The 144,179-nt window shown below is 39.9% G+C and overlaps 7 protein-coding genes and 1 pseudogene across 12 annotated transcripts in view; 5 read left to right on the top strand and 3 right to left on the bottom strand.

Annotated features, from left to right (window-relative positions):
* The window catches only part of LOC131235100 (UDP-glycosyltransferase 91C1-like), a 1,654-nt gene extending 240 nt beyond the window's left edge, over positions 1-1,414 (top strand). The window contains exon 1 of the mRNA XM_058232213.1: positions 1-1,414. This exon is cut by the window's left edge and continues 240 nt beyond it. Coding sequence (XP_058088196.1) covers positions 1-1,267 — 1,267 coding nt within the window. The 3' untranslated portion in view covers positions 1,268-1,414.
* A 6,417-nt stretch (positions 1,415-7,831) lies between these two features.
* Positions 7,832-9,165, top strand: LOC131235658 (putative UDP-rhamnose:rhamnosyltransferase 1; annotated as a pseudogene).
* A 27,120-nt stretch (positions 9,166-36,285) lies between these two features.
* On the top strand, positions 36,286-43,119 carry LOC131235128 (uncharacterized). Of its 3 annotated transcripts, XM_058232267.1 has the most exons (9): positions 36,297-36,449; positions 37,459-37,532; positions 38,267-38,621; positions 40,803-40,874; positions 41,346-41,413; positions 41,706-41,856; positions 41,978-42,058; positions 42,397-42,486; positions 42,805-43,119. In XM_058232267.1, exons 3-9 carry the CDS (start codon positions 38,364-38,366, stop codon positions 42,895-42,897), a joined length of 813 nt encoding a protein of 270 aa, XP_058088250.1. In that variant the 5' UTR covers positions 36,297-36,449; positions 37,459-37,532; positions 38,267-38,363; the 3' UTR covers positions 42,898-43,119. The 3 variants fall into 3 exon arrangements, with proteins under 3 accessions (XP_058088249.1, XP_058088248.1, XP_058088250.1); XM_058232266.1 differs by lacking the exon at positions 37,459-37,532 and having other exon boundaries at positions 36,286-36,449; XM_058232265.1 differs by lacking the exon at positions 37,459-37,532 and having other exon boundaries at positions 36,293-36,453; positions 38,290-38,621.
* A 3,401-nt stretch (positions 43,120-46,520) lies between these two features.
* On the bottom strand, positions 46,521-51,105 carry LOC131235415 (eukaryotic translation initiation factor 5-like). 2 transcript variants are annotated; one of them, XM_058232595.1, is made up of 2 exons: positions 50,949-51,105; positions 46,521-48,592 (listed from the first exon to the last, which is right to left on the bottom strand). In XM_058232595.1, exon 2 carries the CDS (start codon positions 48,190-48,192, stop codon positions 46,822-46,824), a length of 1,371 nt encoding a protein of 456 aa, XP_058088578.1. In that variant the 5' UTR covers positions 48,193-48,592; positions 50,949-51,105; the 3' UTR covers positions 46,521-46,821. The 2 variants fall into 2 exon arrangements, with proteins under 2 accessions (XP_058088578.1, XP_058088579.1); XM_058232596.1 differs by lacking the exon at positions 50,949-51,105 and adding an exon at positions 50,680-50,792.
* A 41,932-nt stretch (positions 51,106-93,037) lies between these two features.
* Positions 93,038-96,405, top strand: LOC131234851 (uncharacterized). 2 transcript variants are annotated; one of them, XM_058231830.1, is made up of 7 exons: positions 93,038-93,100; positions 95,100-95,244; positions 95,369-95,425; positions 95,519-95,566; positions 95,675-95,719; positions 95,992-96,070; positions 96,157-96,405. In XM_058231830.1, the coding sequence occupies exons 2-7, from the start codon at positions 95,101-95,103 to the stop codon at positions 96,207-96,209; spliced, it is 426 nt and encodes a 141-aa protein (XP_058087813.1). In that variant the 5' UTR covers positions 93,038-93,100; position 95,100; the 3' UTR covers positions 96,210-96,405. The 2 variants fall into 2 exon arrangements, with proteins under 2 accessions (XP_058087813.1, XP_058087814.1); XM_058231831.1 differs by lacking the exon at positions 93,038-93,100 and having other exon boundaries at positions 94,545-95,244; positions 96,163-96,405.
* Positions 96,406-106,062: 9,657 nt separating this feature from the next.
* LOC131235037 (uncharacterized) lies at positions 106,063-107,890 on the top strand. The gene is made up of 2 exons (XM_058232126.1): positions 106,063-106,248; positions 107,514-107,890. The coding sequence occupies exons 1-2, from the start codon at positions 106,146-106,148 to the stop codon at positions 107,780-107,782; spliced, it is 372 nt and encodes a 123-aa protein (XP_058088109.1). The 5' UTR covers positions 106,063-106,145; the 3' UTR covers positions 107,783-107,890.
* A 7,319-nt stretch (positions 107,891-115,209) lies between these two features.
* Positions 115,210-131,720, bottom strand: LOC131234463 (uncharacterized). The gene is made up of 7 exons (XM_058231363.1): positions 131,436-131,720; positions 129,504-129,629; positions 122,640-122,846; positions 118,854-118,950; positions 117,164-117,267; positions 115,949-116,000; positions 115,210-115,832 (listed from the first exon to the last, which is right to left on the bottom strand). Exons 1-7 carry the CDS (start codon positions 131,648-131,650, stop codon positions 115,608-115,610), a joined length of 1,026 nt encoding a protein of 341 aa, XP_058087346.1. The 5' UTR covers positions 131,651-131,720; the 3' UTR covers positions 115,210-115,607.
* A 9,004-nt stretch (positions 131,721-140,724) lies between these two features.
* Positions 140,725-141,661, bottom strand: LOC131235309 (uncharacterized). 2 transcript variants are annotated; one of them, XM_058232452.1, is made up of 2 exons: positions 141,603-141,661; positions 140,725-141,502 (listed from the first exon to the last, which is right to left on the bottom strand). In XM_058232452.1, the coding sequence occupies exon 2, from the start codon at positions 141,437-141,439 to the stop codon at positions 140,894-140,896; it is 546 nt and encodes a 181-aa protein (XP_058088435.1). In that variant the 5' UTR covers positions 141,440-141,502; positions 141,603-141,661; the 3' UTR covers positions 140,725-140,893. The 2 variants fall into 2 exon arrangements, with proteins under 2 accessions (XP_058088435.1, XP_058088434.1); XM_058232451.1 differs by having other exon boundaries at positions 140,725-141,500; positions 141,595-141,614.
* Between the last annotated feature and the right edge of the window lie 2,518 nt (positions 141,662-144,179).

Genomic DNA, 144,179 nt, shown 5'->3' with positions numbered 1-144,179 from the left:
CGGCTTGCCGGAGAATGCCGAGGCAACGATGGACATCCCGCCGGAGAAGATCCAGTACCTGAAGAAGGCAATGGACGGCCTAGAACAGCCCATGTCTGTCCTTGTGGAAGACATTGTCCCAGATTGGATTATTCATGACTTTTGCCATCACTGGATTCCAGTGGTGGCCTCTAAGTTTGGTATACCATGTGCCTACTTCAGTGTCTTCAGTGCCACTTCACATGTTATTATGGGTGGGCCACCATCGGCATTGTTGGCCAAAGATGCGTGGACGGTCCCAGATCAACTAACGTCGCCGCGACCGTGGGTCCCATTCCCTACTGAAGTGGTCTATCGCCACCATGAGGCTGTGATGCTCTCTTATGCTGGCCAACCCAATGTTACGGGCTTGTCGGATCCGAACCGGATCGGGTTAACAGTCCAACGGTGTGATATGTTTTCACTTAGGAGTTGCAATGAGTTTGAGGCAGATTGGTTAAGTCTCCTTGGGGAGCTTTACCAAAAGCCAGTTATTGCAATGGGCACCATGCCTCCATTGGTGCCAGAAATCAGTACTGATGTTGAAGAACATGTAGTAAAAATGTGGTTAGACAAACAAGCGAATGGATCGACGGTCTATATCGCTTTCGGGAGTGAAGTGAGATTAAGTAAAGAACAATGGCATGAATTAGCCCTTGGTTTGGAGATATCTCAATTGCCTTTTGTTTGGGCACTTAGGTGTGCAGCTGATGAGCCTGAATTGTTGCCCGAGGGGTTCGAGGAGCGAACCAAGGATCGTGGTGTGGTCCACAAAGGTTGGGTCCCACAACTTACGATCTTGGCGCACTCATCAGTTGGGGGGTTCTTGACACATGGGGGATGGGGGTCAGTTAATGAAGGCCTTGCGTTCGGGAAGCCGTTGATCGTCTTTCCTGTGATGGTCGATCAAGGGCTGAATGCCCGCGTGGTCGGAGAGAGGGAGATTGGGGCGGAGGTGCCGAGGAATGAATGGGACGGATCGTTCGATAGAGATGCGGTCGCAAAGATAATGAGGTTGGTGATGGTGGATGTTGAGGGTGAAAAATTCAGAGGCAATGCGATGGCAATGAAGGAGATTTTTGGTGACCATACCCTCCAAGATCACTACATGGATGATTTTGTGGGGTACCTTAAAGATCACAAACGTCAAAGTGGGCCATTGGTACCAAGGGTCATTGAGAGTAGCCCATCACTGGTTTCAAATCCTGTCACAAATCATCCTCTTATGTCCCAATTGAGTGACTCCTAGTAATGTGATGTGAGGTAGCATATCATGGATCGGACGCTGTTAGGTTCATATCTGTAATAAGGAAGATTGCTTGCCACTCAGATCATGGATCGGACGGTGTTAGATTAATGTATGTTTAATATATAAGAGATTAGAACTGCTCATGAATGTTTTTATTTTATTTTATTTTATTTTTAGTGTTTAATGTATTTTGGACTTTATAACTCTAGTACATGATTTTTATCTTATGTAATTATATGGCCCATTTTTCTTGCCTTCTTATTTTTTCCTCTTCTGCCCTTGAAAAGGTGGCCCACTAATAGACGGCTAAGAAAGAATTGCACTTTGGTTCCTACTAAGCCAAATAAGTAGTAAAATCTTCTATATGTAGGATCTTCTAATTTGGTTTTTTTTTTTTTTTTTTGGGCACATGGGCCATCGACGGTGAGCCCTTATATCAAGGTTTCATTTTGGAAGACCAGAGGTTGATTGGACCATGCATGATGAGGATGCATAAAATAGACTTGACTGGATAGGGAGCATGTTCTCCCTATATATGGCAAGGGATTTATGAGGATGCTGTTCGCAGCAGTGCCGGCATCACAATTGAAATTTTCTTTTAATCAATGAAGTTTTGGACCGCATGCTTCAAAGCTTAGCATATATATATATATATATATACACACACACACACACACACCACTGGATTGATGGAATACAGTTATTTTCATTAGAGTTTGGCAGCAGAGGATTTAGTAGGGGTCTAGGTTGTAACGAAGTAAGAAATTGTCCTTAAACTAGCATGGTTAATACATCACTATGGGATTGGGCTAGCAGTGTGAACCGTCCACGTAACACTCCTAAATCACAAAGAAAAACTTTGAGCCAAACAAGTTCACAAGTGGCATTGGACATGGCGCAGTATTCAGCCTTAGCAGACAATTGGAAAACAATAGTTTGTTTTTTGGTTTTCCATGATAAAGGACCATGTCTAAGAATAGTAAAATAGTCCATAGCGAATTGTCGTGTTCTAGGGCAATTAGCCCAATTAGAGTCAGAGTATGCTAAGAGCTGAAGAGAACTTGTAGAACAGAGAAGGACATTCTTATCGGGAGAGGACTTAAGGTAGCGCAATACTCGAAATAACAGCATCATAATAAGGTTGATGAGCCCGGTGCATGAACTAGCTGAGAATGTGAACCAAATAAACTATGTTGAGTTTGGTGATATTTAAATATATCAGACGCCCAACGTGCCATCAATAAACAATAGGGCCTTCTAAAAGTTTCTCATAGACATCTATCAAATGCAAATTTTGTTCCATAGGAAAAATCACAGGTTTGGCACCAAGATGTCTGCTGTCTTTGAAAATGTCAAGAGCATAGTTGCATCGACTTAAGAAAATTCAAGACAATGGACTACTTCAATGACTAGAAAATATTTTATGAGGCTAAGGTCCGTGATATAAAGAAAAATTTTCAAGACAATAATGACAGAGAGATTGTTCCCTGTTAAAATGATATCATCAACATAGACAAGAACCACAATGAATATTGCGCTAGTGAAGTGAGTGAAGAGAGAATAATCCACCAACAATTGGTGATATCTAACTTCTCTTAGTGCAAATGAGAATTTGTCGAACCAATTTCTTAAGGCTTGTTTGATGCCATAGAAAGACTTGTTTAGGTGACCAACACAGTGCTCCCCCTGTCTAGAAAAGCCGAGAGGAATGGTCAAGTATACATCTTCGTATAGATCTCCATGGAGAAACGCATTGTGAACATCTAATTAATGGATGGGCCATTGACGAAAACCTGCCACAGCTAAGAGACAATGAACAGTGACAATCTTTTTTACATGAGCGAATGTTTCATGGTTATCTAATCCCTCAATCTGATTGTAGCTCTGGTACCGTGTCAAACAACCACTAGCTCTAAAAGCTTGAGTAGTTGAAAGATGGCATATCAATGTGTGTGTGTGATATATATATATATATATATATATATATATATATATATATATATATATATATATCTTAGCACATATATTGCACACACACTTACACGCAAATTATGATTTATGTCTTTTATCCATGCTGGCCATCCATTTTATCAAATAATTTTAGGGTATAAGCCCAAAATAGAAGCATATCCAAAGCTCAGGTGGACCATATCACATGAAACAGTGTGAATTGAATGACCATCGTTGAAAACTTTCCAATGGCCACAGAAGTTTTGGATCAAGCTGATATTTGTGTTTTTTCTTCATGTGTATGTGATCTCATAAACAAGTTGGATGACAAATAAAAGTCACAGTAGGTTCTAAGAAAGTATCAATGGTGGACATCATTATTTCCACCGCTTCCTTATGGTATATTTCAAGCTTTGGATATGCTTCAAGTTTGGGCTCCTGCCTTAAAATGATCTTTAAAAAAATGAATGGATGGCACGGATAAGACAGTACTTTACGCCCCCAGGCGATAAAAAAAATGGAAGCGGAAAGCATGGCGTGGTGTGTTGATGTTTTCTGTAACAACCCTAAATTTTGCTACATTATAAAAAAAAAAAAATTAAATATTTAAAGATTTTATTTATAAATAAAAAATAAGTTTTAGATTAAGCCGATATTTGTATTTCCCCATTGAAACTTGTAAAGGTTATAGAAGTCTTGGATCAAACTAACATTTGTATTTTCCCATTAAAAACTTATAAAGGTTATAGAAGTTTTGGATTAAGTTGATATTTGTATTTTCCCTTCATCGAAGTCTTCGTAAAGTTGGATGGTAAAGAAATGTAACGGTGGGCCTTATGGAGGTATTAATGGTGAGTATCATTGTAACCGCTGCTTTATGTAGTGTGGTACAAGTATGGCAAAATGTGTAGAAGTGTCATTATGGTGGAGCCCACTGGTGACCTCAACACACCAAGGGAAGTGGATTGGCTGGTGTACCACACCACTAACCTAGCTAGTGTGGGCACGTGTCATGCGAAGACAAGCGCTGACGCTCCTTGTGGTTGCAGTTATACAAATGGTTCAAAGGAGATCAAAGTTACATGGGCCTTACAATGATGTATTTATTATATTCACACCGTTTATCCATTTGGTGAGATCATTTTTTATCTTGATCCCAAAAATGAGTCATATCCATAGCTCAAATGGACCATAGCACAAATAGCAGTGGGACAATGATTCTCACCATTAAAAGATTAGCAGGCTCCGACCATAACGTTTATTTTCAATGTCACATAGGCTTGAATAAAGAGAGAGAACAAATATCAGATTAATCCAAAACTTCTGTAACCCCTCAAAGGGTTTCAATGATAGACATTCAATCTCCCATTGCTTTTTACAGGGTGATCCACTTGATATTTGGATCTATTATTATTGGTCTCATGACTTACAACAAGGCCGTAAATTTTAGATATGTTTCATTTTTGCTCTCAAGCCTTACAACAAGGTTGCAAAATGGATGGCCTGTTAGGATATAACACATATCTCATGATGGTACCCACATAACTTGGTGAGATCTACATATAACCCAGCTGAGTGGTGTGTGGTACACTAGCCAACCTGCTTTAATATAAAGCGGGTTGGCTGGTGTCCCACACCACAGATGTGGTTGGTGTATTGACTTCACCAAGTTTTGTGGGTCCTATCATGAAATATAAGTTATATCCAAATTGTCCATCCACTTAGTGAGTTCATCCTAAAGCTTGAGCTGAAAATAAAACAGATCCAAAAATCAAGTGGACAACATTGTAAAAAGTAGTGGGGGATTGAATGTCTATCATTGAAACCCTTTTGGGATCATAGAAATTTCGGATCAATATGATATTTGTTTTTTTCCTTAATCCAAGTCTGTGTAACCTTATAAATAGATTGGATGGAAAATAAGCTATTGGTGGGCTCTACAAATGTTTTGACGGTGAGAATCATTGTCCCACTACTATTTGCGGTGTGGCCCATTTTAACTTGGAAATTACTCGATTTTAAGAGTAAGATCTAAAATGATTTCGCCAAATAGATGAACGGAATAAATACGATAAATACATCGTTGTGGGCACATGTAACGTTGATATACTTCCAACCCTTTGTACATAGAGGTGGGCACGGGACGACCTGATTCGGCTAACTCGACTCATCCGACTCGACCCGAATCGAATGGGCTAGTCAATCCGAACCGAGTAAGCTTCGCCCAATCCGAACTCAAATCTAGTCTAGTTCAAGTTACCCAGTAACTCGACCTAGCTCGACCCAAAACTCGATCCGGTTAGACTCGACTCGATCCAAAATCCGACTTGATCTGACTCTCTAACCCTATCCCAACCCGATCTAAACCTCTCTATCTCCCTCCCTCATCCTCCTCCTCTTCCAAGCACGGCTACCACCTACCACCATTACCCTCCTCTTCCTCTCCACTCCCTCCCTCATCCTCCTCTTCCTCTTCCAAGCCTAGCAACCACCCACCACCATCACCCTCCTCCCCTCTCTCCTCTCCACTTCCTCCTCTCTCTCTTCCAAGCCCGACAACCACCCACCACCATCACCCTCCTCCTCCTCTCTCCCTCCACTCCCTCCTTTCCTCATCTCTCAATCCAACTCGATGCTAACTTGACCCGACTCGGTACTTGTGATCGGATCAGACTCAGTCCGGATCAATCCAAGCCAAACCGAACTCGGATCGAGTCAGGCATGCTGGACTCGGTATCGAGTCGGATCGAGTTCGGGTCAGGCCTATTTCAAAACCGGATTGAGTCGAGTCAGCCCACCTTGTGGTCCCCTTAATCCCTGGACCTGCCAACTTACATCACGGTGGGCCCCACAGAGCCTTACCCGGGCGGGGGTAGGACGCAATCCGCGTCCGTATATCACGCAATCCGCTTCCGGCAAAGATATCCCATTCCAGCCAGCAATATCTCCCTAACAGCATAACGTGGATCAAATCCCACCACGGACATACGTGGTGGCAGGCAGCATCACGTGGATCTAATCCCATCAAAGACATACGTGGTGTCAGGCTCACTGTACAATTAGCATCCCGTTTCATAAATGCCGTGGATAAAACAGGTTGAAAGGGACGGAAACGGATTGGCTACTCCCCCTGCTACCATCCCGGTGGCTGATGGTCAGTGCTCTGTGGGCCCCACCATGATGTATGTGTTTCATCCATTTTAAAATATTATTTTAGGGCTTGATCCCAGAAATGAGAGGGATATAAATCTCAGGTGGACCACACCACAGGAAAACAATAGTTATTAGATATCCACCATTAAAATCCTCCTAAGGCCCACTGTATTGTTTATTTGACATCCAATCTATTGATTAGGTCATACAGGCCCAGATGAAGGGAAAAAACAAAGATCAGCTTAATCCAAAACTTTTATGGCCCCTAAAAAGTTTTTAATAGTCGATGCTCATTCAATACTGTTTCCTGTAATGTGGTCCATTTAAGATTGGGATATACATCATTTTTTTATTTCATACCAAAAAACAACTGTAAAAATAGATGGACGGCATGGATGAAAGACATACATCATGGTGGCCCCACAGAGCACCGACCACCAGCCATTGGCTGGTGGCAGGGAGAATAGCCAATCCGTTTCCAAAAGGGATACCCTAGGCCCTGGTAGTTCCCGCGTGGTGGAAGGTACGGGTGAAATCACTGAGATGCACGTGACAAACCTATCCTGTCCATCGGTTTCTCAAGATCACGATAGGACAAAAATAGGCGAACGCTTATAACTGGAATCTGTTTGATTTTTTGGACCGGTGTCTCGATTGTGATCTTAAGGAACGGATGGACAGAGTGGATTTGTCATCGACATCTCTACGTGCTCCACGTAGCTTCTTACCACAGAAACTTCTAATACAGGCACATGCAATTCACATTCCATTGTAGCTTTTGAAAACGTCTAACAATTGAAAGGCCAAGAGGGACTAGAGAAAGCTGGATCGGAGTTGCAAGTAGTCAGGACCATTAGAATTTTAAAGCAGACGTATCTCGTAAGTCAAAATGAATTACCCGACATACATACAACATATATAATTTTGGAAGATTCCATTAGATCGATCTTCATAAGGCTATTTTAATTTTGTTTTTACTATTTACAATGAGTTTTAGTTCAATCATAACTCTTGATCCTGTCAGCTTTAGAAGTTATGCCCAACATGAAAAGGACTTAGAAAAATTAGGATAATAACATGGTTAGGCCAAATTGGACCCTTATTATTTTTGGCCAAAAATCATAAATTCGAGTAGAAATCATGATTAAATATAAATAGTAAGTTTATTATTTATAGTAAGTAACATTTTTAAGGAATTTGAGTTAGAGTTTGATTTTGAAACTTTTTTCTTAGGTTTAATATCACTATTGAAAGAATTTTAAATTCAATTTTATCATTAATCAATTTATTTTTTTATTTTATTAGAATTTATTTATCAAAATTTCCTTTAGAATCCGAGGAATCCCAATGAAGAGCCTATGATTATCCCCCACTGTTTTCTGTGGTGTCGAGTTCACCACGGAACTGCGTGGTGTTAAGATACACATTGTTCATATGCCACTATATAATAACGTGCTCCCATTAGCCAAAAACAGGTACATCTTTCTTGTGGATTTCATTTCCAAACATGAAGGGAGATAAAACCCACGTTCTTGTATTCCCATGGCTAGCGTTTGGTCACATAATTCCATTCGTTGAAGTGTCCAAGTACTTAGCCAAACGTGGACACCATGTGACCTTTGTTTCCACCCCAAGAAACATAGAAAGACTACCGAAATTCTCTCACAACTTATCCTCCAACATCAATCTAGTAAAACTTACATTGCCCCGCGTCGGCTTGCCAGAGAATGCCGAGGCGACGATGGACATCCCGCCAGAGAAGATCCAGTACTTGAAGAAGGCAATGGACGGGTTAGAACAGCCCATGTCAGCCCTTGTGGAAGACATCGTCCCAGATTGGATTATTCATGACTTTTGCCATCACTGGCTTCCACCGGTGGCCACTAAGTTTGGGATACCATGTGCTTATTTCAGTGTCAGATACGAACCGGATAGGGTTGACGGTCGAAGGTTGTGATATGTTTTCAGTTAGGAGTTGTAAGGAATTCGAGGCAGATTGGTTAAATCTCCTTGGAGAGCTTTACCAAAAGCCAGTTCTTGCAATGGGCACCATGCCTCTATTGGTGCCTGCAGAAATCAGTACTGATGTTGAAGAGCATGTAATAAAAAAGTGGCTAGACAAACAAGCGTATGGATTGACGGTCTACATTGCTTTTGGGAGTGAAGTGAGATTAAGTAAAGAACAATGGCATGAATTAGCATATGGTTTGGAGATATCTAAATTGCCTTTTGTTTGGGCACTTAGGTGTACAGCTGATGAGCCTGTTTAATTTGTTGCCGGAAGGATTTGAGGATCGAACCAAGGACTATGGTGTGGTCCACAAGGGTTGGGTCTCAAAGCTTATGATCTTGGCACACTCGTCTGTTGGGGGCTTTTTGACACATGGGGGATGGGGTTCGGTTAATGAGGGTCTTGCATTTGGGAAGCCGCTCATCGTCTTTCCTGTGATGGGTGATCAAGGGCTGAATGCGCGTGTTTTTGGAGAGAGAGAGGGGCAGAGGTGTTGAGGAATGAACGGGACGGATCTTTCGATAGAGATGCGGTCGCCAAGATACTGAGATTGGTGATGGTGGATGACGAGGGTGAAAAATTCAGAAGCAATGCAAGGTCAATGAAGGAGATTTTTGGTGATCATAGCCTCCAAGATCGCTACATGGATGATTTTGTGGAGTACCGTAAAATCACAAACGTTAAAATGGGCCATTGTTGCCACGTGTCATCCTTAGTACATGATTTCTATCCTGAGGTGTGTGGCTCATTTTTCTTGCCCTTTTATTTTAAAACATTCTCTTAAGAAAGAAGTACACTTTGGTTCGTAGTCTGCCAGTAACAAACAGAAAAATCTTCTTTATTTACGATCTTTCAAGTTGGGTCTTTGTGGTGCATGGCCATCTACTCTGAGCCCTCGGATCAATGTTTCAATGAACCATGGGCGCACTTCTAGATGTTGGGCCTGCACACAATAGTTTGGGCCTAGGTAAATTAGATGTCGGGCGTCTACTCATATCAAAAGCCTAGGCCCATATAAATTAGTTAGAGGGCCTCAAAACTCATGTGTGGGCTAGATTCCCCTACTAGCCGGTGTCTAGGGCCATTGTAGATTCAAATTTGGATGATCCTCGCCATCCATTTAGGGAGTCGGCATTGAATGCGGACTTTGTTGTTCAAGAGCTTTTAATCTAATGCAACTTTTTTTTTTTTCTTGGTTTAACCTAGGTATGTTTCGGTTGACTGTTGCATGCTGTGATGTGTTCGGTCAAATAAAAGTTCATTTATAGTCTCGAAGAGTACCATACTCCTATGAAATAGAGTAAAAATACATTGATTCTTCTTCAATAAGAGGTGGAGAAAGAGGAAACTTCCAAGTTTCCACAATAAAAAAAGGAACAAGAATTCATCCCTACAAATGAGAGTTCTCATATTTCTTCTCATATGTATCACATTCAAATGATTCTTGAGGATTTGGCTTACATTTCTTCTCATATTCTATTTTCCTTTCTGGCTTTTTCTTTCTCTCTCCACATGCGCTTAGTATATATGCATGTGTGTTTGTATGTATGTATGGTTGCATTGGGTGGACGGTATTGGTGAGACTTAGCCCAACCTATTTAAAATTAAATGGGTCAGCTCAGGTTTGGTTGGGCTTGGGCTTGATGAATTTTAAGTGGATCGGCGGGCCAAATAATAATGCACCCGGCTATGGTTTAGTTGGATTTATCGGCCCATTTATTACTTGGATTGGCCTTGGGAGTGAGACCTGCCATTCAAAGCCCAAGTCTTTCAATGGGTTGAAGTTAGGGTTGTTGATGGGTCGGGCCGTCTCCTATCCTTAATCTAAGCCGGTTTTCATCTACCATTGTGCGGTTTTGGTCTTTACTTCCAGGCCCCGACCAGGGTGGGCCCAGCTTTCAGGCCGCGAATTTAAATGGGCTAGTTTCGGAATGATCTCGGCCGTTGGTAGCCTTAATGGAAAGATAGGAAATAATTCAGTACAATAGCTTGTAGTGGACCTCCCATCCTCTTTTATTTCAACTGTACAAGTGGCGGGGGCCACAATGGATCAGAACCATCCATCAAATAGGTGCTATGGTGGATGGTCCACATTTCAGAAACCTCACCAATCAGAACGTTGTGGCCATCATTTTCTCCACTTCCCTGAGAGAAATATTGTGTTAACCATCTGTTTATTCCGGTCCATTTAAAGGCCATTGCTCAGAAGGCTCGCATTGTCTGATCGGTGTGGCTTTTAATCTTTGAGCCATCCACACTCTGGCCCACTAGATGGACGTCTAAAAACACCATTCCCCCTGCCATATACACTGTGGCCCACTAGAAATGAAATTACAGACCCGATCGACACATCTGGACCCGACTGTATACAATCGGATCACTATGATGCTAGTAATTTTGAAAGTCCGCCAGAATACCAAAACTGACGGTTCACGATGCATTATACATCACGGACGCAAATTTCCTACCACCACTGTTGTAGGTAAAGAGCTCTACGTGGCCCACCGTGATGTGTGTGTGTGTGACATCTACTCTGTTCATCATTTCCACACGCTCATGTTAGGAAGTGAGGAAAAAAAATCAGTCCAATCCAAAACCCAAGGGGGCCACACCTTTGAGGACAGTGGGGATAGGGAAGCCACCATTGAATCCTTACTCGGGTCCACCGTGATATACATGTGAACCGTTTGTCAAACGCTTCATAAGATGGGTCCCACTAAGTTGAAGGGAAATAACAAATATTAATCCGATCAAAAACTTTAGTGGGCCCCAAGAAAGTTGTAATGGTATGCGTCCGATCTCAAGCTTTACATGTGGAATGACCCACTCGACTTTTGGGTCGGCCTTATTTTTTCGCTCATTACCTTAACATGAGTTGGCTTAAATTATGGACGGACTGGATATCACTTATACATCAAGGTGGGCCCCACAGAGCTTTTTGTTGCTCAGGAGATCTGTGATTGCGAGGCCTAACATGACGCCTGTTTTTTATATCCACACGGTCCATCCATCTTTCTAGCTCATTATAGGCTATTAGACCAAAAATGAAGCAGATCCAAATCTATGACCGACCACATCATAGAAAACAGTGTTGATTGAATACACACTATTAAAATTTTCCTCAGGTGATTTGCTATCCAACCTGTTGGTAAGGTCACACAGATCTCAACAAAGGGAAAACACAAATATCAGCTTGATCCAAATCTTTCGTGACCTAAGAAGTTTTTAACTGTGGGTGTTCAATCATCACTGTTTCCTGTGATGTAGCCAACTTAAGAATTAAATATACTTCAGTTTTGAACTCATGTCCTAAAATGAACTGAAAAACATATAAATGGCATGGATATAATAAACACATACATTACGGTGGGCCCGACAGTCGCAAATCCTCCGACCCAGGCGGCGGATTCAAACTGCGTGATGGACGACCGGCTATTAAAAATGAATTTGATTAGCCACGTGGCACACTTATCCTAATATATCCTAAATATATCACATGGACACGGCCCAATCAAATCCGGCCAACGCAATCAACCAGTCCCTCACAGTACCTGTCGTAGGAAATTCGCCTCCACACGCACTTCCATGATGGAAGATCTCAACCATTGATTTGGTCGACTCAGGGGCCACTTGCTTACAAGCTATAACGAATTACTAAAGAGTCACGATGACGTGTCATGACGATACCTCATGGTATCATCATCCATGTCGACTCGATGATTTTGTAGCTCAGGCTACGCCACGTGCTGTGCTGCTTGGATTGGCCATAATCATGTGGCTGTGAAGACTTCCGTGGTCATTATCATCGTCGTCCAACATGGCCACGTTTGCATGCTCCACCACGTACATGCCAGGCCACCAAGAACCGGAATACTCGACCACAGCTGCTGTCGGAATAGAACGCACCACCCCAGCTCTGGGCCAGCATGATGTTTGTTAAATCCACTCCGTCCATTGGTTGAGGCACTTCATGTTAGGACCTGAGAACAATAATCAGGTTGATTCAAATACTAGGTGGGTCACACCAGAGGAACAGTGGGGATGGGGATTGCCACCAGATAAACCTTCCTGGAACCCATCTTCTTGTTTATATGCGATCCATCCCGTTCATCAGGTGAGCCCCACCAGGATGTCAAGGAATCATAAAAATCAGCACGATCAAAAAGCACAGGTGGGCCACACCACACGGATTTAGAGGATTCATTCATGATTTTACATTGTTACTGTGGTGTGTCCTGCTTGAGTTTTGAATCGAGCTGATTATTTATATGCGGTGAATATGAGGTGCTCAAGTGATGGATGGAGTGGATGCCACACAAACATTACAGTCGGCCCCCACAGACCTCGGGTGTTGCACGCGCTTCCCACGTTGCTTTCACTAACTTGGGAGAAATAAATTGAAGTATATGAAATCCACCCGTCCATCACGTACAGCACCCATTTTTGTGCCTTGATTCAAAAATTCAGGATGATTCAACACTCAGGTGGCCCACTCCAAAGAACTTATAACTAAAGACACTGAATTCACGTCGTATGGCCCACCTAAATTTTTGAATACCTCAATTTTAGGGTAGTTATTTCATCCTGAAAAGGAACATTAGATGAATGAATTAGATGGCGTATAAACACCACGGTCGGTCGTCCACAAAACTAATGGTCAGCGTTCAATACCAAACTTTTCCGGTGGTGTGAACTACCTAAATATTGGATGACCTTGATTTTTATATTCAATGGTTAAAATGAGGCACTATACCTGATGGACCGACTGGATATCATGAAAGTTCAACCCACGTGTCTCTAGGTTTGTGAAAGTAACCTCAGTAGGTATCCAGCGCGAGTTACCCAGCTCCGTAGAGTATCGCGGGTCCCGCCACCACTGCCACGTCATCAAGCACTGCAATAGAATTTTGAAAACCCGATCACGTATCTTCACGTGAGCATTTTCAAAGCAATAACTGAATGGAGAAACGGCGATTCGCACGAAGACAGATCAAAAGGTGATTCAGTGCACACGATTCATTAAAATGGAACACCATAAGCTTCCCTGGCCCAGAATCAGGACTGTCAACTTATTAGGCAGACGAGTAAAAATAGCCGTTAAAATTAAAAAGCCAACAATCAATACTCAACGTTCAGGTGTGGCCCACCCGACCAGCAGACCAACCTAATTTTGGGCCAGGTCATGATCAGGTCTGACCCACCTGATCAATGATCTCGATCTCAAACACATAACCTACGTTAGCAAGTGCTACCCGAATCCCCTTTGGATTACTCGAACTAACATAAGGTTGATAAGGAAAGATGATAGGAATGCTTTCTATGGATTGCAATGGTTGGAAGTTGCATTATATAATTGAAGACGTGCAATTATAGCAAAGATAGTATTTGATTCATGAGAGATCTCTTAATGAGTGTAAGGGAGATTGATTCAAAGAAGTGGTTTATGTGACAAGAAATGAGTTACTCCTTTATTAGATGCCTTTTAAGCTAAGAAAATGAAGGCCCACTCAATCAGATAACTCCATAGACTGGTAGGCACCATCTGATGGAGCTGTCTATGTCCGTAAATGGATGTTGGTGTGAAATAAAAGGATGAGGTGAGAGACCATTAAAACCTGTAAGTCTAATCCCAGCCGAAGAAAATGCATGTTCATGATTCAGCCGGGCTGGCTTAGACCTGATTCGAAAGACCCAATTACTGGTTGTGTTTGTCCCGAGCTTAAATTTTTAGGGTCAATTAAAAATTGGGCTATTCAAAGTCTAATTGTTGTTTTTTATGAAAATGTTAAAAGGTAAATGTTAGACAGTAAGATGACCTTACACCCTGATCCATAACTCAAGCGGTAGACTGAGTGAAAGATACCTTGTTTCAACACTGAGGTTTTGATATCAATCCCTAGTAGGGGTGGCTAACAGTGAAGTATCAACTGACAGCGTGGTATACTAATAAGCTAACCAAAAAAAAAGGCAGTAAGATGACCCTAACATCAGAAGTCCACAGTTAATAAGTATTTTTAGGAAATGGTTTTTGCCTTTTGGATAAGAAAAGGAAATCTAATTTTCATTCTTTTAGTTTTTCAAACAAAGAAATCATAACGATCGGGAAATTGGTATGGATGATTAGTGCACTCTACAATCTCCTAATGCAGGCTGCTTCAGTCATCAGAGTGCAACTTGGGCAGAATGGGACTATCTGACCTTAGGTGGAGTCAACTCAAGGGAAAACTTAACCTAAGGTATTAATGAAACCTAATTGAACTTTAGTTTGGTTGGTTTTAGTCTAGTCAGATAGAGGCCAGGGAGCCATTCCCTTAACTCATACTACTGAGAATTTTACTCCACGATAAATTGAACAAAAAAATTTGTTGAATCAGCCTATTTCTTGCGTGTACCAATTGAACCTGATTTTTTTGTCATATGATAACACTTGATCTGAAGTATCTACTTATTGTATTTTTGGCCCTGCTTGGTAGTTCCGTAGCAGGTTTTTCGGACGTTTTTTAGGATAAGAAGGAACTATTATAATGAGATGTGATCCATTGCATATATTGTTGCCTTTGGGTAGAGTTGGTTACCCAAAGGTTCAACTCAAGCCCGACACCTAAGGTCAAGTTGAGGATTAGAGGTGTACATGAACCAAGCTAGATCGGTTAGCTCGCTTGACTTGACTCGAAAAAGCTTGATTCAACTCGGTTCGAAGCTGAGTTTAAGCTCAGTCGAGCTGATTTTTTTATCTCGAAAATAAGTTCGAGCTGGCCCCAGCTCGACTCGACTCGGATCAAACTCGGAATGAACCGGTTTGGTGACTCGGTTACTTTGATATTGATGTTGCTCACCAAGTGTTTGATGAAATTACTCAAACAAGTGTGACTGGTGGCAAGGAAGTTATGTATATGAAACCAATGCTGCAATGGCGAACTCGACTCGAACTAGCCCAAGCTGCTGACCGAACCGAGCCGAGCCGAGCTGGCCAGTCAGGCTCGAGGACTGAGCCGAGCCAAGTTTGAGCTGAGGTTAGCTAGTGGCCGAGCCGAGTCGAGCTAAGGCCAGCTCGACTCGATGTACACCCATATTGAGGATTTCTAGCTAGAAGCTACCAGACCTAGCCAAAAGCCTGGGTTGGCTAATTGCGGTCTAGGTTGAACCCAACCCAAGTTGCACCCCAACCATTTGTACATCTTTGTTTAAATTAGAGATTACAAATACCAGGGGTATAGCATGTGTGATGCACGTGGAGAGAGGAAAGGAGAGAAAGGGAGAGAGAACAAAAACCCATGGGCTACATCCAAGGGTGTGTGTGTGTGGAGAGAGAGATAGAAGGGTTCAACGGTAAACGGGCCATTCTATTTTTTTTTTCAATTTTATGGCTCACTTGAGCTTTAAAATTTTATCTTTTTAAGGTTTATATCTTAAGATGATCTAGTGTAATAGACTTATAGAGTGAATGTCATGTGGAGAGAGAAAAGGAGGGAAAACGAGAAGATTACAAAAACCGAGAGTATTGCATGTGTGATGCACGTGGAGAGAGGAAAGAAGGGAGAGAGTTTCCAAAGGGAATGAGAGAAAAGTGATAGAGAAGAGAAACCTAAGAACATGTAATTTAAATTAAACCGACAATGCATTTAAACTTAAGAACATGTAATTTAAACTAAATTATACATAAAAAAGCGATTAGTCATCAAAAATCCCTTTTGAAAGTGCATCCGAACAGTGCTAGGTAAAAATAGTCAATGATCTTCTCCACTTTAAAAGTTTATTATTAGGTAATGTGCATCCAAACAGTTAAATATAAATAGCCATCTTGCCCAGTAAAACACGTATTTAGCCAAACCCACTTCTCCAGTGACTTGACATCCAAACAGACCTTAAAGATTAGCTCGAGTGGACCCCATAGTAAGGGCCACACCATCTTGGGTTGAGCCGGGCCGCACCTAATCGTCTCCCAACCACAAATAATTTCCACTCATATTTTTTACACGTGTCCAAAGTTGCACATAGACGTACGGTAGATGGGACCCACGATGACGTGTACATACGTTAGTGCATCATCAAGCAAATGCATGCATATGGTAATCTCTTAACAGGAATTCTCTTTTTAATATTCGGAAAATGGTAATAGCGTCAGTAATGACGTCCCACCCATGCACGTGCATAAATAGTACCACAAGACAATCCTAGAAAAGAGGGCGGGTTACGTAAGGCAGGGATAACAGCAGAGTGGTTGGGAAGCGGATTGCCGACTGAGTAACTCACAAGGCTTAAGTGTACCTAGTAAACTCCGTGGCCCACCATGATTTATGTCTTTTATATATCCAAGTAGTGGATCCATTTTCCCAATTCATTTTAGTGCAATATTATTAAAAAATTAAAATATATCCAAAGCTCAAGTGGACCACACCACAAAAATGAGTGTGATTTGAATGTTTATCATTGAAAACTTCATATTTGGGTGAGACTGATATTTGTGTTTTTTCCCATCAATGTATGTTACCTTATGAACCGATTTGATGACAAATGAACATCATTGTGGGTCATAAAATTATTTCCTCTAGCTATTTCATTTGGTGTGGTCAAATTGAGCTCTGGATATGATTCAATTTTGGAATCATGCCCTAAAATGATCAGTAAAAAAATGGATGAATGTATGGTGTAGATAAGACACATACATCCATGGTGGGCCCCACAAAGTTTTCCCAGTTACATTAAATGTACTGAGTAACTCAGTACACAATTCTCTTCCTAGATGGCGAAGCACTGACCATGGGGCCCGCTTTGATGCATGTGTTGTATATATGCGGTCTTTCTATTTTGCCGAATCATAAAAGGGCATGGTGGCAAAAAAAGAGATAAATTTAAATCTTGGCAGCACAGGAAGGAGACTTGCGGCGTGGGGTAGCACATAGCACCCGGTAAGGACGCGGATTGCGTCCTACCCCCGGGCAGGGCTCTGTGGGCCCACTGTGATTTAAGTGTTTTATCCACGTTGATTGATGATTTTTTCAGATAATTTTAATATGTGAACCAAAAAATGAGGCAAGTCCAGGGCTTAAGCAGACCACACCAAAGGAACGTGCACTGATAATGACACCCACTGTTGAAACCTTTCTAAGGGCCAACGTGATGTTTTTTTACCATAAAACCTATTCATAAGGTCATGTAGACGTGGATGAAGTGAAAACACAAATATCAGCTTGATCCGAAACTTCTTAAGCTCCCAAGAAGTTTTTAATGGTAGATGTTCAATCCCCACTTTGTGGTCCACTTAAGCTTTGGACCTGCCTCATTTTTTTGTTCTCATATTAAAATTATCTGAAAAAAGTGTTGAACGGCGTGGATAAAACACTTACATCACAGTGGGCCCCACAGAGCCCTGCCCGGACGGTAATACAGAGCCCCGCCCGGACGGATTACCGTCCGGGCAGGGGTAGGACGCAAATTGCGTCCCACCTAGTAAGTACTGTGTGTTGCTGACAAAGCTCTATGGGCCTTACTAAGATGTATCTGTTTTATCCACACCGATTCATCTATTTTTCCATCTTATTTTTGGTATGAACCAGAAAATGAGGTAGATAAAATCTCAAGTGGACCACACCATAGGAAACAAGGGTCATTGAACGTCCACCATTAAAAACTTCCAAGGCCCAATGTAATGGTTAACCACCATCAAACCTGTTGATTTGGTCAGACAGACCTGGTGAAGGCAAAATAAAGATTTCGTTTTGAGCCAAAACTTTTATAGCCTCCAAGAAGCATCGAGGCCTTGGCGTCGATTCTCTGGTGAGGGTAGCTAATAGTGATACGTGAACTGACAGTGGGGTGTACTAACCAGCTAATTCAAAAAAAAAAAAAAACATTATAAAAAAAATTAAAAATATTGTGAGTGTTCAATCATCACTATTTCCTGTGGCGCGGTCCATCTGAGATTTAAATCTGCCTCATTTTGAGGATCATGTCCTAAAAATTTCCAAAAAAAATGAATGAATGGCATGGATAAAACGCATGCATCATGGTGGGTCTCACATAGCTTTTCACTCACCAAAAGGCAGTGCCATGTGCTGCACTAGGTAGTCCAAGTCCGACCATGCCCCCAGGAGAGCTGACCAACTGGATGGCTAAGATCTCTAAATCAAATGATTTATGGGATATGCTCCGTCTACAATAGACCCCACAATTTGGACGGCTTGGAATTATGCTCAATTATGCTACTTGCAGGATGGAGGGTTTGAAATTTGAGAAGTGGGACCGAGGTCGATCGATCCACTGAAAAGCTTTGTAGGATGAGCTCAACCTGCAAAGTGAGGCGTGAGGTCCACCATGATTTTTCAGTTTCTATGCCAAAAATCAGGTAAATCGTAACTCAGGTGGGCCATACCATCCGCCTCTTAACGTTCTCTTTCTGTACCTAAAATCAGGTTAATCATAATTCATGTGGGCAAAACCATCTACCTCCGAATGATCTCTAGAAGACGCGGATTTCCTGCTAAAAGCTTGTGCAAGAAGTTCCTGCACTAGGAATATAGGTGGGGCACACTGTGATGTTTATCAGAAATCCGCTCCGTCCATCTGTTTTGCGAGCTCATTTTAGGGTTTGTCACCAAAAATAAGATGAATCCAAATCCAAGTAAGCCACATCAGAGGGAAAACTGGGAAAAGAAATACCTACCATTGAAACTTTCCAGGGATCCACCTTGATGTTTATATGCCATCCAAACCGTTTGTAAGGTCATTCCCACTGGGATGAATTGAAAAAATATATATCTTAGCCTGATAAAAATAAAAATAAAAATAAAAACCTCCATGGCCATGTAAATAATTCAACGATCGCCCTCCTATGACCCACTTGGGTCTTGGATCAATCTCAGTTTTTGTGGCATGTTAAGCTCTCAAAACAGATGGACAGGGTGAATTTCTCATAAACATTACTGTGGGCCCCACATAAATTCCTAGAGCAGGATCTTGCTGCGAAAGGCTTTCCCACGAAATCAGCGTCCCTCTTTCTGTACCAAAAATCAGGTAAATCATAACTTAGGTGGGCCACCCACACCATGTAAAATTTGCCTGAAATCTTTAAGTTCACGTTTTTTGGGCCACCCCAAGTAATAAAATTGCCTGATTTCTATCATGTCCATTTATCCTGGTTGATCACATCTTCTAAATGGATTGGATGGTATATAAAAACAAAGCAGGCCCCACAAACAATCCTAAAACTTTTACTAAACTATCTCAACTGTTCCCTTGGTTTCGCCCACATGGATATATAGCCCTGATTAGCCAAGGAAAACACTTGGGAGAGCACATGACGGACGGATAGGATGTTATGAAACATCATTGTGGGCCCAACACATCATTTTCTAAGTTGAGCAATTCTTCAAAGCTTTGCAGAGGATCTGCCTCGCGTCCTAATATTAATCTACAAAGTCAACTAGGTAGATGATCCGTTCGCCTACACAATTTCCAAGCTTGGGTCCACACATGAGGGTTAGGTGGTTCAACCATACCTCTCTTAGCCACGAGAAGGAGATTCAATTCCAAACACCTCCAGTGAATCTGCTGATAACAGTCAAACCACAAATCTCATCTTCACCCTTCAATTAACATATAATTTTCAACCTTGCATGTGCATACCACATCCAACTCGTGCAATTGGTTGGTCACACAATGAAGATCAGGTAGCACAAAAAGCAGCCCAGTTCACTCATCAGGTGGGCCACACTATTAAAGTAATTGATAGACGTTGATATAATCAAAGAATACAAATGTGGCCACCTGATTAGTAGGTTGGGTTGATTTTTTAACGAGGTGATCCTGATGGTGGTGTCCTTTTTGGACGGGTTAGATGTTACACAAATATGAGAGGTTGGAACTCATCGGATTGTTGAACAATAAATTAACGGTCTAACAACTTGGACAAGAGAACTTCTCATATGGAATATATTAAATATTGACGTGCTATTTTCTTATTTTATTTATCCCTTTCTTTCTTGAATATATATATATATATATATATATGATTCTAACGTTTGTTAAACTACGTTACCAATAATTTGCACAGGGTGGGGTGAGTCTCTAACTGTGGGTACCACGTCAATGTATGTGTTGTATATCCGTACGGTCTCTCTATTTTGTTAGCTCATTTAAGGGAATGGCCCCAAAAATGAGGCAGATCGAAATCTCAGGCAGACGACATAGTGTGGATTGAATTCCCACCATTAAAAATTGCTGGAGAGCCACAAAAATTTTGGATCAAGCTGTTATTTGTGTTTTCCCTTCATCCAAGTCCGGTGACCTTATCAACAGGTTAGATGGTGAATGAACATTTTAGTAGGTCCCAGGAAGTTTTTAATGGTGGGCATTCAATCACCAATGTTTCCACGGTGTTGTTCACCTGAGATTTGGATCTACTCTGTTTTTTTTTTTTTTTGTTTTTTGAATCATGTCCTAAAATGAGTGAACAAAGTGGTGTGGTTAACGTGAGATTTGGATTGCCTCATTTTTTAGACCATGCCTTAAAATGAGCTGGCAAAATGGATGATATGCATGGATACACCACACATAAATTGAAGTGCCCCCAGGTTTAGGGCCTCACCCACTTAAGTTGTTACCCCTACCTCACCTAATCCGCTTCCGTTCGGGGAGATTGGCGTTGGGACCCACAAATTACATGAAAATGGTTTTCGGTAGCGTTTTTCATACACTGTAAGTTCTTGGTATGTTTTTGAAATGCCTTTGGTACACCTTTTATGCATTTTAGGACCTGTTTGGCTGGCAGACCTTCACAATTCAAAATATAAAGATTTCTCCCATGACAGGTCTCATCCATCGTCAATAAAAACCATTTTCATTTAGGACTTATCTTAACCATTGGGGATCAGCTGCACAAATCCTGTTAGACCATTCCACTCCATCAAGGATCATGCCATCACTTGAACCACATGTCACCATGTCTGTTCTTACTACTCCCAGTCATGTCGTTCTGCCTAATCAGCTCTCTTAACTAGATTTTCAGAAAAAAATAAAAAATTGTATTAGTTCTTGCATGCATGTCCGGGCATATGTGTAATTTGCCTCATGCATCTATCAGTTCTTTATGTGGAGAATGTTAATCCGTGGAATTATAACCGTAGATTTAGTTTTCAGCCAAACAAGAGGTTAAGAAATAAAATAAAAAGGTTTTGGACGTCACCTTATAAGCCTGCATGGCGTATAGGGGTGTACATGGAGTCGAACCAAGTCGAGTTGGCCTCAACTCGACTCGGCTTGGCCACTTGCTGACATCAGCTCGAACTCGGCTCGGCTCGGCCCTCGAGCTTGATTTTCTAGCTCGGCTCGGTTCGGTCAGCAGCTTGAGCCAGTTTGAGCCAAGAATAAGTTCAGTTTGCCATTGTAGCATTTTCACAAACACCCGGACTGCACCTTCAAAATCTTATTGTATTTGAAACAACAACAATGGTTTTACAGATATTTTATCAGACACCTTCTAAGCAACATAAAAATCAAGAAGAAAAAAAAAAAGAGTGTTGGTTTCATATACATACCTTCCTAGTCACCGGCCACACTTCTTTGAGTCATTTCATCAAACACTTGGTGAGCAACATCAATATCAAATTAACCGAGTCACTGAGCTGGTTCGATCCGAGTTGAGTCGAGCTGGGGGCCAGCTCGAACTGGGCTCGAACTCATTTTCGAGCTCAAAAAATCAGCTCGACTCGGTTTGAACTCAGCTTCAAACCAAGTCGAATTGAGATTTTTCGAGTCGAGTCAAGTCGAGCAAGCTTAACGAGCTTGCTTGGTTCGTGTACACCTCTAATGGCATACATTGGATGTTTAATGCATTTATATGCTTTTATTAACACATATCGGGTGTGCAAAAAACATCCAAATGAAATGTGCAGTCCACTATGTTGTTTGTATTCCATCGAACCCAATAATCAGGTCAATAATTCAAATGTACGGTGAACATAAAGAGGCCCAACAGCTGTATGTTTTAGACTACAGATACACATCATGAATGGGCCTACACAGTTCAAACATATGGTAATTACCATGCGATCCAACGCATGTGATCCTTTACCTAAATTCAATATGATTAATGAAGTAATAAGCCCTCTAATAGAAATTTGGATCAATTCCAAATTGACATATGATACTTGAAAATTAATAAATCATCTACTTTCAACCTAATATGGAGCTGCTAAGAGCATGTCTAATTCATTAATCCAAACTACTATTTCTTATATATTAGTAGAGAAGGATGCCAACCAAACCAAACCATGTTTTATTTAATGAGATTCAAGTCTCTATCTTTTTTCTTTTTTCCTTTTTCCTCTTTTTTTTTTTTTTTTTGGCCTCCTTCAGCAAATACTATTAAAATGTGGATGGGCAAGAAATTTTGACCCACCTAGCTGGACCACATTTTTTTTTTCTTCTCATGCACTTTCTATAGGTGCGGCATATGGTTACGACTATCATAGCCGTCCATCTGTTAGGAGCATCCATCAATGGGGTCAATGACTAAATTCTCAGTGATTGGACAGCCTAAATCATTTAACAATGGTGTATAAAAATCAGGCCAATGATTTTGTATGACAGTTTTTTATGGTTAGGATTGATCCTTGTGATTTTGGTCTTCTAGTCCTTTTATTGAGCCTTATGGTGAATGAACGGTTGGGATCATCATCTACATGTGCCACGTGCATAATATAGAAAGTGGTAGGACAGAAATTTGGTGCTTCCCAGTGTACAAGATCTCTCTCGGTTGTAGCTTGTCTATAAATTGAGATAGAGCTTTTTACTATTGTAGGACTCACTTATGAGCCACGGACCTTACTAAGTCCTCTCATTCGTACCTTTCAAGAATACTCCCCTTTTGTATGGATGCACATTTACAGGACTAAAATGCCCCGGTTTTATCAGAAATGTTATTTTTGAAAGCCGGATTCCTTATGGCTACAAATTATAACCGTAGCCATTAAAATTGACCGCGAAGTGAAGAAAATTCACAGCGAAGTGAATGGAATTGGCCGCGAAGTAAAGAAAATTCACTACGAAGTGAAGAAAATTGACCGCTAAGTGAATGAAATTGACTACAAAGTGAAGAAAATTTACTATGAAGTAAATAAAATTCACCGCGAAGTGAATGAAATTGACCACAAAGTGAAGAAAATTCACCACGAAGTGAATAGAATTAACCGCGAAGTTTATTAGCCATCCAACATGTTGATAGGGTCACACAGACATGGATGAAGGCAAAGCACAACTATCAGCTTAACCCAAAACTTTTGTGGCCCGTAAAAAGTTTTTAATGGCTATTGATCATTGTTTCATGTGGTGTGGTCCACCTAGAATTTCATTCACTTCACAGTGAATTTCATTTACTTTGCGATGAAGTTCACTCACTTCATGGTGAATTTCAGTCACTTCATAGGAATGTTGATAGACCTTAATGAGTTACATGATTAACTAGGAGGAATGTTGATATTTCGTAGCCGGAATCCTTCCTCTTACCTTTGTATAATCTATCCCACCCTGATAAGTTCGATGAAGGCCAATGATGGAAAGCACCACCCTATAGCGGAACTCATAGCCAATTTCAACCCCAGGCATGCTTCCGAAGATTAGCTTGTCAATGTTCACGCAGTTGTTCGCTTCCTTGAGAAGCTTACTAGCAGCTAAGTCGATTCGCCTAATGGCCTTTCCTTATCCACTCTTTGCTCCCCTTGTCACTGCGAATCGAGTGAAATACACCGCGAAGTGAATGAAATTGATTGCGAAGTGAACGGAATTCACCACGAAGTGAACGAAATTAACCATAAAGTAGGTGAAATTGACGCGAAGTGAATGAAATTGACCGCGAAGTGAATGAAATTGACCGCAAAGTTAATGAAATTCACCACAAACTGATTGAAATTGACCGTGAAGTGAATAAAATTGACCGCGAAGTGAATGAAATTCACTACAAATTAATTAAAATTGACCACGAAGTGAATGAAATTGACCGCGAAGTTAATGAAATTCACTGCGAAGTGAATGAAATTGACCGTAATGTGAATAAAATTGACCGCGAAGTGAATGAAATTGACCGCGAAGTGAACGAAATGGATTTTCAACCATCAACCTGATGGAATCTTGGAAAATAACTAGGTTGGTTGGCTAAAGTAGCTTTTCCTACCGCAATATCATATATGGTACGTTAACTCATTCTGGTTTTGGAGATATGCTTGTTAAATAAATAAAGAAAGAAATGAATAAAAAGAGATAAAAATATTTTAATATGCTTATATATACATATTTACATAAATATATATTAGAGAAAAATGTAGGAAGAAAAAAGTCTTCATTGGTATATTAAAAAAAAAAAAAACGCAGTAGCCCATGCACTGTTTTAAAAAAAAATAAAAAATTCTTTTTGCTAGTTCAATTCCCACTACTTTTGTGGGTCCCATCATGAGGTATGTGTTATATCCAAACTGTCCATCTATTTGGCAAGCTCAAATTAAGCTTGAGACGAAAAATAAGATAATCTAACTATCAAGTAGACCACACTGTAAAAGGCAATGGGAGATTGAACGTCTACCATTGAAACCCTTTTAGGGGTCACAGAAGTTTTGGATCAATATGAAATTTGTTTTTCCTCTTCATTCAGGTCTTTGTGACCTTATGAATAGATTGGATGGAAAATAAATGTTATAATGGGCCCTACAAAATTTCTAACGATAAAAATCAATTTTCCTGTTGCTACTTGTGGTGTGGTCCAGTTGATCTTTGGATATATATATATATATAATGCTTTGAAATGATCTGGAAATATGGATGAACGTTGTGGATATAATAAATACATAACTATGGGGCCCATGAAACTTTGATCTCTTTTGGAGTGTGGTGGATGATACGCAGGCAATTATAAATTACTTAGAAATTGCATGCGTTCAAATTATCAGTACCAGTTTAGATGTTTCTTGAACCAAAAACAATGCATATTTGATCTAACTATTATGTTTATACATCTATTGGACGGTTAAAAATGAAAAATATCCAGAGGTATTATTTCAACAAACAAGTGTCAACAAATCAGAGGTTAGTAATGTGAACTGTAACTTGGCTTCAGTGGGGTCCACAATTTAGCTGGCCTAATTTGAGTTATGCTTGGCATAGCATTTTGAAGTGCTTGCATATCAAGTGTCATACATAGCCGGAGCATCAAATAAAACTCCTCATAAACCATAAGGGTTGTTTGGATACAATAAGATTTTTTGTCATGGTTTTTGACAATTTTTTTTTTAAACAATTACATAAATTGATATGGAACAACTTAGCTCTACTCTAAAAAGTAATGTGCTATTGAGAAATTTAAATTTAATATGCAAAGTAGTGTCACTGTCCAATAGGCATCCACTAATCTAAAGTGGGGCCCACTATTTGAATGGTTTAATTTGAGTTATGCACTTCTTGTATGTTTGGTTTATGATCCATTTAAAGTGGAGCCCACCATTTGGATTGTTTAATCTTGATCAGTTACATATTTCTCGCAAGAGGTTGCAGGTAAGGGTGGGAATGTACGAGCTCGAGTCTGCTTTGAACTAGGTTTAGAACTATTAACTTGGCCCATGTGTCAGGATTGCGCCTCACATGCATAACCCCAGTTATTTTTTTAGCCTAGCTTGAGCTCCAATCATTTTAAACCAACCTAGCTAAGCCCAATCCAACCTTACCATATGCACATCTTTTATCTACAAATGTTTGATCTTCAAATAGGCAACCAATACACATTGAAAGTTGACTATTAATTTTATTCATTTTAAGTATTTTTCTTTTATTGTATAGACCAATACAGAAGGCTCTTTTTTTCTGTTTTGGGTTCCTCTCCTGCGATATGATCTATATATAGGAAAAGGTAAGGGTTTAAGAAAGCTACCTATTACAGTACTCTATTACCCTACAATATTTCATATGCCCTCATATATTGGAAGTGTGTTATTCTACCTTATCTCATGTATACAAAATTATCTAATTAATCCCTCTATTATTATTATAGTCATCCATCATCATCCCAATATCTGTGCAAATCAAGTGGCAGACCTCACTAGATCAGATCATCGCTTTAAATAAAAATTTAATAATTTAAAACATTATAAAAAAAATTTAAAACTTTTTTTTAGTGATGAATGTCTGGTCTAAGTTATAAGTGAATTCATAGAAATATGCATTCCTTGTTAGCCTATGTGCACATCAACATATCTTAATAGATGTGCCCAACCACACCCACTTTTGTTATCTACTTAATGACCTCATAAAGTAAGTCAAACCGCATTAATCAAGACTTTGATTTCCTAGATATCCTTAAGTTTAGGGATTAGCCAAAGGTAAGTACATCCTCTAGTCTCTCATAATCCAGGCATGATAGGTCTTTCAGTCTAGAGACTTAACCTTGATCCACAAATATAAGTACCCAACTAGCTCAATCAAGGAACTTATATCCATGTCATACCCACACTCCTATATAAGTTAGGGACTAGGGCACACGCACTGGTTATCATACCCAACTATAGAGACTTATCATCCTAATTTATTTTCAGTCCTCTCACATAAGATAATCATATACGAAGTAATAGTCATAAGTTTCATCCTATAACATACTAGGTGATCATGGTTTAATAGGGTACTAAGATTTATAGCCTACAACTCTCCCTTAGTCCCTTGGTTAGTAACCATTGTGCACATTCTCAAATTCCTAAAGATGACCAGATGATTACCCCTCTTTTAACCCATGTTTATATACTTTTAAGATTTTTCTACACATTAACTATGGTATAATCACATGTCTGTTTACGATCCGTGGTCATCATAATGTACGGTCAAGATCATCACATCGTTAGACACTATCCATCCCATCAATGAACAAGATTCACATTGATTTTTAGAGCATAACTTCAATAGAATCTAGGTCCAACTAGTATTTTTGGGCTTAGGCTTAAGCTCATTGTGCTAGATCCATGCTGGGCTTGAGCAAAGTTTAAGCATAACACCAAGCCAAGATGATTTTAACCCGAACCTAACCATAGCCACCCCTACTTGTGTATATAAAGGGGAGTGAGAGATGTAAGTTTGGGACCGTCAAGACCATAACCATTTCTTCGGTTTAGACCTTCGTCAACAATCTCTTCTACTTACTTTTCTTTATATGAAAATTGTACTACATTTATATATAGAATATTAAAATTAGTATTAAATATTAATTTTAATTTTCTTATATTTATTGGTTTTGTTGGAGAACGTGACCAACCTATAACCGTTGTAAGAAAAGACATTATTTTCAAAGTAAAAAAGAATTAATCCAAATCCATTCATTAATAATTATTTGACTATCTTGCCAATTGGTTGTTGGATAAACGGCCTATTTTCACAAATTTAATCTTAACCAGTCTATCTCAATGCATGGGGTTATAAGGTGTTCAGCTCGATTCAAGTAAAATCCGACTGTAGCATACCCAACACTTATATACCCACATATGTTTAATCGAAATTGCATCATTTGTCACACGTGTCGACACGTCCCAATTGGATAAGAACGCGCGGGGATTAAAAAAAATATTTTTTTTATGCTTTTATGGTTAAAATATTAACTAGCTAGGAAAAAAATCCACTTTTTATTGATTACCTAACATCGCTTTTAAAAATGGTTAACCGATTATTTTTTTAACTTAATCAATTGGAATAGTTGCCTGACATACCGGTTCGTGCAGGTGGGGCCGTGTCTAGGCGATCGAAACCGTTCAACTGTTGGTTCCTACCATAAATTTATGATGCTAAAAAACAATCACAAGATGGAAGATCCTAATCTACGGGTCACCATCCTAGAAAAGACAACACACCAATCAATCCAGGCCGTCCAATCAGTGGGCTTCCTTTGCTTGACACCAAACCCAAATTTTGATCTGACCATTTGATCAGTGTACATTTTTTCTTTTGTGCCAGTCATGCACCGGATACAAATTCGATGAGAAAATCAAACGGTTAAGATTGCTCAATGAGTATGAATTTCGGACTATGATCCGTCCACAGCAGGCCAGTCATTTTGGAAGGTCATGATTAGTATGAAAACATGCCATGTGTACGGTGGATGAGATGCTACAAAGCAGCCCAGCTCAGGACTTAGCCCGTCAGGCCGACGTGGCACCCAAGCCGCTTCGCCGCAACCCTACTACAAGCTACCGGGGTAAGAGGAGTTACTTCATACTCTGGCAGCATATGACACTTAATACGCAGGCACTCAGATTTTACACACGTGGCACACATTCAACAAAATTCAGCAGGCTAAATTGTGGAACCCAATGTCGCTAAGCCACTATCAGAAAATTAGATTGGATGAAGAATCCCAATCTATGATTCGTCGACATATATTGGCTGAAACACAAGCCTTGGATTTTTTTTCATTTTTAACTGTCCAATAAATGTCCACCAATCCAATAGTAAAGTAATTAAATTATCTAAATTTTTGGCTAATAATAATTAACGTAGATCGCATAGTTTGGACAGTCTAATTTGAAATATCCTTTTTTCCTATGTGGATCGTCTAAGTGCCTGTGTATCATCTATCAAGCTTTGTCAGAGTATCCAAGTTTTTACTCCAAAGGTAGGCGTCACGAGTTTGTCTCGCTATTTTGATTTAGAACTATATGCAAGCATATCGCGATAATCAGGAATAAACTAACCCTTTTGAATTTATCGTGGAAAGTTGCGTCACTTTAGGGAGCACTCATCATCTACAGCCGCTGTATGCTAACTTAGTATACAATCCCATTTTCCTGCCAACAAACTATTTTTTAAGGAAATCCGAGCCATTTAAAATGTGGACCAAATCTTCAAGATCGATTTTCACTATAAAAAAAGAAAAAAGGTCTATCAGGATCGCCACATCTTTGAAATCAAAGGATGGCGGTTGGCCTAACTCAGATAACATGTGTGGCCATCCAAACAAGTGGATCAGCCTCATTTTTAGAATGAGGCACACGTTTTGCATGGATGATTTTTCTCTAAGCTAGCATGCGGTCGGTTGTAGTTGATGAGCTCCCTATCTTAAGATCGTGTGTTAAATAACATAAACGTTTTTAATTATTTTCGGATGACGTGTCTTCTCATTTGCGTGCAGATTGCCGTCTTATCTATATCATCCACCCTCATGTACTAGTGATCATATGTACAAGGATCTAGACCGTCCATCAGATTTACCGAACAATGGGTGAGTCACAGTGATCCGATGATCCTGGCCATTCAATTCGTAGCCTTCAAATGGAGGGTAGAAAACGAAAATTGGGGGAATGGATAGATAATGGGCAACGGTTTAATGATTTGAATGGATAGGATTGCTTATCGTGTATTTTCTTCTTGCCAAATGGATGGTCCGGATTCTTGTAAAGTATCACAAATGGGAAAGGATGGATAATGGTCCACATTTAATAGGCAAAAAGATTAACTGGTTGAACGGTTACAATCAACGTACGGTTGCAATTCTTACAATCCTGTAACGGTTGATGAGGAATTCGAATGATAGCCCATCTATGGTGAGTCACGCTGTATGAACGGTCTAGATGGATCCCATATTAGGGACCGAATAACTTTCTTCAGGTGGGAACACCACCTCCACCAATGGACGATTATGCACGATAAAAGTGAAGATTTGCTAGAGATGCTCTATCAGTGGAGGCTGCCAATCTCTGGCATCCTACGGGGAAGGTATCTACCTTTCTTGACCTCAGTAACACCATGTCGTAAATTATAGATTTTACAATTTCTATAAATAAAAAATAATTAAAGAAGCTGAAAATAATGTGTGTGTGTGTGTGTGTGTTGAATAAAGTGAGATTATATTATCTTTACAACAATATTCACCCGTTCTCAAAATGATTAAGAGGGTTGATAGATTACAGGCAAACTGTTTATAAAGATACAGCGAGCTTAGAGTGTCCTCTTGCATTCTTCTGATACGAAGAACCACAAATGAAACATTGTATACACTATTTTTCTGGTAGATAAATCAAAGTAAATTTTGAATTTAAAAAGTAGATTAGAAAATTTTAGACCACTACGTTAGTTTGTTTCTTGAAGTCTTCTGGCTAAGGTTCGTACGAACCTTGCTAACTTATTAGAGTACACAATTGCTCTTCTAATTGGGTTACAAGTGAGAATGGTTTGAGTGTTGGTGATGGTTTGTTGAACCATTTAGGCACTGTTTATATAGGTTAGAGTGACCGACCGTTTTAATCCAGGGTCATAACTCAATATGACCATTATTTAGCTATTGGTGAAAAACTAGCTATTATTGTCAGTTTCTGACCATTGTGCATACGTGAGATTATTGTTGTTGCATGTTGGACATTAAGACTTACTGTCATGCCCCGAAATTCGAGTACAAAGTGTGCACCCTCATATCTGAGTTTTAGCCCATGACATGTACACTAGGTGTACTAATTTCATTCAATTATACAATTATTCATCTACCTACTAGCTTTATCGTAGATTTACATTCCATTCATATTCAACAATATCTCAAAAATAAGAAATGATTATTTATTCCAGTAATCAATCATAAACATAACTAAGGACTCTTTCATTTGGGATCTTATGAAACGAAATAAACATGTCTAATAACTTGAAAGAATTAATTTATAATTTAAGAAAATCAAATATAATTAAAGTAAAAATATCATGATTAGTCTAAGGCAGCAACTTCTTCCTCTATTAAGTAAAGTCATGTGTCCCTTAAGTCTTTTCCAGCTCAACCACGTATTCTTGTTCTTGAGCCACCGGCTCACCCTCATTCACATCTGTACGGTTTTTCCATCAATAAAAAGGATAAGCTGGGCAGGCTTAGTGAGAATTTCCGACATGATTCTTTACATCAAATTATAATAGAATGTCAATAATCATACACAATATAAATTTGATAAAAATGTAAATATAATGCATCAATGCATCAAGTAGGAATTCGTCCACTTGCTTGAGTTGGAAACCAGTCAACCCGCATATACCCCTTGGTAGACTTTTACTATCTGGTAGGCATAAGCAAGGCCCGCATCTACTCCTTAAGTAGGCTTCCACTAGTATAGTGGGCTTCTAGTAACGATTCTACCAGGATATACCATCTAGAGAGGTCCCCCAAAAATCCAGCACGTGTTGTGCATGCAATTGATAGATACACCAAGTAATCATGAATCACGTATTACATATACTATTTATCACATTTGAATCAACATAGTTTAACACATTAATCAAATCATATCATTATTAATATAGAAATCACACAGTCTTTTAGATCAACTAAGAGTATCATGGCAATTAAATAAAGATAATAATACAACACATCAAACAATTCATCTATTTTAACTTGATGGATGAGAAACACAACGAGATCACTTACCTTGATGTAGTGGAGATGATTCCGCCAACCAACGGTTTGAATTGAATTAGAACTTCCAAAAATTACATAAATAAGAATTTTCTTTAATCTTACGATTACACATAATAAATAAAACGTATGATTTATTGTTTATCATTTATTTATATCGATGTTGCCCATCCAATGGTCTGATCACTTTAAAATTTAAGGCCTTGATATATCTTAACCTTAAAAATCATATGGTCAATATGGATATAATCTAATTAACTAGGCAATCCCACACCAATCTCTATAGCAAGAGATTTCGCCTAAGATTTACTATTTTTATCATTATGTATCAATAGGCGGATGCGATAAACATGTGGTCAATCAAACTCGTTCATTGTATAGATCTCAAAGAATAATTCTAAATTATGAAAAAATAAAATTAAAATATCCATCACTAACCTGTATCAAAGGCGACTTAAGGTTTCCTCATTTCTCTCTTGTCTTTCTGCTAAGAAGCATTTTGAAAAATTGTGGATTTTTATAAAGCTTCGGATCCAATTCTGGAAGTTTCATTAACAACCAAAGATATGGCATGGATTTGATAATATCGAGTAGTTAGGATTCAACTCTTTCAAGTACGATTCCAAGTTCTCGCTCGTAACAACCCACCAATTAGAAAACATACGTAAAGATTGCCTAAGGAAGTAATTTGATTTAATTAGGGTCCAGAGATGATAGAGAACATTTCATATGGACGGTTGAGATTTGATGGATGAGTTTAACCAAATAGACAATTATAATTAACTAATGAATGACTCAGATTAAATAACAGGAGTATCTCTCAAAGATAAAGGAGAATCTATCTTGAATAGGGAGGGAAAATATGTAGTTTCCATTTCAAACTTTGTTTGTGCTAGATAAAACTAAATTTTAGAGAATTGTTTCAAAAGAATTCTTTCATGCATACATATGTCTTTCAATTGATGACATTCCTTAACATGTTATGAGAAATCCACTCCACCCATTTTTTTGCCTTGTCATGTTAATATATGGGTTCAAAAATGCAGTACAACTAGTACTCGAGTGGCCCACTTGATTATAAACCGTGAGCAAGAAGAACTATCATTGAAACTTCTCTTCTTACTATTATTATTATTCCCTTTTTTATTTTTATATTTATTTATATTTTATTTTTATCATCATACTTTACACATGTGTGTGCACACTTGTGAAGGATGGAAACATTAGGTGACATGTGTGTATGAAACAGTGAAGTCATTTCCTACTATTAATGTTCTCCCCCTTTTTTCTCCATTATTATACAAAAACCGAATTTTTATCTTCCTTTATATTTTATTTTATTTTTAGATGTGAGACCTACAACGATATAGACTAAAATCCACTCCATTCATCAATTTTGTTATATTATATTGGGCCATTGGCCCGAATATAAGATACATTTGAATTTTAAATAGGCCACATACCATATGGTGTGGATGCACGTAGAGGGTGGTTTCCAATTTTTTCAAAAAACAACTCAGTCTCCCTGTAATTGAAGAGCCATGAGAGAATGACCCTCTCACATCCTCATTTTTCACATAAAACTTTGGTCTTACATATCTTTTAATTGTACCGTCCAAATAAGGTGAAATTTTAGTATAATCTTTTATTTTGTGTGATCTAAACAGACTAAATTTGGAATCTAATCTCTTAAGGATGACCGAAATGTCTATTTAATGGCTCAGGCCTATTTGAAACTCAAAACAGTGTTTAACGACATCCTATGTAAAAATTAATTGATAGTTTTGATGTATACGCTATGATCTCCTTAATGAATGGTTTATTTAGACATTTAGATGACCCAGTTGGCAAATCGGACTGTGATGGATGATCAATTGATGGTCTAAATTTTAAATAAGTATATGATTAAAATGTTAATCATATTTATAGGTTATTGTACGGTCATTTTTATAAATAGATACGTATAAAATAGTTTTTGGATGCGATCTATGTTAGAAATGTATAATGTTAGATTTAAGCTGTTAGGTTCACAGGTGTAAAATGTGTAGATTATGATTTTGACGGTAAATTAAGCATATTTATAATTGACAAATAAGATGAATGAATCAGAATATTAATTTGATGTGTGTACGAGTAGATATGAAGATCTAGTAGTTATTTTATTTTGATCAAGTGCACCAAATTCAAAGTGGTCGGTTAGATATCCTCATTTAGTGATAAATAATTGATTTAACGGTCGACTTAATGAACGGGTGAGAACTTTAAGGTATTCAGGGGTTTGTCCTATTAATCAACCGTTGAAAAATGCTCCCTATGGTTAGATTCAGGTTAAACCACATAAATATTAATGAATTTACAAGTGTAGAGTTGAACAAGTGTAATCATACATCTTTATATATAAGTAAACTCACACTTAAATTTTTGAATTGTTACACTTACTAACTAGCTGTTTTATAACCACTATATGGCCATACAACATTGCATGAAGAGTTCCACCTCACTCCAACGGCTAGTTTGTAGCCTTTAGAAAAGCATACTGGTGTCATTTAGATCATTTGTTCATACTAGCCACCTATATTTCCCATTGTAAGTGCAAAGTATGCTAGTAGCATGTATACAGTGACTCAACTAAGCAAATAAGGTACTCCACGCCTCACGGATAAATGCTGTTTCTTCGTTGTTCTACTTTTGGATACTGGACTATTATCAAAAAGCCAAAATTGCAGGTTTTCATGCAAAACTTTTATTATTATTATTATTATTATTATTATTATTATTATTAAAATCTTTTTTAATCAAAGCTTTTTCACACAACATATGGTGGGCCATCATATGGTCTAGCCATTTGAAACTAGGTTATCTACACTCCGACTACCACCTGAGCTATGGATCATTGGGGGCAAACTCCGTATGACAACATTGATTGCCCAATCATCATAACATGGCGACCCACCGTATCTACGGTCCTGATGACAATAGAATTGAATAATATATAGCTCCTTGACTTGCCGCACATTAATAAGGTAGCAAAGTAGAAATCAGATCATAGCCGTCTAAACTAAATGGATAAAATTTACACTTATAAGATTCTCCGATCACCACAATTTCTTAGTAGTATCATTTCCATTGGTGTTACAAAATATCAACGGTCAAGATCACCCTATATGATCACCATATGCACAGAAGAGATGCGGGAGCACCAACTCCAAGCAAAGCTCGCGAGCCTCGCGTTGGTACCTACATAGGGTTACCTTTTTTCTTTTTTTAAAAAAAAAAAAATATCAAAACTTTTACACACCCCCCACACACTCACGCCGATGTGGATACTCGAAACCTTGACCGGGTGTTGAAACTCAACCCATGGATACTCGAACCCTTAACCGGGTGTTGAAACTCCCGAGGGTCTACTACCCGAGCAAGAGCAAGGATCCCACGGGGTTACTTCCTCGAACGTGGGAGACATGACTTGACGTGCATAAAATCCAATCCGTCCATCAGATACACTACCCTTTGTTTTGGCCACGATGCTATAAATAAAAATAAAATAAAATAAAATAAAAGAGGCAGATTTAACACTGAGGTGGTCCACCAAATAAAATTATACCTAAAATCTCTAAATTCATTTGTTATGGCCCGCCTTAGTTTTGGGATATTGTCATTTTTTGGGTAATTATTTAACACTAAAGATTAAAATTAAATGAATGGATTAGATGGTAATATACACAACGGTGGGCCCTTAAAAATTAATGGTGAAAGTCCCATCCCAAATTATTCCTATAGCGTGAACTGCCAGATTATTGGATCATCATGATTTGTGGATTCCATAGTGAAAATGAGTTATCTTACCAGATGGACGGTTTGGATTTTATAAAAAAATTAAAACAAATGGCTCTGGATTAGCGAAAGTAACCTACACAAGATATGCTAGCGCAGTTCTTTTTAAGCTACGCCAGTTCAAATTCTCCCCAGAAGACCGATAAATTGAATTTCTCGCGATTATTATGACTATTAACGGTAAAACCGGTGCAGTAAAAAGGATCGTGGCGAACGTGGTTTAGCGTTGCATCATCCACTCCCCTACTCTCTCTCGTGGTTCTCTAATCCCACACGCGTGCAAATCGTACTTGCCAAAACATAACACGTGAAAGATCCGATCCTTCCATCATGTGGGAAACATTTATTAGATTCCTTTTAGAAAAATATAATCTGTTTAACCCATCAATTCGACAGAAATATGAAAAATAAATGAACGGCTAAAAAATCTGTACTGACCATCCATTTTCTTTTTAAATTTTGGCCCACCTGAGGAATTGAAAAGACTTAAATTTTTTATGTTAAAAGATATAAATATTTTTTTCGACTCGACAGAAAGCTCCGATCTCTCACACATGTCCTATGTCGGCACGTTTGGTTGCGTGTAGATGGGGAGGGCCTTGACGCGCGTGGGTTTCTCACCAATCTTTCTCCTCCTCATCGTTCGCTGATTAGAGAGAGAGTATATATACGAGAATTCTGTGTATACGCTTATTGCTTGTGTCATTGCATTTGAACGCCAGAACGCCAGTGACGATTCTCCTCCTCGACACCCCATCTCTTGCTTCCATTCAAAAACAGAGATTTTAAAGAAATCCTCCTTTCCTACCTTCAAGAAATCCCATCCTCTCCTTGTAAGTCTCTCTCTCTCTCTCTCTCTCTCTCTCTCTCTCTCTCTCTCTCTCTGATGTGTTTTTGTTATATTCTCTTGTTGGATTTTGTTTACTGAATACATTAGATAGATAAAGGTATCACCTTTCACTTGCTTTTTTCTTTCTGAGTATTTTTTTTTCTACCCTGTTTTTTTTTTTCTCTCTTTGTTTTAATTGCTGGGTTTTGTTTTGGATTGGTAGAGATGCATCCTTTCTTGGGTTTTTTGTCATTTTCTTCTCCTTTTTTATTGATGAATAAAGGAAGCTCCTTTCTTTAAAATGGGTATATTCATCTTCCTTTTCTACTGTTTTCATTTTTTATGGGCACAGATGCCTCTTTTTAAAAAAAAACACTCGATTTTTGTTGGGAATTTCTGCTTTTATTAATATGGGTATTTTCTTTTTTTATTTTTCCTCTGTTTTGATTGCAGGATTTTTTGTTTTATGGGTGGGTATGTTTTCTGTCATTTTCTCACATGTTTGGGTTTTTCTTCAGTTCTGTATCTGATTTTTTGTTGATAATGGTATTTTCTTCCTTTGATTTGTTATGTTTTCATAAACTGGGTCTTTCTCTTTCCTCTTTTTTATATTCTTCTGTTTTGATTGCCTCCTTTATTGGGTTACGGTCATTTTCTTCTCTCTTTTTTTATGAAGTTTTGTACACTGGTTTTTAATTTATAAGGATAGATACTTTCTTTGAACTTGTAGGCTTTCAGAATCTGGATGTTCTTCTTTCACTGCTTCCCCTTTCTTTTGAACTTTGGTTGATTCTTTTTTATTGGATAAGGTTCATCCTTTATCGGCTTCTTATCATTCCCTTTTCTTTGGGTAATTTTATGTTCTTGTTCTTGTTTTTATTTATTATTTATTATTATTATTATTATTATTTCTATTTCTCACTGCTGCTTTGAAATGCAGAAGTGCCACCTGTCTTTTATATATATATATATATATATATATATATATTTGATGGTTGGGGTTTTGATTTTAGATGCAATTGGAACTCTGGTGTTGATTGGATAAGTAATTTCCATCCTTGGATTCTCCTTTTATTTCTTCCTTTCGGTATTTCTTCTCTCTTGCTTCTCTCTCTCTCTCTCTCTCTCTCTCTCTCTCTCTCTCTCTCTCCTTCTTCTTCTTCTTCTTCCCGCCATTTAGATGGTTGGTTGTTGGGTTCTTTCATTTCTGATGCTATTCCATCTCTTCTTTTTGTTGGTAAAGGCTCTTCTTTTTGCTGTTAAAGGTAGCTCCTTTCCTGGAGTTTTCATTACTTCCTTTTTTGGGGGATTATTTCTTCCTTGTTTCTTTTTTTTTTTTTTTTTCTTTCTTTCTTTCTGTTTTTTTGTAATAGTTGTGTTTTAAATTCAGCTAATAGAGTTTGTACCTTGTTATGTCATGAATTTATGTGTGTGGCCGAAGTGGGCCCACCTATGATTACACCGGACCATTGGATAGGAGGGGCCCAATATCTGATGATCACTTACCATTTTTTACTCCTACTGTCTAATCTGCATGGACTTGATTGTATCTTTAATTGTATAATCCTGTTTATTTTGGGCATGTGCAATCTACGGCGGATTCCTCTTACCCAATAGTATTTGTTAATAATAGGTGGGGCCCACATGGGCTCGGCGTATAAATTCACATGATAATTAGGTACAAAGATTCCACACTGGATCATGGATCTTAATTAATAAAGCTAAAGTTGACTCTTTTGCTTCTTTAATGGGGTGTTTACATTCTCATTAATTTTGTTTTAGATATCTAAATCGAAAACTTGGGCCTCTTTCAAATGTCAGGTTTTGATTTTCAAGACTTGTAGTGAAGAGAAGATTTGGAAACAGGTTGCTGGGTGTTGATTTGTTCTTCAAATCCGTTTGTTGCATTTATTTGAGGATGGGTGATCATTTCGTGTTGTTGGTGGACCGGTTGATCACTGAATCTACAATAGATGCTGCAATTGAGAGCAGAAATCAGTCTCAAATCGGGCAAACTTCAGCCTTGGTAGTTGAAGCCAAGGCCGAATTTTCTTCACCAAAGCAGCATTTTGGCAACGGGTCTTCACCGCAGAAATTGGCGGAGTGTCGAATTTGCCAAGACGAGGATGATGATTCCAACATGGAGACACCTTGTTCTTGCTGTGGCAGCTTGAAGGTGAGTCTGTTCTTGGCTGATTCGAATGGTTTTTGTTTTTTGTTTTAGCATTTGGTTTGAGTGATGCCAAACACACTTTTACAAGGTTGTATTTTGTTCTCTTTTTTTTTTTTTTCTTTTTTTTTCTGGGTCGATGTTTTTTCTCGAATTAGAAATGTACAGTTTATATGTTGGTTGCTGGAATTCAGTTCACTAAGATGGATAAGCCAATAAAGTGTAATAATTAAAAGAAAGCTACAAATACAAAGAGTTCTAGAAATGAATGAGAATCCAAGAACACCATTTGAGAATCACTTGCTGGATTTCTATTATTTTAGGGGCCAAACAGGTTCTCATGAGTTTGGATTTTGTAAAAAGGAATGTAATCGAAATTGTTGGGCTACAAGATTGCGTGATTTTATTTGAGTTTTAACTTTCGTTTTGCTTTAGTTTATAATTGGAAAACGAGTGTGTGGCTTTCATGCATGGATTAAATTGGAATCTTGGTAAGTAGATACATTGAGTAGGATCTACAAATGCTACTAGAACGAATATGGCCTTTTCTTTAGTTTCCCTTTATCATCATCACAGCCCTGTTCAGTCATTTGTGTCAGCCTTACGGATCCTGTTTTGCGGAGGATTCGAAGAAGGATTCATTCTCATGGTAGCTCGTCCAAGCTATTTGGGTTCCCTTCTAATATATAATTATAGAATATAGCGAAACAAGATATACCAAAGCATCCAACCCCAACATTTTAATCTTCTCATATGGCTTCTCATATGGCCTTTTTTTTTTTTTTTTTTTTTTTTATGAATATGAGAATTTCTTTGAGAAATGCTTACAGTACATGCTTCTAAGGTGTGTTACAAATTCCGTCATGCATCTGATGAGATTTTCTATGTTTGCTCTGTATTCGAAAACATATAGCGTGATATGAGCCCCAATTCCTTCCTGTCTATGTTGATTCCCTCGTGCATGAAAAATTTTCAGAAGGTCAATTTGAATTTCATGTTTTTCCTATTTTGGATACTTTGGACAGGCAATGCATGATGTGAATTGTGGGTTTTGTATATAGTTATCAAATTTCCTCTCATGGGAAAGTCTGCATTAAGTTCAACAGTAATCGGTTCATCATGTTTTGCATGTCGAATGTTAAATGGACACTTCAATGTAGGAGACGCATCCATTGGATTCACATAATAAATATGCAGGATTCTTAGAAGAACCATCATTTATTTTTGCTTCCTTTTGCCCCTAAATCTCCTGCTAAGAAAATCATATGCCACTCTTTTCCGATCTGGGGATACCCTTTGAGACCATGATCCTTCATATCGTCGTAGCTAGCATTGTTGGATGTGACGCGAATTGGGTGTGGACTATGGATATGGGATCTGTATTAGATTTGCCTCAGTTTTATCTTAACATTTTATATTTAAAAGTAATAAAAATTATACTTCCAAAAATCATGTAAACATGTTTAAAATTTAATGCAACACGTTTATAGTATTTTCTTAGTAAAAAATTTAAAATTTTAAAATATCAAATACACAGGACCATGAACTGAAAGATTTGAGGATCAAGCAAGTCCAGCAACTGCACCCATACACATGCCAAAGTAACATAGAGACTGAGATGTTGAAAATGGATGAGTGGCATATCTTTGTAACTTCATTACATGAACATCTGCGTTGTCTTAATATGTTTAATTTGCATGGTTTCCTTGTTATCTCCTTTCTCTCGGTTTCCATATCGAGTTCAGTTATTATCAAACAGTAACCATCTTCACATGTTTTTTCTACATTCTACATTCATAACTAGTTTACGTGGTTCTCATTTGCTGGGCTTGTTTGTATGTCATTTTTCTTTTTGTTTATCTTTTATTGCCTGGTGATATTAGCTAAGGGTGTGTTTGGGTGCAGTATCGAATTGAATTACAATTCATAGTCTAATGAAGTGGAACAGCCCAGCTGTAATTTCATTATCTAGCACTTTGCTCGGAATTGCAATCATGTTACTTTCAAGTTGGACTTGAAGAAACCCAACTGCAAATCAATGGCTACTTCCTTCTTATATGAAAACTAGAAACTACCATTAATTTCTCTCATTTTCCTCCTCTTTATAAAATGGATAAGTTACCATGTTTCTATACTTTGGGTGAGAATTTTTACTTTCTATAGCCTCATATACTTCTTTTATTGCAGTATGCCCACCGAAAATGTGTGCAGCGGTGGTGTAATGAGAAGGGCGATACCATGTGTGAGATATGCCACCAGGTGATTCAGATTTCAAATACACTTCAAAACTGCATTTAAATACATCATTGAATCAAATTCCAATAACGAGTTTGATTAGCTGAAAATGGCCAAACTGTAATTACATATTTAAGGGATAGACTCCAAATCGAGCTTATGTCACTTTCAAGTTGGAATTGAAAGGAATGTAGCTGTGATTTTGAGGGCTAGTTACTCATTTCAAATGCTAATGTAACCACATTTGGTCATTTACCCTTTACTAGTCATTGCAATTCAATTCAGTGGTGCATCCAAATGCAGCCCTTATCTGTTCTATCTTATCTTGTCAGTTATATATTTTAGTATCTACAATCTGGCACTGATATTTTCTAAGATTTGAAAAAATCTAAATTCGACTCGATGCTGAGTTTTTAAAACCGTGGTTTTCCTTGTTAAATGTTACTACATTGGTCTGTTTGCAATTGTATTTATAGGATTTGAATCCTGTTACAGCAATTCAAGCCAGGTTATACTGCACCGCCTCGATTATTTCAATATGGGAGTATTCCTTTGAATTTCAGGTACCTTTCAAAGCTTTTTCTTCTGGCCTATTTTCTCTTCTATGCCACAATAAGCAACTACCCAGGCTTTTGTTTGAACAGCAGATAACTGAAAATGGAGACTTCAGTGAAACCACTGTTTTGGTGGGGGCCCCGCATGGTAATATCAGCTTTTGATTTTTGTGAGGAAATCCAGCAAATTCGAGAAGATGGGTTTGTCCTGATTTTCAGTGATCTGCTATCCAAACGAAGCCCATAGAGATATTTCATTTTCTGGGAAAGATTCTAAAATTGTTCTTATGGTGTTTGTCAGGAGAAACTGGGAGATTTCCCGAAGAGACCTTCACAATCCTCAGTTTATAGCAGTGGTTGCGACAGACCGTGATTTCATGGATGCCAATTACGATGAGTATTCATCTCAGACTGCAAGAAGTATGATCTGCTGCCGTTCTGTTGCTGTGATTGTAAGTTCTTGTTTTGAGCTTGTGTATCGACGAAATGGAGCATTTAAGCTTGTTGATATTGATTCTTTGGGCTATGTGGTTTTCCTTTCCTTTTCTGTTTTCTGATTACTTGTTAATGCAGTTCTTGATTCTTTTGGTCCTACGACACGTGCTTCCAATCACGGTCAGCGGAGCCAAAGAGTATTCATTCACCATATTCATTGTAAGGATCTAAGAAACATCATTTCTTTTTTGATTATGATTGATTGCAATTTTATCTGAAGAAATCATTCCTTGAGAAAACTGATGTGGCACATGTGTGGAATCATGAATGAGGGCCCTGCCATCAATGGGCCCTTGCCTAGAAATAGGATTCTCTTCTCAGCATTTGGGTCTGCATGTTTAAGCTACAATCCACATTTCACTCGCATGTGTGGCCCACCTGATGAGCTGAGTGGCCTGATTTTTGGGCCAGAGCACGTTAGTGATGGGACCCACCTGATGGAAATGCATTCATCCTTGTATTATAATGTTTTGATCCATTTTTTCTCTGACAAACAGCTGCTGTTGTTGAGGACCGTTGGAATTCTTGTTCCACTTTATATAATGACAAGAGCACTGACTGCAATTCATCGCAGGCGCCAGCAACAGGTAGCTCTCCTTTTCCAAACCTACAAGCAGGATCTAGGCTGTTCACCAGGTGGGCCCCAGCAAATTACCCATGAACCAAAAATTCAGGTCAGGCCTGTCATCAGGTGGGCCACGTTATATATGAAAAAGAAAATGATGGTCTTAGAAACTCAACAATGGCTACACATGTGAACCATCTGATGATCATGCTGCAGCACATAACACAAGTGCGGCCCACTGATGAACAGCTTAGAACTTGGATGAGGCAAGAGGCACAGCTTCCTCAGCAGATGTAACACTTCATGCTCCAAAATTCACTGTTTTGTTGTTGTACATTAGGAATCCGATGAATCTTCCCTCACCACAGCTGAAGAAAATGGACGGCCACAACGGCAGCTACAGCCTCAGCCACATCTCATACACGTGCATTAAGCAGCTCCTGCTATTAAGAAACACAAACCACAACTGTGTGACCCGCCACCCGCCCACCTGGGCAGAGGTGAGAAGTTCCATCCAGGCCATTATCCTATATCCCAACTAACAGAAGTTGGATGGATTGAATTGAATAGGACTCCCAAGGCATCATTTGAATTCAAGGCGCCATCATATACAGCGAAGGGCCCTTGATGGGTGGTTATTATGTTGTACATGATTCAGCTAGACAGTCAGATTCATGAATTGTGTATAATACGTTTTCAAATACAGTGGGTATTCTCCTACACAAAGATTATGTGATTTTGTACGGACTTTCAAGAATCAATGAATGGGTCATTGTTGGGAGAAAGATCTCTTCTCGACCACACACCAATATTGACCAATATTGAAATTAAAAGAAGGTAGAAAAAGACGCAAAGCTCAACACAGATATTTACATGGATCCCACTAGGTACGTCTACGGATTCACACCAATTCACTATGCTCAAATGCATTATATTATAATAATAATAATATTATTATTATTTTTTTAAAAAAAAAAGTAGTAGCTCTCAATACAATGACGGCTATATATATATATATATATATATATATATATATATATAGGGAAAAGGTACTATGCGCTCGACCTCACCAGTCCGTCCCATGAGGTCGAGTTGTGTGGGCCCCACCGTGATGCATTTCAAACATCTACCCCATTAGTCAGATGCACCATTCCATCGTGGGCATAGGTCTCAAAAATCAAGTCAATCTGTGACTTGTGTGGGCCACACCACATACAGAAGTGGAGAGGGGCCGTGCACCATTAAAACATTCATAATCATTTTTTGGGCCCACCAAGATGTGGTTTGCAAATCCAGCCCATCCATTATGTGTGTCCCACTTGGATGAGGGTTCAGACCAAGTTTCAGACGCATGCAAATTTCAAGTGGGCCCCACCGAGTGCTTTTATATGTTTTAACGGTGTCTTCACATGATTTGAGATGGTATGGCCCACCTGAGTTCCGTATACGGCTGATTTTTGGGATATCCCATAATTTAAAGGGGACCCATCAAATGCACGATGTTGATGGTCAACACGTATCACTGTAGGGCCCACACAGCTCGACCTCACAGGAGCTTATCGTGAGGTCGAGCGCATAGTACCTTTTCCTATATATATATATATAGGGCTTATATAAAAACTCCATGTGAAATTAAAAAATTGTCTTATGGATTGAGGGCAGCACCACCTCTAATGATTAGGCTCCACCCACATTTTAATTGTCATCTAATTCCTCTTCTAAAATGACAAAAACATTCTGGCAAAATTTTAAAAAGATGGGACTTTTTCATGTGGAGGTGGTTCTCAAAAGCATTATAAGTTTGTCATTGTTGAATTTCAGTGTCATTTTCTTCATTTGGTAATGGACTGGACGCCTGGTGGAGGTTTTCTAATGGAATGTCGTTCCCTCATGAAAATGTCAGTGGTTATAGATTTAGTTAAAATTCAAAATAGCAGTGTTTTATCCAATTAACCAATGTCACCGACCATGTGATTCAAAAAGCCAAGAGTCCAACATGAGTTTGGATAAGGTTGTGTTGCCATGAATAGGAAAGTGTTTGGACAGGTTTTATAAGAGTCTTTTTGTCCGAAATAGATGCATTTGTTGTCTCGAATTTCCGGATGTTGCACATATGGCACAGAGAACCAATGAGGTACATGATATTTTTATATTTTTTTAGATAGTTACAATAAAAATATGATTAGCCCATTGGATGCCAGTAGATATGTCACGTTTTATATGGAGAGACGAGGTGGTTTGCAAGACCTGGGTGAAGAGCTGGTTTTAAAAGGTTGAGGCGCTCCGAAATTGTACATATGGCATGCACCAACTCAATGTATCAGTCCAAGTTGTCAAACACACTTTCGATAGGTTACCATCCAAAATTCAAATTCATTTAGGCGTTTCTCTTGTATTTGGACCCTCGACTTTATGTTTGTTTTGACAGTCAATTAGATAGCTGTCAATCAACCAACTTTAAGTTCATGATATTTCACATGCGATTTGTTACCGTTTGTCTATCATACATAGGTTTTTAACTCACTGTAAAGGGAATCAGAGCATCCCACGAAATTACATAAATGATCTTGCACATGTGCAAGCCTGGCACATGTGCAAAATTCAATCAAATCCAATCCATCCATCAAAGGGTTACCATGTGGATGCCCTGTCCAAGAGTCAATGTTTCCTTTTGTGTGGTCCTAACCCATTGGGGACCAGTGCTTGGACCTGAAATATAAATGGTCTGAACAACGGTTTGATTTTTACAACAATGCTGAGATGAATAAAATGGAAAATGTAGGAGGCTATGGTTCATAGAATAGTGATGCATAAGAATAAGTGGGACCCATGGTTCAATGATCAAAATTGTCCAATCCAATGCGCATACTATCTCTTATCAGTTGATCTGAACTATCCATTAAGCCTAGAACACATTTCATGAGCTACCATGAAAAAATTGCACTCATCAATCATGAGTTGGGCGGGCCTTTACTAGAGGCATCATCTTTCCAACCCATGGATGAGATGTTTACCATAGCCTAACAAAAGTCAATTATTTAGCATCTGTTCAAATTGTTGAATGGATCCATTTATTTTATAGATTATCTTGATCGTCCATTTCAAAGGCCATTAATCAAATGGTCAATTATTTTTCAGATTGGTGTGCGTGGCAGCACATGAAATGTATAATAGGCTTAATAGCTAATGAGCAGTCTAGATCAGCGGATTGGGCCAAGTGGACAAAGTGTCCCAAGGCAACTAGGAGCACCATAATTATAGCATCTCTGTGTTTTAGTTTATTGCAGGTGTACCCAAATTTGTACATTCAGTAACATGGGTTGGGAGAACCTTCACCCTCCACTCACGTTGAATCCCCTAACCTACTGGAGTGGGGCCTATATACCTCTGACCAGGCCCCTACTTTCACTGTTACCATAACAGAAGGCAAATGAGAGGGATGGGAGGATGAAATTTGTCCTCCCTCCCACTTTAATAATTCAAACAGTTGATAAATGGGGGACACAAATGATTCCCAAACCAAAACTTGGAAGTCATCAGATATTCCTGACCGTTTAAATAATGTCAGGAAAAAATTACTCATTCGCCCATGATGAAGGAATGGTGTAAAACTAAAGCATAAAGGACTGGCTTTCCTGGCCTCATTGAAGCATTAAGAGACAGTGCCACGTGCTGTGTTAGGTAGGTAGTGGTCATGGGCACCCAACCAGTCAGTCCTTGACACCAACCAATTAGTGATTATTGGGCCTACTTGGATTCATGAAATGGAAAGGAAAGGAAATAAAGTTTCCATGGAAAAACACCTTCCTTGACATGCTTTTCATGAGTCCAAAAAGGCCCTATAGTTAATAGGCATGGGACGGACGTCTTGTGTGAGAGAGAATATGAGAGAGAGAGACCTAAAAATAGATTTAGATTCTAACCGCTGATGGGAGTTGACGTTCTAACAGTTGATGATGGGGTATTGTCCATTTTCAGTGAGCAGAAACCATTGTGGATCAAAACAATCTACTAATTTCTACTGAGAAAATCAAAAAAGAAATTTGCACACCAAAGTAACAAACATTTAACTTCAATGCTAATAAAAGTGAACTGACATATGCAAAAGATATCAACTCTGACCACACATTTACTATAATCACTCACAAGCACAGAGACAGACAGACAGAGAAAAAGAGAGACAAACATAAACTTGAGTTTGAAGATACTTGAGCAAATAAGCAGAAGAGACCAATAGCATTATTCATATGGTCTATAAACGTCTCTTATATCACGCTACCCATACCTGCCAGGCCAATCTTCACCACAAACTATTCAGAGAATAACAGCGCAGAGAACATTCACCCATTATCATATATCACTCATCTTCCGTCTCGGATTCAGCACTCTGCAGCCATTCTATGAAGGGCTTCAGGTTCTTCCATATCTGTGCCTTCTTGCTCTCTCCCACCAGTCCTTCCTTGTACCACTGCATGATATACTCTTCCTCCACCATATCTGCATCATAGAGCGCCTTCAGAACCAGAGCCACCTCCTTCAACGCATCTGTGCTAGCCGCCTTCCCACAGAAGGCCTCTATGGCCCGAAGCAGGAGAATCTGTGATCCATCATCCTCCATGGCAGCAACAATGTACTTCTTCTTCTTGGCCACCTCCTTCGCAAACCCTTTCCCGACACCCTCAAAGAGGACCTCAAAAATGGCACTCATGACCTCCTGCGGGGTCCCATCAAGAGACCTAAGGAAGGATTGCAGCTGGCTTGGAGTGGACCCCTTTCGGAGGTTGCCTTTGATCTCTTTGATTAGGGTTTGGGATCTGATATCACCACCTGAGAGTTCCGCCTTCTCTTCAGGTTCAGTGGTTCCTCCATTCTTGACCCCTGCTTTCTTCACCTGCTTGGGCTTCTTCTCCTCATCCGGCTCTTTGGTGGATAGCATGACCATCTCGACTGTCGCGGCACTCAGCTGCTCTTGGATGCGCTGGCGGGCTGCCTCCAGTGAGGTGTCAGTCTGCCACTGGACATCATCGTCTTCATCAGGTGCTTCATTCTCGTCAGCCTGGCTGGCAGCAGGTGATGAGCGATCCTCATCAGACCCACTAGCCTTCCCACTAGCCTTCTTCTTCACTGCACCAACCTTGGGAGCAGCTTCCTTGGAGGAGACAGAGGAACCCTTCTTCTTCACCTCTTTCTTCAGCTTCTTCTGTTCCTCGTCGGCAACTTCCCCTTCCTTTAACCGCTCCTTCTCAGCCTTTCTCATAGCCTTCTTATCCTTGGACCCCTTCTGCTCAGGCGGATTCTTGATAATGAAGGTGGTGAGCTTGTCCCTCATATCAACGTCTGACACAAAACCGCAGGCTGCGCATTTCAGGTTGATCATCTGCGTCTTTGTGATGATGATCTCCGTCTCAGGGTTGCCACACCCATAGCACTGGACGTATTTCTTGATGAAGTTCTCAAGAAGCCCGGCCAGCTTGGCAGTGTCATGGGCCCCATTGACAAGAGAAACACCATTCTTCTCATCGAATTTGGACTGTGCTCCCAGCTCACATCCAAAGTATTTCGTGGTGTAGGAGGCAGGCCTTGCCAATGCCTTTGCAATATCTACCATGTTAACAATGTTGGTCTTGATGCCATTACCACGGCCTTCAATTTTGGTTATCATCTTGGGCATCTTATATCTGTAAAAGGCATCATCGCTGTTTGCAGCGCCTATGTTCTGCAGAGCCATGTTTACTTTTGATTACTTTTGCTACAAAATGCTAAAAAAAAAATAAGAAGGGAATATCAAATGTGGCTGCAATAGATGGATAAAGATAAGGAGGTAGCAGTGTTGTTGTTGAACAAGGGTATTCCCTCTTGGAAGGTAGACTGGTCCCTTGTAATTGGAAAATGTTGCATCCAACTGAAACCACTAAGATATTTGGAACCACGAAACAGCCCAAGATGCTTGCAGCCAACTGCTCTTTCTGAAGAGGGCCTATACTTTTTTCTCGAAGTTGGACAGTACTCTCCAAGTAACCCGATTGATCCCAAATAACAAGAAGCCCGTTCAGACATAAAAGAAGCTTCAAGCATGACACCCTCCACTTTGGCTATTAGCAGAGTTGCAAGATAGACCTGCCAAATTCCTGTTTAACAAACAGAATCAGTAGAGGTATGAAGATTTGGGTTGTTGTTGTTGTTACTATTATTATTATTATCAGTGTTAAAAGGAAATAAATTATAATAAAAACAAAAACAAAAATACAAGATATCATATCAATAGCCAGTACCCATGGAATCATTCAGGCATTTAACCAAGCTTAGCAATTGCAACCTAAAGTACTCAGATGTAGCACAGTAGCAGAGGATTACGTGGATAGTCTGGATTGAAAGGTTCGATCCAGGACAAAATCAGTTTAGCATGCACTGCAGGTTCCAACAGGTGTTACTTTTCACTCCGATTTTTGCTCATAATATAATTGGAATGCTAGGATAAGTAATCCAAGTGATGTTTTGAGGGGAATGGGCAAACAAAAGTGAGTTGCATATGATGGAAAGTCAATTTTTTAGTTATTGATTGTAAGTTAGGATCATCCGACCGAAGTGGTTTTTGAAAGGGATGGGCTATCAAGGATAAGAGCCACATCATCGATGTCAGATCAATGATCAGACTATTTGTAGCATGGTAAATATGGACTGTCAACTTTTGTAGGCATTGGTTGGAAGATTATGATCATTCAACCAATCAGGGGTGGGAGGCAAATGATATCAGCCCATTTTTAATAGAATGAATATGGGCCATTTATTTTCCTAGGCAGTGATTGGAGGTTATGATCATTCCAACCAAAGCGATCTTTCAAGAAGTTGGGCAATCAAGAGTGGAACACATTACATATGATGGATGTCATAGATCAATGACACGACCATTTGTGGCATGAACAATATGACCCATCAATTTTCCTAAGCATTCATTCAAAGATTAGGATCATCTAAGGGAGGACATTAAGGGTGGGACCAATGTGATGTCATAAGATCAACGATTGGAATATTTGTAACATGATCAATATGGGCAGTGAATTTCTATTGTCATTGATTTGACAGTTGGGATCGCTCAACCAAGTGAATTTTTACAAGGGTCAGCAAACAAGAGTGGGGCCCAAACGTTGGTTGGTCTAAATGATTGGACCAATTTTAGTATTGTCAACATAGACCATCGATTTGCTTAGGCATTGAATGGATTCTGTTAGAATCATCCAGTGACATATCCATAACCATTATATGTCCAGCCAAGACCATCTGAAAAAACATGATTTTTTTGTAGTTATTGGCAATGAAGGGTGGGACCATATCACGGATGGTTTAGATCAATGATCATTTATAGTGTGATAAATATGGCTGTTAATTTCACTAATCATTGAATGGTCGGTGAGGATTCTCCAATAGAATTTTTTATTGGATGTGCAATCAAGAGTGGGAACTAGATGATGGACAGTCTAGACCAATCATCAGAAGTGTGATCAATATGGGCCATTCATTTCTCTAGCAATTATGGATAACACGTGCAATTTTTGCACACATGAGCAACATCGAATCCTCCACACCAAGTTGATTGCATGATATGAAGTTGACATTGAGAGTTGTAGTTGATCAGGTGATGGCATGGGCCTCCAGTTTGATATGTTCCTTAAGGCCCTGCTTGGTAGACACCTGAAAACAATCTCTCTTATTTAAGTAGTAATTATGTATTGGTGATGTTGATCTCGAATACATAACCACTGACAACTAAAATGAGATTAACTCAATTTAGGCGTCTGCCAAACAGGGTCTAAGACTTTCCGATTTTTTCAGAGAATCGGAAAGATTAGGTTGCCAGTTCTGGTTGACCAGCATCCACACGATTTTATTAGGATTGTACTCAAATAATCAACCTTTTTTTTTGGAAAATATCACTCAGATAATCATCTTTAGCTTTCACTTGAGAATCGAAATTAATCAATCTTTATAAAAAAAAATAAACAAGTATAACCTAAGATCAAACAGATCATAAGCAAACAATCCACCAGCAGTGTGTGTGTGTGTGTGCGCGTGTGTGTGTGTATAAGAAAAATCATCAAACAGACGTGACATCAACCAGACTATTTTAAAAAAAAAAAAAAAAAACCAGATCTAGATCTACTACAAGGAGACAGATTCAATGGCAAAAAACACAACCCTAGCAAATCGAAATCTTTACCAACAAATACAACAGCGGATCTATTAAAATCCAATCAAAACCCTGAAAAGATGAAGATTCTATCAAGCACATCTCCGATCTGTCCCGAAACCCCAAAGAAAGAAGAAACGCGATCGAAACCCTAATATAGAAGTCGATCGATGAAAGGCGAAGATCAGATCAAAGAACCATACGAGAAAGGTAAGAGAATCGATCGATTCTTAGCTGAGAAACGGAGAAACCGATTTAAAACAAAGATAGGAGAAGACGAGAAGGGAAGAGATCCTTACCTTGATGCGATGGCCGACAAACCCTAGCCTCTCCTTTGCTTGGTGCAAGAGAAAGAGGCAGAAGATTGGTTTATATAAGGCAGCTAACAGCAGAAGGAAAGAGAGACCTGGAAGAGCTAGGGCACTTTTGGATATATTAATGCCCTTCTCTTTTCCAGAAATTGCAATTAAAACCGATGGTACACGTGGAATACTGGAAGGCAATTCACGCGAGTAGATATTGATGAGATGAATCGCGACTCGTGTGCCAACGTGACCCATATATATAGTAATCCTGTATCAGTAATTAAGCGAGGCAATGTGAAAATTTACTATTCCATAAACTCCACTGCTTCAAATATCGGTAAGCAAGAAGAACCAACGGCCTATATTTAACATTAGTATTTGTCCTATTTGATCCATAAAACAAATATAATTTATGTAAAAAGGAATTCTTAAGTTGATATTCACATACACGGTTCAGATCTATCGAATATCTTATATTTTAGCATACAAACTACGAATCGTATCCTCCATTTACTCGCGCGAATCGTATTATTTTTCACCAGGTTGGAAATTACAAAAAAATCTACCGACGAGTTTGGTTCGTTTTGCCCATACGTCGCGATGAGATCACCAACAAGGATGTATCGCTTTGTTTGGCCCACATATGAAGATGATTCAATGATCAGAACCGTCCATCATTCATATCGTTTCCTGAAACAACTGTGAAAATAAATTTTTTTCTCAAATTATTCTTATTTTAGCTGAAGGTGGACGGTTTAAAAATATATTTTCAATGGCTGACAACTACGAAGATCACAGGTTACGCTTTATGAGGCCGGAACCACCATGTTAGGTCAGGTTTAACCTACAACGTCATGTGTGCGGCAGCCTGGATTTGTACGTAGCATCTTATCTCTGCACCGTTAAATCACGCCAATCCAAAACTCAGGTGGGCCAGACCATGGGAAACAGTTGGGATTGAAATACTGGTGGAGCCCACCATGTTCTTATATTCCACCCAATCCATTGGAAGATATACCCACCAGATGATAGAACCCACAATACAATTGGCAATTCCCAGATTCAATTCGGCCAAACCACATCAGAAGATATGATTTTACATGGCGTGGCCCACATGAGTTCTGGATCGGCCTGATTTTTAGAGGGCAAGAAGAATATTAGGGGGTGCAGATGATAGACAGAGTGGATGTCATGAGAATATGACAGTCGGCCCCACACGTAGCGTGTAGATTAAGATTAACCTACAAAGCTCGCCAGTGGATCAGGCCATGTCAAATGGCACTAGAATGAACGGTTCCGATTATCAGACCGCAAAAGATGCTGGTAATCTCAGGCGCCACGTAGTCGCACCGTACTCGAGTTCTCCGCGCTACGGGACGAATTAGAGAATCCTAAATCTTCACGAGGACATGGCCAATATCATCGGGTTTTCAGTCCCTGCAAGTGGGGCACATGGTCGATGATCCACACCGTTGAAATGATGGGCCCAAACGGTCGATCCACAGTAGGAAATGGGCCCCACTCCTACAAATTGAAACCTTAGTAGATGAAGATAAAATCCTCAAGAACATTCTATTCAATTCGATAGGTGGAAGCCATGTTTCCGTGATCCAAGCCACAGATCTGTTGGGCCATGCGTCGAGTGAGTATGAAGAAAGGGCTAACTTGGAAATTAGAAGTAAAATACAACAACCGTCCAGATTCAAGTTTAAAAAAAGAAAGTCTTAATTTTTGTGGCTAAGATCTTATTATCTGAGTTGGGGGCATGGACCATGTGTACAGTGCACGTGGGGCCAGCGAAAATCATCCTTTTTTAGGTAGGGGTGTCGATGGGCCAGGCTCGGTCCTAAAAATCAAATTTAATAGTGACAGCCCGAAGGCCCGGCCCGAAACAGTTCAATATCCGGGCCCGTTGACACCCTATTTTTGAGTTTTTTTTTTTTATTCTACAATTAAAAAATAAGTTTCCTTCCACTGGGTCGGTCCTTTAGGTGCACCCGATGCACGGCCACTTCCACCATACGTGGGTTTTCAATAGGTGGGCCCCACCATAAACATTATTTTGTTGCGTCCCCCATTAGCTCAGCCGAAAAAAAATAAAAAGACTAGACTGGAATATCCTAGCCGCATGTTTTTGATACTTTTCAGTTGAACAAAGACCGTTGCTATATTTATCTCCCAGTGGGATGCAAATTTCGGAGGCCTTGCAACAAAAGTTCAGTGGGACCTACCATGAGGTTTGTAATTGTATCCCATCTGCTCCGTCTATCATCTGAAACTGTTATGATAAGATGTCAGCCGAAAATTTTGGACCCATCGTATGCTTAAATGGGCCACATCACAGAGATGGTGAAGATAGGAACGTCCACTCCTAGGGTTCACCTTGATGTTTATTTCCCATCCAACCCGTTGATAAGGTGAGTCACAAGAAAATATTTCAATAGTAGACGGTATGATCTGATTGAGCCTTGGATCCGATGATGGATGGAGCGGGTGTCTGTGGGACCCATGAAGGGTTTTTTTTTTTTTTTTTTTAATGCACAGGGTACCTATGATAGGAAATTGGTGTACGTATTTGAAGCCCACGTATTGAAAGGTCCTGATTATCCAGTCGCTATTGCAGTTGGTAGCTAGGTGGGGTCTACAGTAGTGTTTGTGAGAAATTCGCCTGGCTCATCTGTTTTCCCAAAAAATGTTAAACCATGAGTCAAATGAGGTAGATCCAAAGCTCACATGGGCCACACAAACCAGAAAAAATGGGAAGAAAAATGCATGCTTCCTTTTATCATGTGGCACAGGGTGCCTATTATAGGAAATTGGCGTACGTATTTGAAGCCCACAAATTGACAGGTCCTGATCATCCGGTCCCTATTGTAGCTGGTAGCTAGGTGGGGTCCTAAGTAAGGTTTGTCAGAAATCCACTGGGCACATCCATTTTAAAAAAAAATAATTTTAAAACATGAGAAAAAAATGAAACGGATCCAAAGCTTACACAAACTAGAAAAAATGAAGAGAAAAATGCCATTCACTTTTTATAATGTAGCCCACTTGAGTTTTGAACCTGGATGTGGATTTGGTACTGCCCGGCCTGTCCAACGCTGGAACCCAGAAGTGGAAGGGACCCACCCTAACATAGGTTTATCCACATTGTTCACCTATTTTTTATATCTTTTTGGGCTATAAGCCCAAAAATAAGTGCATCTAATGTTGCAGTGAACCATTTAGTGAGTATTAAATGGCTACGATTGAAAACTTTGCAAGGCTCATGGAAGTTTTAGATCAAGTTGATATTAATTTGTGTTTTCCCTTTATCTAGGTATGTGTGACCTTACAGATAAGTTGGGTAGCAAATGATCATCATGATGAGCCTGACAAGATTTCAATGGCGGATGCCATTATTATTATGGGAAAATATGGTTCAACTACTTTTGAGGTTAACTCAGGCCGACAAGTGTACTTATTTAGGTCTCCATCAATAAGGAGGTCGGTCTAACTCTCAGTCCACAAAACCAGCAACTCAAATGACTATAGCAGGACTCTTGAGCCCTCTCACAATTCGGGAGAGATAGCTCGGCTAGGATTAGCTCAACCCGGATCATCTTCAAGACTGACAGAGCTCAGCTCATATTATCTTCTGTTAGTCGAATAGGGACCCATACCACCTCAACTTGTGACGTCCCATCTAGAACTATCTTGACCTATTTTCTCAGCTAAGCAAACAATCTTTCTCAGTAATGCACGATTCAAAAAATAACGGCTAATCCGTACCACTTGCGTGTAACCGTCCACTGCATGATTTCAGGGTAGCTATCGACATTCACCACTCACATATATCACCTAACGACTGAGATTGTGCCTAAGATTACGGGTCATCCTGCCCTGTGAACACTATAAATAAGTGACCCACCTATATAAATAAGTATACAGAATCTCACACCCTGAGCCCTTTATCACGACCAAACTTAGATTTCTAACTTGACTTGAGCATCGAAGGGTCCTCTGTTCTTACTAGGGTTTCATTTGTCTTCTTCTTGTACAAGTGCTCGGAGGTCGGAAAAAGGCGATCTAGATTCGTGCATCAACAATTTTCACCATTATTTTCCATGGTGTGCTCCACTTGAGATTAGATTTATTTTATATTTTATCTTATAATTAAAAGTGATATGAAAAAAATTGATAGATGGTATGAATAAACATATACATTATGGTGGCCACTAAGAGGACCAGCTTGTTTGGAGCTTTAGTGTCCTAACATGAGCGGGCAGAACAGACGGACAGCAAATTTCTCACCATAATGGCCCACCTAAGTACTTCATGTGGTCGGAAGTAGCATGCAATCCGCATCTTGATTGTCACGATCCATCTACGGTCCTATACAGAATACAAGTGACTTATGGGCAACCTGGCCCACTTTAATAGAGATTGAGAATTGAAAGCGATTGGACGCTGTGCAAAGCCTCGGGATGTGTATCATGTCATCCCTCACGCCGAGTATATTTGCAAGGTGACGTTTTCTAACCGAACGTTCTCGAAAATACATGGACTTTGGAAAAATAAAAATAATAGTTTGACAACCTGGCGAATGTGATAGATGGTACAACACACTTAAAAAATATTTTAAAATTACATCATTAGCATACAGTTAGTTCAAATGAAGCTATCCAAATGACGTGGCATAGAAGTGATGGATTAGGAATCAAGAATTTTGCTTGTTTAATTACCTGACGTGGATAATTTTTTTGGACCTTAGAAAATGAATTAGTGAAAATATCGGGTGGTCCAATTTTAATAAACAAGTGTCCTAGCAAGCATCCAATGGTCCTATTTTAACAAAAAAAGTGTCCAAGATACACATGTTAGCATTTCTTAACTAATTTCATTTGAGATAACCATGATTTAGAATGTTTGATTTGAGTTAATACATGTCACGTGTCTAATTTTCAAGTGCCAGTGTATCAAGCACAGAGCTCTACCAGAGTATAATTCCCCATGTGTATCTTGGACAGTTATTGAAATACGATCACCGAATGCTTTTTTGGACACTAGTTTGTTAAGATAGGATTATTGGATATTTTCACTAATTTATTTTCTAAGGTCCAACGAATTATCCACGTCAGATAATTAAACAAGCAAAATTCTGGATTCTTAATACGTTACTTCTATGCCACGTTATTTGGATGGCTTTCGCAGGACTCTGACGTACGTCTTTCACACGTGTCGTTTGGTTCAGCACATGCAGCTCTACCCTTTACACGGACGCAGATTGCCTGTGGCACGACGTGGCCCAAGCTATGTGGCGCCCACCATTATGCGTGTGTTATATCCACGCCGTCAATCCGTTTTGAATGCTCATTTTAAGGCACAAGACCAGATATAAAGCTCAGGTGGACCACACCACAGAAAATAGCTTGGATTGAACGCCCACCGTTTAAAAATTCTCTGGGCCACCAAAGTTTTGGAGGAAGCGTTTATCTTTGTTTTCCCTTCATCCATGTCTGTGTGACCTTATGGACAGGTTGGATGGAAAATAAAACATCACGGTAAAAGTTTTCAACGGTGGGCGTTCAATCCTCACTTTTCTCTGTGGTGTGGTCCACTTGAGGTTTGGATCTGCATCATTTTTTTGTCTCATGTCCTCAAATGCGCTGGAAAAACGGATGAACGGCGTGGAATAAACAAAGAGATCACTGTGGGGCCCACAGATTGGGGTCACGTCCTGTCGCAGGCAAACCGCTTCCTTCGTACATCCTATCAGGTCAGCCCCACCGATGATCTTTCCAAAATTGGCAGAGTCATCCGATGGGCGACGCGTGTCTACCTTCGATGTAAGCGTGTGGTTCACCTCCTAAGCTGATGAGCCTCATTCAGGACGCGTTATACCCACAGCAAAGCCCGCCTTATAGACGGCTGTGATTCCACCATAGGTGTCAATACACACGTAGCTATGTAGTGGCACGTGTAGGTTCCGCACAACAATATAATGCATGCCATCATCTGTGGCCAGCATGGATGGTATGTGACCCAAAAGTCTCCATTGATCGGATGATCCACGACCGTCTGATAAATGCAACTGTTGCGCATTCTACATCACACTGATCTAACTTCCAAGATAGTTTAAATTCTACATATTCCGAATTATATAAAAATATCGTGGGCTCACAGTGTTTGGACGATTCGGATTACCTATAAATTGACAAACGTACGGTCAAGATCAGCCCGCCGGAGCGTCCAAAATACACGAGAAGCTTTCTGTGAATATACTAGAGAGTGGGAATATTTTCGTAATTTGATTTTGGCGAGTAAAATCAGACACCGCCTCAGAGCCCAGAGGATGCAAGAAAGCCACGTGTCCTAAGCGGAACGAAGTTTTCCGAATTTTCCAGGAAATACTGTTTGGATTCTACGAAAACCAATCCGGGAAAAGGCGGTTTTGAGTTTTCCTTGGAAAACAAATTCCTGATGAAGGCGGTAGAATAAGCTTATTCTACAACAGTTGCTGGTGGGGCCCAATTTCATCTGTCTGCACGGAATCCAATCAGTAAGAAGGGCTTTCCGATCAAGAAAGTAAGATTACACGCAAATTAGACTGATCAAACCATTCGTGGGCCACACATGAATTTGGAAGTTATTGGGTGGTTTTCCCTTTTTTTTAGGGTGTGTCCCAAATAATGATTGGGTAGATTTGAATTTTGGATCACTCTATCATTGTTGTAGGGGCCGTTTATTGCATGGCTTGGATGGCACAAAAAGAACAAAGCATGGTGGGTCCCGTATAGGCACTGGGCTATCAACGGGTAAGCATATGAATAAGAAGAAGAACAATTTTTACACGCAGCTCAACAACTCGCAGGAAACTCATTTCTACAAGGACTCGTGGAGGAACTGTCCTCCTTACAGATGTCATATTTTCCAGATGTGGTCTAGCCATCTCGGGTAGATGCGAGATATTCAAGAAGGAAATGGATTGGCTACTCCCCTGCCGCCAGCCAATGGCTGGTGCTCCGTGCTCTGTGGGCCCCATCGTGATGTATATGTTTCATCCATGCCGTCCATCTAGTTTTCTAGATCATTTTATGGTATTAGACAAAAAACGAGTTATATCCCAATTTAAAGGGGATCACATTACCGGAACCAGTGTTGAATGAACGTGGACCATTAAAAACTTTATGGGGATCATAAGAGTTTTAGATCAAGCTGATCTTTGTTTTTTATTTTTTTTCCCCTTCATGTGGATCTTTATGACCTAATCAACAGATTGGATGTCAAATAAACAGTACAGTGGGCCTTAGGAGGATTTTAATGGTGGATCTCCAATCACTATTGTTTTCCTGTGGTGTGGTCCACCTGAGATTTATATCCCTCTCATTTTCGGCATCAAATAATAAAATAATATGTAAAAATGGATGAACGGAATGGATGAAACATATACATCATGGTGGGGCCCACATAGCACGTTTACCATTGTGAATGGGACATGGCCTAAAAAAAGGCGATAATTGAATTGTCGTGACGGTCCAATTAGTTAGTATAATATGGATGGTTAGGAATAAAATGAATTCAACAAGCTGGCAAACATGCTGACGCGATTCTTATCCTTGATAACCTGCAATGAATAATCTGATATGCCAAAGTCAAGCAAGCTTTTTCCAAGCCTTGCTTGCATTGTTGGGTGGCTTGACTGGCTAAATTCAAGCTGGATTTGTGGGCTGTTGTATGTGGTCCAAATCCGGCCCGATTGAGAAGCGGGCCTGAAGTTGAAGTTGAAGCCCACAACTCAGGCCAGCCCTAACTCCACACATGAGAGGGACACATTTTTAGCAACAATTAATTTGATTTATAAACCATGGTCTACCATATTATAAATAAACCTGCTTATATTAGTTAGATCATTTAGGGAGTGAGATCTACTTGCTGGATGCAATCCAAACCATCTACATTGGTCATCAAGCTCTCTTGCTTTTTAAAACTAAAGAAACTTTAATACTACCACAGAGTGAGATAATTGATACTTTGGTACCAAGAAGTTGTGCGACTAGAATATCATGAACTCAAAATAAAGCATGCAACTTATGTGGTTGGATTTGTTAGTCTTTTGATATACATTGATAAATCATTCTTTAATAGCTTGAGCTTTTAAAGAAACTAGTTATTTAACATGATATCAAATCAGAAAATTAAGTGAAATATTCATAATATATTATCACCGTAAAGACAGGAAAAATCAAGTCCCAATGAAGGTAGGAAAAATCACCTTCGAGCTCAATTGTAAATTCTATATTTTGGGATGTGGTGGAATATTACAACCATTTCTATCCACATATGACTAGATCGGATTTTTTTTTTTTTCCATGCAGGCACAACAATTTGTCATTTACATCAAGTTGAAAGCACCAGCTCTAAAATTGGGCTTTGATGGTGCTAGTAGGAGCAATGGCGTCAGGGATGCACCTAAAGTTATTTGAGACCATCATTGTGGCTGTGTTGGCTTGCTGCTCCTAATCAAGTTAACTCTCAACATCAATATCACTCAATTGGAGATTGAATGAGTCTGTAGTTGTTGATTGATGTCTTAAATCTATAAATCAATATATCTGTCAATGACAGTTCGATGCCATCAGCAAAATTCAAAATTTATCAAGTTGGTTGCTAGAGACTTTAGGTGTCCTTTTTGATGCTATCGAATGTTGTTCGATGCCATCGATAAAATTCATAAAATTCATGTGTAGTTATTAGAATTTTGGTATTTATTTTGATGTCATCAAAGTCCTATCGAATGTCTCATCGAACGATCGCACAAAAAATACATCGAATTGCGTAAGTGCGAGATTTATTTTCTATTTCGATTGTGATTCACCTAGAGACTATATATATGGGTGTAATCCGGATTATGGGGTATATCAGAGCTTTCTAATTCATTCCTATGATTTTCAAGGGCTTATAAGGAGAGATTCAAGACTTGTTCGAACCGAGTATTCTCTCTATCTCTCGTAATTTCTGCTTTGATAGTTATATTTGTCGCTTTGTGCCGTGATTTTTTCTCGTAAGAGTTTTTCCATATTAAATTCAGAATCTTTACAATTGTGCTTGATTGTGTGATTGAAATATTTTGCTTGATTCCTCTCTATGTGCTTCCGACATCTTCTTAGCTTACTCCTAATCAAGTTAGCTCTTGACACATCAATATTACTCAATTGAAGATTGAAGGAATCTTATACTTTGAGACTTATCTTGTTTACGGAATCCTACCAAAAAAAAAGAAAATTACAATCTTTTAATATTTTAGAACTTTGTCACTTGCAAAAGACCTGTAGAGGTATTTATAAAGCTTTCTTTCCATAGATTTTTTTAAATATATAAAGTGTTATATTATATATAGTGTTATATTATACTTAAGCTAGTCAGGGTGCACGAGGCTGGTCCAAGTAGAAAATTGATCCAACATGAAACACAGATTGGTTAGTGACCCCTCTAATACCTACCCGTGATCGTGCTAGAAAAGCCCTATAAGCCCCACCATGATGTATGTGTTTTATATACGCTTAAACTTCTTGAGGGTCACAAAAGTTTTGATCAAGTTGATATTTGTGTTTTTCCCTTCATCTAGGTTTATGTGACTAAATGAGTATGATGGATAGCAAATGATCATTGTGGTGGGCCCTAATAAGATTTCAATGGTAGGTGTCATTATTTGTAATGAGGGGTGAGTTAACTCAATGGGCTAGATGTTTGAGTCTCAAGAGCAACAAATATGCCTCGCTAATATATTACTCCGGGGGGGGGGGGGGTGGTCAGGAAAATCAGGTCTGGCCCAAGGACTGGGAAATCAAGCCCAGCTTATTTATGGTATGAGTGTCCCTCCACCCTTGTCAGTATGTTCCCGTGTGGAGTTCTCACCCTGCACATGCGGAGGGGTATTGAAGTAATACAGTCCCTTGATATACATTGATACACCACATTCTGACAGCTTAAGCTTTTAGATTAAATGATTGTTTGACAGTCTGATCTAGTATTTGGATTTGTTCCATAAACACAGAGATTGGTTGTGTTGCTTTCAGTGCTCCTCCATCTTAAATTTTCATGGGCAAGTTCAAAAGCACATTCAGCTAGTGCAACCATACGAGCTTCAACACGCATATGTTCATCTCAAAAACATTTCTCATGATCCAAAACTTAGATTTTCAAATCTAGTGTTATAGAACAAATACAGAGACATGAACTAACGGCTCTTATAGCCTGCTCCAAATACAGAGATGGGCCAAAAATGGGTTTTGCAGGTAACGTTTTGAAAATTTTAGAGATGGATGATTCTTCTAAGTAAAGAGGGTGTATGCAGTGATACAGGGTGCTGAACCACCAAGCCAAACCTTTGTTCATACCACCGTTCTCTACAAGATTATGCCGACTTCATTGGGAAGCTGGAGAAGCAGCATTTTCATTTGATAAGCCTGGAGACTGAAAGGAATCCAAATGCCCATTCAAATTAACAATTGTGTGTAAACCATCATTTCATGTAGTAATGCAATATCCCTGCATGCCCTAAGGATAGGGGCGTCAATGGCCAGGTTAGAGTCGGCCAGCTCTGTCCGAGCCCGGCCTGCATTTTTCATTACAAGCCCAAACCCAGCCTAGACCTGTCACAGGCCAAAATAGTCCAGTTCAAACCTGACTTGGAATTTTGTACAAGGTCTCCCCAAGCCCAATATCTAAGATGGGAAAAAAAAAGGCAGGCCACCTTCACCCCTCTAAACCATTTCAACAAAGAAAAAAAATAAAAAATGATAGCAATGCAAACCTTTGGTTTTTTGTAGGCCCACTCTAATGTGTGTATGAGATTTACTTTGACCATAATATGTTTAATCTCACTTTAGGCCAAGAATGAAAGAAATCAAATTAACATGTGATTCTTATGGGCCACACCAAACGAAATTGATTGTTTCTGGATACACATCCGTCCTTGATACTTACTAGGACCACCTTGATGATCATATACAATCCACTCTAACCATTAGATGTTAGACTAATGCATATGGTACAAAATTCAAGCTCATCCTAATTCAAGTAGGCCACACCAAGGGAAGCAATTCCTAGGGTGAACATTATCTTATATACTTAATTTAAGTGGGCCACACCAAGGACAACAATTCATAGGGTGAATATTATTCTCCATACTTTTTTCAGTCGTCTGACCCACTTAAATTACGGATGGAGCTATTTTTTTTCAAAGATAGGCATAATAAGGTGTTACACACATAATTAGGGCTGTACACGAACCGGGCTAGCCCGGTTAACTCGTTCGACTCGGCCTGAAAAAGCTCGACTCGGCCGGACCCGAAACTGAGTTCGAGTCGGGACGGGCCATTTTCTTTAGCCCGAAACTGAGTTCGGGCCGAGTTCAAATAGGTCCCAATTCGGCCCGAAACCCAACTCGACCTAGTCCGACTCGGCCCGACTCGGTTAAGTGGTGTGTGTGTGTGTGTGTATTCAAAACCCTATCCTTCCCTTTCCCCTTTACTGTCACGCTCCAAATCTGGAAATCGGATTCACAGGAATCCCGATCACCGAATCCGGTGCCGACAGCCTCCGTAATACCCCATTCTCAACTCCTAGCGTCCATACGCCAGATTCCGATTCTCGAATCCTACAAGAAGGATTTATTTTTGGACATTTAACTCGTAATAAGCAAAACCACAAGATTACCCAATTCACAAAGGCAACATCATCATCACATATCTACTAATATAATCCTTAAGTACAATACTGAAAGGGAAATGCATAAATAAAAAATCGGGCTCCAGGAGACCGCTGCATGCTCCAAGCTCGACACTGCTGCCACCTAACATCACCTGCACGCATCTATCGTGCATAAGCTTATAGAAAGCTTAGAGGGTGGTGTAAGTGTGTCCACAAGGTAAGTGTCAAGTATTCAATATCAGAGTAATCAGAGTAAGCGAAAATACTGACAAGTCTATAAATGTTATCAATAATACGGGCATGTTAATAAATCATACAATATCAGAGTAATGCAAAAACATGCTAATAAGATCATAAATACCATCAGCCTTATCCAGGCTATGCGATGCAAGAATATAATAATCCAATATCATATACTGAAAAAGCAATATAGATTAGCTATGCAATGGGGAGACATAGTAAGCCAAATATCAAATATCGAGTCCACGAATATCGTTAACCTTAATTATGTTATGCAATATAGAAATACAGTAAACCAAATGCTATGTGCTGAAGATGCAATGCGATGCGAATGAAATGACCAAGCTAGAGTGTGAAGTCAGGATGATAGTACGTAGTAGTGTAGGCTACGGGGTCCATCACAAAGGACTTCTATCCAAACCAGTCTCATACCTAAATTTGGATAGCCAGACTCAATGTAGTAGACTCCTGATCTCAGGTTAGTCGCGCGCCCAACCGAAATCCTAGCCATGAGAAGGTATACAACAATTAGTTGCGCACCACCAGCCCGAGTGGATAGTGAATGAAATGAATGTATGAATATGCAACTCTTACTCAATAAGTCCACAATCAGTATGGTTACTCTCTGGGAAATCACCGGGGTCTATTACACTCCAAACCAGATTATCGCCCCATCGCGCGCAATAAGGTGAGTGGAAGAGACCTCACTATCCGCCTGCCAATATCGGGCCCAGCTCGTCGATAGCGGGCCCATTCCTTGAGCTGCTCAGACTCAGCCTAACATTGCCCCCTCCTCTCGGGCAGGTAAGGCCGCACTCCCTTCCAACCGACCACGACACAGTGGGAGACGCGGCCTAACGGTATACGGCCCTCATACGCTCATGCATCCACTCGGTTTAGACGTTGGAGCAACCTCTGGAATCAAGAGGGTTTAGGGACTTTCATCCAGGGATATCTATAACACCCCATGTAGAACAGATTTCCGATGTCCCATCTGGTTATCCACGAAATACCAGTGGAGGCTACGACCCTGATGTCGATAGGGCGTACAGTAATCACAACACAATGCAAGATGCATGAGTCATACAATCCAGTCATGCATCAATCCTGCACATACCGTGTACTCATGTGAGACAATCTCCACTTATCGGGAAGTCTCATAACAACATGCCTAATGTCATACACAATGGTCAACCACATCTCATAACAAACATGCAGATGATGCGTATGGGCATGTATCGTGATGCTATGCTGTTACATACTCATAATCGGTATCAATAACTGACACCGACAATCGATATCGACAATCGGCCTTGACAATGTGGACATTTAACCAACATTACCCCTAAGGAATGACCCACATAGAGCCTCACATATAGTGGACCCATGCCTCACAAAGGGCCTGATATACAACGCCATGGGCCTCACTCAAGAGCTTAATACACATCACAATTGGCCTTTCACATGGGCCTAACATACATCACAATGGGCTCCATCGCCTGACCCTCAAATGCATCACAATGGGCCTCATCACATAAGCCTCGACGATCGGCCTTGACAAACAAAATTGGCCTTAACAATCGGAATCGACACTCGAAATCGACCTCGACACTCGATCTCGACAATCGAAATCGGCCTATAAAATCGGCCTCAATACTCAGCCTTGACAATCGGAATCGGCCTATACAATCGGCCTCGATACTCAGCCTCGACAAATCGGAATCTGTCGATAATCAGAATTGACAAATTAGTTACGTCAATCAGAATCGGCAATCGGTCACGACAATCGGAATCGATCGATAATCAGAATCGGCAAATCGGTTATGTCAATCAGAATCGGCAATCGGTCATGACAATCGGAATCAATCGATAATCAGAATCGGCAAATCGGTCACGTCAATCGGAATCGGCAATCGGTCACGATAATAGGAATCAATCGATAATCAGAATCGGCAAATCGGTCACGATAATAGGAATCAATCGATAATCAGAATCGGTAAATCGGTTATGTAAGTTAGAATCAGCAATCGGTCATGATAATCGGAATCAATCGATAATCAGAATCGACAAATCGGTCACGTCAATCAGAATCGGCAATCGGTCAAGATAATAGGAATCAATCGATAATCAGAATCGGTAAATCGGTCACGACAATCGGATCGGTTGATAATCAGAATCGGTAAATCGGTCACGACAATCGGATCAGTCAATAATCAGAATCGGTAAAATCGGTCACGATAATAGGAATCAATCGATAATCAGAATCGATAAATCGGTTATGTCAATCAGAATCGGTAATCGGTCATGATAATCGGAATCAATCGATAATCAAAATCAGTAAATCGGTCACGTCAATCGGAATTGGCAATCGGTCACGATAATAGGAATCAATCGATAATCAGAATTGACAAATCAGTCACGACAATCGGATCGGTTGATAATCAGAATCGGTAAATCGGTCACGATAATCGGATCAGTCAATAATCAGAATCGGTAAAATCGGTCACGATAATAGGAATCAATCGATAATCAGAATTGGCAAATCGGTTATGTCAATCAGAATCGATAATCGGTCATGATAATCGGAATCAATCGACAATCAGAATCGATAAATCGGTCACGACAATCGGATCAATCAATAATCAGAATCGGTAAAATCGGTCACGACAATCAGAAACGGCCTCAACCCCATTAATCGAAATCGGTAAGCGACAATTGGAATCGGCTTCAACCCCGATATCGAAATCGACAAATCGGCAATCGGAATCGGTAAGAATGGGCCTAACAAGGCCTAATGGAAGGTCACAAAGTGGACATTCAACTATCATTACCCATCAATGTGGACATTTAACCAATATTGCTCCCAAAGAGTGGCCCGTGTAGAGCCAAACATATAGTGGGCCCATGGCCTCACACAATGGTCTAATGTACATCACGATGGGCCTCACTCAAGGGCCAAATACACATCATGATGGCTGAATTCACGGGCCTAAAATACATTACCATGGGCCACGACCCATGGTCCTCAAATACATCATAATGGGCTACGACCCATGGATTTCAATATACATCATAATGGGCCTCGAATACATCACATTGGGCCACAACCCATGGGCTTCAAATACACAATAGGTGGGCCCTACACATGGGCCTCATGCACATCAAGTGGGCTGTGTTAATGGGCCCTACTAATGGGCCATGAAACAAATACATCATGGTAGCCCTCGGAACTTACTGACGTCTGCATAACAACAATGACTATGGGCTAGCCATCAAATGGACATCGTGGCTAAAATGGATGCATCAAGGTGGGCCATACATCCATCAAAATGGACAGACGGTGTGAATACAACACATTCATCAAGGTAGACCTCGTACAATCAGGGTGCGTCCATCTGCTGTGATGGATGGTGGATATAAAATAAATACAATCAAGGTGGGATCCACTGCATAGACGGTGCAGATAAAACACTTACATCATGGTTGGCCCACACAACAGGTGGACGATCTAGATATCACATTCCCTAGATCAGACCCACATAACCAACTGATGTCAATCACACCAGCCATTGAGCGGATGTGAGATACACCATCCAATCTCCTCTCACGCATGTGGGTCCCACGAGGGCCCACTATAATATATATTAATATATTATATAATATATATTCTATCAGGCGGGTCACACCGTCCAGGGGATTGGACAGTGTGGAGAACAATACATCATGGTGGGCATCCACGTCTTTCACCAGGGACGGTGTGAATGTGAATTACATAAATTAAGGTGGGTCCCACCTGCCACACGTGTCACACGTGTGGGGTGGGTCCACCTTCTTAAACAGATGGACGACATGAATAATACACATACCTCGTGGTGAGGATCCACCGTCCCAACCAGGGACAGTGTGGATAAAACCATACATCACGGTGGTCCTCACAACAGCAGAGAATGGGTGGACGGTGCAGATAAAACCCATACCTTGTGATGGGGCCCACAAGGCTTGCTGTATCAAAGCAGCAGATGCAACTACTTGCTGCAGGCCCTTCAAAAAAATAATAATAAATAAAAAGGGATGGATGGCTTTGATAAAACACATGCATCATGGTAGATTTCCACCGTCCAGATGTCTGGACGGTGTAAATGTAACATATGCATTGAGGTGGGGTCCCACCGTCCATCCGATGGACGGCGTGGATAGCAAGTGAGACCCAGACCTTGCTGTTTCAACACAGCAGATGTGCAGCTGGTGCAAGGCACTCCAGCCAAACTACCATCTCAATAGGTGGGTCCCACCACTCATGATATATGTATATAATATATAAATATATTATTGTATTATATTCCTCTTTTACTTTTGTAAGTCGTCCAGACTCTGGACGTCCTTGATGGACGGACGACGTGGATATGAAATACATTCATCAGGTGGGTCCCACATGCCACGTCTGGACGGTGGAGACCCTACACATGCACCTGGGTCCCACTGTCCAGCAATGGATGGATCGGTGTAGTTTACAACACATAAAAAAAAGTGGGCTCCACCGTGCAGCTTGTATCAAGCTGATATTTATTTTTTTTTCCACTTCACACGGTCCAGCAGTAACTGCTGCTGGACGTCCTGAGGCAGGTGGGTCTGGATCACCATCATCAAGGTGGACCCAAGAATCTGGCAAAAATGGATAGATGGTTAGGATATAAAGCACACTTCATGATTAACCTACCATCCGGGAATCTAGATAGTGTGGATCTGAAGCATACATCTAGCGGGTCCCACAAAGGTGGACGGCATGGATTAACATCAAGGTGGGTCACAAAAGGGGAGAGGGAGAGAGAGAGAGAGAGAGAGAGAGAGAGAGAGAGAGAGAGAGGTGTGATGAGGGACCCCGCCACTATGGGTCCCTCTAGGATCTATAACACATACATCAAAACAGGTCCCACCACAAGTAGGCCTTACATAAAAAACTAAGATCAAATGCTTTGAACACCTACCTTTGATCTCCCTTTCCTTCTTCCGCCAATACATGTTAGAGCTCCAAAAGTACAATTTCAACGGTTGGGATCAATTTTGGAGGGTGGGATTGGGTGGTAGGGAGTGGGCCACACCTAGTTCTCTCATGGAAGCCATGGACGTTGGAGTTGCTTGGGAGAATGAGAGAGAAAATGAGAAGAGAGAGGTGATGTAAAGAGAGAGGGGAATGGGGTGTGATGGGTGATGGGTGATGGATGTGTACTTGGTTGTAAGGGAGAGTTGACTTTAGGTAAGAGAGGGATGGGTGTTGGTACTTGACATGATGTGATATGGTACTTAATTGATTGATTTGAGTGATGGGACATTTCTCTTGAGATTGTAACATGCAGTATTTTCTTTGAAATAAATGCCGGCTCACATCTTCCGACCAGGGTATCGCATCGGTGTGCAAGACACGTCGTTGGAACCGCGGCGACGGTGCGGTCGCAATGATACAAGTCTCAAGTCGAGCCGACTCTGATATACGGGACACGACTCAGGATCACGCGCAACTGTTGTCTATGTGTCGTAGGTCGCCGAAATTCGACCAGGAGGACTGCGGAAGCCTACAGAACAGTATAAGTTAGGATACGAGTCTTACATTTACCCTTCTGGGATAGTTCACTGCCCATGTTTGAAGTGACAGTGATTCATCCACCTCACAGATGTATAACTTGAACGGCATAGACTTATCCAAATACAAAAAGGAATACTCGAGGGACTTGTAATGGGACACGGATTACCTACCAAAGCTCTTCCCATGAACTTGCTGTAAGGTTCGAAAGTAGCCCGAATTCGCCCGATTGCTGACTGGGTCGGGCCAGGTTTGGGCTGGGTGTGGCTGGTGACCGGGCCAGGACAAGTTGAGCCCAGTTCGACTCGAATCAACTCGTGTACACCCCTACACCTAATGGACAAGGAATTTCACATCAAAACTAAGGTGGACCCCCCTCAAGCCCTGACATCTAGTGGGCCCGTCTTTTGCCACTGTTGATAGCTTTTCTTCCATCCGTCCATTTCTTTTCTAATACATGTGTGCTCGACCTGATGGATGGATTGGTCTGGATTGGTCTGATCTTTTGGACACCGTGGCCCATTGTAACTTAGGCCTACTGAGTAAACTTTGTGGGGCCACTACGGTTTATGTGCCTTATCTACGCCGTTCATCGGTTTTACCAGCTCATTTTACAGTATGGGACAAAAATTGAAGTACATCCAAAGTTAAGTGGACCACACTGTAGGAAACAGTGGGGATAATGATTTCCACCGTTGAAACCTTCCTGGGTCCACAGTGTTGTTTATTGAGCAAATGACTACTGTAGACAAAACCTTTTACCCAGTGGCTTTTATGAAGGAATACAAACTTAACTTACCAACTTAGACTAGAACGTGCAGACCCCCCACCGCCCCCGCCCCCGCCCCCCCCCCCCCCGATCTATGGCTACGGATTATAACCGTAGCTATAACCGTATCCCTATGCACTTTCTTTTTTCTTTTTTATTTTTTTTTATTTTTTTTATTTTTTACGTGGAGAATTTTATTCTACCTACATTTTTTTCTAACACATATTTATATAAATATGTAAATATAAGCATATAAAAAAATTTCTCTTTTTTTCATTTCTTTCTTTATTCATATAACAAGAATATTTTCTAAACCAAAATTAATTACTTGACGTACCATATATAATTTTAGGGCTGAAATTGGGCGGGCTCAACCCGACCAACCTGTGACCAACCCGACATTGGGTTGGGCTTGGTCAGGATGTATCGGGTTTGGTCTTGGGGTTGGGCCATACAAACAACAACTCAATAAAACTTGGGTTGGGCTTGGGTTGAGGACTTAGGAATTGCTAGGAAATGCATGGAAATGACCGTAAAATGAAGGGAAATAACCGTAAAATGAAGGGAAATGACCATAAAATGCATGGAAATGACCATGAAATGTATGGAAATGATCGTGAAATGAAGGGAAACGACCGTGAAATGCATGGAAATGACCGTGAAATGAAATGGAATTGCCGGGATTGACTGTGAAATACATGAAAATGACCGTGAAGTGAAGGGAAATGACCGTGAAATGCATGGAAATAATCTTCTAAATAGCATTAATTGCTAGTATTTATCATAAAAGCTAACTTTTTACAAATTTCTAAGAAGAGTCTGATGGAAGACTGAGAAAACTACAAATTTCTAGTCTTTTAATAACTACAAAAACCAAAAACTAATCAGTAGTAAAAATTATAACCATTCTTAGTCTTGCTTGGATTATCAGAGAACAAAATCAAACCACCTCTTCAGGATGAGTTCTTTCAGTTGGTGTAGTACATTTCCACTATTTTACAGCCTTTCTTTTCTTCATTTTAGTATTCATGGACCAGCACAACACGAAAGTATTCATGGACCAGCACATGCAATATTAAACAGATGTGAGCGCTGGATCCCTTTTTCAAGGGCTAACCTATGGGTCAACTGCTTTGATGACTTCATTTGGTAGAGGTTTGAAACCAAGCATCCAACCTTCGAACAATACGACCTAAAAAACCGCAACACAATCAAAATATTGAACATTGATCATCGTATATACCATACACAGAATCAAAAGGTTATTTTGGGTGTTCTTGAGTGCACTCCCAAATTCACGGTTGGCAGGGCTTCTATGGCAGGCGTGTAAGTGTTGGGTGGGGCGGCAGAGAAAACAGAACAACATTATGAGGGACATGTTTTCATGATTTTTCAGTTATTTGCATCTGGAGAACTTGTAGCATGGAGGAATTTCAGAAAGTAGAAATTGAGCGGGCCAAACTGGAAAATGAGCGAGACAAACTGAAAATTGAGCAGGCCAAACTGAAAATTGAGTGGGCCAAACTAGAATTTCAGTGGGCCAAACTGGAAATTGAGCGGGCCAAACTGAAAATTGAGCGGGTCTAACTAGAATTTGAGCGGGCCAAACTGGAAATTGAGCGGGCCTAACTGAAAATTGAGCGGGCTAAATTGGAAATTGAGCGGGACAAACTAGAAATTGAGCGGGTCAAACTGAAAATTGAAAAATTAAGCGGGACAAACTGAAAATTGAGCATCTTTCAAAGCATTCCTCAGAAGATCCATAAAATATTCTTTTGGGACAATTCCATAGTTTAGTAGTGAAATTAAAGTCTTATTTAGGTACATTTTCCTTGGCTGGTTGCTAAAAAAGGAAGACAAGTAATTTGGATCAACTCTTCACATCACATTTGTAGATAACCCATAACCGTTACATACGAGCACTAAAAGCAAACAAGGTATTATACTATTATTCACACAACTAATTCGAAGATGGAGAACCCCAACTTCTCACCCTAATAAAATTTCAAATACTCCCAACAAGGATGGAATTTATTCATAGAAGGATTGAAATTCTTCCTACAACATATGATGTATAATCCTAAGAAAATGTCGGAAACAACACTGGCAAATGAGCTGAGGAGTCTTATTAGAACATGAGAGATTGTCAATGTATATAAAATAATCCTCCACGGGTGATGCTACAACCAATTTACTACAAAATTAACAAAGAAGTGATCACGGATTTATCGATGAACCAATAGGGTTGGTTCATAATGGAGTATCCTAATATTATTCTGATTTTCCATCTGAAAGGATTTGAATCAGAAAAGATTGGATGTTTGGTCCCTCCAAGACATCTAGCACCAAACTGAGAGACCATTCAGAACTGGTTTCTTAGCAATCAGGAGATATTTTTGGCATTCTGGAGGCATGCAGCCCCAAGAGGATAAGATAGGATGTTCGCTTTATGAATATTTTCATAAAAATTGAGTAATCTGGTAGATATACCCTGGGTTGTTGGAAACTTATATTAGGCGCATCCCCTATAACTGATGAAGAATCTTGGATATACCCTGGCCCTATAAACGTGGGATCCACCTTAGGTGGTCTAAATAGTTCACATTTTGGCTTCATTGTGCATAGAACATCCCCACAATGTTCTATGTCTTCTATTACAAGTTTTATGTGTTTATATTGAAGAGTCATTGTTTTTTGTTATGTTCGCAGCTTTTCAGCTTTTCATTGTTTTATGTTCAATTGCCAGTAGTTACACCATCCAGGCATTGCAATGCTTGGTAATTGAAATATCCAATGCATCTAGATGCCCCCAATTCAAATGATCCTGAAGTAATCTCACATAGTTTTGTTTCTTAAAATTCTAAAGACTTACCATTTATAATTGGTAAAATTGGAGAAGCTATATTAGTGGGTATTTTGAAAGTGGCTTATTTCCCAGGGTATTCATTATGTGAAAGCACCATTCTAACGTACCTAAAAAAAATGCTATGACCAGTTTGATATTTGTCATGTTTCAGGACTTGCACATTTGTGTAAGGACAATGGATTTTCAATCTTTTAGAGTTTATTAACTACTCCCAAGAGCAGTTGAAGTTGGCAAAGCTAGCCCTTCTCTCCTTGTTCAAGTCTATTCATGGCTCTGGAGGTGGCATTTTCCAGTTTGTCCCGCTCAATTTTCAGTTTGGCCCGCTCAATTTCCAGTTTGTCCAGCTCAATTTTTAGTTTGTTCGGCTCATTTCCATGTTTGCCAACTCAATTTCCAGTTTGGCTCGCAGAAATTCTAGTTTCTCCCACTCATTTCCATGTTTGCCCGCTCAATTTTCAGTTTGTCCCGCTCAATTTCCCATTTGGCACGTTCATTTTCCAGTTTGGCACGCTCATTTTCTAGTTTGTCCCGCTCAATTTTCAGTTTGGCTAGCTCAATTTCTAGTTTGTCTCGCTCAATTTTCAGTTTAGCCCGCTCAATTTTCAGTTTGTCCCGCTCAATTTTTAATTTGTCCCGCTCATTTCCATATTTGCCCGCTCAATTTCCAGTTTGGTTTATTGAAATTTTAGTTTGTGCCGCTCATTTTTATGTTTGCCCACTCAATTTCCAGTTTATCCCGCTCAATTTCCAGTTTATCCCATTCAATTTTCAGTTTGGCCCGCTTAATTTCCAGTTTGGCCCGCTCATTTTCCATAAATTTTAATCAAGGGAGCAAGATTTGATTGACAGAGCTAACCTTGGCCTCAGAATAGAGGGTTTGTATGGTTCTTGTTGCCTTCTAAAGCTCTTTGACCTGTGGAAATTTACAACAGTAGGAGGTATGCATTAATTTGCTTGTTTGAAACGAATAAATCATCACTAACCAGCAAAAGCTAAAGAGCATCTTACCATTTTCTTAAGTTGCAAAGCAGATCAGCCAGCTACTTTCTAGTTTCATGGAGTAGAGATAATACTTTACCATAGAGCCACAACACTCTTTCCATTTGGTAACAATAGCTCTATTCACATAATCACAGGAGAAACAGAGAAATCAATATATTACGTACAAAAGGAGAAACTGTCCCAGGGGTCAAAAGTGGAATCTTTAGTTAGCATTTGTTAAAGATGGATGGCATGGTCATGAATGCCTAATAAGAGTGATCTGTTGGAATCATATGTAGGGGTTAAAGATGAACAGTCTACATCAATGGATTGGACTAGGTATCCCAAAGCAACTACGTGCACTATAACTTACATTACTCTGAAAGCAATGGAGCATCTCTCCATCTCCTCCACTTTCTCTTCTTTCTTGGCCTCAGCAGCTCCACCACCGGCACTTGCAGCCACAGCAAAGCCGCCACCACTGAACCATTAGGCACTGAAGCAAACTTCTCCCTACATAATGATAATACAAATTAACAAGATCTCACCACCAACTTCAGTCCAATTCTTTGGAAAAACTTCCCCTTCATTTAATGGCACGTTTATTCACAATAATCAAAATACATCAAGAAAGGGGCAGCGATCGTTCAATAAAAATAAAGATCTAGGAATATTTTGGTAATGAATTTGTCTTTTAAAAAAAACATTCAATTTGTCTAGAGGCTGAATTACTCTCATCAAACCAGTATTTTCTAATTGCCATGTTTACTTAATGTCATTATTCCATTGTTGGGTGCCATGAAGAGATAGGAAGCCTCCAAAGATATTTTTAGGCTACGACAGCAAAAAAAGGCTAGGATCTTCCAGGCTGGGAGATTTCAGTAAAGATGATATAATTTCAGCAAGCAACATATGAAATGTAAATAACTGAATTTTGAAAGGCATATAACTGAATTGCCAACAGACTACTTTCTCATTAATACTAGCAAACATTACTAACTTTTTCCATTTCCTCATGATTTAGACAGAGCATTTGCAATTCAAGTCACACGGGTATCCAAAAGCAGACTGAGAAAATTACCATTTGGTTGTTAGGCGAAAATACCGAGTTCTTGCTTGGTCACCTCCTCCTCATCACTGTCGACCAGACATCCTTTGATTGGTGCAATCTCCTACACCACAATGGGTACTCGAACCCATGACCTTAGTGTTGAAACTCCTGTGAGTCTACCATTAAACCATGAGTAGGGACCCAGAACCACTGGAAGAGGCAGTGTGGTTTATAGAGTGGAATAAAATAACTAGGAGGAACAAATATCTGCAAATTTATTTTCAAGTACACTATGACAATAGTTTTGCAATTCCAAATACCAGCTTCTAGATTGAGCAACTTGGATTGCATAAATGATTGAGTGAACACATAGCATGGGAAATAGGTACTGTAGGCATTAGTGAGCAGAAATGAGCTGAAATGAGCAAGAATGAATCAGGCATTTCATCGAACACATGGACTACAATGCATTTCATAAAACATAGCATTTGCAAATCATTTCAAATAAACAGCACAACAAGTTCTTAAGCATAGATCGCAACCCGTGATCATTATCTGGGCCCTCCGGGGCCGATAAAATGGTAAAATAGGGTTCAAACTTGTCGACGATTTCGAAGTAGGAGTTCAACGCAGGGCGTAAGGATCTCTACAATAGACGTATTCTATTAGCAATTGTGAAAAAAAGGGTTTCAATAGTCTAGGTTTTTGGGTCGAGGGTCGGATCTCACCTGTTTGTGGTCCTAGTCGCGGCACGAAGTCTTTCCAGGGAAAAGGAGATCAATGTTCCTTGGTTGGATCCCACTTCTTCGAGCTTCCTCTTCTCTTCTCCTTATTTTTCCTTTTCAAATGCCCTAAGAAAACATAGAAAATTCATGTAAGGTAGAGAGGTGTGAGAAAATGGGGTTATATATAACTCCAATTTTGATATAAATGGGCACTTATACTCCCATACTAACCCTATATGGGTCATTTTTGGTTTGTAAGGTCACTAGAAATGCATGGAATCGCCATGATTGACCACGAAGGGAAGGGAAATGACCGAGAAATGCATGAAAACGTACCTAAATAAGACTTTAACTTCACTACTAATCTTATTACAATAATTCATTCAATAACTCAGAGAAAAACTATAAGCAACTGTTTTTCCTACAGGGACTAGCAAATCTCACAAAAGTACATTTTCTGCCCTTTAATCTCATCCACAAGCCTTGCATTGTACTGATTTTTTGAAGCATGCATAGTGATTTATGTCAAATGACATGTTTTCATGATTTTTCAGTTATTTGCATCCGGAGAATTTCTAGAATGGAGGAATTTCGGAAAGTAGAAATTGAGGGGGACATGAACTGGAAATTGAGCGGGACAAACTAGAAATTGGGCTTTGCAAATTGGAAATTGAGTGGGACAAACTGAAAATTGAGCGGGACAAATTGGAAACTGTTCATGAAGGGTGGGACGCCCAAAAAATCAGGCCAATCCAACCATGACGTGGACCAAAGCAATAGTTGGATCCCATTCTCATTGTTCCCTGTGCTGTGGACCACCTAAGTGAATGATCTGGCTGATTTTTTCAGCGTAATTTTTGGGCATCCCATCATCATGTTGGAGCCTTTGGTAGTGCATGGATTGGATGGCACATGCAGAACACGGTGGGCCACACGTGAATGATGAAATATCGTGTCTATGCTAATTTAGGGCATTTAGAGGGAATATTATCATTTAACAGTTGTATTTTGTTTTATACATCACTATAGAATTAGAACATTGGAAAGCAATTTTTCAATGGCTCACATTCTTCTCCAAAAATCAATCGTTGGGATTATATCTGAAGGGTGGTTTTTGGATCCTAGTCGTTGGACCATCTCAGGCTGTGGGGCCGATGGCTACCTGTAAACATCGTTACCACTTTCTCAGATGCAACTAGTTGTAGATGTGTGGGCCTACCATAGTGCGTACGTACCATCCAAACTGTTCAGAGTAGTAATTCCACCGTGAAAATGAAATATGCCCAAAATCAGGTGTGGCCCACCATATGACTTTACAGGTTTTGAGTGGTTCACCGTGATAATTAGATTAGCCAGATTTTTGGGCATCTGGTCTTTATGGTGGACCCTAATGGACAGGTTAGATGCTATTATACGTAAGGGTGGGCCCCAAATAAACGAACAACTCACATGTGAGGGTATTTTTGTCATTCCGTAAAAATTCTTATTACTGTTATAAGTTGAGGTGCTGGCAACAATCCAAATTATATAAGGGATGTATTTACAATTGTTATAAAATTGAGAGGGAGGTGTTTACAATTATCACGAAATACCGCGTTTGGATATGCAAATTAGAAGATGGTGGTTGCACTACAATCCAGACCGTCCAAATGGCTGACCCTCGATGTAGCATAACAGTGAAATTGCACTGAGAATAAGATATTAGACATTTGATTTTTTTCCTTTAGAATTTTGACCACTTACTATTTTCGAGCATCAACTTAATAACCATTATTTGGATGGTTAAGATTTCTACGTTGCCTCGCTCAATTTTTAGGTTGACTAGAATTCCTGCTGTGTTGTGACTGTGGAAGTTGCAACTTGCTCATTGTCAAATTGCCCTGGGTATACTTCTAAATTCAAATCAGCCATTTGAAACCAGTGAAGTACTAACAGCAACTAGGTTACACTGCTGAGTTGTAGTCAATGAGTAATAGGAAGTGCAGTAATGTGATTGTTCTAGTATGCTTCCCATATCCACCGATTCATCCTTTTTTTGTTACGCTTTTCTTTTTTCTTATATAGGTGCAGTTTCTACCAAAGAAAGTAGCTGCTGTACAGGCCATTTATATCTCAAATTATCATGCTTAAAAATTCAGCGAGAGAAACCTAAAAATTCAGTGAGGAAACCTCAGAATAGAGCGAGGGAACGTAGTAATTGAGCGAGGCAACCTATAAATTGAGCAAGGGAACCGAGGAATTGAATGAGGGAACCTAGAAAATGAGCGAGGAAACCTAGGAATTCAGCGAGGGAACCTAGAAATTTAGCGAGGGAACTTGGGAGTTGAGCGAGGGAACTGAAGAATTGAGCGAGGTCCGCTCAATTTCCAGTTTATCCCGCTCAATTTCTAGTATGGCCTGCTCAATTTCCAATTCGGCCCACTCAATTTCTAGCTTGTCCCGCTTAATTTTCATTTTGGCCCGCTCAATTTCTAGTTCGTCCCGCTCATTTCCATGTTTGCCCGCTCAATTTTCAGTTTTGCCCACTCAATTTCCAGTTTATCCCACTCAATTTTCAATTTGGCTTGCTCAATTTCCAGTTTGTCCCGCTCAATTTCTAGTTTGGCTCGTTCAATTTCTAATTTATCTCGCTCAATTTTCAATTTGGCCCACTGAAATTCTAGTTTGTCCCGCTTATTTCCACGTTTGCCCACTCAATTTTTAGTTTGGCCCTCTCCATTTTCCAGTTTGTTCTGCTCAATTTTCAATTTGGCCTGTTGGAATTCTAGTTTGTCCCGCTCATTTCCATATTTGCCCGCTCAATTTTCAGTTTGGCCCTCTCTAATTTTCAGTTTGTTCCCCTCAATTTCCAATTTGGCCCGCTGAAATTCTAGTTTGTCCCGCTCATTTCCATGTTTGTCCGCTCAATTTCCAGTTTGGCTAGCTCAATTTCCAGTTTGGCCTGCTCAATTTCCAGTTTGTCCCGCTCATTTCTATGTTTGCCTGCTCAATTTTCAGTTTGGCCTGCTCAATTTCCAGTTTATCCCGCTTAATTTCTAGTTTGGCCTGCTCAATTTTCAGTTTGGCCCGCTCAATTTTCAGTTTGTCTAACTCAATTTCCAATTGGCCCGCTGAAATTCTAGTTTGTCCCACTCATTTCCATGTTTGCCCGCTCAATTTTCAGTTTGGCCCTATCCAATTTCCAGTTTGTTCCACTCAATTTCCAATTTGGCCCGCTGAAATTCTAGTTTGTCCCGCTCATTTCCATGTTTGCCCGCTCAATTTCCAGTTTGTCCCGCTCAATTTCTAGTTTGGCTTGTTCAATTTCTAATTTGTCCCGCTCAATTTCCAATTTAGCCCCCTGAAATTCTAGTTTGTCCCGCTCATTTCCATGTTTGCCCACTCAATTTTCAGTATGGCCCTCTCCATTTTCCAGTTTGTTCTGCTCAATTTCCAAGTTGGCCCACTGAAACTCTAGTTTGTCCCGCTCATTTTCATGTTTGCTCGCTCAATTTTCAGTTTAGCCCTCTCAATTTTCAGTTTGTTCCACTCAATTTTCAATTTGGCCTACTGAAATTCTAGTTTGTCCCGCTCATTTCCATGTTTGCCCACTCAATTTCCAATTTGGCCCGCTCAATTTTTAGTTTGTCCCGCTCAATTTCCAGCTTGGCCCACTCAATTTCCAGTTTGTCTCGCTCAATTTTCAGTTTGGCCCGCTCAATTTTTAGTTTGGCCCGCTCATTATGAGCTTACCACAATAGCCCATAATGATGTGTTCTTGTCGTGAGTCCCGTCATGTTCTAATTTTTTGTTTCTTATCTAAAATTTCAAGATTTTCAAGGTCCCATCATGTTTGGATTTTTAAAATAACCCCCAGTTCAAAGATTTTCAAAGTCATTTCTATGCATTTCACGATTAATCTCGGTGATTCTGTTTCTCATTTCACTCTGGAATGGGAAGTCAATGTATATATTGTCCCCAGATGTGATATTGACATGTAGGAGTCTACATGTGAGATGAGTCATCGAAAATGATGTGGACCAATAAAAGCATTTCACAGTCAATTCGCTCCACTTCACGGTTAATCCCGGCGATTTTGTGTTGATTTACGGTCATTTTCATACATTTCACGGTCAATTCCCTTCACTTCACGGTCATTTCTATGCATTTCACGTTCAATTCCGAAGATTCCATTTCATTTCACGGTCAATTCCCTTCACTTCACGATCATTTCCATGCATTTTTTTAAAACAAACAAACTAAAGTATAGGACAACTACTCCATTACAAGTCGTATTTTGTATCAAGCAATTTATTTGGGAGAGGGAAATTCGGCATATCTTGTTAGCTTGAGGGGAGGCATTGGAATTTCTTTTGCCTTCAACACAAATGATCTACACTCAATTATAATTAATTTATAAGGAACTTGTATATTAATCGGGTTCATGTTGGGTCAGGCAACCTGAGACCTCAACCCGAGCCCAACCCAAGTTTTATCAGATTGGTGTTTGTATGGCCCAACCCCAAGACCAAACTTGATACACCCTGCCTAAGCCCAACCCAATGTCGGGTCGGTCACAAGTTGGTTGGGTTGAGCCCGCCCAACTTTTAGCCCTAAAATCATATATGGTACGTCAAGTAACTAATTTTGGTTTAGAAGATATTCTTATTATATGAATAAAGAAATAAATGAAAAAAAGAGATAATTTTTTATATATGCTTATATATACATATTTATATAAATGTGTTAGAGAAAAATGTAGGTAGAATAAAATTCTCTATGTAAAAAAAAAAAAAAAAAATGCATACAGATACAGTTATAGCTACAGTTGTAATCCGTAGCCAAAGATCGGGGGTGGAATCGTGGGATTTGCGATTGATCGCCGATCGGGGCAGCGACTTGCGGTGGAATCACGGGAGGTGCGATTGATCATCGAGCTATAGCTATGGCTACGGTTATAAGCCGTAGCTATAGAAAACTGTAGCAATAGAAAACCGTAGCAATAACTTCCCGGTTTTTTTAATTTTTTTTTTTGTTTTTTTGTTTTTTTTTTTTTTGCTGTTGTAATCCCACCGGCTTTTGTGGGTCCCATCATAAGGTCTGTGTTATATCCAAACTGTCCATCTATTTGGCGAGCTCATATTCAGGCTTGAGACGAAAAATAAGATAGATATAACTATCAAGTAGACCACACTCTAAAAGGCAATGGGGAATTGAACGTCTACCATTGAAACCATTTTAGGGGTTATAGAAGTTTTGGATCATTATGAAATTTGTTTTTCTTCTTCATCCAGGTCTTTGTGTCCCTACGAATGAACTTAGACGGGGAGGATTTCTCACAAACATCACAGTGGGCCCTCAAAAAGTTTTTAACGGTCGACGCTCATTCAACACTGTTTCCTGTAACGTGGTACAACTGAGATTTGGATATACCTAATTTTTGGTCGCAAACCATAAAATGATATAGAAAAATATATGGACGGCATGGATGAATAGTATACATCATGGTGGGGCCCACAGACCACAGACCACCCGCCATTGGCTCGTAGCAGGGGGAGTACCCAATCCGTTTCCGTGAAAGGAGGGGTAGTTTCGTCCTCAACGTCGCTGTCCGTACGTGCTAGTCTAAGTTGGTAACTTAAGAGAAATTTACGACTGTGGACCCCACCTTTTATCCAGCGGTTTTTTGAAGCAATACAAACTTAGAATACGCAGTTGGACCTCCTCGTACGGAGTCAGAATTTCAGGACGAAAATACCCCTCCTCCTGACGGAAACGGCTCTTCCTCTCCATTTCCTCTCTTTGCTTTTCCTCTCCCTTTCTGCTGCCACTTTCCCTGCCGTTGCTGTCACCCCCATTTCCCCACTGCATTTTCCGTAGAAAGACCCAAAAAAACACCCTTTTTGTCGGCCCAGCATTTCATCTTTTCTTCTTGAAATGGTGGGTCCAGCGAAGAAAGCACACAAGACAGGTATATATATATTATTTTATTATTATTACACACGGACAGACACACACCGCACACACTCACGCTGCACACACACCGCGCACACTCACGCTGGTGGAATTTCACCACCTATGGCACTCGAACTCCTGACCGGGAGTTGAAACTACTGAGAGGTTACCACCCAAGCAAGAGTAAGGACCCCACCTTTTATATGGAAACGGATTGGCTACTCGGCTGGTGGTCGGTGCTCTGTGGGCCCCATAATAATGTATGTTTTTCATCCATTCCGTCCATCTATTTTTCTAGATCAATTTATAGTAATAAACAAAAAATGAGATATATATCAGTCTCAAGGGGACCACATTACAGGAAACAATGTTAAATGAACTTCGACCATTAAAAACTTTTTGGGGCCATAAAAGTATTGGATCAAGTTGATCTTTGTTTTTTTTCCCTTCATCTGGATATTTATGACATAATCAACATATTGGATGTCAAACAAACAGTACAGTGGGCCTTAGGAGGACTTAAATGATGGATTTCCAATCACTATTGTTTTCTTGTGGTGTGGTCCACCTGAGATTTATATCCCTCTCATTTTTGGGATTAAAACCTAAAATGATATTTAAAAATGGATGAACGGAATGGATGAAATACATACATCATGGTGGGGCCCATAGAGCACTGACCACCAGCCGTGCTGGTGGCGGGGGAGCCAATCCGTTTCCCTTTTATATTTTAAACTCAGTTGGGCCCACATTGAATTTACTATTCATGCTATCCATCCGTTAACGGAAAATTTTAAGGGGTTGAGCCCCATATTGAAGTAGATCAAAAGATCAAATGCATCATACCACGGGAACAGTGGGCATAATGATTTCCACCGCCGAAACCATAGTCGGCCCAACAGTGATGTTTGTTTGTTATCAAACCTATTCATAAGATCATACATATATGGATTAATAGAAAACACAATTATAAGCTTGATCCAAAACTTCTGTGGCCCCTAAGAAACGATCACCATTAGAAGTTCAATTCAAAATTTCATGTGGTGTGGTCAATTTCAATATTCCATTTTAACATTGGATATGTTTAAAATTTTCAGCTCCATCCACGAAATTATTTGTTAAGCACTGATTTTCATGTTTGCCCCGTTGATTTTTAAAAATCTCCTGCTGATTTTTCTCTTTGCCCCCCTGATTTTCTAGTTTGCCCCACTAATTTTTCAATTTGCCCTGCTGATCTTCTAGTTTGCCCCGCTGATCTTCTAGTTTGCCCCGCTGATCTTCTAGTCTCCCCCGCTGATCTTCTAGTTTCCCTCGCTGATCTTCTAGTTTGCCCCGCTGATCTTCTACTCTCCCCCGCTGATCTTCTAGTTTGCCCCGTTCAATTTCATGTTTGTCCCACTGAATGTCTAGGTGTCCTCCCTCAATGTCTAGGTTCCCTTCCACATATGGGGCTTTGGTGTATACACATTGCGATGAAAACGGATGGACATTGAGGGAACCACCAGTAGCCAGCGATGGATTTCCCAACCAATGTTGATCATGGCCCCACCAGTAGCCAGCGCAAGAGGCACACCTCCGTTTCGGAGCCCGGAAGAACTGGACATCCTGGAACGTTGTGGCCCACCATATTTCATCTGTTCACCCATCTGGACTGTCAAAAATCATCCCAAGGTGGGGCCGAACAAGCTCAAGAAGTCTGAACGGAGTGGATCTTGCGTCAGATTTCTATTTTTTCTCAAAAACTTGTCGCTACGCAAGGAACGTCTGCTGTTGTTGCGTAAAGAGTTTACGCACTCCATGTTCGACTCCAACTTAGTCGGTTCTCCAAACCGACAGCATTCCACCGCTTCACGCTACTATAAAGGAAAGAAGACGAAAGAAAAAGATCTATCCATTCTTTGGACGTGAGCACAAGAGCCATGAAAATGGTGTATACATATTTGGAAGGGAACCTAAGAAATGTCCATCCGTTTTCATCGCAATATGTATACACCAAAGCCCCATATGTGGAAGGGAACCTAGACATTGAGGGAGGACACCTAGACATTCAGTGGGACAAACATGAAATTGAACGGGGCAAACTAGAAGATCAGCGGGGGAGACTAGAAGATCAGCGGGGCAAACTAGAAGATCAGCGGGGCAAACTAGAAGATCAGCGGGGCAAACTAGAAGATCAGCGGGGCAAACTAGAAGATCAGCAGGGCAAATTGAAAAATTAGCGGGGCAAACTAGAAAATCAGCGGGGCAAACAGAAAAATCAGCGGGAGATTTTTGAAAATCAACGGGGCAAACATGAAAATCAGTGGGGCAAACTTAACAAATAATTTCGTGGCTGGAGCTGAAAATTTTAAACATATCCAATGTTGAAATGGAATGTTGAAATTGACCACACCACATGAAATTTTGAATTGAACTTCTAATGGTGATCGTTTCTTAGGGGCCACAGAAGTTTTGGATCAAGCTTATAATTGTGTTTTCTATTAATCCATATATGTATGATCTTATGAATAGGTTTGATAACAAACAAACACCACTGTTGGGCCGACTATGGTTTCGGCGGTGGAAATCATTATGCTCACTGTTTCCCGTGGTATGATGCATTTGATCTTTTGATCTGCTTCAATATGGGGCTCAACCCCTTAAAATTTTCCGTTAACGGATGGATAGCATGAATAGTAAATTCAATGTGGGCCCAACTGAGTTTAAAATATAAAAGGGAAACGGATTGGCTACTCCCCCTGACACCAGCCCCGGAGCTGGTGGTCGGTGCTCTATGGGCCCCACCATGATGTATGTATTTCATCCATTCCGTTCATCCATTTTTAAATATCATTTTAGGTTTTAATCCCAAAAATGAGAGGGATATAAATCTCAGGTGGACCACACCACAAGAAAACAATAGTGATTAGAAATCCATCATTTAAGTCCTCCTAAGGCCCACTGTACTGTTTGTTTGACATCCAATATGTTGATTAGGTCATAAATATCCAGATGAAGGGAAAAAAACAAAGGTCAACTTGATCCAATACTGTTATGGCCCCAGAAAGTTTTTAATGGTCGAAGTTCATTTAACATTGTTTCCTGTAATGTGGTCCCCTTGAGACTGATATATATCTCATTTTTTGTTTATTACTATAAATTGATCTAGAAAAATAGATGGACGGAATGGATGAAAAACATACATTATTATGGGGCCCACAGAGCACCGACCACCAGCCATTGGCTGGTGGCAGGGGGAGTAGCCAATCCGTTTCCATATAAAAGGTGGGGTCCTTACTCTTGCTTGGGTGGTAACCTCTCAGTAGTTTCAACTCCCGGTCAGGAGTTCGAGTGCCATAAGTGGTTAAATTCCACCAGCGTGAGTGTCAACAATTTTAGGATCATCAAAAGTTATAGAACATGGGCTTGTAATAATAATAATATATATATATATATATATATATATATATATATATATATATATATATATATATATATATATATATATATATATATATATATATACTGTCTTATCCATTTTCTTCGCTGGACCCACCATTTCAAGAAGAAAAGATGAAATGCTGATAAGGGGCCGACAAAAAGGGTGTTTTTTTGGGTCTTTCTACGGGAAATGCAGTGGGGAAATGGGGGTGACAGCAACGGCAGGGAAAGTGGCAGCAGAAAGGGAGAGGAAAAGCAAAGAGAGGAAATGGAGAGGAAGAGCCGTTTCCGTCAGGAGGAGGGGTATTTTCGTCCTGAAATTCTGACTCCGTACGAGGAGGTCCAACTGCGTATTCTAAGTTTGTATTGCTTCAAAAAAATCGCTGGATAAAAGGTGGGGTCCACAGTCGTAAATTTCTCCTTTGTTTCCTTATTTACTAGGAAATCATCTTCTCCTTACTATAAGCAGAAGAGGAATGCTGCTTTGATGCATGTTTCATGGAATCTGTGGAGTGCACGTGATAATATCTTCACCCCACATGGACACTTTTGATCAGTGATATATATACGATGGAATTCACCCCATAATATCTCTTTTGACTCCTCTTTTCAACTATAAACGATGGAATTCTCTATTGCGATATATATAAAACGATCACTTTGAGAAAACATTGAGTGGGGCAAATTAGAAATTTGATCGGGGGAAACATGAAATTTAGTGGGGGAAACATGAACATATACCCCCACACACTCACACTAGTGGAATTTCATCACCTATGGATACTCGAACGCTTGACTGGGTGTTGAAACTCCTAAGAGTCTACCACCCGAGGGGGGCAAACTGAAATATGAGCGGGGAAATTAGAAAAGCAATGGACATATTGTCATATGAGCGAGGCAAACTGATACAACAGTGGGGAAACCTGCTATATGAGCGATGCAACCTTAACCCGCAGCGGGGCAAACTGAAAGCTGAGCGGGGCAAACTTTAAAAACAGCGGGGCAACCTGAATTATGAGCGAGGCAAACTTAAAAACAGTGGGGCAAATCGAAATATGAGCGGGCCAAACTAGAAAAACAATGGGCCAACCGAATTATGAGCGGGGCAAATTAGGAAAAAAAGTGGGGCAAACTTAAGTATGAGCGGGCAAACTAGAAAAATAGTGGGGCAAACTTAAGTATGAGCGGGACAAACTAGAAGAACAATGGGACAATCAATTATGAGCGGGGCAAGCATGAAAAAGTACGGGGCAAATATGAAAAAGAGCGGGGCAAGCATGAAAAAGAGGGGGGCAAACATGAAAAAAAGCGGGGCAAATATGAAAATGAACGGGGCAGACATGAAAATGAGTGGGGTAGGCATTAAAATAAGTGGTGCAAACATGAAAAAGAGCGGGGCAAGCATGAAAAAGAGCGAGGCAAACATGAAAATGAGTGTGGTCCATTTGAACATTGGATACGTTTAGATTTATCGGCTTAAGCCATAAAATTATCTGTTAAGTTTGCCCCGCTGAATTTCATGTTTGCACCGCCGATCTCCTAGTTTGTCCAGGTGATTTTCGGGTTGGGCTATACAAACACCAACCCGAGAAAACTTAGGCTGGGCTTAGGTTGAGGTCCCAGGTTGCTCGACCTAACACAAACCCGATTGTTATATTAGTTACTTATAAATTATAATTGAGTGTGGATTGTTTATGTAGAAGGTACACTAATGATGTCGGGTCTCATTTGTCCACGTCATTTCCAAGGACTCACGTGTGTTCTCCCATCATCTATTAAATGTTTGCAACTCATCCACCGTGCATGTAATTTAAGTCAATTTAGGCATATGCAGTCATGTGGCCCATTTTGGATGGAGAATCAAAAGTCACTCCTCATTGGATTATCTTAACCATCTAGTTGGTGGCCACTAGAGGCTGGTTTGCAGTCCAAATTCTGTAGCAGATCTCAGGTGGATGTAATTCACCTCATTGGTGTGACTATTTGCATGTGCTCCAATCCTTAGTTGCATAATCCTTCTATTCCCGGTGCCACTTTCACCTCCGATCGTGCTTTGGAACTGTGGTCCAGCCCTGCTTTGTAGCCATTTAAACTTGAGCGGGCCAAAATAGAAACGCAGTGGGGGAAACATGAAATTGAGGGGGGCAAACTAGGAATTCAGTGAATTTCTCATGAAAATGAGCGGGCCAAGGGGTTTCCCTTCTATGCCTGTGAAGTTCTTGTCTATCAGCCATCAGTTTTTAGTTTTGCTCATTCTAGTATCTTGGCAATTGCCTTGCATATACTATTCATGTGCATTTTCCTTTTCGACGAGCTTAGCGGGACAAATTGAAAATACAGTGGGACAAAGTAGAAAGTTCATTCATCATCCACCAAGTTTACAAAGTATGCTATACATCAAAACACTAAAGAATTTACAAAGTATGCTATTTTTCAAATATGGGAAACTTGCACCTCCAGCGATTATGCCCAGTTTGTTTGCATCGCCCACACTTTGTTGTTTTCGATTCTTCTCCACGCGATAGAATTCTAAGCTTTTTGGGTCTGCCAGCTGACCTCCTTTGTCCTGGGGGTTTAATTTGCGCACAATACTCCTTGAAGCCCACCGAAATTTCTTCCCACTCACTTTTGTCACGTACTGGGTACACCGATTAGCTATACGTGGCTTTGTAATTTTACACCGTGTAAAATGGGGAATAATATGAGTAATGAGGGAGATTGTAGTTTATACATGCTGACAAGACATGCATACAGGGATACCCCTTCACGCTAAACTCGCGACATATACACGAAAACTTACTGAGATTGACTGTATCATTATAATCTCCCACAACATAATACTCGTCTCGAGAAATAGGATGACAGCGAACATCTCGCGCTTTCTGCACAAGATCCTTTAACTGCTGCTCCGCCCATGGTGTCAATGGCCCTATAAACGATGCCGCAGATTCTCTTCTCTTATAAAACAGTTCCTGTATCTTCAATCTAACCCCTTCTATCAATTTCGTAACGGGGTATTCGCGTGCTTCTTTGAAGAGGGCATTGACACACTCGGAAATGTTTGTAGTAACCAAGTTGAATCTTTTTCCTGGAAAGTGTGAAGATGCCCATCTCTCGTATCCGATTTCTGTCAGCCATGCATGTACTGCGGGGTTGGCCATTTCGATATCATGCATTAATTTTTCGAATTCAGCCACCCTACATGTCTTCACTGCCCGCAAGTAGTACATCTCCAATGACTTGTCTTTAAAGGTGTCCACCAAGTTTCTGTAGATATGATATGCGCAGTAGCCATGAATTGCACGTGGGAAGACATTGGGTACCTCTTTCAGTAAACCTTTATGTCTATCGGATATAATCACAAGATCCTCCGGAGACCCTATTGCATCGCCAAGGTAAGTAAGGAACCAATTCCAACTGCTACCGTTCTCCGATTCCCCAATGTCAAACGCAATTGAAAATATATGATTGTCCCCATCTAAGGCCGTGGCGATGAATAAAATACCCTTGTATTTTTCCTTTAAGTGTGTCCCGTCAATGGCTAATACCCTCCGTAATGATTTCTAAAAACTTCTAACGCATTGTCCGAGCGCAACAAAACATCTTTCGAACCCGAAAGTCTCTTTGTTAACATGTAGGGCAGTCACTGTCCCTGGGTTAACCATCCTCAATTCATGTAAATACAAGGGGAGTTGATTGTAGGAGTCTTCATAAGACCCCATCACCTGATTGATTGCAAGCTCCTTGGCTGCCCATGCCTTCCTATAACTGATAACAATATTATACTTCTCTTGCATGGCGAAGATAATATCACGTGGCCTCAACCCTAGGCGTTGCTCTATGCGGCTAACAACCAAATCACATGCTAACTTACTGCTTGCTTGCCGGTGATCACTCCTCATCCATGACATGCCACACGTGTGATTTGGCGTATAAGTCCGTATCTTGAAAATTCCTGAATCACCCACGCGTGATGCATGAACCCTCCATTCGCATCTTTCTTCGAAGCATACAACCGTAAATCTCCTAGAATTTGAGTACAGTACCCTGTACTGAAATTTATTTTGAAGGGCAAATTGGCTCAAAACATGCTGACACCGACTCTTGTCCTTAAATGTTTGCCCAACGGCTATCTCGATCGATTCACTCAACGAATCCGTATATTCCAGCATTGCTGCATTAGTGAATGCAGCATCATCAAACGACACAGGAACTTGACGGGTGTTGAAGTTTGTTGTTTCGGGAAGGTTTAGATGTGGGATGTTGCTTTCAGGACTGATGTATCTTCGAGCTGTGGATGATGACGGCAGATCTGCTGTTGTTGCTAGAGGCGGTGCCATGTAATCACAAATGAGGTCAAGGTCACATGCACCGCAGACTTGGGTACTTACAAATTTTGATGTTTGGGGCGGCTCGGACAGTTGATCATTTGTTCCTACTACTTGTAATGGATTTGGCTTATATTCAAATTCCACACCATGCTCTTCTGCCACACTGTGAACGTGTGATGTCATATTAATGTGTTCGATTGTCTCGATGACTAAAGGGATGAACTTTTTCGAATGCTCCAACTGTGTTGCCAGGAACACTTTAACATCATCGTCGTCCTCAAGTACGGTTGGAGGGATTGATTTATTGGAGCAGGGATACAAAACTTTCATCTGAATATCACAATCTGTTGGTGTTCTCTTAATAATCCTGTACATTCTAGATAGAAGTTCCTCGTACGTAGTATCAACATCTAGCGAAATAGTTTTCGTACTTCCACTCGTGTACGTCCATTGCTTGTTTTCACATTCTAACTCCCCGCCATAGTAACAGATGATTCTCGTAGCCATTATCTGCAAAATTCAATACAATGACAAATTATCAATAAATCGTTAAACAACGGAAGCTTCCCATAAGACAAAACTCAATAAAATAATAAAAGACCGAAAACTCGCTTTCCCTTATAGATGAGAATGATACAAAGCTTAAGGAAATAAAGAATAAGCAACGCGTTAAATTTTCATGTAAACAACCAGAGCTTATATGGATTAGGCCTTCTACGAATGATTTCGTATCGTATTTTATTAAATTGAGTAAGGCAATCTAACATGACATTGAGCGGGGCAAACTGGAAAAATGAGCAAGACAACGTACAAATTGAGCAGGGCAAATATGAAATTCAGCGGGGGGGGGGGGGGGGGTAAGCATGAGATTCAACAGGGCAAACATGAAATTGAGCGAAATGGAATTCAACGAGCATAGCATAGAATTATGTGGGGCAAACTATTAATTAAGCTATGCAAGCAAACATTAAATCGAGTGTATGTAATCCCCATCAACGCATCAAATTCAATAAGCCTAACGCATAAATTTGATTAAGTCTAACACATGCGCATCAACTTGCATTAAATTGACCGTAGCTAGCATCAAATAAGTACATCAATAAATTCATTGAGCTAGCATCAAATAAACAACCAAAGCTCATACATTGGAAATATGAGCGGGGCAAACTAGAAATTGAGCTGGGGAAACATAGAATTGAGCGGGGCCAACATGAAACTCAGCAAGGTAAACTAGAAAATCAGCGGGGCAAACTAAAATTGAGTAGAGCAAACATGAAAATTGAGCGGGACAAACTAGAAATGGAGGGGGGCAAACTACAAAATTCAACAGGAAAATCCAAAAAATCAGCCGGGCAAACTAGATATTGATCAGGGCAAACAGAAAATTGAGCGGGACAAACTATAAATTCAGCTATGCAAGCAAACATTAAATCGAGCGAGCGTCGCATGATATTGAGCTAGGCAAATGATATTTCGAGCGAGCATAGCATGATATTGAGCTGGGCAAACATTAAATCGAGTGAGCATAGTATGATATTCATGGGGCAAAGATTGAATCGAGCGAGCATAACATCATATTCAGTGAGGCAAACATTAAATCAAGCTGGCATAGCATGATATTGAGCGGGGCAAAAATTAAATCGAGCGAGCATAATATGATATTGAGCTAGGCAAACATTAAATTGAGCAATCCTAGCATGAAATTTATCGAGGCAAACATTAAATTGACCTTATCTATCATGAAATTGAGCTGGGCAAATATTAAATTGAGCAATACTAGCATGAAATTTATCGAGGCAAACATTAAATTGAACTTATCTTATCTAGGCATGAAATTAAGCTGGGCAAACATTAAATTGACTGATCCTGGCATGAAATTTATCGAAGCAAACATTAAATTGACCTTATCTTACCTACCATGAAATTAAGTTGGGCTAACATTAAATTGAGCGATGCTAGCATGAAATTGAGCAGGGTAAACATGAAATTCAGCGAGCATAGCATGAGATCAAGTGAGCTCTAACATGAAATTGAGTGAGCTTCAAATGGAATTGAGCGAGTTCCACATGGATTGGACCGATCAACACATAAAATTAACTAAGCCTAACACATGAAATTGAGTAAGCCTAATACATGGAATTGACCGAACTTCGCATGCAATGCAATTGTACGAGCCGAGCATTTTTTAAAAATATTTGTACCACCGACTACCGTAGTACAGGTCAAATGTAGGTTGAAGAGAGGTGCTTTGGAGTGAGGGAATATTTTCAACATTCTCAAGGATTGCAAATGCAGCCACTTCATGAGATTTCACGTAACCCCAGCCAAGAAAGAAAATGGCAAATGTAGAATGATGATATCTACATGATTCACTAAGATTCGACGAGGAAAATGAGAAGAATAACCTCCGTGCGTCGGTTTATCGTTGAAAAAGAGTGAAAGACTGTTATTTTGAGAAGGGAGTGAAAGCAACAGGGGTTTAAAGGAAAGGAAATGGATTGGCTACTCACCCTGCCACCACCCAATGGCTGTGGTCGGTGGTCTGTGAGCCCCACCATGATGTATGTGTTTCATCCATTCCGTTCATCCATTTTTTCAGTTCATTTTAATCCTTCGTCCAAAAAATGAGAGGGATATAAATCTCAGGTGGACCACACAACAAGAAGATAATATTGATTGGATATTGACAATTAAATTTCTTCTAAGGCCCAATGAACTGTTTAATTGACATCTAATCTGTTGATTAGTTCATACAGGCATAGATGATGGGAAACAACAAAAATCAAGTTCATCCTAAATTTTTATGGCCCTCTAATGGTTTCTAGTGGTTGACGCTCATTCAACACTGTTTCCTGTAACGTGGTACACTTGAGATTGGATGTACCTCTTTTTTGGTCTCATACCATAAAATGATGTGGAAAAATGTATGGACGGCATGGATGAAAAGCATACATCATGGTGGGGCTCACAGTACGCCGACCGTCCGCCATTAGCTGGTGGTAGGGGGAGTACCGAATCCGTTTCCTTCAGGAGGAGGGGTATTTTCGTCCTGAAATTCTGACTCCGTACGAGGAGGTCCAACTGCGTATTCTAAGTTTGTATTGCTTCCAAAAAACCGCTGGATAAAAGGTGGGGTCTACAGTCGTAAATTTCTCGTAACTTAAGTTTGTATTCCTTTAAAAAAACCGCTGGGTAAAAGGTTTTGTCTACAGTGGTCATTTTCTCGTTGTTTATTTGTCATCGAACCTGTTCATCAGATACATTCAGCCCCACGGAGTTTTCTCAGCACGCAATCGGCGTCCGTACAAGAGTGATATGATCCTGCACACGCCCGCCAACTTGGCACGTGTGAGGAAGCTGCTTCTTCAACGCAAATTCCATACTCACGAGGACACGTGACAAAAGTGGCACGCGTGTATGAGATACGGAGGAATTATATAATACATGGCTCGAATTCTTACACGTGCACATGGGTCCCGATTCTGACGCGTGGGATCAATGATTCGAGAATGAGACCATTGCTCTGTTGCATCCCATGTTGGGTGACCCTGGCCTGTTGATGGATGGTAACGATGATGGTCAATATTCACCTGAAAAAAAGGTCCTGATGATGGTTGCAGGGATCTTCCAATTAGGGAGTTCTCTGGGAGATGCTTTATCCATGTCGGGTAATCAATAGACCAACGGTCTGGATTACCGAATCGTGGGCCCCACTTGTCAGAATGTAAAACCGTGTGTACTGTGCAGGGACACGAGCCACTTATCATACGATCCTTCCGAGACTCGAGCCAAACAGGAGGCGCGTGCCGCGCGGCCAACTTTTCAAATGACCCGCCAAAAGAGAGATACTTCGATACTCTGGCAGAGTGAGATGGATGATAAGCAGGCACTCAGAGATTACTTTAAATTGCATAAATGAGATACAATTAAGTAATTAAACCGTCCAAATTATGTCCTCCCAATTAAAGTGTACCAATAACAAAAATTTACACTCATCTGATTATCTGACCATCGGATTGGTGGATATTTATTGGACGGTAAAAAGTGAAAAAATCCAATGGTCCTATTTGAACAAACAAGTATACGTGAATCAAAGGTCAAAACTATTAAACTAGCCTGATTTTTTGATCGTGACTTAACAACAGTAGGTTCCACAATTTAGTCGGTTTAACTTGAATTAATGTATGCCATGTGTATAAGTTCCAAGTGCCTGCGCATCAAGCGTCTTACGCAGCCCGAGTATCATATAACTCCTTCCCAAAATCATGAGGTGGTCCACACGCGCATCCGAGGTGGTCCACACGCGCATCTGGAATGCAAGCTATTGGAATCCGTTTCCGATTGTTAGTTAGTCAGGTGGAATGTGGGCTCCACCTGATCGGTCCCGCATCTATGGCATCTCGACACGTGTCCACTAACTGGCTTTCTGTTATCTCCTCATCATGTCTCCTCATATAAAAGGACCTTATTCGCACGAGGAAGTCATTTCCATCTCTCTCACTCTCACTCTCTCTCTCTCTCTCTCAAGAAGCGGCGAGATTTCTTGGCGAAATCAGCAAGGTGAAAGATCTCTCTCTCTCTCTCTCTCTCTCAAGATCTTTGTCCGTAAGCTTTTTCAACTGGATTTCAGATCGTCTCTCGTTCTTTCATCACAATTTGCGATTATAATTCCCTGTGATTCTGTAATCTATTCCAGTTCTTCTTTTCTCTGGTGATTTTGATTTTCTATCTCATTTCATGATTTGGGTTTTTCTTGAATTGAATATGCTTTAATTGAAATGCATGGATTTGCATTCATTTCATTTCTTCTTTTTCTGTTATTGGGAGTGTGTAGATGAGTAGTGATCACACCATGCCAGCCCACTGTATCGCCATTTCAGGATATCTGAACTGTGCAAGATGTGGGCCCCACCATCAAGATCGCCTGGCGCGAGAATTTGGCTGGTCCACTTATCGGGTGGTCGGATGCATCTGTGGCCCGCCTGCCGAGTGGACTAGCTTGAGCAATGCTCCAGGTGATCTTTCTTGGTGGGGCCCACCTTTTGCATGGAGTACTTGGTTAGCATGCTTTGAGCTTTTTGTGATCATTACTCTATGGAGATTGAGATATTGTTTGAAGAAAATAATCCATGTTTCGACTTGAATTCTTCTTCAGGAAAGAAAATGAACCTTTCTTGGTTTGTCCTGTCTCCCTGTTGGGGATGTTGATGAGCGGTCATGAAATCTTGGCGGTCCATCTGGTACCATGGATAACCCATTTCTTGAAAACCACACCAATTCGACGATCCTAGCCAATCTCGTTAATGGGATTTTTGTTTTTGATTGCGTACCATTCATTTAAAGGCTGCAGATGGGTAGGATAGGATTGCTCTAACGATGTGATTTTTCTACTGAGGGAAATTCAACCCCATCTGGTGGATGGTTTGGATAAAGAGATTGATAAATGTGTGAACTCACCTATATTGGATTCATTGACTGTGCTGCAGCCACATGTACGATGGTGAATCTTGGGGAACCAAGATGAGTTCATCACAGAGGCAGAGACATCTATTAGAAGAGAATTGTACTAAAGAATGTGATCCAGCAAGATGATGAATGGTCAGTGAATCCAGACCGTTCATCATTCCTTAATCTTTATTGGATGAGCAAAGGTCACAATTCAGGACTAGTCATCATCCCTGATTGTCAAACACCGATAGTTTCTTATGATTTACGATCTGACTATTAAATTTTTTTCGAAACATTGGTCATATAAACTCTGTTTTGAGTTTGACAACAGCTCTATGCCATGCCTGTCTCAATTGCAATAGTCTTTTGCCCACAAGATATCATATCCAGACTGTTCATTGCTCCTTTCTGTTTGTTGGATGAAGAACGGTCACAAATTAGGACTAGCTATCATCCCTGATTGTAAAAAAGAAAAAGAATAGTGCCTTGTCATCTATGATCTGATTTTGCGATTTGATTATTCAACTTTTCTTGAAAGATTGGTCATGGAAACTCTATCTTGATCTTCACAATGTTCAATAGCAGGTCTTTTACCTACTGGATATCAAATATTATATATCTTACAGACATATACTTGCAATAGTTTTGTCACTCCACTAACGAAATAGTCGGTGTTTGAGATTTTTGTCTTTTATTTTTTATTATTGCATTTATTTCATTTATTGTTAGACGAATGAATGGAAATTACGGATCTGAAAACATTACTAAAAGATACTTCTGAGAAAAGGATCCACTTTCTAAGGTTTTGAATGGCCGGAAATGTTCATTGTTTTCCGATGTAAAATAGACTGTAGATTCAAATGTGGAAAATGAAACCAGTTAGTTTTAACAGGATGCCCTTGAACTAGAATCACACTGATTTGGAGATGATGGGAAAACTCGGCATTACTCTTCATTTGCTAGTTATTATCTACATTTTTGTACCTCAATGTCCTATTTGAACTACTATATTTGCTAATTTTTGTGTAATGGAATACTTCAATTGCGACCTGTATGGAAACGAGCACTCGTGCCAGTCTAGCTGATATACATTTTCAAGGAGTCTAAACAGGATGTCTGGCAAGAATGGTAATGGCGATGAAAAGAAAGATCATGCAGAGAATGTTTGCAAAGAACCGGACAGTGGACGCACCTCCGATGACCCCAAACCTGAGGACAGAAAAGGGAAAGGTATCATCTCCACATCCTCAGGGAAGGTAGTTTCTTCTCCTTTTTGGGTTCTCTACATTTTCTTTGCATGAGATAGTTTACACATATAGCTTATGAAATTCCTTCCAGTATATTAACAACTGCTGGTATCTGCAATCTTGTATTCTATAGGAGGAAGGGCTGAAACAGAGGTTTGGAGGACTTCAATTCAAGTTCCCGCCAATCAGAGTAACTATCCTTTCTCTTGCGTGTAGATTGGAGTCAGTGATGCTGACTACATTTATATGCTCATCAGTTGTGGATTTCTACTTTTATTTTCAGACCAAGATACGCAGTTACTTTGACTCTGCTGATTGGGAAAAGGATAAGGTATTAATTAACATTGCACCTAGTTTTCTGAGTAAGATTAATTCATTCAAGAGTTTGTATTGAGTTCATAGCGAGTATCTCTATCTAATGCTTTCGATCTCTCAACAGGTAGGAGGAGCAGGATTAATTGACTTGCTTCCACCAAAATTGCAGGTATCAGTGCTGGGCTTTTGCTGCTTCCGTTGTTGTTGTTGTTTTTTTTTTTTTTTTCCTTAAAAAATTTCACTTTTCCCCCATTTACAACAGCTCATTTTATATTAATAACATGCATTCTCTCAATTACTTGAAATTCATTTATCATTGCCATGTCAGCCCCTTTAGAAAACTGTTCTGTTCTAAGACATTGATATTTGTACATGGAAACACATGCATCCATCGTATTTTAGCTAAAACATTTCAGCTATTTTGTTGGTCTCCTGTTTTAGCCCTCACCACCAAGTCAGCCTCTTGGTGAATCCCCTTTGAGTCAGAAAAGTGCTCATGAATCTCCCACAGAACGTGAAGGTATGTGTCATGTTTAAAAATTTGTCCCTTTTCTTGTTGTTGAGATAAAAAAAAGAAGAAGTCATAATTCGTTCTTCCTTCCACAGAAACAGGCGACGCTTCTCTCGATGATGCAACTCACCCCAATCCCAGTCAGTAAATCCGGGCAAAAGCCATTCATTTCATTTCTACAATGTCGACAACTGTTCTGATATCCAAAGGTGAAGGAGTGTTTTTTTCCATGAGTAAGTACAGTTCGTGTTCGCTATCAGAGGGAATCGCTGCAGTTTTTCCTGTGGCTGAGAACTTGTGCTGCTCGGATTGCCAGTGGGCCAGGTTTTTTTCTCCTAAATTTTTTTTTTCCAACATGGAATGCGATTTCTGCTTTTCTCTGTTGTGGGCCAATTCATGGAAATCACCTGTCCTTGTACATTGTTGTAGCCTTGGGAAAACCTGTGACTTTTCACTTTCTTGAGCCATTTCTATACATGGACGTGCATTTGATGGCTGCTTTCTTTTGTTTCTCTGTGAATGTTTTGCACATTTTATACTCTGGCTTTCAGTTCTGACAAGTGGGGCCTGTGGTCTGGTGGGCCAGACCATTAGTCTATTGCATGCGATCATGAAAGGTTTATGCCTCAACAATTTCTTGGATAGGGCAATCCTCATCCTTCCGTTTGTAGTATACAATAGAAGGTCAGGAAAATAAATAATTCAACAATCCACAGTGGTGGGCAACAAACCAATGATCTAGATTGCTTCCTCTCATTCTGTGGAAGGTGGTTGTAATATTTGGATTTGAAAATTGAGGAATTATATGGTCCTCCTTCTGAGGATATGGATGGTATCTGTTGGGCCTCAGCCTTGTACGAGTGGGGCCTAGCTTCAGTCATCTGGACCATTGGTCTGATGGCCCGGGTTGTGGGAGTTTGGTTGCATGGGGGCCCCACTCATAGGAAGTGAGATTATATTTTTTACACCCTGATCGATAGCTCAAGTGGTAGACTGAGTGAAAGATACCTCGTTTCAACATTGAGGTCTTGGTATCGATTCCCTAGTGGGGGTGGCTAACAGTGAACTGTGACCTGACAGTGGGTGTACTAACAAGCTAACCCGAGAGAGAGAGAGAGAGAGAGAGAGAGAGAGAGAGAGAGAGATCATATTGTTTCTCTTTGAATATTTGCAAATTTTTTTTTTTTTTTTTTGGGTTTTGTGTTTTTTTGGGCGTTTGTGAGGAAGGGTGCATCAGTCTGAAACCAGGTTGACAAGGAATGGTAAGAGGGGAATGATCATACATTCAAATAGTTATATGGAGCCCGCCCGTGATGTGTTTGTGGAATCCAAACCATGCATCTGGTGTCTTATTGTGTTCACTGGACATCCTAAGAATGATCCTCAGGTGGGACACACCAAACAAAATCACCCCCAAGACCTATGGCCCACCTAAGTCTTGAAATTGCTTGAGTTTCTTTGTGTCCCTTCATACTATTGGGGCACACTTATAACTGGGTTGGATGACATATGCCCATCATTGTGGACTGCACATTCAATCTGGAAGTTTCTATGGTCATGATTCGAATCATGGAATTATAAACACAATGCCAATGATCAAATTGCATTTAATGGAGTAGATTTTGGCTACTTAAAAAAAAATGAGGTCATCTCATTTCAGTTAATGGTAATTATGTATTAGAGCTTTGTATTTCTCTTTGGTAAGGATTAAAAAAATAATCTTGATTTTAACCGTTATGATTTTTCTAAATTTCTAATACACACATAGAATGATTTTGATTTTATAGAGGCCAAAAAAAAAAAAACCTAATTTACAAGGCAACCAGTCTTAAGGAACCCACTCCCTTGGACAAATATATATTGACCCTATTAATCACTCATTGCTTGGAATTTATCGAAATCTTGAAACAACGATCATTCTTTTAAAGCTAGAGAATCTAGATGGCTGAGGACAACCTTCCATCGATAAGAGGATATCTTGTCCGGTCCTGCTGAGTGTCAGACTTGTAAAAGAATATCCAAGGAGAATGTTATCACCCATTGAACTCAAAACTGACTCAAGATGCTTGTCCAAACATCCCTTGCCAAATCACAGTTGTTAAAGTCCCTTTGTAGGCATATTGATACACCATTATCTAATGGTTTGAGCTTCTAGATCAAGTGGGTGTTTGACATGGTTTTAGCATGAAAGGTTTTGTATTTGAATTATTGGAGCAGCAAATATGTCTCCCTAATATAGTCTCTCTCAGGGGCCATTTATGTTGTGAGTGTCCCTTCACCCTTGCCCAGTATGTTCTTGTCTGCCCTGCACAATAGAGTCCGATAGCAAAGAGAAGAAAGAAATCACCGTGAGAAGGCTGGATTTCTCCTATTTCCACACCAAAGAATCCTTCTCAGCTGGATTAGGTTGATAAGGCTGGATTTATCCAATCTCCACACCAAAGAATCCTTCTCAGCTGGGTTAGGTTGAATCCCATGCAGCCAAGGAAAAAAAGCCTACAAGTTCAACTCTCTCCTTATCCAAGAAATTTTTACGGCATGGAGGACCCAAACTCCACAAAGCAATTGTGACAAGCCTAGGAGAGGTAAACCTAAGGTTAGTGTCCCCACAACTATCTTTGTTACAAGTTTCCAAATAAAGGAAGCACGATACAAAGATGATGCCTTTATCCACCATCCCATCTAGGAGGAACCATATTTTCCAATCACAATGGACTTCCAAAGATGCCCGGTCTTTCTCCCTCCTAAAACTCGAAACCCATTTACCCAGCAAAGCCCACTTAACATCCTCAGGCTTCGTGATGCCGGCGTTCCCTTTTGATATGAGCTTGTAAACTTCTTCCAACTCAATGGATGCAATTTTCCAGAGGAGTCCCCTTACAAAGAAAGTTCCTTAATCTATTTATCCTTTTCTAAGACCGTCAGCATTGAAAGTGAAACATGAAATATAAAGGGAGATTGGAAAGAGGAGCATTTAGGGGCTCCCAAACTTGAAATACATAGTTATGATTAACTAAAATGAGATTTACTCATTTTGAATGACACCCGAATTGGACTAATGAAGAGATGAACCAGGGTGCCGGTGAAATCACATGACATCCAATCATAGAATGAAGGGATGAACCAGGGTGCCGGTGAAATCACATGACATCCAATCATAGACTAGGTGGGCCTCAATACCAAAATTTCAAGCTGGTCAGCTCATCCGGTGGGGGATATGCATGCTTCTTTTTTTTTCTTTTTTTTTAGAATAGACCACTGTTGACTTCTTTCTAATCATCCTTTTTTCTCATATGAGCGCCGTCCACCTGATGAGTGATTGGGCTGATGACTAACCATATTGGGCCATACCATTGTGGAGGGTTGTAGCCACCTCACCACGCCTGATTAGTAAATAGGACTAATTTTTAGGCCCTGGTCCAGACCACTGTCTATATAAACTCAATAGCAAATAGCCTAATATTGATGGATAGTGTTATGGGAAAATATGATCGGACCACTTTTAAGGTTAGCTCGGCCTAGTTATGATTATGAATGGCTCGACCAAACTACCTTCAAGGTTGGCTCAGCCAAACGAGCGATCATTCTGGAGATACTTCATCAAAAGGAACCAATGAACAAGATAGGTCCGAGCCATGAAATAGAATAATATGGGCTCGGATGGATCAGTCCAAACTGTCCTCGAGTAATGATCATGCTCTGATGACTCTAGCCTAGGCTGCCCTCAGCTGACTTGGCATAGCCTGGGCTTGGTTCAAGAAAGCAATGCTCGGCTCATCTTCAGTCGACCGGCTGTGCCGAGCTCACTCCAGTAATGCATGATATTATTAACTATTTCGCCACGATCATGGGATAACTGATTACCTCACCGCATGCGCAATTCTCACCTAATGGCTGATATCGTGCCGAGATTAGCATACTCCCACGTTATATCAAACAGTATAAATAAGGACCTCATCAAATGGGATAGGTACACAACATCTCTCACCTGAAACCCATCTACACTATTTAGACCTAGTGAAGGTCTCCTTTGCCCTTCTCCTATGCAGATATACTAGGCTCGGCACAAGCGCTTGGAGTTTGGTGAGGTGAGCCAGATTTCTGTATCAATAGACAGGATTTCCTATTCCACGAAGATTTAGGTACACAGTCCATCCACAGTAGGTTGCACCTGAAATATTTCCAAATAAAATCTTGAATATTTTCCCAGCGATATAATCCGTTTATCCACAATTATATTTTTAAAGTCACATTTATTCAGCTGTTGACTAATACATGAATAATTCCAAAGCGTTACAGTTAATATTTTAATAATAATGAATATAAATAATGTTTAATGTCTTAAATACACTACATGTGTGGCAATTGCCTGTCACCATTTATCTAGATTTAGGATTTGTACGCTTCTGCTGTCGGCTATGGAAATTAAAAGATTAATTCCACACGGTCAAACCCAGATCTGGTAAAATTTCATTCATGTGTGATTATTCAAGGGTCATGATTCTTCCAAAAATGCAAGTCCCAAGGGCTCTTATTTGACCCTGTCAGACATGTAATTAATGCTACACCACATCTCTTCTACGTTGTTCACCAACCACTTATTTAATTTGGGCTAAATCCCTATGTTAGTTCTGCACCATTTAAATATGGTGGTGACTCTTGAACTGCACATGTGGCATAATTTTATGGCAATCTAGACCGTCCAAATTGGTGGCCTAACTGTGGATGGAGGATAACGGTGAATTTGAAATGTGGAAGGTTGTTGTAATGCTTGGATTTGAAAATGAGAAAAGGTGCATCAGTTTGAAAACAGGTTGACAAAGAATGGGAAAAGAGGGGAATGATCCTCAGGTGGGACACACCAAACCTATATATGTATGTGTAATCCAAGCCATACATCTTGTGTGTCTTCTCATGTTCATCGAACATCCTAAAAATGATCTTGGGTCACACACTAAACCTATATATTTGACTTATGGCCCACCTAAGTCTTAGAATTGCCAGAGTTTGTGTCCCTTCACGCTCTTGGGTCACACTGATAACTGGGTTGGATGACATATTCGCAACATGGTGGACTGCACATTCTATCTGAAAGTCTTCAGATGCAGGATCTTGTTCTACAAAATAAAACCTAGGTCTGAGTTTGGCCTGAGCCCATGATCAGCAAGCTTGATATGGCCCACAATAATTATACATGGTCAAGCGATATAGTCCAGCTCGCGATCTATGCCGTTCATTAATTTTGCCTCACCATGCACGTACGATATATAACTAGATTTCCTTTAAGGGAAAAGGTTCCATACGGTGGAGCTCATGCGAACTCCCCATGAGGTCGAGGTGTGTGGGCCCCACCATGATGTATGTTGAACATCAACACCGTGCATTTGATGGGTCCCCTTTAAATTATGGGATCCCAATAATCAACCGTATACGGAACTCAGGTGGTACATACCATCTAAAATCATGTGAAGACATGCCTAAAACATATAAAAGCACTTTGCGGAGCCCACCTGAAATTTGGATGCGTCTGAAACTTGGTCTTACCCCTCAGCCAAGTGGGACACACATAATGGATGGTATGGATTTGTGAACCACATCTCGGTGGGCCCAAAAAATGATTATGAATGTTTTAATGGAGGTTAACTCCTTTCAACTTTTGTATGTAGTGTGGCCCACAAAGCCACGGATTGACTTGATTTTTAAGCCCTAGACCCAATATGGAATGGTACATCTGACTGATGGGGTAGATTTTCGAAATACATCATGGTGGGGCCCACACAGCTCGAGCTCATGGGAAGTTCCCATGAGCTCGACTGTATAGAACCCTTTCCCTTCCTTTAAAAACCTAAATATGTCGGTCCATCATGCTCTTGGAAGTAGCCCGTCCCCTGGCCTACACTCTGAGAAAAATAAATAAATAAATAAAAGAAAATAAGAAATATATATTACAAAGAAGATTTAGGTACTTAAGTTTAAATAATATCTTTTAAAATTAAGTTATAGATAAATGAATTATATTTCGCAATTCACATTTATTCAGCTGTTACCTTATGCATGAAAATTCAAGAATAAAAAGCAAGTCACAAAAAATAATCATTGAAGAAATAAAAAACTTAATGATAGTGAATGTAAATGAAGGTACACAATCAATCTCTTATATACGATACACATGTTGCAATTGCCACGTCTCTTTTTATCTACATTATGGATTTCAACGCTTCTCCAGTTGGCTATGGAAATTACTAGCTGTTTTATAATAAAAGATTACTTCCACATGATCAAATCTAGATATTGTAAATTTCATTCATGTATGATTTTTCAAAGGTTATGTCTCTTCTGAAAGTGTCCAAAACACTCTTATTTCTTTAGCTTTATATAAACTCAAGACCCTTTCAAACACGTACGTAATGCTACACCACCTCCTCTACGCTGTTCACCACCCACTTGTTTTATTTGGGGTAAATCCCTATGTTGGTTCTGCACCGTTTAAAATATGGTGGTGACTCTTGAACCGCACATGTGGCATAATTTTACGGCAATCCAGACCGTCCAAATTGCTGGCCCAACTGTGGATGTGGCATAACGGTGAATTTGCAATGAGATCATATTGGCCATATGATATTTTGCTTCAAATCCAGAATGGTCGAACTTTTTTTAAGCGTTAATTTGGTAGATATTAATTGGATGCTTAGGATTGCTTGATCAGTATGAATTTATAGGTGTGGACCATCTACAATGGGACCCGCAATTTGGGTGGCTTGGATATTTTACATCAGTGCCACATGTGAGGAGTACAGACAAATGGTGCTAAACTAACATAGTTGTAATTTTATTTTATTTTTTAATTTTTTTAAATTTGTTTTTATCTCCATCTTTATTTAAATTTCCCATTAAATACGTCTCCCTTGTCTGGAAGACCTTTTTGTCTCAAGCCCATAGATAGATTCTTCACCAAACAATAGTTAGATGATATGCTGGTGGCGTATGAAATTTTGTGTGCCTGAATTCAGATACTATCCATGTGGAACTATGTATCTCAATCCAAATCGTCCAAACTATGGGCCCATCATATTCTGTTCATGAAAAGAAAAAACTAAAATGAAAGTATGGTTTTAACTAGTTGAGAATCCAAGTAAAAGAATTCTGACGGTCTAAAATGCAATAGATAAATCCTGATAATTAGAGGATAATATTGCCCAATATTTTATATATATTTATAAAATTTAGCATTAACCATGATTTGGACGGATTGGATTGATGTAAATTTATTCCACGTGGACAATATAAATGCGCATGTATTTTTATGGCCCTACTCTGCCCAACCATTAATGTTTTTTCTCTGAAAAACGCAAGGAAAAGTTCAAGAAAGCCCCTGCTTTTAACTTTATTACCCAAAAGTCCTTAATATTTATCTATCAACCGAATAGCCGGCATATTAAAAATATTCGGAAGAAACGAACACTTCTGGAGTCAATAAACATTTTAAATAATTTATACAGTGTACAAAGACCATCCATGGCTTATCCATGGTGGGCCCCACCTCCTGCAGTCGGCCTTGCACTGATCTTTGTGGCCCAGTTGATAGATTGCGAAATTCTGGAATTTACTGCCACTAGTTACTCCTTACCTGACATTTTCACGGTGATCAGCGGATCTGAGCCGTCTAGACACTGTCCATTGATGCTTACTGGTCAGAAAACTTACTGACCGGTTGATCCTAGCCATCTGAACAGTAGCCTTCAGATTGATGGTCAAAGAGAATGGTTAAAGGTCAAATTTTGACAGGGAAGAGTGACATAACTTGGATTGTCTGCTCGGTCTGATTTGCAGCTATAGATTAGTCTACCAACGGCCCAGATTGGCCAGTGGGGTTTGGGTGATGACCTCACAAAACTCGGTCTCAGACCCGAGTTAGGACGGACCCATGTTTTGCAATTTTCTTCCGAGACCCGATCCAAGACTCCGGACCCGCTCATTTAGTAGGCGTGGGTAGAGGTGGGCATCGAGCCGAGTCGAGTCGAGGTGGGCCAAGCTTGGCTTGGCTTGTCCATGATGTACTCGAGTTCGAGCTTAGCCTCGAGCTCAACATTGAAGTTTGGCTTGTTTGCCAAAGCTGTCGAGTTGAGTTCGAGTCGAGCTCGTGGTTCAAGTCGAGTCGAGTTTACCTCGAGTCGAGCTCGAGCTTGTTGGGTGAGAGAGTAATGAATTCTGTTCTTGATCCTCCTCCATTGATGAAAAATTCAAAAATTTTAAGAGAATCAAAGCAAAACCCGATAAAAAACTAAACAAAGTTTTGAATCGGATGAGGAAACTTGTAAGAATCGATCTATTCTTAATCTTCTTTCACCAGCAAAAATCCAAGTCCTAAAAAAGAAACAGAGCAGAATACAGATCAGAAATCTAAGTAAAGAGCTTTAGCTAATTAAATCATTGGATTTCCTTAAAGCTCTAACAAATTTGAGAAAAACCCATATCAAATTTCTTAGGTTTCTCGCCTAAGAAGTAGATCTCAATAGATTGAAATCATACTATTGTGGAGCTAAAATGAAAATTGGTGGTGGTTGGGACGGGCGTGCGGCTAGCAGTGGGCAGAGAAAGAGACGAAAAGGAAAGGGAATGGGGTGCGTGCGGTCAGGTAAAGACTCTAGGGTTTATTTTTTATTTTTATTTTTAAGTTTAAACTTAAAACTTATATTAATAATATATATATATATATATATAATATTTATTAATCAAGCCGAGTCGAGCTCGAGCTCAAGTCGAGTCGAGTTGAAATGCCCCCTAGTCGAACTTGGCTTGAACTCAGATCAAGCTTCAAATAATTAGCTAGGCTCGGCTTGAATCGGCCATTCAAGCCGAGTTAATCTGAGCTGACTCGAGCCAAGTCGAGCGAGCTTTTCGAGCTAGCTTGACTCGTGAACAGCCTTGGGATAAGATTAATTCTATGCTTTGTTGGTAATACGGGGGTACATTGAATGGAAATACCCACCATCATTTAAAATTACTAAGAATAACACACATGTGTTATATTTAAACTGTTCATTTGTTTTATAACCTCATTTTATAGCATGGACCTAAAAATGCGGTAGATCCAAAACTTATATGGCCCCAAAGAAGTTTTCAACGGTAAGTATTCAATCCCCATTGCTTTTAATGGTGGGGTCCACTTGAGCTTTAGATTTAACTGATTTTTTGGCCCATACTCTAAAATAATCTCAAAAAATGGGTGGACGGTGTGGATATAGCCCAGACATCATGGTGGGACCTACACAACTTGCAAACATTGAGTGAAATTAGCATGGGACCTAATGCGAATCCATCTAATCTAATTCTAAGCTTTCCCATTCTTCCAAACATGGAGTGGAATTGGTAAAATACCGTATGCAATTCCATCCCACCTAATCCCTTTTAATCCCACTGCCCAAACAAGCCCGAAGGTGTTTTCAAGCACAAAAATTCCAAGCGCGGACTCTCTAGTAACAAATCGAAGGACCCGGACCCGATCCTCTGCACAATATACTTGACGTTTTAATTCTGAGAGTTGTGGTCCATTTTTAAGTAATCCAGACCAGTGATTGTTTCGTTTCACCATGGATGGACCATGCCCGAGAATCTACTTGATGGGACGGTCCTAACCGTCTGATCAATGGCCTACAAACGGACGGTCAGAAAAACAAATACAGCAACTATCCAAACTGATCTGACGAAAAAAAAAAATCCCAAGATGAATGGCTACAGTCATTTTGATCTGGGAAACTTTTCGTCGATGGTTCATCCAGACCGTATACAGAAACATGTACCCCGCAGCCAGAACTGAAAGCCCAAGTATACTGTGGAAGTCTGTGGTCGAGGATCACATAACGCCAATCTAGAAAATAGCATGGCTCACCTTGAAAAGACAAAATTACAGCGTTTCATGTTTGAATTCCATGGATTTGGTACACGAATAATTCATGTAGACTATATTTTATATTGTAAACCCGCATAGCAAGTTGACGGCTCAAAACGAGTAAGGATAATATTAGTTTATTGAACTGTGTCTCTATATATACGTGGAAAGGTGGAGAGAAACATCTGCAACATCATGGCTACTTCTCTGCCGTCCTTCAATGGCCTGATAAGGCCACGTCCTACGCTCAAGTCTCGCAAATCCCTGAAAGTTAGAGCTCAAAGCTATGGAGATCAAGGTAATTTTAGAGAGTGAGAGAGAGGAATTACGTCTTGTTCGGTATGAGAATTTGTAGTATGTACAAGTGGGGTTATGATTCAACGATGATGTCGTTGGTGTGGGTGGCCCATGCACAAAAATGGCCCACTTTGGAAGATCTTAGCTATAGAACATTTAGCCTTTTTTTAGTTTAATCATGAGTTTGTGGTATGCTCAAGTAGGGCCATGATTCAATGATTTGATGTTCGTTGGTGTGGGTGGGCCATGCACAAAAATAACCTACCTTTGAAGATCATAGCTATAGAACACTTAGCTTTTTTTTAGTTGAATAAGTTTGTGGTATGCACAAGTGGGGCCATGATTCAACGATATGATGTTAGTTGGTATGGGTTGGCCATGCAGCAAAATAACCCACTTCTGAAAATCATAGCCATAGAACATTTAGCCTTTTTTTAGTTGAATGAGTTTGTAGTATGCACAAGTGGAGCCATGATTCACTGATATGATGTTTGTTGGTGTAGGTAGGCCATGAAGAAAAATAACCCACTTTTGGAAATCTTAGCTATAGAATATTTAACCTTTTTTTAGTTGAATGAGTTTGTAGTATGCACAAGTGGGAGCATGATTCAATGACCTGATGTATGTTGGTGTGGGTGGGCCATACACAAAAATAACTCACTTTTGAATATCATAGCTAAAAAACATTTATCCTTGTTTTAGTTGAATGAGTTTGTGGTATGTACAAGTGGGGCCATGATTCAATGATCTAGATGTTCGATGGTGTGGGTGGGCCATGCACAAAAATAATCCACTTTTGAAGATCATAGTTATAGAACATTAATTAGCCTTTTTTTAGTTGGATGAGTTTGTAGCATGCCAAAGTGGAGCCATGATTCAATGATCTGATATTAGTTGTTGTGGGTGGGCTGTGCACAAAAATATTCCACTTTTGAAGATCATAGCGATAGAACATTTGGCCTTTTTAAAGTTGAATGTGAATTGTCGTTCTTTTTTTATTTTTTCACACCATCTTTTTTTTTTTTAATTTTTCCACCATGAAGTGTGAAACCAAACATTTTTATTTTTTATTTTTTGTAAAAACTAGAGAATTTCTAAGGATTTATAATTTTATTATCTTACACATTTCTAGTCATCCATGGTATATATGACCCACAATATCAATGTTTTGGATCACTAAACCAAATATCAACATTTTCTAGAAAGATAGGAGCATGCATGATTATTTTCACTCATATTTTAATCTATATTGGATGATTTTTACAGGGAACTCAGCAAATATTGTGGATGCCAACATAAATACTCTGAAAGAGAGGATAGAACAAGTGAAGATGCATGAAAGGTTGCAAAGATACTGTAAAGGTAGTGAAGGGTGGAATTATCAATCTGGATATGATTATAAGCTTAAGAGAGATGCCAATGTGTATGAGTCTTTAAATATTGCAAGAACAGTAGTTGGTACACTTGGGTTTACTTTTCTAAGTGGTACTTTTTTTCTTTATCTTGTTTCTCTTCTACTTCATCTCAGCCATTGATTAGGAATTTGTTATCATTGTATAATAGATTAGGGTATTATTTAGTTCTTTCACTTGTATTGACGTTATATGGGAGAAGCTAAAATACCGACTTTTGGACGGTCATCATATGTGGGGACACATTTGATTGGTTTTGTAAAGTGGGCCTTGTTTTTAGAAGTGTAGAATCAAGGTGAGAGGAACTTCGGTACACTGTAATAGGGTGATGGATGATACTCAGTCTCTTTGAAATTTCTTAAAAATTGCATGTGTGGAATTCAAATAATTCAAATTAATCTGTCCAATTATGGGTCCCAGTTTAGATGCATCTCAACCATGATCTTCTTTTATCATGCACCACCTGTACAAATTTTGAGTGCCTATGCATCAAGTTCCATACTCCGCCGGAGTATCAAAAGGTGGGGTAATTTTTTTACTATAGACACAACCTTTGACCCACCTTGCCTTTTCGGCCGCCCCAAAACCTATCGTACCAAACTAGACTTCATATGTAAGAAAAAAACTATTTCGGACGAAAATACCCTAACCTTTTTCCCTGCTTATGCCTTAAAACAAGGGGTATTTTCATTGAAATACTTCTTTCCATACCCTACTTTGGTAATCAAAGTCTGCGGCTGTTTAAAAAAAAAAAAAAACGAACCCTTAAAAGGTAAGCGTCTCTAGTGCTAATTTGGTAATCAAAGTCTGCGGCTGTTTAAAAAAAAAAGAAAAAAGATCCCTTAAAAGGTAAGCGTCTCTAGTGCTAATTTTTTCTTCAAGATTATCAAGCAAGGTTGGCTTCATGGTTTGGGTTGAAATTATATAATACCACGGAAGAGTATGATGGATTATACCATGCATATTTGTACTGGACATTTTCCTTAGATTTACAACAATCCAGACCGTCTAAATCAGTCTGTCTATAGTCATAGTACAGAGATCACATGTTGGATGATCCTATCTGTCGGATCAGGAGTTATCAAATGGTTGAATGGAAGAAAGGTCATCAGTTGAAACTAAATGGGAAATTTGGATGGTTAGGATCATTCCATTGAAGTGATTTTTGCACTGTTCACCATCCTATTGAGCCCACATTTGTATTGTCATGATCCCTGCACCTCCATATAACGTACGTCCTCGAGGATGCATCCCATTATCCAAAATAGAATAGAAACCATGGGTTTGTAATCTTTCTCTTCTCCAAAATAGATGATGTAACATACCATATGGGGCTTGTAAAAGGGTGGTCCACCACCATCTAACGGTTTCCTCTAAAATTTTGTGTTCGATGTGGTATCCCTAACATAAGCCAAATATAGCTATAGCTTTGAAGGAAATGATGTTTCTTTAAGAGCACCTACATCCAGCTGCATGCTAACTTATCATGATATAGCACCAACTTTCCTCCAAAGTGTCCATTTTATACGAAATCCTAGCCATGTAAAAGATGGGCCCCACCATGAAGATCACCTTTCTAAGATATCAGGCTAATCCACTAATTAAGTGGGACACACCTAAACTCCTAGCCTAACCATCGTCCATCAATTGATTCTGATGGTATGTGGATTTCCCATACATTAAGAAACAAGCCATCTTGCGTATCTACCTGCCACGTCTAAACATGGGCCCCACGTGAATATGGCCCTGGAAGAAACCAGTCTGGGATGCCCATTCCACTACAGAAACAACGGACGGTGTAAGCCAGACCTGCTGACTGTCTCGCTCAACGTACATTTGTAGCCCACCTCAATTTTCTGTGGCTGGCTGGCAGCAGATATTAATGCCAGACCAGCCTTTTGCATGGCGCAGATTTCCCACATAGGCAAAAAGTTGGCACGTGCGGAACAGGTCGTAGCTAGCCACTTAGGCAAGGCTTTGATACGCTGGTAGAACGAGACGGATGATACACAGACACTTAGAAATTGCTTCCTTGGCATACAAGTAATTCAAATTAAACTGTGTAAATTATGGGTCCACTTAAGATGTATCTTGAATAAAAAATTAATTTTTATTTGATTATCTGGCCAATGGATTAGTGGACATTTATTGAACGGTTTAAAATGGAAATATATCCAATTCTCCTATTTCAACAAACAAGTCTCCACCAATCAGAGATTAGGATTGCTCAACTAATCTGATTTTAGAAAAATTACTTAGTGATGGTGGGCTCAACGATTTAACCAGTTTTTTTTTATAATACATGTGTTGCCGGCAAAATTGAAATGGTCTAATACCATACGGAAGGAACAGCTGACCACGAGTGCCATGAAGTTGAATTATTAAAGCTTCATGGTAGGCTTTTGTCTCTTAGTTATTTCAGCACAACCCTCAAGAGCAAGATAAGCAACTCTACTAATGAAGAGATGGGCCCTCGGGCTATATTATTATTATTTTTCTACATGCACACACACCCCCATACACTCACGCTAGTAGAATTTTACCACCTATGGGTTCTCGAACCCTTGGCCGAGAGTTAAAACTCCCGAGAGTCTACTACCCTCGGGAGTAAGATATGCAACTCTCCTAACGAAGGGATGAGGCTGGAGCTATGATGTCTGAGGACCTAACTTAATAAATAAGTAGTAAATAAGTATTTATCTTACGAGGAATGTTTACATAATAGGCATAGGACCATGAAGATAAGGAGCTCGAGACAATTATACCCTAAACTCGGAAAAGGCTAGCATTATAGCATAACACCGAGCCATGCGTATCTCATGTCAGAACTAGTTAGGCCACAAGTTATAAGGTCCACCCAATGGATAACTTGAAATCTATGGTGTACGTGAAACATCCAACCCTTCCAATAGGTTGGTCTCATCACTAGGATCTACTTATTTAAAAATCAGCACCATCTACCCATCAGGTACGCCACACTAAAGAAAACATTTCCAGCCATTGATAATAATACGATACAATTGTGATACAGTCAATATGTGGATGTCTGAATCTTGCAGATGGTGATCCTGATGATGGGGACAACGTATTGGACGGGTTAGATTTTGAATTCACATGATACATTGAAAGTTATTTACTGGGTGGACCATAACTTGTGGTCCAATGAGTTGGACATGAGACCCTCTCCTCATCAGGCAGGGCTTATGGATATGTCTTGAGGCAGGCCCGACTCAATATCCATGGGACCCGAACCGTATAATCTCTGTCTTGAACGATTGGGGCCATGTACTTTTTCAAGAGTGGCTCGCTATATATATATTTATCTTCTATTTTTGGTTTCGGATTTCGTGGACGGGCCCGATTACTTAAATAGGCCAAATTTATTAGCCTGAGCCCATCCCACTACCCATGTAGCTGGGCCCGAAACTGCCTCAAAAGCTGCTCGGGCCAGCTGACCCGCTATTCCACCAGACATATTGTCACCGCAGGTGGGTGGGACCCGGTGTACTTATCCACATTCCCCAGCTCTGTTGGCCCAACGGGATGACATCCAATCCGTTCATCAGGTGTGCCCGTTGATCTTAGGCTGTGGAGCCAAAATTCAGCAAAATTTACAGCTCAGGTGGCCCACATTACTGGGAGAAATGGGAAGGGGCCATCCAACATGCGTTCATCAGGTGGGCCAGACAGGATGAAGGGACACTCCAAACTACCTTATAAAAAACACCCATGTGCTCACACCATGTGGCCCACCAAAATCAGCCAATTACACAACTCAGGTGGGCCACATCACAAAAGGAAAAATGGGTATGTGACGCCAACTACAGGTTTGTGTGTAGGGCCAGCAATGCATGGTCTCTTATCTTTCATCAGACCCGTTCATGAGGTCAGGTGTGACTCATCAGAATGAAAGGAAGATACAAAAATCAACCTGATTCCCATCACTATAATATCAGATACGTGGCCCATGTGGTCACATGATACTAATCTAATTTCTTGTGGGAGAGGGCCCACCACAATAGCTTTTTGGAGACTTTGCCCGTCGCACTTTCGTTGCAGTACCGGATGGCCCTGCACACCCTTAAAGAAAGGTGCAATTTTACATTATTTCAATTGGTGTGGCCCATTAGAGTTCTTTTTTTTTTTTAAGAGCAGTGATTATAAGAGTTATAAGCTGATGGATGGAGTAGATTTCACATACACAACCTGGTGGGGCCCAAATAGGTTTGTGTTGTAGACGATTTTGGTCATCCTGGGACCACTGTGGGTCCCGCTGGTATTGAAACGTCTGCATTGAAACGGTCGGGCATAGGACGGGCTTCGCTTACGAGAGCTGTAGGCGCATTTGCATGTGCAACTGTTTGTCTTTTTGTCTAATTTTGAAAAGAAAAAAGAAAAAAGAAAAAAAGTGTACACGTGGCAGATAATTAATTTACATCAATCATCCAAATAAGTAACTTTTTTTAAAAGTTACGTCACTGAATAAGCTACTGTTTTTAACTTAATTTGATAAGCACTGCCGTAAAAATAATTAAAGTGATGAAAGTTGCTGGGAAAGATTTTACTTTTTTTCTGTTGAACTTTTTGACTTCTCTACTTTCCTCTTAACGATGGCTCTTTACTTTTTTTCTGTTGAACTTTTGACTTTTTTACTTTCCTCCTAACGATGGTCCACATTAAAGGAGGCCTTACATGATGGGTGGTCTACATCAAAGGTGGCCCCACATTATCGATAACCAACATCAAGGTAAGCCAACAATAGAATAGTTAACAGAAAGGTAGGCTCCTAATGATGAATGACCCACATCCAAGGCAGGCCCAATGATAGATGACTTATACTTTAGGTGGGGACTCTATGGATAGTCCAATAACAAAGGTAGGCTCCACGTGAGGGGTTGTTGATATTGAAAGTGGCCTCGTATGATGGACAATGACATTGAAGGTGGGCCCCATATAATGGCTATCGGCCCTTAATTATGAATGACCATATCCAAGGTGGGCCCTAATGATGGATGAGCTACATTTAGAGTTGTACACGAGTTGAATTGAGTCTACCTAGGCATAGCTTGACTCGGCTCAGCCAATAGCCAACCCCAGCTTGACTCAGTCCTCAATCTTGACTAGCTAGCTCGGCTTGGTTTGGCCAGCAACTTGGGCCATTTCGAGCTAAGTTCAAGCTAATGCGACATTTTCTAAAGCATAGAGTGCATCTTCAAATTTTCACATAATGCAAAACAAGATAAAAAATTTACATGTATTTCATCAAACACTAGGCCGGTAACATCAAAATCAAGATATGACGATAGTTTTATAATATATAGTTTTTATTTTATATAGTGATTTGTTTTATATCCATTCCTTCCTCGCCACCAACCATTCCCGTGGAGAATGTATGCACTCAAAACAACACTTCATTGGGTCATTTCATCAAACACTTGGCAAGCAGCATCAATATCAAAATAATAGAGTCACTGAGCTGATTCGATTCGAGTATATTCAGGTTGAGGTTCGATCCGAGTTGAGTCGAGCTTGGGCAAGCTCGAAATTGGCTTCGATTTTATTTTATTTTATTTTTATTTTTATTTTTTTGAGCTCAAAAAACCATCTCAACTCAATCTGAATCCAATTTCAAGCCCAGGCGAGTTGAGCTTTTCCGAGTCAAGTTGAGTGAGCTAATCGAGCTAACTTGACTTGTGTACAGCTCTACCCACATTGAAGGTGGGGCCCACACAATGGATGGTCCACATCAAAGGTGGGCTTCGCATTATGGGTGATGGACATTGAAGGTGGGCCCCATATGATAGAAAATTTATTTTGATTGTGGGCCTCACAAGATGGATAGCCAACATCCAAGGTAGGCCCCACATAATGGCTAGTCCACATCAAAGGTGTCAATGATGAATGACCCACATCCAAGGTGGGCTCTACTGATGGAAAATCCACATCAAAAGCAAGCTCCGCATGATGGCCGATGGATATTAAAGGTGCACTCCACACGATGGACAATAACATTGTTGGTGGACCCCACATGATAGATGACCCATATCAAGGTTGACCCCACACGGGAACAATTTGCATCAAAGGTCTGCCCCTAGTGACGAATGACTCACATCCAAGATGGGCCCCCTCTTGATGGATGGCCCACTTCAAAGTTAAGCCTGTATGATAGTTAGCCTACGATGATTGGCCTATGTTAAAGATAAGTCCCCACGACAGTGGCCCCACATACAAGGTGGGCCCTGAATGATGAATACCCAAATCAAAGGTGAGCCTTGTGAGATGGATGGTCCATATTGAAAGTAGGCCCTACACGATGAATGATTCACATTGAAGAAAGGGCAAAGGTGGCCCGACATAATGAACCGTCCAAGTCAAAAGTTGGGCCCATGTGTTGTACGCTGGATATTAAGGGTGTAAGAATAAACTTGAAAGATAAGTAATTGTCTTAGAAACCAAACATACATTTCTACTTTTTGACTGATAAATATGTTTTTTTATCAAACATATTAATTTGTTGAGGAATAGAAACCAAGATAAAGCTACTTTAGGTATAAATAGCTTATGTAAAGTAACTTAAAATCCACATGCCTACTTATTGAATGTGGAGCTAGGCATCGAGCCGAGTAGGACCGAGTTAGGATTGACTCGACTTGATTCGGTTTTGAAATAGGCTTGACCCGAACTCGATCCGACTCAATACCAAGTCTAGCATGCCCGACTCGATCGAGTTCGGTCTGGCCTGGATTGATCCGGACCGAGTCTGATCCAGTTAGAAGAATCGAGTTGGGTCGAGTTGGCACCGAGTTGGATTGAGAGATGAGGGAGGGAGGGAGTGGAGAGGAGAGAGGAGAGAGGAGGAGGAGGGCGATGGTGGTGGGTGGTTACCGGGCTTGGAAGAGGAAGAGGAGGAGGTGGTTGCCGGATTTGAAAGAGGAAGAGGAGGATGAAGGAGGGAGGGAGAGGAGGAGGTGGGTGATGCTGGTGGGTGGTTGTCGGGCTTGGAAGAGGAGGAGGATGAGAGAGGGAGAGAGAGAGGTTGGGATCGGGTCGGGGTAGGGTTAGAGAGTCAGGTTGAGTCGGGTTTCGGATCAAGTCTAACCGGATCGAGTTTCGGGTCGAGTTGGATCGAGTTACTGGGTAACTCAACTTGGTTTGAGTTCAGATTGGGCAAAGCTTACTCGGTTCGGACCGACTCACCCATTCGGTTTGGGTCAAGTCGGATCGGACTGAGTCAGACCAGTGGAGTTAGCCGGATCAGGTCGTCCCGTGCCCACCTCTAATTGAATGGTCGTGATGAGGAATGACCAACGGTTGAGATTCAGTGAACAAGTTACGAATGAGAGGTTAAGATTGTTAAACCAATCTGATTTTGGCCGATGACCTATCTACAGTAGATTCCACTACTTGGAAATTTATTTCGAGCTGTGCCATGTTTACAAATCCTCGGCGCCTGTGTATCAATCACAACACTGCCAGAGTATCAAACAACATCCCTTCAGTATTATGGAGTTTCTGAAAGGAGAACAATACATAGCAGAGAGGCTCTGCGCTAGAGCAAATATCCATTTATGGAATTGAAGAAGGGAGTCTTAGACCATTCATCAGGTGGGTCACACCATGAATGGGCCTTTGGCATGAAAGCCAGACCTGTGCAGTCATGAATTTTGGCTACATATTTAAAAGAAAAATAAAAATAAAAATGGACAATTGAGAGAGGGTCCAATTTGGGCGTACAAGTATGGTCCATCTAATGGCTAGACCAGCCTGACTCTCTAACAACGGCATATTCATGACAGGGTCCACCTGATGAACGGCCTTATGCTAATCCTTTGCTCCCACATGCAAACAAGAAGCATAGATCTGAAATACAAATGTGCTCATACATCATGGCCCACACCAAAATTCCACAAACATTGCTGGAGAGATGTCACTACCGAAACCCATCCCTTCAGGTCCTTTGGAATGCAACAGTCGCAACACGGGAACCTTCCACCCCACCGAACATAAATGTGGGGTACGTCTGGACATGGTTGAGGTACCGGAACGGAGGAGTCTCTCTGCAATCTTCTTCTTCCTTGGGTGGCTCTGAATCCGGCAGTCCAACACACCTTTGGTTAAAACTGTCCACCTCATGGACCAGTTCATCTTTCGTGCTGTTGCACGATGTGATCACCTGCACAACCAGCACCCAAGATAGACGGTCAGCTTGCAAACACACAGAAGACCCAGTCATTTCCTAATCCAGCTGATGTTATTTTAGCTTTGATGAAAGAAGATCAAGGAGCTAACCAGAATTCCACCAGGAGCAATCAACTTTGAAAGCGACTCCCAATACATGATCCTGTAAATAACAGTCACCAAAAACAATGAAGAACACAGTGTAGAGTACAAGCATGTAGCAGCTGTTCCACATGACTGGGGCCAATGGTTTTGTGAACCAGACCACTGATCCAAAAGGCCTCCCAAGTGGATTGGAGATTGCCCCAAAGATCTTCCGACCAGAAGAACCTAGCCGTCCATCATTTGGCCTTTTTCTGTGAACTACTGACGTGTTTTCGTTGCTTTTAACTGTTTGCAGCTGACTCATCAAAAGGTCAGGATCAAGGATCTTCCAGGGCTTAGGTGATCAAATGGTGAAGATTGCCAAACTATGGGCCCTACCCAAACAAATCCCATTAACTAGGACACTGCTTGCATTCCAGTGCATCAGGAGCTGACAAAATCTCTTCACTGTGTCTAAGAAAGCCTTTGAACCATAGGATCAAGTCTTTTCAATCGTTGGGTCCTTACTCATCCTCGGTGGTAGACTCACACGAGTTTCAACACTCATGGCTTCGAGTACCCATTGTGGTGAAAAACCACTGTGGTGTGAGTGCGTGTAAAAAGCAAGTCTTTTCAATTGTTTAAAGCAACGCGCATTGTTGATGCTCAGGAAAAATTGGATAATGAGATTTAGTTTCTAAGCATGCTTACATAATTTATTTATGGAAAACTCCAGTGTGAAAACCCACAGCGAAAGTTCACTCTGGATGTACCATTGCCCATAGCGAACCATCTGCACAGGAAATGGGTACTGGTCCTTGGCCTTTTGTTTACTTGCCTGTTAGTATTCCGGACAGAATAGTGGCAGTGGTTAATTGTTGTGAATATACAGTTGAACAGTGAGATTGACAATAGCTCATCACGATTTTCACATGCACGGGTGATCAAACAACCGGACAAGTGGTAGATGCATATGGCAATCCAGGCTGTCCAAGTCATGGGCCACATTATAGATGGGAAGGAGCTTGAAAAAAACAAACCGACTGAACAATCCTTATCATCTTTGAGGCTATCAAATGGATGGTTAATAATAAATTTGTCAGGGGGTTCCGAACAGCACAAAAACCCGAAGCCAATATCATCCCATTAGTGTGGGCCTCAGGGATACCGTGATTAAAGATTACATGAGAAAAATGAAGACAGTTGAGCTCGACAGAGAACAAAGATGTAGAGAGCCGTTACCTTTTGATAGGGCCATCAGGGTGCAGTCCAATTGCATCCAAGGTCCCCTTATCCATAACGAGTCGGAATTGTTTCTCCAACTTCGTCTCAAGGACATCATCGACCTAGAACAAATGTATTGCGTAAAGGACAGCACTAAGTCTGATTGAATCATCAACTAAAACCATTGATTTCAATAGGAGCAGATACAACTGAATGTTCAGAGAAAATAGCCAGTAATATACATATACAAAACCCAAATGATGGAACCCCAAACGAAATAACAGTAATTAATTAAAGCTGAATCTGTTACCAATCAAGAGTGCAATCCTGTGGAAAACATATTACATCCCATACATCACACCAGTTAAAAGATGGTTGGAGTTTCAGGCAACAGAAACTAGTGGAACCCTTGGCAATGCTGAAGGGAATAAAAAATAAAAAAATAGCATGTACTAAATTTTGTGTGGGTCACGAGCAACAATTCCAGGCAATCTAAATCGGGGACCCATTTTTAGGGTTGTCAACAGGTCGGGTCCAATTGTACCTGTGCCCGGCTTAACCAGGTTCCGGTCTTGCCAGGTCGGGTGCATTTTGCGTGTGGATCTCATTCTCGAAAACCCAGACCGTGATTTGACCAGATTTGGGTAACCGTCGGGTACTCATTAGGTCTCTGGATCTAGGTTTCAAGTTGTGGTTTGGGACAAATAAGATCATTTACATGGTTGAGCACACCCTATGGATGGGTTAGATTGCACATGTGCCACTTTGACACGTGCATGGTATGTAAGGAGGCACTCTTATGTGAGAATCAAAATAATGGACCATTGAAAGAACTCTCCAATGGTCCATTTTTGACATGCATATTTCACCTACAGAATGATTGCCAACCTGATTTTCAAGCCATGGCACATGCACCATGGGAGCAAACGTGATGACAGCCTAGAGCCAACATGTGCCACATGGAAAAGTAGGATTCTACACATAGAAGGGCCCTCATGAATGATGTTATTTCAGCGGCTACAACTACATGATTGATACTGCATGTATGGACTAATTCCTTGGAGCAAAGGAAGAAATGAGCTAGTAGATGCAACGCAGGAATCCATCTATCCACTTCCGCCTCATTGAGAAACTCACTGCTCTATTAAATGAAAGGCAGATGAATCATTTGTCCACCTTTTGACTGATTTTTTTAATTAGATTTTGCACTCTGTAGTCCAAAGCTGGAATGGAGTCAACTCAGAAGAATTCCAAGACAATCAGTGAGTTTTTAAATGAGCATCGATTTCTCCCAAAGTTATCACTACAAACATGTGGCAGTCCATTGCCTTTTTGCTCACCAATACTTACTTTGAGGTTTATTAGCTGTCTTTATTCTTGTGACTTTTTTCCTACAATATAAAGATTAGATTTTAGATTTATTAATTTCTATTCTGGATTACATATAAATAACAACAATATAGTGCAGAATACTTTGCTGGTGAATTGGGCTTCATGAAATCGCTGGTTAGACACTCCTCTGTGCCACTGGATTGGTCAATAACATACTCAGCATATGCCAGAAATCTCTTCAATTTCATTAAGAATGGAGATTATTTCATGCACAAGAATTATAATATATTCGAACAATGAAGAGGTGTGTAAAACAGCACAAAATCTAAAAGGATGACAGCTTCAGCAACATAATCGGAATTTTTTGAAGACATACCAAAAAGTTGATACTGGTGAATCCATCACGAGCGGCAAGGTTCCGTGCAAGATCAATTGCTGCTTCACTGTAATCAGTTCCAGTCAAATCCGAGAACCTGAATGAAATAAATCACCAGAAGTCTACTCATTATGATAGTTTTAGAAGAGTTGTAAATGTAAAAAAAAAAGTGGGGCAGGGAAAAATAAAGTATTGAAATCCAGGAAGTGTTGCTTCGGGACAAAAAGAAGAAGAGAAAATTCCTAGTAGCCAAAACAAGAGATTAATTTAAACATGCATGTGAGAACCACAACTGAGTTTCTTTTCAAATCATCTCCAATGATTTGAGGTCAATCGCATAAACATTTTAGACCTTTCATTTAGCATAACATTTTCGCACTTGGCATTTACCAGTCATCATGTGAGCTGTAGGCTTAGAATCTCATTGGAAGCATATGAGACAATGATAGAACTGGACCAAGTCAACTCATGTTTTCAAGCAATCAAGTTGGTCAGACCTGGTCAGTGTTGGAACACCCACACAACTTGGGTTTGGCTGAAATAACCAAGAACTAAAAAAGCATGTCAAAGTCCAAAATTGCAAATATCACCAGGATCCAGATATATAAATGCAAGAATTGCACAACAGTTCCAATTTCTTTTGAAAATTCTTCTACTGTTTTTTGTCAATTCAAGACAGGGAAAGTGGGATTTGCATTGTTAGAAGGGGGGACTATCATCATCATGCATTAATCCACAACCTTTTCAACAAGTCAAAACCTCATCACGCAATTTGGAGAATGCCTGAGTTATGAGGCATGGCCTCTCTTCGTGTTATTTTCTGTTCTTTTCTTGAGACATGCATGCAATACTGATATAAGCAGATATTGTTAGCCCATTAGACATTTAGAATTTTTGGAGTCATTAAAATGTTTTTCATTCTGCTATCCTTTTTTTAGTTTAGGGTTTGTCTGATGGCACCAAATATCATGATATTTCATAATATTTTGCACTAGATTAGCCTGTTTAATCATGATATTTGCTCCAACCAAACACACCCTTAACATGAAACATGTATGTTTCAGGGTTTTCTTGAAGTAAACAATGCAGGTTAACAGGTTTAGCTTTAACACAACATCAATACAACACCATTGGTGATCATACCCATCGATCTGAACCATCTTATCAGGCACCTCTTGTATCGATCATATTCCAAAAACTGGACCAATTGGAATATCCTTCACTTGATAAATCATTTACTTCTGGCTACGCCTGACACTTTAGCAATTGGCACATTAATGACCTGGACCACTTGATAGGATACTATAGGCCATGGACAAAAAATTGTATAACTTCGTTGTCCCTAATGGTCTGTCAATGCATTTTTGTTTGGGTGCTTGCCCGTAACTTCATTACCTGTCCAATTATGAACTCATTATGTGATTATTTGGACAAAGGTGAAAATTTATAATCATGGCTGGTCCAAAAGGAGGAATTTTGTCGTTGGACTGGGTATCACAATGGGCAGTATGTTCTTCCAAAACAAAGGCTTTTCTCATATTTTTGTTTTTATTGATAACAGTGCTTTACTGCATAAAGTTTGAGAATATCTTCTTCTTCTTCTTGAAAGGTAAGTAGGTAACCCAACTATTAACATTTTTTTTTAAAAAAAAAAAGGGCAAATGGCTAGAAAGCTTACAACAAAATCCTGGCCATCTCAAACCAATGGTATCAAGAATATCATTATGGCAAACTAAAGAAAAGATACAACGAAACTACAGATCAGACATATTCGTGAGGTTAATTTACTACTTTGTGGATATCACACTATACGGCATTTGTGATTACAGAAACACATAATTTATTAAATGGTGTATGCGCTAGACATAATATGATGTAATATGCATGAGAGGAAGAGAAAGATCAAGAGAAGCGCTCACTTTTATTCCAAATCTATATTCATCAACTCCATCTCATACATATGACCTCAGAGGTCTTTGTACATGCCTAAATAAAAATGAAGAAAGATCCCAAGAGAACTTTCAAATCTAGATTTTACTAGTTTTAGATCTAAATCATATCCTCAAGATTGACTAATAAATTTCAAATCCAAAAATGGAAATGACAACTGTCACAGAAGATCCTAAATCTTAAAATAAAAATTCTCGAAATAACTAGAATATCACAAGTAACTGTTGTTTTACATCCAGCCTCACAAGCAAAGAGGGTCCATTCTGGATACTTGAGCAATTGGATCGGTAGACCATGAAAACAAAAACAGACCACTAAATTGAGTCGTTAGCCCTTGATGTGGTCCAAATTCTCAACCTGACCAATTTGGAAATTTGAAGCCATGTTGTTAAAAAACAGTTATGTTATAGCCATAAAGGCCACTAAGGAAAAGGTCACTCCCATTACGCAATATGAGGGTGAAAAAAAAAAAGGCCGTATAGGTCCATATTGGCACCGTTAAGGGGCGGATACACTGTTACAGACTGATATGAACATGAAAGGGCCTATTTTGAAATTTTTTATTTTCAATTTCTCTCTTTTTCCACTTCTTTAATCATGTCAAACATGAAAGAAGCTTAAAAACAAGTTTAAATTAGATGTAGGATTATTTTGAGGATCAAAACACAAAATTGAATGGGACTTGATGAACGGAAGTGGAGTGGACCGTATTGGGAAATAGAAGGGCTAAACTATCATTTTTCCCCTTCATTTTCCCATCTTTTTGTTTTACTTAAATGTAACAAGCACCGATCCACTAAATTATGTGTGACTTGTGTTTGGAACCTAAATAGTGCTCACATAACAGACCTATAATTGTGTTATCAACTCATCATTAATTACAGGTAGACTTATAATCTTTGTAACATATTGAAATTATATATTTAGAAGCTTAAATATGGGAGTTTTACTGTTTTAGAGCCAGTCTCAGGTTAACAGGATCAGGCAGCCCGAGACAACATTCTTAGCAAGGAATGGCCTGTTACACCTTTAAATACATGTTCAAAACCAGAAAGGAATACATATTTTGGATCCTCACATTATTCTGAACATTTCCAATATCTTTTTTTATATTTTTTCCTTCACAATAAATTTTTTACTGTTACATGGCTGTCATGGCTGTTACAAGGGCCGTATTGGCTGTTATAGCTTTTATCGTAACAATCACACAGTTGGCTGTTACGCAAACCATTACTGTTACCAAATACCTCAACTGAAGTAGTCTCGATCAGCAATATGGATGGTTAAATGAACCAGATATTTATCTCAAAGGTCGGATCTATCCAAATTTTGAACAGGACCATTTGATCAGCCTTATATGTGTCTGATGCACGATTTTATTGCCTGATCTTTGATCGGCCAGATTATGTAGCTATATGGGGCACACCTGATGGTGATGGATGGTCAGGAAGCATCATGGTAACACAAACATTTTAGACTATTCCCCATGTCGCCAACTCATTGGACATGGGTATCCATTTCAATATGTATCGAAAAACGATAGTGCAAAAATTTGGATAGCTAAGATGACATCAATGTTTTAAAAACTGGACTGAAACCAGCCACAAAAATGGACTGGGTCAGTGCCAGATCAACTGGTGGTCAGTTATTATTTTCTCAACAAAACATCATGGACACTGCATGAATGTTGAACTTGATACCACCCTTTGATTTTATTTTTCTTTTCATTTGGTTATTCCTTTTCATATGCCATGGCAAACATTTTAAATAAATAAAAAATCGTAGCTTTGTAATGCCTTAGAAAATATAGACGATCTATGGAGTTCCAACCAGTACCCTTGCTTTACGAGTTCTTGCAGAAGCAGACCGTTCCCTGTTCCGATGTCAAGCACGCTCCAGTTGGACAAGTATTTGTTGACCCCTTCACCAGACTCGGAACTCGAACTCTCATCATTAGCCAAGTTCTGTGTACGGCCTTGAGAAATGTCGACACACAAGTTTTTAGTCCAGCTTGCAACAACCTCCATGACATCATTCCCAAACCTAAGTAACATGAACGAAGTTTAGAAATTAATATCATGAATAATGGACAAAAATAAGGATTGAGTTATACCATACCATGTTATTATTCAAAAAAAAAAAAACAAAAAAACTTGCTACTTTAACTATCAGAGGTAAACAAATAAACTAAAGAATGGTCTGGCTAATACTGCTTAAATTAGTTGCTCAGTTCATCAATCAAAACAAGCACCAAGTCAGTTAAGCATCATAAGAAAGTGCAAGTCAAGTTTGATGCTCAGCTGCCAACCTGATGCATCAAACTGACATTTCAACTTCATGCTAGGGTGTCCCCTGTAAGCAACGTGTGCTGCCATTGAAGAAAGTGCAAGTAAAGGCAATTAGCAGGTTGCATCAAGTTATTCTACTTTAGGGGTCTGCACAACATGAGTTAATTCAGTTACCTTGCTTTTGTTAAATTGTGTTAAAAGATGTTTTGATTTTTTTCACAGCACAGGAAATGTAGGGGGGACAGAAGAAACTTGAACATGTGGATATGGTCTTTGAGGAAAGATCAAGAGGTCAGATATTTTGATGGATCGGTTCTTTCCTTCAATAGAGTGTGAGATATGTGGTTGGAACTGGTGGCTTGATAAATGGACATGTAGTTGTGTTCCTTTTGAGGAAAGATCAACAGACCTGATAAGTTTGATGGATTGGCTCATCACTTCGATAGAGTTATGAGATTTGTAGTTATAATTGGGGGCTTGATAAGTGGTGTGGATGAAGTGGGACCAAGAAAGAATCCAGAGCCCTCCCTCCCTCCCTCCCTCCCATGGATTGGCTCTTCACTTCAATAGAGTTATGAGATTCATAGTTAGAATTGGCGACTTCATAAATGGTGTGGGCGATGTGGGATCAAGAAAGAATTCGGTGCCTTCCCTCCCCCCCTTCAATCCAAATGATCCTAGAAGAAGACAGTTCGTGTGGGAGGACTTAACGGATATCAGAAATAGTTGGGATTTGCTATGACGTCCTGCAGGCAACTTTAAAACCCGAAGTATATGTGATTTCTCACTATGGGTTTTTATTGGTTAGATAATCAGCTCATTGACTTACCTCTCATTGGATGCAAGTTTACGTGATCTAAATCCCCAAGAAGTTCCAGCGATTCTAGACTAAATTGATTCTTAGTTTCAGCTGACTGGGAAGAGTGTGCATTCCAGGAATTGTCCAAAGGGCTCTGTGTGGGCGGTATCAGATCGTAATCCAATTCTCTTAGTCTAGTGAGGATTCTTGGGGTCTGAAACCCTTTAGATCTGAATTGGCATGGTTGGAGGATGGCAACTTTATTTTGCAAGTGAAGGAATAGTGGGCTGGATTCAAAAGTAGAAGGTTGGGCAGTTCACAAGCTAATGCCTAAGCTCCAATTGTTGAAAGGGAAGCTAGGAGATTGGGCAAAGTCTAAGGAGTTCGTGGCCCTTATTAATTGCATTCATCTCTGTCGTCCGGACCATTCTTCCTTGGATAGACTAGGTTTGACATAACTAGTGCTTTCTCGGTGCGATCCTTCTATGATATTCTCAACAAAGACATCATTAATGGCGAAGAGGTGCTAACAGATCAGGTCTGGCATTATCATGTCCCCCCAAGATCGCAGCTTTTGGTTGGTTAGTAGGGAAAAAAAAAAGGTTCTGACAGTAGATAATTTGCGAAAGAGGGCAATGGTTATCCTGAATATTTGCCTGTTGTATGGGAAGCGAGGAATTAGTGGATCACTTATTTGTTCACTAGACCTTCATTAATCAAATCTGGGTAGACATCTTCTCCCAGTTCAAAGTCTTGTGGTCCTTTCCTTCATCAGCAAGAGACCTCTTAAAAGCTTGGCATGGAGTTAATTTGGGAAAACAAAGGACATAGCTATGGAGAATGGCCCTACTTGCTGTTTGGTGGTCTGTATGAGAAGAGATAAATGGAAGATGCTTTCACAACGAGAGTAAATCGGTGGAGTTTGCATCTCAAAGGGCGAGGCTTCTAGTCACAAAGTGGGCTTCCACCATTGATATGCTTAAGGGGTGTAATGTGCTTTTTCTAGGAATGTAGCTGGGTAGCTATCTTAACCAAGGTATTTTGTATCGGTAATGGTCGTCGTAACGGTGACCACCGTTACCAATATGGGTATTGGCCGTAATGACCGATACAGGGCCACAACGACCGTCACGACCCTCATAACTGTTGATTTTTATTATTTTTTTTTTTTGCTTGGAAATTTCAGAAAAAATATTTAGGAAATCCAGAATAATGTAAATGTTCCAAATATGTATTCATTTTTTGTTTTGAACATGTTTATAGTAGCGTAACGGTCCACTCTTTGGTAAGAGTGTTGTATTTGGTTGTATGGTGAATTTATGAACATGGTTATGTGTCTCTAATATTTACACATCACAATCAAGAATTAGAACTAGAAATCGGCAAAAGAGGCATAAATAAAACTTTTTTGGATTAAGAAAAAATGGCCCTCAAAGCTACTATTTGCCCAAATCACCTTAATCTACGGTTTTAATCCTAAAAACTATAGTAAGATTGGTTGAAATGTGTTATAGAATAATTTATGGAAAGTTTTTGGAATGAGAAAACTAGAAAAAAGAAGAGATAAATGGATTTAAATTTTTTTTTAAAAAAAAGTGGCCTTTTTTTTACTGTTAGAATGGTAAGGGCATTATGCCCTGTAACAGCTGTTATAGCCCCCATAATGGCCGATACCCAATAAATTAACTCCTTCGTTTCATCCCTTGTATCACGTAACAGGCACGGCCGTTTCCTATACGTATTGGCCTTTATGGTTGTATCGTAACGGATACAGAATACCTTAACCTCAACGGCTCGGCTTTGTTTCCTTTTCTCTTTGTAGTTTGCTTTCGCTGTTTAATAAATTGCGTTATCTTTCTAAAAAATGCATCCTCATTTAAGAGGGAAATCTCCTTCGACCTGGGAGGGCTCTAGGACAAGGTATTAAAAAACAGTTATGTTACAACTGTAACAGCCATTGTGTGACGGTAATGGTGGTGCCCATCAGGTGATATGGGACCATAACAACCCATTTGAATGAGGAAAAAAAGGGCCCATGACGGATGGATACTTTTTTTTTCTTTAAAAAATCGACCGTTACAGGGCTGTAACAATTGTTACAACCCATATCGTAACAGCCATCGCTATTGTTATTGAATACTTGTTCCAAGTTCGGTTTTGATTGAATATATGTTCTAGGGGCAAATCCTCCATGAGAAGTTTCCCCAGGCTATTCAGGCTCTCGACAATGGAAGTTTGTTGCATCTCACAGGTGGCTTCTTATGAGGGAGGGAATGTGGTTTGGTCCTCGGTTTATCATAGATTTTTTTATGATGTCGGGGTGTCCACGCCCCCTTTTTTAAGCGAGACTATTCCCTGTGGATGCACGTAATCACCCGCAACCACGTGCATCGGGTAATGCCTGTTGGGTTTTATCATAGAAATTTGGAAGGTCATGAGATTGAAGAATTGGCTAGCATTCTATCTTGGTCCTCATTTTATCATAGAAAATTTTCAGGTGATGAGATTGAAGAATTCGCTAGCATTCTATCTTGGTCCTCGTTTTATCATAGAAATTTGTCAGGTGATGAGATTGAAGAATTGGCTAGCATTCTATCTTGGTCCTCGTTTTATCATAGAAATTTGTTAGGTGATGAGATTGAAGAATTGGCTAGCATTCTATCTTTGTTGCAACAATCGTGGGGGACCTTTTTTTCGTGATGACTAGGTGTGGAAAGCCAATACCTAGAGCAGATTCTCAGTGAAGTCCTTGTACTTGGCAATGGTGGGGATTTATAATCCGGGCAATTTGGTTCCCATCCACTACATTTGGTCGTTTATAGGTCCTCGGGTCTTGGCTTTTGTATGGTTAGTGGGCAAGAACATGATTGTTATGATTGATAATCTCTGGAAAAGGAGAATGGCTGTCATAAATGTTTGCATTCTTTGCTTCAAGGAGAGGCAGAATCGATAAATCACATGTTTATCCATTGTTCCTTCATGTAAAGAGTATGGTAGAATTTTGGTCTTATTTCAAAGTTTCGTGGGTGATGCTGCAATCGAAAGGGGAGCTCCTTGAGGCTTGTTATAAACTTATAATGCAGGAGAGGCGCCAAGCTGTCTAATTGTGTGGCACCTATCTTTGCTTGCAGTTCTTTGGTTGGAGTTGTAGGAGTGAAACAATGGCTCCTTCCAGGATAAATACAGTCAATAAGATGTTGTTTTCTCCAAAGCTCAAAAATCTGTAATGGGATTGGATAAAGCATCTTTTGGTTATGGGTATTGTAAGGGTTTCTTGTGAGGGGTTCTAGGGGTTTCCCTCCACTTTGTTTCTAATAATGCCTTCGTCATCCTTTTTTCTTCTAATAAAAATTTGTTTCCATTAGAACAAAAAATAAAAATAAAATAAAAATTTTAACTATAATATTGCTTAGAGCTATGCCCTTTCTATAGCCAGCTATGAAAGGCAAAGTGCCAAATCTTGTCCTTCGCAATTTTTTGGCACCTTTTAGGGCCATTTTCACAAAGTTGGGTCTTTCTCAGGATAGACCAATCAAATTGCCAGATAGGCCAAATACAGTGCTCAACGTTTTTGGACTCAATACATGCAGAAATAGTAAATGTGTTTTTCCTTTAATAAAGACTAAGAAACCATGGTTGAAAATTGATGCAGCAAGTGTGCATCGGGCCAGTTTGGGCAGTGATTTCTTGTAGATCAGAATGCAGGAAATACTGAAGAACAATCACGGTAGAGAAAAGAAAAGGAAATAATGACTGTGGGATGAATCCCAATAGTCCACTAGCCATAAAACTAGGGATCATGGATCAAGCATCCTTCTCTCCTCTACCGAATGAAACCAAAGGAAAATTTCCACACTTGATTCTATATTCAAGAATAGACTAAAAGTTGTTTACAAGCATGATGGTATTTATATTTTGACGAACAAGAGAATACCCTAATACTGGAGGGAAATTCTAATTTGCTTACCTGTTTGGATAACGGAATTTAAGAGTATTGTAACGTAAAAGCACCATCATTATGATTTTCCAATGTTTGTTTAAACACATAATTCGGCACGTACTTCGTTGGTTAAATGCAAATATAATAGGAGACGGGTAAAAGAATTTGCAATCATTACAAATTTACAATACATTGCAGTAGTATCCTTTCTAAACATAGGAATCGGTGTATTTTTCTAGTTGGTCTAACATCTCAGTAATGTAAAAGTATCATCATTACACTTTTACCATGCCAATCTAAACATATAATTCTTGGTCTAATTACCTATTGACCAAGAGAGGTTTTGTAATTTCTAAACATTGTGCTTATACGGTTCATTACAATGCAATATATCTATCCAAACATGCCCATTAAGTGTGTTTTGGTTAATTCCATTATTTAGTTTTATAAATTTAAAAAAAAAAATTAAAAAAAAACTATAAAAAAAAAAAACATCAAAGGCATTTATTCAATAACCAATAGATAAGATACGCACGTGATTCTCCACGACTGGACTAATCAGGACCATCCAATTGGACAGGTGGAACAACAAAACCCAAACGGACCATTGAAATGGGTCTAGACATCTCATCCATCCATAGATCTGATCCAGATCACCAGATAAGACCATAGGGGCCCATTGATGAGTTCCAGATCTATAATTTGGAAGGCAACTCCAGGTCAGTGATATTGATGTGCGAATCGGATAGATCTTTGATCAGGACCATTCGATGGGCCTGACATGGGCCTAACGTCCAATCTAATGGCTTGATCTTTGATCAAACAGCACGTGTAACCATCTGGTTGCATCAAAACCCCTTAGAGCCTTGCAAATCAGTCACATAACACATACCCGCACCAATAACTGTCTCCACATTAAACTTTTTGTTACTATAGATCTTTGAGCAAAGAGCAAAGAGCAAAGAGCAAAGTTTTCTCATGTTAGTTGTCCTTTCAAAGTTTTTTTTTTCTTGTTTTTTTTTTTTTTTTTTTTAACGATATTATACATGCATTTGTTGTGTATTCTTCTTTTTCTTTTTTCCTTTTTAGAGAAATAACAATTTCACTAAAAAGATGTTTTATAATTTTCTTAATGAACTAACAGGAAATAACACTTTACAAGGAAAAAAAAAAAAAAGAAAAAAAAGAAGAAGAAGGGGAACTAACCACTAGGGGATTAGAGAAGTCTAGATTTTGCAAAATCCTATCATTTCTTTTGTGTGACTCCACTGAGCAAACATGTTTAATACCAAGACTGATGCGTTTGGCAAAGAGACAATGGAAGTAATAATATATGGGGAGGTAGACGAGAGGATGTTGCTAAGAAAGTTGTAAGAAAATGACCAGGCAACTTTTCAGACATATAATTAGGAATCAACAATGCTTGACCAGCGCATGCCTTTTTCTTTTATCATGTTGTCATGTTGAGGTCTCTAAAAGAAACTGGGAGTAGAAATCCCATCAAGTCAAAATACACAGTACAATAGTATTGAAAGATGCATACAGATGAAGACATGAATATTTACATCATCATATGTAGCCCATAAGAGGAATAAAAACAAACATACACACACAAAATAAAAAGAATCAATCTCAGTCGACATTTTTCCATGGTGGTTATGAGCAGTATTTACCAAACTTCACCAGTGTGGCCATGCTCATGGAAATTCGCCAGTTCACCTGCATATGTGGTATCCCAATAGCTTTGTAAACCCAACACTGATGCTTCCATTTCAGCATCTGGCTCATCCTTGTCAGAACTGTTTCCATGAAATCAGTTTCAAACGAGTATCAAAAAAAAATGAAAATTCAAGGTCATCCATCAATAAGAAGGTTCAATATATAATGACACTCAGGCTGCGTTTGGGGCAGTATTCAATTGCATTGTAATAACTAGTTCAATTGTGAGGGAATGACCAAATCGCAAACAACATAATATTATTCATGGCGGGGAAATAATCCTCAAATTGCAATTACATTCCTTTTGTGCCAACTTATGTAACATATTTGCAATTGGGAGACTAGCTCTTCAATATGAACACCAGGGCAGTTGCAATCTGGTCGTTTTACTCCAGGGAACTCGTAATTGTAATTCAATTCAATGGTGCAAACAAAGTTACAGATACAAACTTAAGTATTGATTTATTCAACTCACATCGATATGGATCCGATATGGCCATATCAATCTAGCTAATATTAAAGAAACCAGATTTTATAGAGCGAATGAGGCATATCGAAGTTGATTGTCATTTTGTATGAGAAAAGGTTGAAGCAAATATTATTATTAACTTTCCATAGATGAAGTCTAAAGATTAGCTAGTTGGTGAAGTGTGATTTAACTGTATACTTTCCAACTTGCGCATGATCAACTTTTATGCTCCAGCTTGAGGGGGCGTATTAGGAGTTAATAAGGGTATTTTGGTCATTTATTTTCAAACCCTTTATTCTAATTTCCTCTTCATTTATTATTATTATTATATTAATAGGGCACTTGAAAGGGGTGTAGTATAAGTGTATAACTCATATTTTTCACTCTCCTCTATTTTCTTCATTCTATATTTCCAAAAGCCCTTCACTACAACTACAATAACTTAATAACCACTAAACATCCTAATTACGATTCTGTTTTTCTTTTCTTTTTTTGAATTGCAAGATGAACAGTCCCTAATTACAATTTAGGGGTTAGTCGGTATTAAAGAGTGGGTTAGCCTATCTTGGTCATTTTCATTCTAATTAATTGGATTGTTTTGAGCATCCAAATGCGTCCCTGCTAGCAAGGGTTTAAGCCTCAACGACTCCAACTGACTCATTTTCACATCCAACTGACTCATTTTCACCCCGAATCGAGTCAACTCGGCTGAGTCACCACGTTCAGTTCTGACTCATGGTGCCGAAAAGGATCAACCTCAACAGAGTCCGGATGAGTGCATCTGATCCAACCGGGACTAGTTGTCAAGACATGCATAGTAGAGACTGCAAGAAGCAGTCCCAGTGGTGATTGGAAGGGGAAGTGTGCCTTTTCAGTTTCAAATTCGAATATAATGTGATTGGCTGGGCAGAATGCTTTTGTTGTAGCTGATAGTAGCATCCAATCCGATGACACTCTTTTGCTAGAAATGGTGTTTCTAGAGCTTTTCTTGTAATTGGAAATTTCTATCCATTACCTTAAATGGATAGCTAGCTTTTGTTTTTTGCTTCCTCTTTCCTTATAAAATCTCAGTAATTTATAAATAAAAAAGGCATTTTTTTCAAATGCTAATAAAGAGAAGTTATCGATCATCCCAAATTCCCATTTTGGACGGAAACCTAAACGCGCCCTCAATCCTCCGCTCCAATTGCAAATCACAATCTTCCATCCAGCTGTATTGTTTGTTATCATCCAAATCATTCTACAACATTGTAATTGTTTCTTCCTTTCTCACCAAAGCCGAAGTCTCCAAACAATCAAAAGGCAGCATCAGATGCAAAAAGATTTCCAATTTCATCCTTTCCCAGCCAAAAAAATCCCAAACAAGCAATTGAAAGAACGGAATCTGATACACTTCCAGAAGCGATCGTCGATGTACCTGTAGTCGGAAGCGGCACGGAAGGTGCCTATGGAGAGCGCATCTGAGGCGTCCACGTGGCGCTGATCATCGTCCAGCGTGCTGCCGTAGTCGCTCTTTATTGACCATGAGTCGGCGGCGACGGAGCGGTCGTCGTCGGAGATCAGGTCGGCCGTAGTTGGAGGCCGGGGCGGGAGGAGATCGGAGTCTTCCGGCGGCCATCGTATTCCGGCCATGGAGATCGGAGGGAGAAGGTCGGGAGCACGAAACCCTAAGGGAGAGAGGAGAGAGAGAGAGAGAGCTGAAAATAGTTCCGTTTCATGCGTCGCGACACATACAGATCGACTATGTGTCGCTGGGAGGGCCCATGCTACAAAAATTGATAATTATCATCCGTCCGATGGACACTCCCATGTGTGGGCCATGAACTGTAACAGAAGTTGAGGGACTAGCGGTTTTGCCTGTTGAATGTGAACCGTCCATTTTGAGTACCACCAATGGACGGTCAGGCTCGGCTGTTAGGATTCATTTTCTGATCATGGCCCAGTGCAACAGTGCAAACTGCCAAACATCGATCCATAAAGAGCGTGTGGCCCACTTGAGCCTTCGATCTGCTTTAATTTTGGGCTCATATCTTAAAATAATACGAACAATGAATGAACTACGTGGATAAAATACATACATCACGGTGGGCCCACAAAGCCCCTGCTTGGCAGACTCGGTCCCAGCAGGTCGCTGGGGGATGCATTTGTTTTATATCACACCATCCGACTGTATTTTCAGCTCATTTTGGGGTATAAACCCAAGAACGAATCAGATCTGAAAGTCAAGTGCACCCTACACAGGAAACAGTGGGATAATGGGAAGCGGATTGGCTCGTGTACCTCACACCAGCTATATAGCTGCGGTGTGGACGTCAGCAAGTTCTGTGGGTCTTATCATGATGTATGTGTTATATCCGAACCATCCATCCGTTTGGTGAGCTCGTATTAAGGCCTTAGACGAAAAATAAGATAGATCTAGCTATCAAGTGGACCACACTACAAAAAGAAGTGAGGATTGATTGTCTACCATTGAAACCCTTTTTGGGGTCACAGAGGTTTTGGATCAATATGAAATTTGTTTTTCCTCTTCATTCGGGTCTTTGTGACCTTACAAACAGATCGGATGGAAAATAAATATTATGGTGGGGCCTATGAATTGTTTAATGGTGAAAATCATTATCTCCGCTGCTATTTGTGGTGTGGTCAGATGATCTTTGGATATGATTCATTTTTTGGATAATGCTCTAAAATGATCTCTGAGAATAGATGAACGGTGTAGATATAATAAATACATCACTTTGGGGCCATGTAACTTTGATCTCCTTTGAAACGTTCGTGCAACTCGGAGCTTGACGAGCGTCGATGCTCGTCTTCACACGGCACGTATGACGTACACCAGTCAGTTCGCTTTTCGGGATAATGATGCCCACGGTTGAAACCTTTCTAGGGCCCATTGTAATATTTAGTTTGCCATCCAACCTGTTAATTCAGTCTTGTAGAAGGAAAAATACACTTGACTAGGGGTGTACATTGAGTTGAACTGAGTTGGGTTGGCCTCAGCTCGAATTGGCTACTGGTTGACCTCAGCTTGAACTCGGCTTGGCTCAATCCTCAAGCTTGACTGGCCAGCTCGGCTCGATTCAGTCAGCAACTCGGGCTAGCTCGGGTCGTATTCGCCATTGAGGCATTTCCACAAACACCTGAATTACAACTTCAAAAACCCATTGTTTTACAAACAGAGGCATGATTTTACAGGTGTTTTATCAAACACCTTCTAAGTAATATAAAAACCAAAAAATTTTTAAAAAAAAAGAGAGAGAGAAAAAAAAGGTATTTGTTTAATGTACATACCTTGCTTGCCACCAACTAAACCTTCCTTGCCGTCAACCACATTTCGTTGAGTCATTTTATCAAACAGTTGGTGAGCAACATCAATGGCAAAGTAACCGAGTCACTAAACTGGTTCAATCCGAGTTCGATTCGAGCTGGATTCGAGTTGGATTCAATCCAAGTCGAGTCGAGCTGGGGCCTACTCGAACTCATTTTCGAGCTCAAAAAATCAGCTCGACTCAGCTCCAACTCAACTTCGAACCGAGTCGAATCAAGCTTTTTCGAGTCGAGTCGAGCGAGTTAACCGAGCTGGCCAGCTTGTATACACAATTACCCGTAACAGCCTCTCACAAGACTTTTGTGGCCCCCGAAAAATATATTTTAATGGTGGCGTTTGATCACCATTGTTTCCCATGGTGTGGTCGAGTTGATTTTCAAAACTATTTCATAACTGAGGGCCAAAGTAGATATAAAACATATACAACACGTTGGCCCCATGCTGCACAATACATCAACTTAGCCACCTGATCCATTGGTAGATTCCGGACTGTGGAGCCCATGTGACTGTGGAGCCCATGTGAATCATGTGTCTCACATCCACGCAGTCCATCCGTTTATTCATGTCATTTTAGGAAATGATCTTGAAAATATAGCAGATCTAAATCTCAGGTGAACCACACCATAGGAAACAGTGGTGATTGACCATTAAAAATATTTGGTTGGCCACGAAAGTTTTGGATAAGCTGATATTTGTATGGTCTTTTCATCCTTGCCTTTTTTAAAAAAAATCTTATCAACAGGTTCGATGGAAAATAAATAATCCTGTAGCCCTGGGAAGTTTTTAATGATGGGCATTCAATCACTACTGTTTCCTGTGGTGTGATGGACTGCATGGATGTAAGACACATAACACATACATCATGGTGAGCCCCATAGGGATCCACGGCCCATCAGTGATTCCTTGGATACTGGATTCTTACAAGTGAGGCCCATCGTTGGGTCATCCAGACCGTGCATCCAACCATTGCTAGCTTCAACAATCCAACCATTGCTTCGCTTGGATCATTGCTGTAGATTTTATTGACCATTGGCTGGCAGGTGATGATAGAGTGGTTATGACCGTCCCTTTTGTGATATTTTATGGGGCCTTCCCATCCATTATATATGGACCATAGTATCAACAGTCTGGATCATTTAATGAAGTATACGACGCTCTGGCCAGGGATATGATAGGGTTGAGCCAGTCGAACTAAAATACGGTCCATCTAGTTATGTCCCCTGCAGACGCTAATTTAATATACACATAAGGATGATTGACTACCCACTCCTATCCGATTCGGTAGCAATTAAGTTGGGATTTTTTAATGGAAGCTACATATGTGATTGTTCTATAAATGTAATTTTTGAAAACCAGCCACCCATGGTTGGGACCATTGCACTGATGTATCCATCCACCTAGCCACATGAACGCTGCATGGATGGCTTTACCATTCCCAATGTTTGAGGCACCAACCGTTGTAGATAGGTATCACTACATATGTATTGTTATTGTCCATGTATGATACAACTGTGTCAGCTCAAAACAACCTCATACAAGGATGAATGATTTTAATAGGAAAAATCTATATTGTAAATCATTATTATCTCTAAATTAAATGTGCCTAAGTTTTACTTTTATCAAATGTAAAAATCTTATAACATATTTTTTAATTATAAAAAATTTATAGATAAAGACATTACAGGAATAGTTCTGATGTTTATAATTACATACACTTCATAAATTTTGAGTGCTTTTATAATCTTTACATTTTATTGTATTTCATATCACAAGTAATTTTATTATAGGCTTAATAAATTTTTTATTTAATTATTTGAGAAAATATATGGTAAATAATCTCTCTCTCTCTCTCTCTTTCTCCCCCGCTCACAGCCACTTATAATAATTTATGGCCGAAAACCAAATAGAATAAATTAAAACTTTTCAAGTATAAAAATGTTATAATTTAAAATTTTATGGGCTTCCCAAAAATCCCAGAAAGTGCTCCAATGAACATGGTTCAAGCCTCCTCCAAAATGGATCACAACAAATAGGGGAGGCATCCCAAAGAATCTCTCCCAAAGCTTTCGTTGACGATACCAACTTGATTGATTTTCAAGAAGGATGCTCAACTATATTTCATAGCTCCATTGTCCTATAAAAGTAGGAGTTGCAACCCCCTCTATGGCAGCACTCTCTCCCATTTAAAGGATAAAGATGTAATTGTGTAGATTAGATTAACTTATTTGTTAAACCTCTCTTATATGCATATTAAACTCTTCTTAATCAAAATAAACACAATTTAATTTTCCACCGTATTATCCCTAAATCTAACAATTTTGTCCTCTTCTATTATGACAACTACACTCTCTAGTTCTCTAGACAGAATGTCTCACCTTGTAATGGCGGCTTTGATGCCAAATGTTAAGAAACCAGCCCATATGCCGAAATCCCTAGATGGATTCAAGATGTTAAACTAGAACCTTGCACTAGTATTGTAACGCTAAGGACCTGTTTAGATAATGGTAATATTATAATGTAAAAGTGTGATGAGTATAATTTTATTGTATTTAATTTGACACTAAATTTAATGATCAAATGCAGATGTAATAGAAAATGGGTAAAGAAATTTGCATTCATTATAAATTTACACATTGAAGCAATTTTCTATCCAAACATAAGAATAAATGTATTTTTTCCATTGATTTGATATCACAATAAAATAATAAAAGTATCATTATTATATTTTCACCATGCCATTCCTTCCGAACACGAGAATTTTCGATCAAATTGCTTGTTATTTAGGGGACAGATGTTTTAATCGATAATCATTACACTTTTACAATTCATTATAGTTGTAATTTGCTATCCAAACAAACCCTAAAGCATAAGGAATTTTGAATTGCTAGTAGTATGATTACATGTGCGTGATCAACTAGATCTCAGCTAGCTCTACATGCACCCTTGTGCACATGGTGCAAACTTGGTGGATTTGCAGGACACTGTCTTGAGCCACGAAAAAAAAAATCCCATTTTTAAGGTGCATGGGGATTCCTGCATGTAGAAGAAACTCATCGAGATCAACATGCAATTCAAAGTTCCAAAATTGGAGGGATTCATGTATGGTTTCAAATTATTTTTTTTCTCTGTCTTTGCCATCTACCATTAGCTACATTGGGATTTTTAAACTTAAGGAGCACATTCAAATTTCTTTTTGAATCCAAATACTCTGCTTGCTATAAATAGGTTTTTTCTGTTTTCTTATAATGTGATTGGTCCATATTATCATTGACTACTGCATTAAATGTAATAAGTGATAATGTGACCCAATTACATTGCAACAAACAAGTTTTTCTTATTTGTGGTAAGCAGAGGATCTGATTTCTTTTCCTTTTTCATCGAACAAATTCAATAGTACATAGAAGTGATCCTATGACAAACTCATCTACGAAGAATTAGAGGTGGGCATCGGACCGAGTCGGATCGGATTAGGGTCAACCCGATCCTGTCCGAAATCTCCGACCCGACACACGGTTGGTCTGACTCGAAGCTCGTTCGACTTGTTCAGAGAAACCGAGTCGGATCGGTGTTGAGACTTAAATATTGCATAATTTTTCTCATTTATATCTTGGTTTTATGAACATAAATCATCTTAATATTCTATTTTACTCATGTATGTGTTGGATTGAAAAATGTGTTAAAAAGTAAGAATTTGATGCTCAAATTCACCAAGGCAAGGGATGGATCTTAGGAGATCAAGATTGAAGAATTCACATGCCAAAGATCCAAGAAAACCAAGCGAGGAATGAAGAGAATCGAAGATTTGAAGTGAAGAATCCTGAAATCGTCCTAAAAAAGTGTATTTTGAAGCTGTGAAGTTTATTTTGAAAAACTGTGCAGCAGGAAGTCTATTTTAAACGAACTATGCAGCGAGAAGTCTATTTTGGGAAAATACGTATATTTGAGGCGTTTTCTAGGGTTTTCAACTTTGTACGAAAATTGGAGTTCCCTACTTATAAATAGGGCCTCCTAAAACATTATTAGAAGCATTCAAGAGCAATATTTAGAATTTTTTAAGAGTTTTTAGTTTTATTAAAGCTTTATAAGTTGTTTTTTTTATTTTAGATTCTTTCTATCTTCCTTTCTTGTTGCTTTTTATTTCTGTAATTTAATTATGTTTTTCTAAGTTCCCTCTAGCCCAAGCTAGAAGGGAAGCACATGGGTTTAATATTTCTTTAAGTTATGATGATTAATTGTTTTAATGATGAGAAGAATGGTGTATGCATGTTTTTTATCCTTTTGTAAGATCCATATGTTTCCATCATATGAGATCCACATTGATGGATAGGCTTACCCTAAATTAATCAGATTTCCTAGATATGAGATGTTCTCAACCTGTTATATTCATATAGATATTGAATACTTAAAATCACTGGCGCTTGAGAATATATGTCAATGGTGCAAATTCATTATTTTCTAATCTTTTATATCATTTATTAAAATATTTAAAGTGTTTTATTTTCCGATTAGGCTGACCATAGTGCTCAGATCCTAGTTGTGTCATCCAAGTCATCATGATTTTAGAACATTAACTTATGTGTGGAACTTTGAAGCTTGGGTGTTTTTTATTCAATTGAATTACATCCATTCAAAAATCCAAAAATCAAATCATCAGTTAGTTTGTTTTGCATTTGATTTTTTCCCTTCTCGCAATTCATCTCCCTGTGGGATCGACCATGTATTCACAGGATATTACTTATGAACCTCTGCACTTGGAGGCAAGCAATCAATCGGGTTGGGTGCGATTCAAATGGTTAAAAACGGTGAAAATCATTATCCCATTACTATTTTCGGTGTGGTCATTTTAGTTTTATATATATATTTTTTTTCAAATGATTTAAAATGATCATGCAAAATGAATAAACGGTATGGATATAATAAATACATCATTGTGGGGCCCATATGAGATTGATACCGATTGAGCTGTTTGTACGTCTCAGAGCACGAGGCTCTGCAGTGGCAAACGTGCTTTGCACGACAGCTACGGCAACTTGTTGCCTATGAAAAGATATCTTTAGTTATGTAGGTCTGATCATGGAATATGTGTTATATCCAAACCGTCCATCCATTTGGCGAGCTAGTGTTAAGGCTTGAGACAAAAAATAAGATAGATCCGACTATCAAGTGGACCACACTGGAAAAGGTAGTGGGACCACACTGAAAATCATTATCTGTTGCTATTTGTGGTCTGGTCCAGATGATCTTTGGATATGATCCATTTTTTTGGATAATGCTCTAAAATGATCTCTAAATATGTATCAACGGTGTAGATATAATAAATACATCACTGTAGGGCCATATAACTTTGATCACCTTTGAACCATTCGTACAACTCGCAGCTCGAGGAGCGCCAGCGCGCTGAAGACAGGACGGATTGGCTACTCCCCCTGACACCGGCACCGTGGCCAGTGGTCGGTGATCTGTGGGGCCCATCATGATGTATGTATCTCATCCCTTTCGTTCATCCTTTTTTAAAGATGATTTTAGTGCTTTAACTAAATTATCATAGGGAGATAAATCTTAGGTGTACCACACCACAGGGAAACAATAGTGATTGGATATCCATCATTTAAATCATACTAAGGCCCACTGTACTGTTTATTTGACATCCAATCTGTTGATTAGGTCATAAAGACCCAGATGAAGGGAAAAACCAAAGATCAGCTTGATCCAATACTTTTATGGGCCCCAAAATTTTTTTAATGGTTGACGTATATTCAACACTGTTTCTTATGATGTGGTCCACTTGAGATTGGGATATACGTCATTTTTTGTGTAACACCATATAAGTATCTAAAAATATAATTGAACGGCATTGATAAAACAAATACATCATAGTGGGGCCCACAGAGCATCGACTGCCAGCCATTAGCTGGTGGCAGGGGAGTAGCGAATTCGTTTTCACTTTCCAACCACTCATCTTGGTACGACACGTGCCTATAGCTAGCTGTACATAGCTGTGTGCGGTACACCAACGAAGACTTTCTTATTGTACACAGTAAGTATTGTTGGGGCCCACCTTCAATGCATGTGGTTTATCCACGCCGTCCATTTGTTTTTGAAAATTATTTTAGTCGTTGAACCCAAAATTGATGCATATTCAAAGCTCAAGCGGACTATATCATAAGGAAAAGTAGAAGTATCAATAAGAGTTACTCCGGATCGGATAGGTTTGGATCTGATCGGATCCATTCGGATCGAGTTTTCGGGTCGGGTCGGGTCGGATCAGCGGCTATCCGAAGTCGACCCGAAAGATTTCGGATCTGAATGGATCTACCCGATCAACACCGATCCAGGCCGTCGGTTCGGTTCTAATCGGGTCGGAACGGGTCTGATCGGGTCGGATCCACCGAATCGAGTCTCTTTTGCCCAGCTCTACGAAGAATACAAACTTACTTATAAGTGGGCTTAAGTGGTTGGACTATGATACTAGCGACCCATTACTAGAACAACTCCACCATGGATCGAACATGGTGTTGGGTGACCGCAGAAGCACACAAAGATAAATTTAGCAAAGTATTCCAATCCCACAATCAAGGCCAATCACAAACACTCTAAATTTAAGACGAAAAAATTCTTACAAGAAAAAATCACGATACAAGGCAACAAATGCACACTATGAAAGCAAAAAATTACAAGAGATAGAGATTATCTAATTGGAACAAGCCTCGAATCACCCAAGCTACTCCCCTGGAACCCCATGAACGATTTAGAAAGCTCTTAATATCCCCTATTCTCGATTACACCCATATATATAACCTATAGGTGAATCATAATTAAAATACGAAACAATCCTGCACTTATGCAATTCTACGTAACTTACTTCTGTGCGATCGTTTGATGGCACCTTCGATGAGACTTCAATGGTATCAATATATTGTTGATGGCATCAAACTAAACACAAAAACATTCCAACGACTAAACATGTATTTTCTAAAATTTTTCCGATGGCACTTCGATGTCATCGACAGCTCATCGATGACATCAAACCCATTTCGATGACATCGAGCATGACACCAATAGTGTCCAACAACAAATCGTGAGATTTTTGGATTTTTTTGATGGCATCGAGCTGTCATCGACAAACCTGTTGATTTATAGATTTAAGACATCCATCAACACATGGCCCCAATATCACTTGATTGAGTGATCACAACCATTCAAAGAAGAGCCTGCAAAACGAATTCTTTCTCTTACCATCCATTGTGCATGCCCTGAATTGCAAAGGTATGATTATCCAATATTAATCCAATCCGACTCTATTGGTTGATCAGAGGTGGCCCACACGAAGAATCCGTACTACATCATGGTGCTCGTAATATATAAAGACAATCACAAATTAAAAGATAAAAATACAAATATATTTCTAATTAATTGTCTTTTCTTAAGAACGACAATGGTATTTGATTTGATTTGATTTTTTTCTTTTCTTTTCTTTTCTCTTTCACCACAAATACAATACACATGAAAAAAGAGAGTTAAAAAAAAAAAAAAAGGTTTACCGTTGGTCATCTAGAACTGATAACGGTTTCTTCAGTTATGGTCTCTAACGTAGGCCTCTTTGATCTACACATGCTCAACCTTGCCTTAAATTCAACAATACTATTATCCTCAATCTCCTCCAAATTTAATCTTGGCCCTTGATTTTCCACCCAATTTTTCTGGGTCTCAACATTCGAGGTTTGTGGGGACCCACTTGAGTCGGGCAAGATCCTAGCCTTCCATCCAGAGGACCGCCTCATGGCCGAATTAGCCGCCATAAACAACCCGGTCATGTCGGAAGGTGTAATTACAGAATTGACCCTTCGCATGGGGAACATGATGTAGACGTGGCCCATCTCCAGGTCCTCGTCGGCGGCAAGGGCTGAGAACCTCCGTCCGATGTGCAGCGACTCCGAGTTGACCAGGAAGTGGTTTGGGGTCTCTAGCATGAGCTCGGCGGCGTTGGTGGGCTGATCAAATTGCCGGATTTCGCTGCTTGGGAGTATTACTTTCAGGCCTTTGGAGTTCTTGGTAGAGATAGGGGAGAGGGTGCAAGAGATGTAGTTTCCCATGAGAGAGTGAGAGAGAGATGAATTGGAAGAAGAAGAAGATGGTTTTGAGGGAATTTGGTAGGTGTAGAGAGAGAGAGAGAGAGAGAGAGAGAGAGAGAGAGAGAGAGAGAGATGAATTAGTAGAAGAAGAAGATGGTTTTGAGGGAACTTGATAGGTGTAGAGAGAGAGAGAGAGAGATGAATTAGTAGAAGAAGAAGATGGTTTTGAGGGGATTTGGTAGGTGTAGAGAGAGAGAGAGATTGTGTGATGGGGTTTTTCGTTGGCTTAGGAAAGAGAAAAGGGAAAGAGAGGATTTTATAAAGGAGGGGAGAAAGTCGCATTTGTTCAGCGAAGATTCGTGGGCCAGTTGTGTGCTTGGCTTTGACATTGTAGTCGAATCCGCGTCTGAGGGCCGACGAGACGAGCCTCCTTTGCCTTTTCGTAGGTATCACACATGTTTTACTGCTATTGCGTGTGGGGCCCACCCTCAATCTTCTTTTCTCTTGTGAGGATGGTGGCTTTCTTCCTTTCAGGAGAGGATTAGGTGCAGCCCCGGCCTAACCCAACACAGTGCGGCCCTAACCGTGGGGCCCATATTTATTTGTGTATTCTATATCCACTCCGTCCATCCCTTTTTCCAAGTCATTTTATGTGACGATGTCAAAAATGAAATATATACAGATCTCCGGTGGACCATACTATAAGAAACAGCAGTGACTGAATTCCCCACTATTAAAAACTTTCTGGGCCCCACCTTAATGTTTATATAATTTTTATTTTCCATCCAAACTGTTGATAATGTCACAGATATCTTAATTAAGGTAAAAATAAACATAAGATTGATCCAAAACTTATATGTCACACAAGTTTTTCAATCACCAATATTGACCATGTAATGGTACACCTAGGAAATGAATCTCCATAAAATTTGGTCTCACAATATGAAATTGGATATAAAAAATAACGGACGGTTTGGATATACAATAAATACATATTTATGGGCCCCACGATCAGAGCTGCACCATGTTGAGTAAGGCCGGGGCCGCACCTAATCCGCTCCGCTTCCTTAAATGCTCTTCATGTTCTCGGAAGGAGACGTATGCCCCCCTGTTCTACGCGTCCACACCCAGCTGGGTTTTGCCTATCTGGCCGGCAGCTGAACTTCACACCAAGTGGGGCCCACCATCACATCTGTGACAATCTAACCATATGACAGTTATCATCTAATTTCGCCAACTGAATTTGGACAGGGCACTATTCCACTTATCACCGTTCGTTTGATAGCCACTAATCGGATGGTTAAGATTACTCAAACAGCTTGATCTTCGATCTATGTTCTTCCGTAACGTGCGTTTGGATAGTGTACACGTGTACCACATGTCCGGAGGCTGAGTCACCAGAATTTTTAAGGGAAGTGGTCGAATGGTACCGTACCACCGTAAGCTATGGTGGTGCAGGAAAGTCGTGGGTCCCACGTGATGCGTGAATGAAATCCAACCCGTCCATCATATGAGTCAGCGCATGCAATCATCAGGGGCCATAAAATCATTCTTATAAGTAGATTAGTTGGGCGGCACGGTGGAGGGAACATCCACCCTTGATTTTTGTAGAGCGACCACCATGTTGCGTATATAAAATCCAGGCCATTAAGATCCTTAATCTGGTCTAGATTACGAGATTCAGGGATAAATCAGGATTTTGAAATTCAGGTGGTTCTCTGTTTAAATAAAGGGTAGATGTCCTCTCCCACATTGTTCCCTCTGTGGTGGCCACCTGAGGGTTGGATGAGGATTGTTTTTGGCATGTAATAGTAATACGAGGTTATTCATCTGGTGGACGGGTTGGATTTCCTTCATACATCATGTAGGCTCCATATCTACCTGTGCCACTCGAGCGTGTCCTTTAAGAATGGAGTAGGACGAAGTTCACAATCGCAAGCCTGTAAACGCGTGGAGTAGGGAGTGGCAGCTCAGCACGCTTTTCGTTCTTATGTGGTTGCACGGACGTTTATTTGGAATTTACCTCTTCTTCTTTTTTTTTTCCAAATTGACGAAAAAAAAGAAAGAAGAGAGAAGTCAACAGTGATAGTTTACTGCCATCTTTTAAACGGTGGCGACTCATCCATGGACGCGGATTGGCTGCTGACGCTACCAGTAGCGAGGTGGCTACTGGTCGGTGCATTGTGGGCCCCACCAATATTGTATGTGTTTTATCCACGCCGTCCATCCATTAAAAAAAAATCATTTTAGGGTAGAATCCCAAAAAGACAGCATATTGAAATCTAAGATGGATCACACCACACGAAAACAGTGGTGATTGAACGCCCACCATTAAGAACTTCCTTAGGGCCATTGTAATGTTTATTTTACATCCAAACTGTTGATTAGATCACGTGTACCTGGATGAAGGGAAAACGCAAATATATCACGATCCCAAACTTTCGTGTCCCCATGAAGTTTTTAACGGTGGCCACCCAATCACCACTCTTTCCTATGGTGTGGTCTACCTGAGATCTCGATATAATTTATTTTTGGGCTTATGCAATAAAATTAGCTGGAAAATGAATGGACGGAGTAGATAAAATACATAAATCAGAGTGGGCCCCAGAGAATACATACTTCTGGCAGCTTTAGTGGGCAATCCACATCCCTCATACACGACCGGAAATGGTACTCGTGGGGAGCATGGTCAACACTCGAGCTTGTGGGGCCCACGGTGACGCTTGTGTGGCATCCACTCCTATCAGTTTGCCACCTCATG

The sequence above is a fragment of the Magnolia sinica genome, chromosome 19 (genome assembly GCF_029962835.1).
Source record: "Magnolia sinica isolate HGM2019 chromosome 19, MsV1, whole genome shotgun sequence".
In the NCBI taxonomy this organism is placed as follows: Eukaryota; Viridiplantae; Streptophyta; class Magnoliopsida; order Magnoliales; family Magnoliaceae; genus Magnolia; species Magnolia sinica.
The sequence above is the reverse complement of the archived record's forward strand: the minus strand, read 5'-3'. Positions and strand labels throughout refer to the sequence as shown.

Excerpts from the sequence above, each read along its gene's own strand:
- LOC131235309 (XM_058232452.1), bottom strand. The coding sequence starts at position 141,439 with ATGGGAAACTACATCTCTTGCACCCTCTCCCCTATCTCTACCAAGAAC.
- LOC131234463 (XM_058231363.1), bottom strand. The coding sequence starts at position 131,650 with ATGGCCGGAATACGATGGCCGCCGGAAGACTCCGATCTCCTCCCGCCC. Across the intron at positions 129,630-131,435 it reads CGTGCCGCTTCCGACTACAG|TTCTGACAAGGATGAGCCAG; the intron begins GTACATCGACGA and ends TCATGGAAACAG. Across the intron at positions 115,833-115,948 it reads TTGCTCCTGGTGGAATTCTG|GTGATCACATCGTGCAACAG; the intron begins GTTAGCTCCTTG and ends CTGGTTGTGCAG.
- LOC131235037 (XM_058232126.1), top strand. The coding sequence starts at position 106,146 with ATGGCTACTTCTCTGCCGTCCTTCAATGGCCTGATAAGGCCACGTCCT. Across the intron at positions 106,249-107,513 it reads TCAAAGCTATGGAGATCAAG|GGAACTCAGCAAATATTGTG; the intron begins GTAATTTTAGAG and ends TGATTTTTACAG.
- LOC131235415 (XM_058232595.1), bottom strand. The coding sequence starts at position 48,192 with ATGGCTCTGCAGAACATAGGCGCTGCAAACAGCGATGATGCCTTTTAC.
- LOC131235128 (XM_058232265.1), top strand. Across the intron at positions 41,414-41,705 it reads AGTATTCCTTTGAATTTCAG|GAGAAACTGGGAGATTTCCC; the intron begins GTACCTTTCAAA and ends GGTGTTTGTCAG. Across the intron at positions 42,059-42,396 it reads ATTCATTCACCATATTCATT|CTGCTGTTGTTGAGGACCGT; the intron begins GTAAGGATCTAA and ends TCTGACAAACAG.
- LOC131234851 (XM_058231830.1), top strand. The coding sequence starts at position 95,101 with ATGTCTGGCAAGAATGGTAATGGCGATGAAAAGAAAGATCATGCAGAG. Across the intron at positions 95,720-95,991 it reads TGCTTCCACCAAAATTGCAG|CCCTCACCACCAAGTCAGCC; the intron begins GTATCAGTGCTG and ends CTCCTGTTTTAG. Across the intron at positions 96,071-96,156 it reads ATCTCCCACAGAACGTGAAG|AAACAGGCGACGCTTCTCTC; the intron begins GTATGTGTCATG and ends TTCCTTCCACAG.